This window comes from Pinus tabuliformis, chromosome 9 (assembly GCF_031772625.1).
Source record: "Pinus tabuliformis cultivar Carrire ecotype Pingquan chromosome 9, CPIR1, whole genome shotgun sequence".
Lineage (NCBI taxonomy): Eukaryota > Viridiplantae > Streptophyta > Pinopsida > Pinales > Pinaceae > Pinus > Pinus tabuliformis.
The window spans coordinates 737,603,227-737,747,405 of NC_142307.1; the positions used below are offsets into that span (position 1 = coordinate 737,603,227).

At 37.6% G+C, this 144,179-nt stretch overlaps 1 pseudogene; it reads left to right on the top strand.

The window, feature by feature from the left end:
• Positions 1-10,717: 10,717 nt before the first annotated feature.
• On the top strand, positions 10,718-74,205 carry LOC149150803 (extra-large guanine nucleotide-binding protein 3 pseudogene; annotated as a pseudogene).
• The last annotated feature ends 69,974 nt before the right edge of the window (positions 74,206-144,179 follow it).

Genomic DNA, 144,179 nt, shown 5'->3' on the forward strand with positions numbered 1-144,179 from the left:
TTGTTGCAACATTTTCTCATTACCTTCTCAGCCAGGAGTTGTGTGGCTACGCGCACCCATTTATCTTTAATCCTGTTGTTGAGCCTTGAAAATTTTATTCATTTCCATTACACTTTCACTATTATGTCCATTATATCACCTCCATTTCACTACTATGTCACCACATTCATCCCACTTTCATTATCATTGGGCCACATTTATGTTTTTCCAATCTTTATTAATTCTAAATCTTTTAAGTGAATTTGTGATTAAAAGTTAGAAAATAATGTGCATATGCTTATACCTAACAAATGGGTTGAGATTGTTGACATGTGTAGGTTGAAAGGAGGCTTCTAGAAGACCCTTATGTGGCACTCTAAGGCCAAATTCGAATTTGAGTCGAAAGAATCATGGAATCATGAGGATATGTGTCACATCTCCTAATTGTATTGTAACTCTAATAAGACATGTGTCTTGTCAGTTCCTATTTTGATTAGGACTCTAGAGGTAGAGGGAGAGATTCATGGACTCTCATTAATGAGATGGCTTCTCATCTTTTTGTATAAACAGGAGATCTCTCTCCTTCATTAGTTAGACCTTTTAGCTTGTGAGTTCTTTAGCATGGAGTTTGTAGTTCTTCCTTGATGCCTTTTGAAAGCTTTGGAGAACTTTGTTGTACTTTGTAATTTTGAAGAATTTGAATGAAGCTTTGATGTTCTCAACATGGAAGGAGATGTGAAGTAGATGTCATGGAGCATATTAGAATGTAAGGTAGAATAGATTTCATTTTGTAAATTTTGCTTTGATTTCATTATGTCATTTGATTGCTTTCAAGTTTGATATATTAGATTTTCATTCATGCAATTTTAATTCATGCAAGTGTGTTCAACCGGTTGATTGTAGATTAGTAATGCACATAGCTTTTTAATGACTAATGACATGATGGAATCATCTTGTCCTTCTGCTGATTTATTTTTTGAGTTCTAATTCTAGCATTGTTATTTCTTTCAGTTTTGTCTTGTTCATTTACTTTTCTGCAAGATAGATATTAGACTGCTCATGTCATTTTCAGTTACCTCCTATAGCCAGAGCGACTCAAATGGTGAGGGATTGAGGTATGAATGCATAGTTTGATATTAGTTTATTTTTCTACAAGTTAGTTATTGAATTGCTCATGTCATTTTTAGTTACCTCCTATAGCCAGAGTGACTCAAATGGTGAGGGATTGAAGTATGAATGCGTAGTTTGATATTAGTTTATTTTTCTGCAAGTTAGTTATTGAATTTCTCATGTCATTTTCAGTTACCTCCTATAGCCAGAGTGAGTCGAATGGTGAAGGATTGAAGTATGAATGTGTAGTTTAATATTAGTTTCATTTTATGCAAACTAGATATCGGATTGCTCAATTTGTTTATGATTACCTCCTATAGCCAGAGCGAGTCGAATGGTGAGGGGTCAGAATATGAGTTGATGTAATATGATTTAGTTTACTTTGCTTACAGTTTTTGAATTGCTTTAAATTCAGTTTTCTTTTTATACAACAGCAAGGATACTGGGTTTCATAGTCACTAGCTCATTGATTGGTTGTTGCATTCTATTTTGATTGAAGTAGCTGCATATTTAAACTTTTGTTTAAGTACTAATTCCATCAATAACATGTTTTGAGATCTTTTTAAGTGCTAAGTTTTGGAAGTTACCATTAGGGACATAGGCCTTGTCTTGAAATCTCTATCCATACTTGTCCTTTAAAAGTATTCTTAAGACCCTAGAATAGGATTTCCATTTGAACTAGACACTTTAGGAAACCAACAAGAACAAAACCTCCAAAACAACATAAACTGTAAAACAACGAAGTAAGAAAAAGGTTAACTAAGCACATATGGTGCACCACACTTCATCAGTTTACGATACTCGGATTGATAATTTATGTAGAGCAATTTAAGACATCAAATTGACTAGACATTTTGGCGTCGTTGCCGGGGAAGTGTAATTAGGAGACCTTATTTCTTACATCTGAATTTTTTTTTTAATAATTCTTGAGTATGCTCTCCTCCTGCACTTCGTGTGATCTGGAGGATCAGAAAAAGGATTGTTAAGTAAAAAAAAATAAAAATAATAATTCTTGAGTATGCGTTCCTCCTGCACTCTGTGTGATATGGAGGATCAGAAAAAGGATTGTTACGTAAAAAAATAAAAAGAAAAAAAGGGAGACAAAATAAACTTCATCATTTCAATTGATTCAAAAAAAAAAATGGAACTCAACTGCTTTGATAGGTTCAAATTGTCCAAAATTGTCTGGTTATAGGTTGTAGTGGTCGTCAAAACACTGTATCCTATTTTAATACGGTTTTGCAACTTAGCTACAGAAAGTGCCCTGATTCCGCAGCTAGTTGAGAATTCTGCAGCTATTTCAAGGTTTAGCAGGTTACAGGCATCTAGTGAAGAAACCGACCACATAGGCATCTCTAGAATTATCCCGACATGGATCCTATCCTACTCACCCAGCTCAGATTAATAAAAAACCAGCTTAAGACCTCAATCAAAGCCCTGATTTCAATTTATTTACCTTGAAGCCTTTGCTACTTTTCAAAATGGACTTAAGCTCATCCTTCATTTACTAGGCTTCATTAGATAAACCTGAGCATCTCCTAAATAGAGCATCTAGTTGGTTCTTAAAAAAAAAAAAAAAAAAAACCTGTTACAATTACAATGAATTCTCCCAGCCTTCATGTTTTCTTTGAAAAACTTGACTAAAATACCCTCTTGATTGACAACTTTCCAGATTGTGTTCAGATTCATTCAATACGTAGCAAACTTGTGAAAATATCTTGTATTGTTGTAAGCTTTAGCGATCCAGATTTAAGTGCCACATCGCCTCTTCCTTTGTCAACAATTCTTGTCTTTGAACCATCAAAGACTTCAGAATAACAATGTCTTCCACAAAGAATATACCAAGGACATTCTACTTGTATTCAAAATCTGATTTTAAACTCCATTTCCTTGAGAATAGCTTGGGATGACTGGTTGAATCACTATCATAAAAAAAATAGGGTCCAGGCTGAAGAAACCAAGGATCTATAGTTTTCCTTCAACAATTTTTGTTCTCGTAGGATGCTCGGCGCTTTACTCGCTAAAATATGAGCGGCATAGGAATTGGCACAACCTGCCCAATCCATGGAGGCTATATCACTGAAATTCACTGGGTCGTACGCTGTAATTACATCTGAAAACAATTTTCCCCCTCTGAGATTGATCTTAAGGCCGAATGCAACAAATTCATAAAAGGTAGAACAGTGAAAACATTAACTCAGAAAAATGTAAACAGAGAAAAAAAAGTCAAACTTTGAGAGCACGATTTGGCCAAACGGAGATGAATTTGAAAAAAAGAAAACATGGGTTTTTTCGCCAGCAGCGTCAATTAGATAACTCAGAAACCATTTGAAGAAATTTGTGGCGGTCTGGGAGAAATCCTTGGTTCTTTGGAGCCCATTTTTTTGCATGCCGCGTGTAAAAAACGGATTTTTGAACAGATTATGATTGAATTTGGCGTGCCTGAGAAAGAGGAATTCTAATTTGGTTCTATTCTGGCACCTACTCTACCTCTACCATGTCTTCCACCATTTGCCACCGCATCTTCTGCCCTTAATGCCACCCATTTGCAATTCATTAACGCTTGTTAACAATAGTTCTGATTTAAAACGACTCTCCATTATGTGACTTATCCTAATTGAACATGACTCTCTGTCATTAAAACCCGTGAAATTGTTGCCACCTGTCTGCGCTTGTTCCGCTACTTCTTTTTTAACAATAAAAGGATCAAACACGGCACTAGAATTATATGAAAAGAATTATAGTTTGTCGATGTTTTGGTTATTCGGGGGATTCCTTACAAGGCGTGCGGTAGCATTGTTCAAATTTATAAAAAGATGAGTTCTGCTCTAAGGCCTACGGCAGTGGAAAAGGTTACCAATCAAGAAATAAGGCAAGCTATTGAAAATGTATGACAGTGGCATCAGCAAGGCCTTCTGCTGCAGCACGTCTGAATGACTCGTCTCTCAAAGATGTAGAGTCGAGTAGGTAGTGCACATGCACGTTAAACTTCCCAATTATTTTGAGATTGACTTGGGTGTTTTTGTTATAGCATGCATAGGAATTGTTGGTGACAAATAGTAATAAAAAAAATATGAGCAGCACAAGAGTTGGTACTCTGATCTACTTCCATCTTTAAAACTGTTTTTCTTCATATTTCAAAGTTTTTATTTTTCAGGCAAACAGTAAAAAAAATAAAAAATAAAATAAATAAAAAATGATGGGGCTCATTGGGAGAGCTAAATCAGTTGAACTTTCTTTAGCTAGATAAAAGGGGCAGTCAGGAGTATGTGTCTGATGGTTGACTGTTTCAGCCACTTTCCGCAACTGGTTCAACTTTCCGCAGCTGTTTTGTTAAACTCTAGGTTGCAGGTGTCATCAAGCAAAACAAGCCACATGGGTAGCTGGGGGAATGTCAACACATGGATAATGTCTTATTCATTTGGTCAAATTCGATGAAAAAGACCCCGGTCAAAGGGAAGTCAAGTTGTGTGTTATCACAAAGTCGCCACACTGAGTCGCCACACTAAGTCGTTGTATGTCAAGAAAAATAAAATAAAATTTGAATCAATGAACTGAATAAGTTATTTGCTCACTTTTCTGAAGGTATTGATTAATTTTGGACTGATGATGAAAGATGAATGGCTAACTTTTTATTCAAGATTTTTAGCTACAAAAATTGTGCACATTCCGCAGCTAAAGTCCAATTCTGCAGTTGTTCTCTAATTCCGCAGCCAGAAAAACCTCATTGTTCAAATCAGCCTATCTTTCTCATACAAAATCAGATTTTGATTATTCAAATATCATTAGAAAGATCTCAACAAGATCTACACAATGAGAAATCCATCATTAGAGTTTGAAATGGCAAATAATGAAATAAATTGCTGAAAAAAAGCAACATTCAACTTGGAGCACCAATTCCAAAGCAGGTATAAATTCTTTTGATTTTTCTTTTGAGAACTTGTTTCATTAATACAAAATCTTTGTTTTGTGTATAAATATCATAACTAGAGAGATTGGCCATCTCTCTCCTTTGATAATCTTACATTCCATTGCAGAAGAAGTATTAGTTTTATTTTGCAGATTCCAGGAGGAAGGACAAATGACTACAAGAGAATGGTGTCTCTCTAAGAGACCAATTTGTTTCATAAGAGGATGATCAGCAACAAAGAGAAAATATGTTGATGCAAAATCAGATCCAAACACTTGAAAAACTTTCAGATACTATTGTCTCCATCACATCCATACTTCATAATAAACCATTCACTCCATATTTTCCATTTACATTCACATACACTTTCCATCTCTTTTTCTCCATTCATAACCCACAAATAAAAGCAAGAGGCTCATTCATATGCTTATTGCCCATTACCATTTCTGCTCTCCACTGCCATTTTCCATTTCTTGTCATTTTCATTTTTGCAAATAAGCCCTGCTTCAATGCAAATTATTGAGTCCATAGTCCTTTGAGTCTAAGTTCTTTGTAAAAACAACTTGAGGCTTGCATGCCTTAATGGCAAGTCCTCATGATGACAAACAATGGGAATACATTAATGTCCCTTGTTCGTTAGATCTTCTAGGTGACTCAACATCGAAAAATTCATTCGTGCCTAGCAAGATGTGTTTGGGCATCTTGACTCTCATTGTCATCAATGGTGAGAGTTCTCGTGTTGACTAGTGGCATCCATTAATGGCCACTAAGACAACAATTTCCTACTATGTTCGACATCAGAACATCTTTTCACATAGTAGGAATTGTGCCAGTGAGTTTTGAAGACATGAAGACTATTATTTTCAGCATTTTGGAGCAGATTCAGCAAGTTTTAGTAGAAGCAATAAAAAGTCATCTTATCTCTCTATCCATGACTCCTCTTGTTCAGCCACTTGAAGAAGAATATGATCAGAAATTTTCAGCCACTACACATACAACTCATCCATTCCAAAGGGTAAGTGAAGGTACGTCATTTTCTAACTTTTGACCATAGAATTCCATAAAAAGCTAGAATGATAATTGTTGGAAAAACATTTCTCTTCCTCATTTCATAAAATTGCCAATACCATCAGTTGGGGGGGGGATACATTCATATTCATATTTTTCCATGTCCATATCATATTCAGGAGCCCACATACTTCCAACATATATTAACTATTACATTGTTATTATGAGCATACAATGGCTTTTCAAAAATGTGCTTAAATGACAAATTGGATAAAAACAAAATCATGGTTGTCACACAAGAACCAACCATTATGCAATCCAATAAAGACATACTTTGCAACAATAATCAAAATATCATTATGCAAAGTTCAAAGATCAAAATAGAAGGCAACAAAAAAAAATGGTTGTAACACAAGAACCAACCATGTTGCAATTCAAGTAAAACACTTTGCAGAAATATGAAGTTATCAAATGATATCATGCAAAGTTAAGCCAAAGCTCAAGGATCAAAAGAGTTAATGTAATATCTATTGCATTAGGACATGCAATAGCTTCAGTTAGGGGGTATGTTGAGTCTTGAAAATGTCATTCATTTCCATTACACTTTCACTATTATGTCCATTATATCACCTCCATTTCACTACTATGTCACCACGTTCATCCCACTTTCATTATCATTGGGCCACATTTATGTTTTTCCAATATTTATTAATTCTAAGCCTTTTAAGTGAATTTGTGGTTAAAAATTAAAAAATAATGTGCATATGCTTATACCTAACAAATGTGTTGAGATTGTTGACATGTGTAGGTTGAAAGGAGGCTTCTAGAAGACCCTTATGTGGCACTCTAAGGCCAAATTCGAATTTGAGTGGAAAGAATCATGGGATCATGAGGATATGTGTCACATCTCCTAATTGTATTGTAACTCTAATAAGACATGTGTCTTATCAGTTCCTATTTTGATTAGGACTCTAGAGGTAGAGGGAGAGATTCATGGACTCTAATTAATGAGATGGCTTCTCATCTTTTTGTATAAATAGGAGATCTCTCTCCTTCATTAGTTAGTCCTTTTAGCTTGTGAGTTCTTTAGCTTGGAGTTTGTAGTTCTTCCTTGATGGCTTTTGAAAGCTTTGGAGAACTTTGTTGTACTTTGTAATTTTGGAGAATTTGAATAAAGCTTTGATGTTCTCAACATGGAAGGAGATGTGAAGTAGATGTCATGGAGCATATTAGAATGTAAGGTAGAATAGATTTCATTTTGTAAATTTTTCTTTGATTTCATTATGTCATTTGATTGCTTTCAAGTTTAATAGATTAGATTTTCATTCATGCAATTTTAATTCATGCAAGTGTGTTCAACCGATTGATTGTAGATTAGTAATGCACATAGATTTTTAATGACTAATGACATGATGGAATCATCTTGTCCTTCTGCTGATTTATTTTCTGAGTTCTAATTCCAGCATTGTTATTTCTTTCAGTTTTGTCTTGTTCATTTACTTTTCTGCAAGATAGATATTAGACTGCTCATGTCATTTTCAGTTACCTTCTATAGCCAGAGCGACTCAAATGGTGAGGGATTGAAGTATGAATGCGTAGTTTGATATTAGTTTATTTTTTGCAAGTTATTTATTGAATTGCTCATGTCATTTTCAGTTACCTCCTATAGCTAGAGTGACTCAAATGGTGAGGGATTGAAGTATGAATGCGTAGTTTGATATTAGTTTATTTTTCTGCAAGTTAGTTATTGAATTTCTCATGTCATTTTTAGTTACCTCCTATAGCCAGAGCGAGTCGAATGGTGAGGGATTGAAGTATGCATGTGTAGTTTAATATTAGCTTCATTTTATGCAAATTAGATATCAGATTGCTCAATTTGTTTATGATTACCTCCTATAGCCAGAGCGAGTTGAATGGTGAGGGGTCAGAATATGAGTTGATGTAATATGATTTAGTTTACTTTGCTTACAGTTTTTGATTTGCTTTAAGTTCAATTTTCTTTTTATACAGCAGCAAGGATACTGGGTTTCATAGTCACTAGCTCATTGATTGGTTGTTGCATTCTATTTTGATTGAAGTAGCTTCATATTTACACTTTTGTTTAAGTACTAATTCCATCAATAACATGTTTTGAGATCTTTTGAAGTGCTAAGTTTTGGAAGTTACCATTAGGGACATAGGCCTTGTCTTGAAATCTCTATCCATACTTGTCCTTTAAAAGTATTCTTAAGACCCTAGAATAGGATTTCCATTTGCATTAGACACTTTAGGAAACCAACAAGAAAAAAACCTCCAAAACAACATAAAATATAAAACAACGAAGTAAGAAAAAGGTTAACTAAGCACATATGGTGCACCACACTTCATCAGTTTACGATACTCGGATTGATAATTTATGTAGAGCAATTTAAGACGTTAAATTGACTATACACCTGTTGATTGCATAACCCCTCTTTTTTCTTCTCAAGTTTGTATTTTTTCTTCATGGCCTCTGCGAACACCAAATCTCCGCTTTTTCCTGCTATCACCACGGGGTCCTTTCCCTTACAGGGGAGTCGGGAAATCCTATGGATGAGATCTGCCATGATGGGAATAGGCCCCTCCAGCCATAAGTACCCATCGTGCACCAGCAAAAGCAGCTGCTTGATGATGAAAATAGTGATAGAGGTGCAGTGAAAGTGTGGAATCCACAGCAGATGAAGTAATCTGGCCTTCACCACACCGCGCAGCGATTTCCGTTACTCTAGTGTTGTGACTGGCCCCTCTGTGCTCTGCTTCATGAGGCTCTCCGTCTCTAAGTGTGGGAACTTCTCGCTATCCGCGAGGTCCCAATCTTCAAACTTCATTGTGGGTACACGACCCAGGTGCGAGCCCTCAAACACAATCCCATCAGGGAGGAGCGGGGTCTGGAGTGCGCTCTTAGTGGCATCCAGGTCCTTTGGTATCTTGGTTTTCCCTTTCCATGGAGGGATGTACACAGGCAATTTCATTGCAGACTGCACCAGTTGGATGTCCTCTTCCATGTCTTCTGCTTCCTCTATCTCATCGACGAGAGCCTATAGGTCCTCGTCCTCGTCGTTTGTCTCAATGGTGACAACCTTTCCCTTCTCTTCCACTAAGAGTTTACTGAACCACAGATTCCTCGGGGACATGAAAACTAGTCCCGCTCCTTGCTTATCCTTCTTGGGCCTTGGTGTTCGAGGCGATTTTGGGATTTCCGATGCGACCCCAGTGTCTCTGAGAACATCACGTACCGTGGGGTTCTGCGTGGCCTCGTCGGTGGTTCTTTCTGTCGAGCCCAAACCTCTCGTGGTAGTCATCATCCTGTTTGAGCTATCTGTGGGCATTCGCAAACTTCAGGGCTCAAATCTTGCTTGGCACTCAACACTTTGTGCTTTAATCAACTAGTCAAATCTAAAATGAACAAGTGTTGTCTCGTGGTTAGCCCCTGGAGTTTTATAGCACTTTTTGAATTCAAATTCGACCGTTCTCCCCAATTCTGGGCCATGAATTCTTTCTTGGCAACAGATTACCCCAAATATTTCCCTTGATTCGTGTCTTAAATGCTCGTTGTCTACTCCCTTTTGCCTTAAATCAGACATCTTTTCATGAATAGTGACACCAATGGTCACTTCCCAGCCTACCCGTGTGGAAGCGCAGTCTCCCATGCGCGGTCACGACCATTGTGACATGCTAATTCTGTGTGAACCTCCTTCATCGTGCAACTCCCACACAGACTCTTTTATAGTTCTGCGCTCTCTTTCAATTACCTAGAGCGCTGAGACTGTGCTCCCTATAGCTAGTCAGGTGGTCGTATCACCTATGTGAGACTTCAACTCGCCTTTCGGCATAGTCCACAGAAATTCCTCCGTCGCCTTCACGATAGCCGGCGCCGCGAGTTCCACTGTATGTAGTGTGCTCCCCTAGTTACTGCGTTTGGTGAGGTGTGCTCGTAGCCATGGCAGTAGAGTCATAAATTCTCGATGACAATATTTTAATGCAGTGGTATTTTTATCACTTAGAACTGCAGTCACATGTATATAAGTCGAGTCCAAAGTTTCATTATTAAAAAATGGATGTCAAATGGTTGCTATCCTATGTTTACCACTTAGGGGTCATGTTTTTCAATGATATTGATGAGAATCATTTTCAAAACCGTTAGTCATCCTCCATCATGATTGATTAAGACATGTCTTATCTCGTATATGTCATTTGTCCTTTTCGCAGTTTCGCAGCGCAGTTTGATTGGTTGATTTTGAAGCGCAGTAATGTTTTAGCCTTTTCGTAGCGCCAGCCATTTCGCAGCACATGTCGCTAAGTTATAACTGTCTGCGCTACGAAATCGCGGATTCGGGGATTTTGCAGCGCAGATCCTTAAAATTTCATGTCCGGGGATGAGTCATTGTGTCCGGTCGATTGTTGTCAGTTAGTGCACCTTCCAAGCACTTACGAGCCATCATTCCACCAATAGGTTCATAGTCATGTGCATTAAGTCCATTCAAATGTTTTTGTCATGCATAGTTGTGTCATGATGTTCTGTTAACATTACATGAAGTGGCCAGCTTATATGTTAAGATATTTGAATTGAAATGAACCCGAGTTTCTTCTTCAAAGGAGCTGCATTTCAAGCGAGCCTGCGTTCTAAAATTTGAACTTGCTTTTTGAGTTGAGGCTACCGGTGTTTCTCTGTGCAAAAGATTTCAAAGCGTAATGGAGAAGAAGGAGCATCGGTCTGGAAGGTGTCAGAGGGCAGAGCCCGAAGGATTGGACCTGGCATTGAGGGATGAAGGTGTTAAAAAGACCTTTAAAGACGCTGGTTGCTGGAGTTTCTGTGAAAAGCTGAAGGGAGGTCACACTCAGGTAACAAAAGAGTTTGCCTTGAATTTTACAGGCCTAAGTTCCAAGGTATCTATGTTAGAATTCCCAGTATCTCCAGAGGCTATTGCTAGTGTAACTGAGATTCCCAGAGGGGGGCAAGAGTGGTTTAAAAATTTCAAATTTGATATGAGCCCCTGTAAAGAATTCTTGAAGGAAGCCTATGTGAATGAAGATTTAACCAAAGCTGTGCCTAGAAGTTATGTTAAGGAGAGTTATGCTATGCTTCTTACTTGTATTCAAAAGTATTTAACTTGTGAGGGTAGATATAACAAAGTTTATTCCTATCATTTCAAGTTGTTGCTGCATTTTACGGGTAAAGCATCTATAGACCTCCCATTTTACTTGTTTCGTAGCCTCAGCAAGATGTGTGATAAAATCCAATTGAGGAAGGATGATTGTGAGACATCATTGTTTCACCATGACCTAGTTAAACTGTTAGTGCTGGATGGTTTGCAGAAGATTGGTAGGGATTGGAATTCTTTCATCTATATGGCCGGTTTCCAGAGTAAGACAGGCCTCACCCCACAGCCACTTAGAGAAAGAGGAGAATCAGTGGAGGAACCTACTATTGCTGAGCTTAGAAAGGAGGATAGGGAGAAAAATAAGGTTAAATCTCAGTTGAACAAACCAGTCAAGCCCTTGGTTATTAAAGAGCCACCTCAGCCACCTCAGTCATCATCAAAGGAAAAGGTCAAGCACAAGAAAGAGGTACTTGGATCAGCTGGGTATGAAAGTGTATCAAGAGTTAAAAAAGAGGAAATTGTCAAAGCAAAGAATGTGATTAAGGAGCGTGCAGTTAGGTATGCCAACTATAGAAAAGCTGTGTTAAAGGGTAGCAGAAGCCTAGTGAGTCATGTAGATTCAGTGGCTGATGTATATACCTGGATGGTTCCAGCCCTCAAACAAGCTAAACATGTCAAGAAAATGAACATGACCCTGAGAGCTAAAAACAAAGCTTTGAAGAAGGAGATTGCAAATTTGAAGACACAACTAGGTCAACTAGCTCACTGATTTGAGGAAAAGGTGATATTCTTAGTTCTGGTCAATTTTGTTTAAGTTCCACTATTTTGAGATTACTTAAGTCTTTGACACCTGTAGAAGAAGTTTGAAAAGTCATAAGTTCAAACAAAAGACACTTTAGTGCAAATGTACTCTGTTTTAGCAGAAACAGCAGTTTCGTAGCGCGCTACGAAACTGCTGTAGGTGCTGTTTTATAAGAAAAACAAAGAGTTTAATGATGAGGTCAGCAAATTTTTGAAGGAAATGCCTCAAGAACATAAGGGAGACCATAAAAGACTCTCCTAGCTATTCAGAGAATGACAGATGTACATTTTGGGAAAGGTGAAATATTTTGTTTTTAGCTAAAGCTTCATTAAAGGTACTTTATGACCGAATTGTTAGGGTTATGGTTAAGGTTACCGGAGATTTTGGTTTGTACACCTGTTCAGTTCACAAGGTTTCCAGCTCATTGGGGAGTATGGTGATATGCGTTGTTTTTGAAGAATTAAAGAGAGGGGAACATGTTCTTTAAGTAGTGAAGAATGATGGGAGACAAGGACCATGAAAACAGGGCACTTATCTTGATTGATTAATGAGCCATCTACGCAGCCAGTATCCAAAGCCAGCTTGTTCAGTGTATTCTCCTCCAAGATATCTCGACCAAAACAGAAAGAAGACATGTGTCAAAGAGTCAGGAAGGAAGCATGATACGAGGAGGACAGATTTTGAGTTTTGAATAAATTAGGACCCTTTGTAGTTACAGTTCAGCAATTATGTAATTAATGAATTAGTTACACAGTAGATAGGGATAATTAATAGCAGCCTTCGATGCTCCCCTCATGCTGGAGGAGGAAGCTCGAGGTGGTTAAGCATGTATTCCTATATATGGATCAGACTTGGATGTAATTGAGGTTGGATGTTTTGATAGAGAACAAGTCTATTTTGGTTTATGTAAAGCAGATTTCAGTAATGCAAATAGCTGTTGTTTTTCCTCAGGATTCTCAATAGATCTTATTGTTCAAATGTATGGTGATTTATTTTCTTAGTGTTCTTTTACAGTCCTGTTATTGCATAATCACTCAGAACTCATGTATCATGCTCTGACTTCCTGTATGCTATGGCAAACTGTGTTTTATGAAAGTTGTGTTTGAACAGTAGATGTAAAGAGCCCTGATTTCTATGAAAAGATGGTGTTTTTGTTTGCTGAGAGGTGTGAGACTCCATAAGCCCAATGGGAATCAATCTGATATTTGTCCAGCCAGCTTATTTTCATGTGTTTTTTGAAGAGTTAGCCATCTTTCCTTGTCAGTAGTCCATATTAATAATCTGTGAGAGAGCCCTCTCTGACTAAGGAGGCTAAGCCTTAGTCTAAAGCCTGGTCTGAAATAGTTACATAAAATCTTGCTGATTGGCAGCCCTCAGTACCTGATTTTGTGATAACATGTATGATCATTCGTATCTTGCTTTGTCATCCTTGGTTTATCGACGAGACATGCTTGCATGATCTCGTTTTCCAGCCTCTTGATCTCAGTGTCCATCATAATTCTTTTCTTCCTCAATCATATCCAGTTCTTTTTGAGTTCGCAAAGTCTAAGGTTCCCTCGTCGAATGGCTTCATGAATCCTTATATGTTCGACCTCGCGTAGATGTGTGATTTCTTCCTCCTGGTCATCGCGCACTGTCACAACTGCAAGAGTCATTATGTGTGGATTCATTTTTGTATTCTCTTCAAACATTACGGTCTCTACTCTGTTCCACACCTTTGGAATCATCTCCATGTTCAGGGTTTGGCACATGGTCCTATAGGCCCATCGAACCGCTGGCATGCGCAGGCCCCAATCAGTTCATCTCACTTGGTGAACCTTGTTCAGTACTCCGGACACCCTATCGAAGGCTTCGTTGTGGAGAATTGGTAGTGCGCATCACCTTTCCTACTGCTGCAGTTTGGTCCGATTCCCTATTCTAGGGGTGGTGTGCACTTGTGCGGGCTGTACAACATATGTTTGTACCCATCGGAAAATGTGGGCATGCAAGTTGTTCTGCCCCTACTGATTGGATTTCATTCGGAGCTGGGGTTTCCAAAAAGTAGGCGCATCATCCTTTTGCATCCGTGCCAGTCCTCAAAATTTCCTTGATGCGTACCCCACCATCCTGCGGGTGTTGTGTGCAGTGCCCACTTCAGAGCATCGAATCACTACTATTATGGTACTACACTTTCAAATTTGATCAAAAATTCATCCACCACTGTTAATCCATTATATGTCGGCAGCTCCCTTGCCTCTGTTGTCATGCAACACAATGATCTGATCATCATGTTGCAATTCAGCATTGTTACTTCGTGTAGCCGATTCTGCCATCGTTCTACTTCTTCGTCTGAATCTGAAGTGCAGGAGCTTTCGCGTTCCCATGAAATTCTTCCATCTACAGTCAGATTCACCCAATCCTATTCTCGTGCAGTTATCTTGTAAATACAATCGAGATCATCATCACTATCATCGTCGCGCACCAGTTCAGTGTATCGCGCTCCTTCGACTGGATCTAGCAGTACTACTACGCATAGTGACTTTTTCTCAAAGATCATTTTGTGCTTCTTTAGATTTATGACTCCATTCATATCAGTGGCCCAGTCTATTCCTAGTAGCGTGGGATAGGGATTACTATCATCGACAATCTCTATCACTTCAAAATCCACCTGTGCGCTCGCACCTTCAATATCTATTGTTACCCCTTGCAATATTCCCATGGGCAAGATCTTCTGTTGGTTCGCCATTCATAATTGAATAGGGGACCATTGCAATGCGGGTCTGCCCATGCATTCCCATGTTTGCTTTGGTAGTATATTTGCGTCCAAACCCAGATCCAGGATTACATGATCCATTTCATACTCGGTGATTTACGCAGTCAACCTCATTTCCCTTCCTATGTGCAATGCATGCTTTCCAAGTTTCCGAACCATGAGCAGTTCTCCTGACCCCGCACAGCTAGTGATAAGTTCCTGTAGTCCTTTAACTACCTTTCTTTCATGCAACAGTTTCATGTATGTCTCCAGAAAGGTAGTGAGCATTGAAGGATCCATTCCTGGTTCTAGTTGATCCTTACTACCTGAAGTGGAGGCCTCCGTGAAGCTCTTCTTAGCTTCCATGAATGCCTCCTTCGTGCATTCTAAATCAAATTCTAAATGCGAACCCACACACTTTCTTCTGGCTGCTTCGCTTTATCACTGCCCATGGTCTTACCGCTCTTACACATCATGTTTACATTTGGGTCTTCTTCGCACGGCTCAGACCTCATCATCTGCAAATTCTGAGTCGGAGGGGGATAGAGTACCCCTTTTTCGCGCATCCTTGCTATCAGCGAAGGGCAGTCTTCTGCCTCATGATCAAACTGAGTATAGTACCAACATGATGTCCTTGTTGGGTTTGTACAATCGCTGGCATAGTGCCCTGGCCCTCCGCAATTGTAACAAATTAGTTGTTCACGACCCCTTCCTAGTCCCATTCCTCCTCAACCTCGTCCGTGCCCCTGAAATCCAGTGTGTGCCATCCCTTCATTTGGATTGAGAGATCGCATTTCGGTCTACACCCTGTAGGCAGGAGTCTGATCCATCATTAGTTCGTAGCTTCGGCAAGTGTTCATCATGACCTACCGACCTATAGAAATTACAAAACAATTGTTGGGATGTCTGTGTATACTTCTGCAACATATGACAATTATCCGTAGTGTGTTTCCCTCCTATCTGACAGATCACGCACCATAATGCAGACGCCATGCTCAGCCCTGCCTATGCCTCCGGTCTTAACGGCATTGACCCTCCTCCTGCCAAGTAGTTCGCAAACACTAGACAGTGGTCCTTGTCATGCCCTTGGCCTTTGCATTTTATGTACCATACATCCTTGCGCGCCTCCAGCTGAGGTGTCTTGTCCTGTTTCAAAGTTTGCATTTCCAGACACAGATTTTGCAGTTGCACGTGGATTTGTGGACTCCCAACCCAGGGTCTTGTATAGGGGTCTCATGTAATCTCATTTCCATCTCCAATGCTTCGACCTAGGTGGAAAGTTTTTGCTATGACAGCGTCGTCCTTAAGTGTGGCGTAAGTGATGCCACAAACCATGCGCGATGTTGTCCATCTGTCAACGTCATATTGGCTTCATGAATCGTACTCTTCAGCCTTTGGTCCAGATCCCAGGGGGTCTCGCTCGGGAGCATCGCGATCTCTTTAAACCCGATGATTGATTGTGTTTCTGATTTTGGCCTGCTAAATTCCCTGTTCAGCGCAGTCTGGATCTCTGCAATTCTTGCGTTTGGGTGGTCATTAGAATGCTTGATATACCATGTTAATGCACGATCCTACAGTGCACTCACCAGCATAGCCTTTTTAATATTATCATCCACGACGCCTTGTGCTCCCCGTTGTAGAAAGAAACACAGTCACAAAGAATGCCAGCTAGATATGATACAAACATGTGCCATATGCACTAAGGAGCATGCCACGGAAAGTTTCCCATCGCTCCCAGGATTAAAAGTTGTCTTCCAGGAAGTGAAAGAAGAAGTGGAATTATTATATATGTTGAACCAGTGTCGTCAATGGTAAGCATGTCAAACAGGTATTCCTACCGATCCATCTTCATTCTTTCCTCCCTCGCAATATAATTCTCAGCAATATCTAGGGGCAGCATGGAAGAACCAGCCACCTTTTTCTACTTTGCCACCTCAAGCATTGTCTATGCCACCATGGCCCAACCAGTCAAATCCAAACAATAATTGGCCAAATCCCTCTTACCCTCCACCATTCTAGCAGAACAACCCCTATTCATCTCAATGGTCCCCTTCTACCTCACAAAATCAGAACTAGCAATCAAATTGGCAAAGATCCATGAACAAGCCTATGGGGACATTTCCTCTGCCTCAACCAACTTTACCAGCACCTTACATGTTGCAGCAGAATCCTCCGTCTAATATACGATCGCAACTCCTAGCTTAACCCAACCCAATTCCTAACAACAGACCAAAATAGTCAGTACAAATCATTGAGGGTCTGGACCCTGAAGCTGAGTTGAGAGAGTGTAACGAACTCAAGTTAAGATCTAGATGCGTAATCGCTCCAGACGAGGATAAAAATCTGCAACCTGAAGAACCACACCCAAATAAGCCTTTGACTGTAGATGATCAACAAACAAAACAAGGGGAAGATACAGTCAGGCAGAAAAATCCTGAACAGATCATAACTACTTCCCCCCCATTCCCAGAAAGATTGATGATACCATGCCCAATTGAATATCCCGACTTTGATCTTCTGGGTGAACTCAAGAATATCTGTATAAAAATACCCCTCCTCCAGGCTATTCAAGACATTCCAATATATGCCAAAACTATTAAAGAATTGTGTATAAAGAAGTCTGTGAGGAAAACAAAAATAACCCCAACTGTCCATGTTGTCGGGACTTTGTCTGATTTATTACTAGGCAAAGAGACACCTGTAAAATATGAAGACCCAGGAAACCCCATTGTCACAGTCCAGATAAATGGCCGCTCTTTTCCCAATGCTTTAGTCGATTTAGGGGCAGCCATTAACATTCTCACAACAACAACTTGCGAAATGCTTGGCATCATAGCCTTGGAACCAACAACTACCTTGCTGGAACTTGCCAACTGCTCAGTCATTAAGCCAGAAGGAACATTACTGGATGTGATGGTTTCTATAGACACTTGGGAATATCCAGCAGATTTTTTGATTATTAACCCTAGGAACTGGCTAGATGGACATCCCTTAATATTAGGAAGGCCTTGGCTAGCAACTGTTGATGCTTATATCAGCTGCCGGACAGGTAGTATGACCATAACCAGAGGGAATGATGTGAAGAATCTAGCTTTATACCCTCCTACTCAGCCAATCCTAACCATTGTAAAAACTAGGAAGAAATCTATAACATATTTAACAGAAAATATTCAGTCACCATTGACTGTGGAAGATGCCCTTGAATTCAAAAACTAAACAGAAGACGATGTCATTAATACTTTTATCAATCACCCTACTATGGTGTCTAGTTTGAGATGTCACATGATTAAAGTAGTCCTTGACAATGAAATTCAAGAAGATTCCCTAAGAGATATCAATGACCAACCAATACCAACAACCACTATCTATAATAGAAAACCTATCAAAATTGAGCCAGGGAAGATCCTGAACATTAATAGTAATCTGAGTGATGACCAGCAACAGAAACTTATTCAAGTCCTTAGGAAATATAAAGGGGCTTTGCTTGGGATTACCCATACATGAAAGGGATTGACCCTCAGCTATGCATGCACCACATCTACACTAAAAAATATGCAAGACCCATTCGACAACCTCAGTGTATATTAAATCCTCACCTAAAGGATATTGTTAAAGAAGAACTTCAAAAACTGTTAGATGTGAATTTTATCTATCCTATATCTGACAGTAAATGGGTTTCTCCATTAGTTGTGGTCCCCAAAAAGAATGGGAAATGGTGGATATGCATTGAATATAGAGAACTCAACAAGGCAAAGAAAAAGACCATTTTCCCCTTCCATTTATCGATCAAGTCCTAGATACACTGGCAAGGAAGAAATTCTTCTCTTTCATGGATGGCTTTAGTGGCTACAACCAAATTCAGATTGACCCTGAAGACTAGGATAAAACTACTTTTGCCTGCCCATGGGGAACGTTTTCTTATAGGGTATTGCGTTTTGGATTGTGCAACGCACCTGCTACATTCCAAAGAGCCATACTCAGTATTTTTGCAGACTTGATAAATGAAGGATTGGAAGTGTACATGGACGATTTCACACCCTATGGAGATGACTTCGAGCAGGCATTACAAACATTAGAGAAAGTCTCAGAGCGGTGTATTGCTAATAGGCTATGCTTAAGCCACGAGAAGTGCCATATGATGATGAAAGAGGGCCTGATCTTGGGTCATTACATTTCAGCAGCTGGAATTCAGGTAGATCTAGCAAAAATACAGGTAATCCTCTTATTAGCTACTCCCTGCACTCAAATAGAGGTACGTAGTTTTTTGGGATTTGCTGGATATTATCATAGATTTATAAAGAACTTTTCACATATTGCTGCACCATTATATGCCTTGACAGGAAATATTGATTTTATATGGACTGACAAATGTGACATTGCCTTTATAGATTTGAAACGGCTAGTATCAACAACACCAGTATTACGAGGCCCGAATTGGGATATACCATTCCAGATTTCATCAGACGCATCAGATACAACCATTGGAGTAGTTCTTGGCCAAGAAGAAGACAAGAAACCCTACGCTATATATTACATTAGCAAAAACTTAACTCTTGCTGAGTTGAATTACACAGTAATAGAGAAGGAGTTTCTAGCTATTATTTATGCTATTAACAAATTCAGACACTATATAACTGGATACCCTGTAGTTCTGTATATTGATCACTCTGCTATCAAATACTTAGCTAATAAACCCATTACGAATGGAAGAGTGACACGTTGGTTACTACTTTTGCAGGAATTTGACATAACTATAAGGGATCGACCAGGGAGGGAAAACCTTGTGGCAGACTTCCTCTCCCGAGTGCCAAGAACAGATGATGCAGTGGCGGTAGAAGACTAGTTCCCAGATGAACACTTGTTTGTTGTGGCCGTAAAAACACCATGGTACGTAGATGTGGCAAATTACTTAGCAATGGGAAAACTGCCCAAACATCTGACACCCAAAGAAAGGAAATTGATAGTGCAACGCAACACTCGGTTCTCCTGGATCGGAGGATACCTTTTTCACACAGGGGCCGATATGCACATCCGCAGGTGTATCAAGGAAGACAAAATTTATGATATCTTAAAAGCCTGCCATGATGGACCTTGTGGTGGACATTTTGCAGACCGCAGAACTAGACATAAAATTTTACAAATGGGCTACTACTGGCCCACGATTTTTAAGGATGCTAAGAAATTTGTCCAGGCATGCGATAGTTGCCAAAGGATGGGCCGCCCTGGCCAATCTGATGAGATGCCCCTGCATCCACAGCTAGTGATAGAACCCTTTGAGTGTTGGGCATTAGATTTCGTCGGGCCGATCAACCCATCATCCAATCAAAAATCATATATATTGGTTGCGATAGAATACGTGACTAAATGGGTGGAGGCAGTAGCGTTACCAAGAGAAATAGACGAAACAGTGATTAATTTTCTTTTTGAAATTTTTGTGCGGTATGGATTACCCAGAGAAGTAATTACTGATGGGGGACCACAATTTGTAGGCCACAAGATCGTTGCTACACTAAAAAATCATCACATTATGCACAAAATTACCTCTCCGTATCACCCACAGGCGAACGGGTAGGTGGAGAGTACCAACAAAGTAATTGAAGCTATTCTAATGAAGATAGTCTCATCGCATAGACGAGACTGGGCTACTCGACTGCCAGAGGCCTTGTGGGCATATTGCATGACTTGGAGGAACACTACTGGACACTCTCCATATCAGCTGGTATTTGGTAAGGAACCCATTTTCCCCATAGAATTTGAGATACAAACACTAAGGATAGCCCAGGAGGTGGGACTGGATTTAACTGAAGCCCAGATTAACAGACTACAACAAATAAATGAATTAGATGAAATTTGGCTATTGGCTCTACAACATACTGCACTCATTCAACAACAAAGAGCCAAATGGCATGATTCCCTAATTAAGAAAAAGACATTTCATGAGGGCGACTAGGCACTTCTTTACGATTCTAGGTTTCAAGACTTCCCTGGTAAACTGCAAACTAGGTGGTTAGGCCCCTATGAAATAAAGGAAGTGCATGACAATGGCACTCTTACATTGGCCACCATTGATGGGTCTGGTTTTTCCTTTAAAGAAAATGGGCATCGGGTGCGCCTCTACCAAAAACCACTTACAAGAGAATCTTTTTACCAGTAGATACGTGAGGACTCCACCATGCAAGTTCTAGCTGCAGAAGGCAATCCTTCGACAACTTCATTTTTGTAAAAAGTTATTTCTTTTTGTAAAAATTGTAAATATGATTGCTGATTTGATTTTCTGTGTTTTTTCTCTATTTGTCTGTTGTTCCAACTTTGGAAAAACTCTTTTCTGCATTTTGCTGTTCCAACTTTGGAACAACACTTTTTTGTATTTTTGTTGTTCCAACTTTGGAGCAACACTTTTCTGCATCTTTGTTGTTCCAACTTCAGAACAACACTTTTCTGCATTTTTGTTGTTCCAACTTTGGAACAACACTTTTTGTATCTTTGTTGTTCCAACTTTGGAACATCACTTTTCTGCGTTTTTGCTGTTCCAACTTTGGAACAATACTTTTTGCGTTTTTGTTGTTCCAACTTTGGAACATCACTTTTCTGCATTTTTGCTGTTCCAACTTTAGAACAACACTTTTTTGCGTTTTTGTTGTTCCAACTTTGGAACAACGCTTTTTTGCGTCTTTGCTGTTCCAACTTTGGAACAGCACTTTTATGCGTCTTTGTTGTTCCAACTTTGGAACATCACTTTTCTGCGTTTTTGCTGTTCCAACTTTGGAACAGTGCTTTTTGCATTTTTACTGTTCCAACTATGGAACAACACTTTTCTGCGTTTTTTCTGTTCCAACTTTGGAATAGCACTTTTTGTGTTTTTGTTGTTCCAACTTTGGAACAACACTTTTTTGTGTCTTTGTTGTTCCAACTTTGGAACAACACTTTTTTGCGTGTTTGTTGTTCCAACTTTGGAACAGTACCTTTTGTTGTATGTTGTTCAAACTTTTCAACAACACTTTTTTCTCTTAGCGTGTTTTGTTGTTCCCACTTTTGAAGAGATGTTGTTCCATCTTTGGAACACCATTTTTTCTTCTTGTGAAGTTATGTGTTTTCTGAACAACACCCTTTTCCTTGCATTATTTTAATGTTTAACAACACCTCCTTCCTCTTTCGGGATTATTCCTAGCTCATCTCAACCCCATTTTTCTGATTCCATTTTATGGCATGAAGTACAATACTTTTACGAGGACAAGAATTATGGATTCTATTGATACCCTTAACGTTATGATCTTTAACAAGACAACTTTTGATGATAGATTTTTTTTTTAAATGAAAGGGACACAATTATTTATATATTACTTTACTATATTGATTTCTGTTGTATATGATACTGATTGATCATCTTTACCATGCTGGTTCCACTCCTCCTAGTTATAATCCTCTATGTCTATTATAAGTGAGATTATGGGTATATTTTTATAAGCATAGGACTAATAGATATTGCACTATGGTTTTGGAAAGAATATAAAAAATGGGGAATTAAGGTAGAAATAAAAAGAAAAAAACAAGTTTTCATTTATTTTGATTTGGTACATAAAATAAAAATGTTCTATTAAAAATTCTAGTAGTAACTGTAAAATGCATCAATATTTACATTCTATGGATAAGATAGAAAAAAATGATAATGATAATAAAAAGAAGGGGAAATTAACAAATTGTTAAAATATAGAAATGGAAAAAAAAACAAGTTTTCATTTACTTTCATTTGGTATACAAAATAATATGCTTTATTTAAAAATTGTAATAACAATTGTAAAAGTCATCAATACTTACATTATGTCAATTCATCCACTAAAAATCATGTACTCATGCTATCACATAAAAAGTTTATTGTAAATTACAATTGTAAACCTTCACAAAATATTAAAAATCTGTTTCTACCAAAAGCATGAAAAATTAAAAGTTTAACATTTTAGTGGACTATTACCAAAGTTAAGATGATAACAAAGTAAACCATAAATCCTTAACTTAAGCCTATAATAACTAGAAACAATTCTTAAAAACATCAAAATAATATAATGGACTCCTGAGAGACTGCACCAGACTACGTATGTTATTAGTGTAGACTCATTTTCCTTATTATTTGCCATAAAATGTATGTACAAAAAATAAAAATAAAAATAAAATTGAAAAGAAATTTCGAATTTGGCAACTTCATTTGATGTATAAACTAGAAAGAGAAGTGTTCTAAAATTTCATGCATAGTTCACCATATTGGAGTTGCATTTTAAAATAGAAACGATAGAAAATTTGGGGTAATCTGTAATAACAACTCTAAACAAGATACAATTTGTGATTTAGTACAAATTAAATAGATGACCAACATATGTTAAACAACATACAAAAAATACAACAACTTTCCTTTTATTTTGCGATTTTCAATTTAGAAAGAATCTTAAATTATAAATAACTAACTTTCAGTTTAGAAAACATCATAGATTATAAACAACTAACTTTCATATATCAAACTATTCATAATTTTCTATTGTGAAGCATTAGAGACATAATTTTGCAACCGTGGGTAAATTTTGCAACAAGGTGATGAAAATAACTTACAAGTATTCTAATTTCTTCCCAAAACTACTAGTATAAAATATATAAAATAAATAAATAAAAAGTTTGTTTTCTGTACAATAAGATATAAACATACTTATATACCTAACAAAAACAATGATTAAAATTTATGGAAAGAAAAAATAACCAAAAACATTTCTTTTAAATGGAAGTAAATTATTTTTGAAACTTAATCCACAAAAATTATATTCCAAAACTTGTAAAATTTTGTAAAGAAAAAACCTTTGAAAAATACATCTAAATTACTCCCTAACCATATTTATTTTAATGAAGTATTTTCCTAAAACTCAACATTATTCAGGTTTCCTTTGTCACACAAACTATTTTCAAAAAAATGCGTGTTTATTACTAAGGAAAAAAATTAATATGAACCCAAGATGGTTGAGATCGAAAATCTAAGAGAAGATCTACGGCCAAAATTATAACAAAGCACTCGATATCTTAAAAAAAAAACCAAAAAAAAACCAATCGATTATTCCCTCATAAGATGATAACTTCCATGGCTTTTAATCCATGGACAATCGACTATTCCCTCATAAGATGACAACTTCCATGGCTTTTAATCCATGCACGCATAAAATAAATTCTACATTATAGTTTGTAACTATTAAGTAAAATGATAATTTCCATGTTTTTTAGTTTATTGACAAATAGTACTAGTCTAGATCCATCTTAACTCTAGATCTATCAAGCGCCGAGAGGGATCAAATCTCTCGAGGTGCAAACCTTTCAAGGTTTGCACCTCGAGAGATTTGATCCCTCTCGGCGCTTGATAGATCTAGAGTTAAGATGGATCTAGGCTAGTTTCAGTCCTGTGCGACCAAATAAAATCTAACGAACATATGATTATTTTTATCAATAATATGTAAATTCATCTTATATTAATAGAATAATTTTAAATATGCTAAATATGTCTTAATATGCCATTTTAATTTTACAATATGCATAGTTACATCAGTTTGTTGAGATGATAAATATTGTTAATAATTTTAATGATGAAATACAAATTTTGAATGTAAAGTGACAATGTAATGGCGTTGAATGATAGAGAATGTGAACAATAAGAATATAATCAATTACAAATAGTCTTCATTATGATTAATCTCAAACTATTTTCTTCTACTGTTCTTATTGTCACCCTTGTTACTTTTGTCATCTTTTCATATCAATTGTCATATTTTCAGATCGATTATATGAAAATGACGGGTTCAATTGTAAACCATTTAAATCTTTAGCTCGAACTATTGTAATAAACATCATATCTTGTCTCTCTTTCTCTCTAATATTAATAAGTTGAATTACAATAACACAAAATCCAATGTACATTGTCAATAATTTTTTGTGCTTACATTGAAATCAATGCACAATGTTAATCCAATCACTTTAAAATTAATGTGTCATCATACATCCAATTACATCAAATCAGAAATCAACATCTACCCTGAAATTGATGCATCTAATGCAAGAAGACAAATAAGATTAGAAAACAACATTTACACTGAAATCAATGCATCTAATGCAAGCAAACAAATAAGATTAGAAATCAACATTTACACTCAAATAAATGTGTCTAGTGCAAGTAAGCAAATAGGATTGTAAACCAACATCTACAGTGAAATCAATGCATCTAGTGCATGTAAACAAATAGGATTATAAACCAACATGTACACTGAAATCAATGCATCTAGTGCAAGCAATCAAATAGGATTAGAAATTACCATCTACACTGAAATCAATGCATTTAGTGCAAGCAATCAAATAGGATTAGAAATCATCTACATTGAAATCAATGCATCTAGTGAAAGCAATCAAATATTATTGGAAATCAACATCTACATTTAAATCAATGCATTTAGTGCAAACAATCAAATAGGATTAGAAATCACCATCTACATCGAAATCAATGAATTTAGTGCAAAAAATCAAATAGGAATAGAAATCATCTACATTGAAATCAATGCATATAGTGCAAGCATTCAAATATAATTAGGAATCAACATCTACACTAAAATAAATGCGTCCAGTGCAAGTAATCAGATAGCATTATAAATCACCATCTACACTGAAATCAATGCATCTAGTGTAAGAAATTTTCTTCCCTCTCTCCCCCCTCCATCTATATCTATATCTCCCTTCATCTTTCCTTCTTTTTATCTCTATCTCAACCCTCCAAACACACACACTCTCTCCCTCCATATCTATCGATATCTTTGTCCCTCCCTCCCTCTCTTGATCTCTCTCTTCTTCCTACTCTTCACTTTCCATCTATATCTCTATCTCCCTTGTCTCTCTATATCACCCCTAAAACATACACTCTCTTTCTCCAATCTATCTATCTATCCCTCCCTCCTCCTCTCCCTCTCTCTCTCTTCCCCTTCTCTCCCTCTCCCCCGCTTCTATCTCTCTTCCCTCCTATTGTCCTCTCTCCCTCTCTCTCCATCTTCCTTATCACTCCCTCTCTCTCTATCCACCTCTCTCTCTCCATTTCTTTATTCTTACCTCCATCTCTCTCCCTCTCCAACTCCATCTCTCCTTCCCTCCCTCTCTCCACTCTCTCGCATCCTCTCTCTCTTCCTTCCTCTCTCTCCCTTTCTCTCCCTCCTCTCTCTCTCTCTCTCTCTCTCTCTCTCTCTCCAACTCTATTACTATATCCCTCCCTCTCTTCTCTCTCCTTATCTCCCCCATTCTCTCCATATCTCCTTCTTTGTCTCTTTATATCACCCCCAAACATACACACACTCTCTCTACCTCTCCCTTGTCACTCCCTCTCTCTCCACTTATCACTCTCTATGTATTTCTTCTTCTCTCCCCCTACCAACTCCATCTCCCTATCTCTACCTCTCTCCTCCTGTCTCCCTCCCTCTCTCTCTCAAGTATGATCTATCGTACTTCCTCTCTCCCCTTTCTCTCCTAGCTCCCTCTTTCTTCCCCCATCTCTCTCTCTCTCTCTCTCTCTCTCTCTCTCTCTCTCTCTCTTTTCCCTCCAATCCTCTCTCTTCCCCCATCACTCTCCTCCTCTCTCTCAAGTCCTGTCTCTTGTTCTTCCTCTCTCCCCCTTTCTCTCCTACCTCCCTCTCTCTTCCCCCATCACTAACTCTCTCTCTCTCTCTCTGCCCTCTAATCCTCTCTCTCTCTCTCTCTCCAACAATGTTACTATATCCCTCCCACTCTCCTTCTCCCCCCACTTATCTCTATCTCTCCTTCTTTGTGTCTTTATCTCACCTCTAAACATACACTCTCTCTCTCCATCCCTCCCTTGTCACTCGCTCTTTCTCTCCACTTCTCACTCTCTATGTATTTCTTCTTCCCTCCCTCTCTTCCCCTCCAACTCCATATCTCTATCCCTCCTTCTATCCTCCTCTCTCGCAAGTCCTCTCTCTCCCTTTCTCTCCTACCTTCCTCTCTCTTCCCCCATCTCTCTCTCTCTCTCTCTCTCTCTCTCTCTCTCTCTCTCTCCCCCCCCCCCTCCAATCCTCTCACCATCTCCCTCCCTCTCTCCTTCTCCCTCTCCCATCTCCATCTTTGTGTCTCCCTCTCCTTCTCTTACCCTTCTCTCCCTCACTCACTTCGCGCCCTCTCTCTCTCTCTTCATTCATCCTCTCCACTGTCCTTCAATTATCTCCATCTCTCACTTCTCACTCCCCCTATCTCTCCACCTTTATAGCTCTATGTCTTTATTCTTCCCTCCCATATATATTACATATATATTACAAAACTATTACAAAATATATTAACATATATATATATTAAAATTAACATATTACAAAATTATGGTAATCTGGGATTTGATGGATCCATAATTTAGCATCAATGATTAATAGAGCTCAATGCTAATATTAATACATCATAAAATATTATAGATTATGGTATATTAACAACTTTAGTTTGTAGCTCATTAAGATTATAGCCTAATCTATTGATTAATTAATCTTAATTGCTTAATTAATTTTATTCTAACTTATCTATTAATACTTGATAAAATCTACATCCATTATTTAAAAACATTAAGGATTACAATTTATTATAAATTGTAACCCTTAAATGTTTTTAAGACAAGTAGAGAAAATCATCTACATCTTTTTCATCTATTTGAAAAGTCATATAGTGATTTTTTTTCCTTCCTTTTTAAATCTTTGCATTCATCTAGATTAATCTTAATTGCTTAATTAGGTCTATCCAATTATAAAAGCTAGTTTCTTCATGAAAATAAATATTTGTAATGGATTCTTATTTTTACTATTATTCAAGAAAATTCACTGTTAATGAATTCCCTTTAACCTAGCAAAAACAATTTTGTCTGTCTCTTGCATTATTTGGTAAATTATAATAATTCATTTTAGTTTTTTTCTTTCTAAATAGTAATATTTGGCTTTAATTCTTTGATTACAAGGTGGGTTACCAACTTAACTCCATATGACAAAGAAAAAACATAGAGGAGAAAACATAAAAACAAAAACGTAGAAAAAACATAAAATGCACGGAGGAAGAATAATCCTAAAATCAATTACAGATCAATCTCACACCAAAATCCTTTCCCACAAATATTATTTCCCACTTCGCACAGCTCTCGAAATCCATTCTCTCAAATACTATTTCCCACCCACAAATATTATTTCCCACTTCTCACAGCTCCCGAAATCCTTTCTCTCAAATATTATTTAGCACTTTGCACTGTCACTGAAATGCTTCCTCACAAATAGAATTTGACACTTTGTTTTTGTGTTAAATTTATATAGTTAGGAAGAGACATAGATGTAGATTAATTAGATTAGATTTTACACATTATATTACATTTACGTTTACATTTACATGTTTACATCCCCATATTATACTAGGATCTACATTACGCATTTACATGTTTACGTTCACGCTTAATTTACATGTTTACATTTTTACGTGAGATCTACCTCTATACTGTCCTTTACATTTATGTTTACGTTTACGTTTTTTATGTGAGATCTACCCAATACTAGGTTGTAAAGCACCTCTCGATGCAATCGACATTATAGTTTGTAACTATTGAGAGAAAAGATAAAATAACTTAAAACCTTATCATTTTTGTTCTCATTGCTAATTCATAATAGAGGCCTTGTTGTTTGCCATTGTTTTTAGTGCATAATAATGATGACAAACTAAAGTAGAAGAAGAGGGAATATTGAAACCGAGAAGGAAAGGGGAGGATTTTCTATAGGAAAACAGAGGAGGAGGAAAAAACAACATGAATAACAATATTGGGTTTTTTCTATACATGTTTGATTTTGCAATTTGAGCAAGTGATAGGTGGTTTTTTGAACACTGGATTGGTTGATAAGTGTATGTGGGTTGGATGGTTTTCTAAATAATGGATTAGTTCACTGGTTTTGGTTGACAAGTATTTGTAAAATCTATTCATAGTAGATGTTTTTGGCATAATTATTCAATGAACTCGAAAACAAATATACCTGAATAAATGTTCACATATCATTGTGAATTTAGCTCATAGACTGCAATTTTAGAACTAAGTTTATTTCTATATATAAATATGCATAAAAAACATGGATAGATTGTATATATTTAAGAACACAAATAACTTTCTAAATGTAGTTTCTTTGGTTTAAAAGAGAACAAAAAGGATGTGAAGTTTTGGTTACATACAAAAACAAAGAAGAAGAAGCATGTGAAGTTTTGGCTACATAACTTTATGTCAAGCTTGGCTTTACTGCAAGATAATTATATTTTGATTTATTTATTTTGCACTTTCAAAATTGTAAATTTGATATTAAAAAATTGGGCAAATTTGAAGAGCTAATTTTTTTCCCATGAGATAATTTTAGATGCTTTTCATAATTATTTTTTAACTAATTTTCATTTTCTTAAAAAATGATTTCACCCAAATTTTTTAAGATAAAATTATATTAAAAATGATCAAAACTTTAAAGAAACTATTAAAATCCATAATTGCTAATGAGATTGTCTTTCAGCTTAATCTCATCATTGAGATTTGGTTGATGTTTCCCAATTATTTAAATAACAGAAATGCATACTAGCCTATAACTAGCCGTTATAAGAAAGTTGTTATGAATTAGAAATTAGTTAATGAGATATAATATTAATTTATTATTTATTTTCATTTTAATAATATTATGAAATAAAATTAATAGAATAAAGTAATATTTATTTATTAATTTATTATCTATTTTCATTACCAATATGTTATAATGTAATAAAATTAATTGAAATAGAATAAAAAATGTTTGAAAAGTGGTTAGAGTTATATTATTAATAAATTTAATTAATATTGAATAGAAAAGAAAAAAAACTAAAATTAGTTTAAATATTATTAAATATGAAACTATCAGGAAAAAGTTAGGAAGATGAAAGAATAAACGGAAATGACAAGAATAGAGAAAAATATAATAAGACATAAATGAAAAAATAAATATAAAATAAAAATTAGACATAAGCATAAAAATAAAAATAAAAATAAAAACAATCAAGAGGAAAGAATGGGAATTTCCAACCGTCATACCTGTTGAGATTGATTGCATATTTCTCAATCCATAATTGTTTTTTACTACCAAAATTTTCATAATAAGAAAAAATGGGTTAAATTTCTACATTTTAAAACCAATTTTGACCCTTAAAATTCTCCAAAAATAATTACTTATATTATATATTTATTATATACATTTATATAGTAATAATTTCAAACATATAGTCCATTCATGAAATTTCAAAGTTAAAATGTGAAACATATAGTCCATTCATACTATTTATTAATTTTTTATTTTTTTTTTCAATTATAAAATTAAAATGGCAAACATATTATCGCCATGACATATGCTCTTGCAAATCTCCCAGCACCAAGCACTATATACGAACACATGAATACATTTTGAGTTATTACCCATAACACAAAATTGTTTGTATTAAAAATATCCAATGAATTATTACCCATCACAAAAAATTAATATCGGTGATATTAGTTTATATTATGGCCATATTTTTGTCGGAAAAAGGTTTGAAAAAATATTTACGAAGAATAGATAAATTGAGGGATCCTCTTTTGTAGTAAATTGGTCCAATATATGTGAGTATTTTTTATTTAATAATATATTTTGAAGAAATTTTTTCAAATATACATTTTTCATATTTATCAGGATTGACTTTAATTGAATAATCAAAGGAGATGCTACTACAACATATTGATAATTGGGTTTTAATTACTACAAAATTGGTCCAATATATGTGAGTATTTTTTATTTAATAATATATTTTGAAGAAATTTTTTCAAATATACATTTTTCATATTTATTAGGATTGACTTTAATTGAATAATCAAAGGGGATGCTACTACAACATATTGATAATTGGGTTTTAATTGAATAATTAAAGGGGACATTACTACAAACAATATGTAAGTAATATTTCTTGGCTATTCATTGTTTTGACAAGTTGGAAATCATGAAAGTAATATTTAACGCCCAATCATTGATAAATTGATATGATAAAATGTAGTTATAATCTCCTTGTAAATTTGACATGAATATAAAATGATATCAATTGACAGTACTAAGCCTTCAAGTCTTTAATATTTTTCATTTTCATTAGCTTTATAGATTTATTAGCTATAGTTTATATTGCATTTTTAAACTACTAATTATTAAATTTAAATATAAATAGAAAAAATGAAACAATAGAGGAGAAAACGAATTTGTTGTTTTTTACAAAATCCCATGAGGACAAAGTTGATTTGTTTTTCTACCAAATTCTATGAGAATCAATAGAAAAAATTGATGTAAGATTTCTAGTAGAAATCAAATCATTGTAATCTTGAAATTTACGGCAAGAATTTTAAGAGAAGAAACATGTTCTTATTTTCAATTCCTTTATTAATTCTAAAACTTTTTAAAGAGCCCATTGACCTAGTGATTTAAAGCTTTAACAAAAGCACATAACTAAACATATGCACCTAAGGAGTACAACCACCTGCTTGATAATTCAATTCTTTTATTTAATTTTGAAACATTTTGAAGAGCCAATTGACTTAGTGATTTAAAACTCTAAAAAAATCACATAAATAAATAAGAAGTACAACCAAATCACATAAAATAACATAGATCCATCTTAATTCCATATCTATCAAGAGTCGAGAGGGATAAAATTTCTCAAGGTGTAATCCTCTTTTTTGAGTGCAAAATTTGAGGAAATATTTACACCTTGAAAAATTTGATTCCTTCCGACTCTGGATAGATATGGAGTTAAGATAGATCTAAGATGATTAAATTATTTAAAAAATATGTAGGATATCCCTTGATCAGAATTACATATCTTAAACCATACTAAAAAAACATAAGTTACTTTTGTTTGTGTTTCACTCAATCATTCAATTTGTTGGAAAACAATATTCTAAGTCCATGTGGGAAACACATCATCACATGTCAATAGTTCATTTAGCTTACGAAATGGAATTTTAGAACTAAGCGCATTTACACAAATGCACTTATCGGTGTCGATGTTCTTTGTCAATCTTGGATTTGCTATGAGATCATTATTATTAGTTAGCTTTATATTCCCAATTGCTTACATGAGTCTTAAATTCGTGGTTCTAGTGTGTATCCTCCCATATTAATTTATTTGGTTTCTTTTATTGTTGTTTCATACCATTTAAATTTGACACATATGGTCATTTACATATTAATAATTTGGATTTATTTCATAGCCATTTTTCATGTATTTTTATTTACATTTGATTAATAGGGAAAATAATGTGAGCAACAATAAGTAATGTTAATGGAAATTAAACAAAAACAAGTGGTATTTTTTACTAAATCAAAGGAGCTCATTGGTACAAGGTATGATTAATTTGGACCTTGTTTTTATTGGACTTATATCTACTTTTGTCTATGCTCTTGTCTTCTCCATCAGCATGAGAGGAATGATGCGTGGGGTGAGTCATTCTTCCTGATTGTATTCCATCTTACTTTATCAATATATTTGATGTAACTTTAGAATTTGTTGCAAAGCCACTTCCTTAGATACTTGTTTATAAATAATTCTATTGGATCATTCTTGCTCTTGTGAAAATGTTCCTGTAACACTCCTTCCCACCCCCTTAGCTCTCTTAAGGGTTTGGGAGGTGTTACTAATTAATTAACTAGACCTCTATGGTTCATTTTGAAGACGGGGTTACAAAAATCCTCCTACTCCAAAGTTAGTGGAATTAACTTTTAATATCACCATCACATTCAACTCGTCGAGAGTTTTTCAACAATATAAACTCTATCCAAATCTAACTCTCATAATGAAACTTATTCCCATTTATAGATTGACCAACTAAACTGTGCCAAGACAATAAGAAATTCTATGTGGAACCCACATGTGACCCACATGGACCTGCCATGTCATCCCTAGAAAACCTGCACTTCCCACATCTTCTATGCAACATTCATGTAGATGTGTCAACATTTTCCACATGTTCTTAAGGCTGTGGGATCCAATATCCCAACTCCATCACTATTATGAACCTTCCCCATTAAAATCAGTCCACACCATGTCATCATGAAGGCCTCGGGTTCCTAGCCCATCCCAAAAATTGAATGCCTCACTACCTAGGGTCATGTGGTTGGGGATTAAGGCTAATCCCAACCACACACGTTAATTAAGCTTCTCCATTAAACAGTAGGGAGAATAACCTTGTGGATTGTCCTTGTGCACATGTCATCTCAACTGTGGTACTGCAAACTACTCATAGAATAAAGGACTCAATGGGGGATCCCATCCATGCACTCATTATCTCAGTGAGGTTTTACCTGCACACATATCATCCCGTCACCCATGCACTCATCATCTCAATGAGGTTTCACCTACACACATATCATCCCATCACTCATGCACTCATCATCTCAGTGAGGTTTCACCTGCACACATGTCATCTCATCCATACGCATTTTACTATGTCTCTCCTCCAAATTAAATTAGAGATCTTGGGGTCGTGTGTACATTATATTAGTCTCGGTTCCTTCTGGTTCACTTCTCAATACACGTTGAATTAGCATTCCTAGGGCCATAGGTCCATAGAATAAATAAACTGTATTTATTAGCAATGATTACAAAGAGGTTGATAAGTTAAACTTCAAATCTCTGGCTTAAGGCATAAGGGTCTAAGATCAAAAAGTAGTTTATGGTGATCGATCAATGATGATAAAGAAAGAACCTCTTAACCCTCAACGAAAATGGATTAAGGCACAAGAATAAGGGGAAAGAATACCCAATACCAATTCACACAACATTCATGTCTTAGCAAGGAAATATGCCAGTTATTGAAACCATCCTTGTTTAGAGAATCCTCATTATCAATTGGCTAAGATCACACATGATTTACAGGTCATCCACAATAGAATGCTAGGATGCATTGCGCAGATTCACAACACACATACTTCATGTCGTATTGAGCATAGCCACACATATTCATATTCTAGTCATAAACAAACTTAGTGAACAACACCAATCAAACATACATGCATATTCATGTAACCCACACCATGGATCAAACAACAACAACATAGAGTCCTATGAAACCAACATAATCCATAGCAAAATATGAACAACATTCATCATCATAACATATAAAAGCATTAACATTCCTTTTCTACAAGTGTAAATCTACACACTTTCATATTATATAATATACATTTATAATCATTCATGCAACAATAAAATACTTAAGTTAATACACTTATCTAATTAACTTGAATGGCTGGAAATTGAAGGAGGGAATTCAATGCTCCTCTCAACCATAGGCCAACTACACTATAGTCTTTCTTGCAACTGGCTATCCCTAAGCAAAATTTAGAGCCTAATGAGTTATTTTCTCAAGGGAATTTCACATCGATGACAAGTCAACTAGAATAGAGAGGGAGTGCATTGTCCAGGTGGTTTATAAACTACCTCACGTAGTAAGCACCATAGTGACTACTACCACTCTATAAAGGATCACATGGATTCACCCAAAGTTCAGTGAAGTTCTACTTCTAGGAGGATGATTTCACTCTAATGGTGGTTTATTAGTTATATTTTCAAGTAAATCATTACAAGAATCCAAAGCACACTATCCAAGTGGGTCATCAACTACCTCATGTAGTAAGCACCATAGTGTCTCCATATGTTGAGTGGTTTATCATCCCATTCAACAAGCTCTAAGTTGTTTATCAACCCTAAGGCAAGTACTTATAGTTTTATTAGTTGAGACAACAAGCACTAGTGAGTCAATATCTCCACAAAGTCTTCATTGGTCCATCACAAACCGATAAACACTAGCCACACTCAAAGTTACAAGGAATGACACCCCATCTTCTCTTCTCTTCTCTTTTGTTGCTCATGATTGCTTCTGCATGCTATGTTATTTCCCTTCCCATCTTATTACTTTTTGTTCTTTTATTTTGGCTTCCTCTCTCTTTTTCTCTATTTTTCTTTCCCTCGATGTCGACTCCCTTTGTCCCTCTCTTGCATGTTCACTTTCCGAAAACATCCCATGAGAACATGGACAGTATGGGGCTTTTCCTTAAATTCAAAATTCCCATACACAACTTCAATGCTTGCACCAAGAGATCATAATTCCATCAGAGAGATTAGATGGGGAAAATTAAATAAAGTGTCTTGGGTTTTGGTTTACACACAACAAAATAAACTCCTCCTCCTCAGACCTCTGAATCCATGTCCATTCCTCCAGCTCAAACATATTTAATTTTTTACATTTATTCACATAAATACATGTACATGGTTAAATTTTTATGGGGGGTAGCAAAAAGGGATGTTATAGAACCCACCCCCTTAGAGTAACATTGTCCTCGGTGTTCTATAAACAGAACACAAAATACAAATCATTTACATAGACACAACTCTTTACATTCATTTACACTATAGAAAAAGGGGTAAAATACCCTCATCTGATCAACCATTTCCTAGGTGGCTTCATCTGGTCCAAAGTGCTTCCATTTCACCTTGACCTACTATATACTCGATTCCAAAGTGCAATCTGCCTCTAGTCCAAAATTCACTTTGGTTCTGGTTGGAGTTCTCATCCCGATTCCATCTATCTAATAGGCCAATCAACAATATGATTGGCATCATGTACATACTTTTTAAGAAAAGAAATATGGAAAACAACATGTGCTTTCATTGTGGGTGGTAATGCTAATCTATAAGGCATTGGACCCACTCTTTCCAAAATATGAAATGGGCCATAAAATACTAGCGTCATCTTGGCACAAGATCCCATTATTAGTGAACTATTTTCTTGGTTTGATGAAAAGATATACATGTTTTCCCACTTGGAATTACTTGTTCATTCTTTATTGATTTGCGTAGCTCTTTTTCTTGTCTTGGGCTGGTTTCAATTTGTACCTAATAATAACTAATTCTTGCATATCATGTCCAAGCACCACCCTATCCACCATATCATTCCAGTTGATGGGTGTGCCACATTTTGTTCCATATAAAGCCTCAAAAGGACTTGTCTTTAGTGACTCTTTATACCCATTGTTGTAGGAAAATTCGACTAATGGTAGGAAAACTTCCCACATCTTATGTTGATGCATGACATACATCCTTAGCATGTCTTTTGAGACTCGATTTACTCTTTTAGTTTTTTCATCCATCTGAGGATGATACATTGTGCTAAATTTTAACTTGATTCCAAAACCTGTAAACAATGCTTTCCAAAACTTTGAAGTGAATTTGGCATCTGCATCTAAAATGATATTCTTGGGTATACCATGTAATCTAAATATCTCTTTCATGACAATATGAGCTATGTCAAATGCCTTGGGGGTTGATTTGACAACTATAAAATGAGTTGTCTTTCTCAACTTTTCCACCAACACCATTATAATAACATGTAATCTAGATGCCTTGGTAGTCCTATGATGAAATACATGGATATGAGTTTCGACTTTCATTTAGGAAAGGAGATTGGTTGTAACAATCTCGTTGGGTATCTACTCTCCATTATAACTTGCTGACATTCTAAACACCTGGCAATATAATCAAACACTTCATTTTTCATGCTTGACCAATACTGTATTTTCTTCATCGCTGTTATCATTTTTTAATATCCAGGATGACCTAAATAAGGTCTTTTGTGAAATTTGTTCAATATGTGCTTATTCAATTTTCCCATGTAAGGCACATACCATCTACCTTTGAACGTCAACATACCATCACTAGTGAGGGAATAATTCTTACTCAATGATCCTTCTAGCTCTTGCTACAAGTGTTCCTTCACATGATGATAATGCTCATCCTGAAGCAAGGCATATTTGATCCTCTCTTTAATAGAAACTTCACAAGTGTTTATGGATGTCATATGAGTCACTTGTACCCTTCTTCTAAGTGCATATGCTACTTGCTTTTCTTTTCCTTTGATATAATTTATATCAAATTCAAACTTTCACATTAAAGCTATCCATCTAGCTTGTCTTGCATTCAACTTGGGCTAGTCAAATAAATATCTCATCCCTCCATGATCTGACATTAAAACAAACTTCCTTCCAAGAAGGTAGTTCATCCATGTTTCAATTCATTTACTATTGTTTCAAGCTCCAAGTCATAAGTGACATAATTTCTCTCATGCTCATTTATTTTTCATGATACATAACAATCACATGTCCTTATTGCATTAGGACTCCACCAAACCCTTCCTTGCAAGCGTTTGTGCAAACCACGAAATATTTTTCCAGGTCTCATATTGGCAGATGTGTGAGAAAGTGTTTTAGCTACTCAAAACTAGCTACACACTCTAATGTCCATTGGAACTTAACTCCTTTCCTCTACAAGGTTGTGATCCTTGAGAATTTTTTAATGAATCTTCAATGATATTCTACCAACCCCATGAATGATCTAACTTCTACGACATTTTGAGGAGGAGGCCACTCCATGATGGCCTTGATCCTCTCCTAATCATCTACTACTCCTTCCGTAGAGATGGTATACCACTTGTACTAAACTTGTGATTGGAAGAAAGCACATTTGTTGAGCTTGGAATAAAGCTTGTGCTCTCTTAGAAATTACAAGACTGTTCTCAAATGTTCTTCATGCTATTCTTTGGTTTTAGAGTAAACCAAGATGTCATCTACAAATAACAACAAACCTATCCAAATATGGGCTAAGGACATTGTTCATTAGATATATAAATGTGGCAAGAGAACCTGTGAGCCCAAATGGCGCCACCACAAACTCATAATATCCATACATGGTTTGGAAAGTTTCTTGTGGATATCTTCATATTTAATATGAAATTGGTGTTACCCAAAACTCAAGTTTGTTTTTGAAAATACCAAAGCCCCTCTCAATTGATCAAACAAGTCATCAATCCTAGGTAGAGGATAATTGTTCTTCACTGTGGCTTTATTTAGCTACCTATATTCTATGCACAACCGTAGTGTTCCATCCTTTTTCTTCACAAATAACACTGAGGCTCCCCAAGGAAACAAAATGGGCATGATATACCCCATTGTCCAATAGTTCCTTTAATTATAATTTCAACTCCACCAACTCTAGCATGCCCTTGCAATATGGGTATTTTAACACTGGAATTATCGTAGCAATAATTCAATTGAGAGATCAATTTATCCTCTTCTTGAAAATCCTGGTATTTCCTAAAGAAGTACATCACTGAAATGTATTAATATTAGATGTTGTTCCATCATGTCCCTATTTTATTTTGATGCATTGGTCATCTGGACTACATATAAATCACATCCCTTTTAGGTGCCTCTTTCATTTGTAGTGTCGAAATATGTCTGGCAGTCACTTACTTTCTTATCCTGTACAACATCACTCTTTCTCCTTCGTCATTGGGACATTTTAATGACTTAATATGGTAGTCGATTTTTTTTGGTGGGTTGCTAGCCAATCTATGTTGACTAGCATATCATGTGACCCCCACGACAATAGGTTTGAATTAACCAACATGGGAATTTCATTGGTCACCACTAAGAATTATCATGTCTGCAACTCACCTTTTAGTTCCCATTGCTAGTTGAACTAACCATGACTTTTCATGGGATTTCTTATGCAACACACATTTTTATACGGCCTTTGGGATAATATAATCGAAGTTAGAGCATGGGTCAATAAAAATCAAAATAGGTTGGTTAGTGACCATACCTTCCATATTGATCATTAAATATATGATGTTCAACATGCTTGTTGTCCAACACGTCATAGATTCAAGGCACATTCTGAGCCACATCATACATTGTATATGCTTCTTGCACAATATAAAACTTTGGGACATTATACTTTATGAGGATAGTCTTTCTACCTATGTTTTTCTGCACATGTATAACACTATATGGGTCCTCTTTTGAACCCCTCGGTCCCACCCTTTTCTGGTTTAGAGAACTGATATCTATTAGCAATAGTAGATTTCTACTAAAGCTCACCCTTGGCGGGTGAAGTGAACTTTACATTCCTTCCCCTTGGTTGATATACTGAATATTTTTGTCTTTTTCCTTTAAATCTAGTCCTACCTCTTACTTCCCAACCAAGCCAAAATTTAGGTTTATGCTTGGATTGTTCATAGCAATACCTAGTTTTCTAAATTGTGTCCTCCAAGGTTCTTGACTCATCAAATTATATTATGTCTCTAAAATCCTATGGTAGCCCACTGCAGTACATCTGAATATTTACTTTCTCATCCTTGATATAAGGCACATACCTCAAGAGCTCCAAGAATCTATTTGTGTACTCATCAGCTATAAGTTTCCCCAACTTATGCTCATGAAATTCTTTGAACTTACTATCGTAAAGCCTTTTAGATAAGCATTTTAGATAGGCACTTTTCCAAAAAATATCTCTAAAATATTCTCCAAAATAGCTCTTTCTCTCTAGTTTGTTTGAAATTCCTCAAGACTTCCAATCAAATATCAAATTTTCCCTTCAAGTTGAAAATGGTTACTCTTGCCTTCATATTCTCAAAGTAGTATTGCACTCTGAAATACTTCTCAATTCCTAGTAACCATGATTCTTCCTCTTTGGCCTTATTGACTTCTATATCAAATGTAGGAGGTTTTTCCTTCTTAAATTCCTCTAGAATTAAGTTCCTCCCATTCCTCCTTGGATGGTAATATCTCTTAGTTGCGGCACTAGACAATTGCTCATGACTTCTTGTCTTTCTCTTTGGAGTACTTAGTGGAGTTCCTCTTCTCACCATATCTTGACTTTCTTGTCTATGCCTCTTCTTAGATTTTCTACCTTCAACCCCATTATTCTCCAATTCATGTTTCCAAAGTCCTGATGGACTCTTTTTGGACTTATATTTTCCAAATAGCTAACACCTAGCTCATATTTCTTCTGCCTTTGCAAATATGATAAACTATGCAGTATTACTACATTTACTTCTACTTTCTTTTCCTAAGATTAGACAATATTTTCATTTTCAGCCTTACAACTTCTCAAATCAAACCTTAAACTCATAAGGGTGTCCATCCAGTCAAGAGAATATTCCTCTCTCCTTTTCCCAACTAACTCTTATTCTTGACAATGTTGGGATCTATCAATGTTGTACAACACCATCCTACTGCTCATTCATTTATTTTCTTACTCTATCTCAGTTTCTTCTTATGTTTTTCCATACATTGGCCTGTTATTCAAATCGAATACACATAGAAATGTTTATCCATCACTTTTTCATACTTACACTAAGAACATATACGTGGAGCTAATCTAAGACATCCCATATCAGGTTTGTATGCTAGTTAGAAAGAAATTAACATGTAAGTGATTTATCATGCTAGCAAACACAGAAGACATCATTCTAAAACCAACACACATATACACACACAATTGACAATTTGTCTAAATATTATTCACTGAAATTTCTAAGAAACCCTCTACATTATCCTTCTAGGCCCAATAAGTTTGAGTACTAAATTAAACTTTGATACTATTTTGTATTAGTGATACAAATATTATCTCAAAAGATATAGTGTAGAACCTTCACTTTGATACCACTCTATAACACTCCCTCCCACCCCCTTAACTCTCCTTGTGTTGTGGGATTTGTTACTTATTAATTAACTAGACCTCCATGGTTCGTTATAAGGATGGGGTTACAAAAATACTCCTACTCCAAATTTAGTAAAATTAACTTTTGATATCATCATTGCATTCGACTTGTCAAGAGCTTTATAACAATATAAAATATATCAAGATCTGACTCATGGATTGAAATTTATTCCCTTTTTTATATTTACCAACCAAATTGTGCCACATCAATGAGAACTACTACATGGCAACCACATGTGACCCACGTAGACCTGCCATGTCATCATTGGAAGACCCACACTTCCCACATTTTCTATGCAACACTTATGGAGATGTGTTAACATTTTCCACATGTGCCTAATGATGTGGGCTCCAACAGCCCACTCCAATTTAGTTAAGACCCTTCCCTGTTTAAACTAGTGCACATAACCATGTCATTATGGTCTTGAGTTCCTGGCCCGTCACAGAAAATTGAATTCCTCACTCACCTTGGGTCGCACGGCCAAAGATTAAGACGAATCCCAACTGCACACATTAATTAAAATTATCCATTAGATTGTAGGTAAAAGAACCCTGTGGGTCCTCCCTAGGCACATGTTGTCTTCACTGCAGTCCTTCCAAACTAGTTGTATGCTAAAGGACCCCATGAGGGTCCCACCCGTGCACTTGTCAACCTGACAAGATTTCACCCATGCACACATCATCCTGTTTATAGGCACTTTTATCACCCCTCTCCTCCAAATTGACTTATAGAGCCTGGAGCTATGCATATGCCATCCCAATCCCATCTCCTTTTAATTTACTTCTCAATACAGGTTGACTTACCATGCTTGGGGCCATAGGCCCACAGAACATATCAATTTCATTTACCAATGGTGTTACAAAGAGGGAAACAAGTTAAATTTCAAATCTCTATCTTAAGGCACAAGGGCGTAAGGTCAAAAAGTCATTGATGGTGATCGATCAATCACAACAAAGTAAGAACCTCTTAACCCTCAAGGACAATGGATTCAAAGACAAGAATAAGGGGCAAGAATAACGAATACTGATTCACACAACATTCATGACTTGGCAAGGTGGTGCACCAGTTATTCAGACCATCCTGGTCTACCATTAAGCTCATTTAGAGAATCCTCATAAAAAATTATCTAAGATGACATGTGATTTTCAAGGCATTCACAATATAACACTGAGCCACATTTCCTATATTCAAATTACAAAGAATTCATGTCATGTGGAACATAACCACATATATTCATATTCTAGCTGTTATCACTCAGGTTGTTCCCTTTGACTCCCAAGGGAATACGGCCGAGGTAACCACTAACCAATCTTTGGGTCACAGGTTCTAGCCTACCTATGACCAAAGAGGGCTCTCTCTTTATGATTTAACTTTGTTTGTATAATATTTTAGGCTAGTTATGATGTTCAAGGTTTTGTTTTGGAATTTACTGGATGATGACTTCAGTCAAGATATATATATGAATACCAGGGTGTTCTAGGCCATTGGGCATGGAGTCAGTGATGCTTAACTTGCTTGATATGTCTGTGCTGACACAATAGTGATGCTGCAGAGACAGATAAGTGTCTAAGAAACAAATTTTTAAATCTGTGATTGAGTGTGATGTAATCAGGGCATGAAAGGAAATTAAGGGTCTTTCAACAAACTGATGTGGAGAACAATGGGAATATTATTTAGAAGCAGTGAAGAATTCTTATATAACATTCATATTTATAGAATTAATGAAAACATGAGCAATTAAGAATTCATGTTCATGATCAATTCTGAAGAAAACATTTTCAGCAATAGAGATTGAGCACAAGGTGTAACCAAACATTTCCTGTACTATTCCTTTTCTCTACTGCTAGATTAGTGAAACATGTGTATGATTTAAATAAACATAAGAAGACAAAACATAGATTGAGAAAACTTATTGTTCCATTAGACAGCACAGGAATTCTGCAACAGCACGCATAGCATCACCAAGACATCAAACATTCAGGAAATCACTGAGCTTTTCCAGCCTCTTGCATTAGATTATCTGAAAATATACAATACATTTGCCTCAGAATGAAAATCACCAACCCCTCATACGTTGCCAGGGGAGGTATATATATACATAATTTACATCAGAAAATATCTAGCTGATGAGTAAATGGTTCATTAATTTCGTGCCAACTCCTGGAGCATTGTAGTTGAGAAAGTAAATGTTGTAGTAACTCCCAAGTGCCTTAGCTGTCCAAAATGGTCAGAGAATGTTGACTTTGTGACCGTTGGAGTCGGCTGAAGATGTGTTGCCCAAAATTTGCGCATTTCTTATCTTTTGGCTTGTTGTCGCTGTCTTTTGCTGAGTCACCCTTTCGGCTGCCTTGCATGCTGTTTAGATTTTGATTTTTGCTTTTGGCTGAGCGGAGGCTGACTAGGACAAAACTGCTGAGTTTATTGAGGTAAGAGTTGTAGCATTGCCTGCCACCAGTCTTCTTTGGGCAGCTGGTGCCTCCGAATTTTCACCAATGTTTCATTTGCCTCTGTATATCTGTAAAAATTAGGAGGAACCTCAAAAAGGTGATTGACTTCATGTTCTATGAAAAACAGATTTTCAAGTTTATCATACAGACTCTGCCCTGTTGGTGGCCCCATTTCCTCAGAAGTGCTGGCAGATGCAGTGATTTGATTTTCAATGAAAGTTGTCATTCTGGTGGTATATTACTCACGAGGGAGCAATCTCCCTGTGCTAGTTAGTAGGCTGGGCAATCCTTTTGCTTGTAGTGCTCCCATTTTGAGCTTATATTCATCTACCTCAGCCTGTATTTCATGGCATTTTCTCTCTACAGTCTGCACAAAATTCCTGAGAGTCAGCACCTTTTTGGCTGTAAGGACAGTATCTGTTCTGTTAACTATATTGATGGCTGCCAGTTCCTCCTTATTTTGATTGTTTAGAAAATTTATCATTCTATTAGCCTGATCAGGCCTGTTTCCCAGCACTGTTCTGGCCTTCTGAATCTCGATCTGTGCTTGGCCAATTAATTCCATTTGTTCATGCACAGTCTTAATTGACTTCCATTGTCTAGTAATGGATTGGTCAATTCGGGCCCACAGAATTCTCTTGATTTCTGCCAGGGCACTTTCTAGCTTGAGCTCCTTTTCTAAGGCCTTTATTTTATCTTTGAGGGCCTTAATTTCTCTAGACTGCTCTGCTACAGTCATTTTTGACTTATCATATTTGGCCTCTAGTTCTGCCAACTTTTCCTTGGCCTGCTTAATCTCAGTAGCCTGGAGCTCCATCTCTTTGATAGCCTTTGTCAAATCTTCCATGTTTAAACTGGACTCTGGAGCTGTTGTTGTTGCTGTAGTTGTTACAGGGGCTACTGCTGCCTCTGTAGTTGTTGCAGTGGTTGAAGTAGTTGGAGGATCTTGGGATGTAGATTCTCCCTGCTTGTCTTGCAGTGCCCCTTCTAGCTCCTTTTCCAAATCAAGGACCTTCTGATTGAGCTGCATTATTAGATCAAGTTGCTCATCGGCCTCCTTTTCCTTCTGCAATTCTGTTGTTTGGGGGTGCTCGGTGGGCAGCAGTTTCAATCTTTTCTTCAATGCATTAAGATCATCTTCTTTTTTCTTCATGAGGGCCCTCACACCCTTTAGGCCCTTAGGATCATGTCCTAGGTCGATGATGATGTCCTCTAGTGATTTAATTCTGATGTCCTTGGCCATGGAGGACATTCTCTCAAAATCCAACTGAATGTTGGTATTCTTTAATGATTCTTTTAATTCATGGGCCATTGTGGCCCTATCTACCAAGGTGGCATAGACCATTTCTCCCGTTTGTTTGTGCAGTTCAATTTGGTCCATGGTGTGAATGTCCTTTGCCATGACTTCCACCCTTGTTCTTACAAAATCTGCAGCTGATTGAGGCTGCGGCACCTTAGGTTTGAAGTGGCTGAGGATCATTTTCTCCTCTTGTATGTCATATACAGACATCAACCTTTCTTGCTTGGTTGGTGTTGCTTTGAGAAACTGTTTGTATACTTCTATTCTCAGCAAGTCATTTTGTGCCTTTATTTGTTTGAAAGAAGCCTTAGTGCTTGAAGGCTTCTTGCTCTGCTGAGTGGAGGAGGACACCTCCAAGCCAAGCTGCAATCCCTGCTCCTGCTGAAAGGAGCTTGTACCCGTTTGCTGGCTGTCTTCCCCTTCTTTCCTTGGACTGTCAAGGACTTCTTCACTTATTTCTTCTATTACTGGGGAGTCAACCTTTTGCCTCTTGGCCTCAGGTTGCTGGGAGGATCCACTAGTAGGAGTGGACTCTTCTCTGTCTCTTTTCTTACCCCTCTCCTCATGTGCTGGAGTCTGCAAAATAGGTGCTGCTGGTGGTTCTGTTTGTGGTGGAGGGGTCTGCTCTTGTTGCTGCCCAATTGAGGAGGCAGGCTGTTCTTTTACTGTTTCCTCTTCAGCACCCATTATTCCTTTACCTTTGTCTGTGCCTGATGCTGCTGTAGAAGGCGCCTGGGTGGCTGGTGCAGTTGTTGTAGCTGAGGTCCCTTCTCCCACTGGATGTGGTTGCATGAAGATTACCTGCTGCACAGAATCTAAGTCAAGAGTCTTTTCCAAATCCTTGACATTCTTTTGCATTATATATTCTTCAGTTAATTTCTCAATTAATGTATCTTGTTGCCATTCTTGCCGATTGGCATACTGCTCAATATGTGGATATTTACAATGCTCATAGCCTAGCAGCCTGTACTTAACCCTTCTGGCACAGATGAAGCCTTCAGGGTCATAAGGGACCCACCGGAAGCTGTTTGAGAGCTTGTACTTATCTTTGAGGATTTGCTCAGCATCTTGCCATCCCTCTTTTTTATTCATGATGAAGGGGCCCAGGTGGTGCTTAAACTTGAGATGGGCTTTCTTCTTAGCACTGTGGAAATGGGTGAGGTCAGAGTGAATGAGCTGCCTATAGTACTCCAAGGCAAACAGTCTCATGGGCACATATTTTGGGAGCCTGTATGGACAGAGCTCGCAGCCATAGATTCTGATGACTGTATGATCCTGGTATAGGTACCAATCACCTATTTTATAATTTTTAGAGAGCTGCAGGGTTTTCTGTATTTCAAATGACACTCTGGGAGGAGGGGACCTCATCAATAAGCAAGAGACTGGGTATACAAATTGATCAATAAATTCACAATATGAATATGGTGAATTTTGGACTTGGTGGAAGACAGATGTCCAGAAGATAACAGATCTTCTTTCTCCTCTAGAATCCAGCTTTTTAATATGGCATGGAAAAGCCTCGGACTGGTAGTACATGAACAAGTGGTAGATGTAAGATGAATACTTGAATATGCCCTCCCTGTCTACTTTGAAAAGCTGCTCATGTATCTTGTTGGCTATGAATTTAGCAAAATTATATTTGTAGGCAGGAGGTTGGCCTGGGCTATAAGCAGCTAGTAGTACCAGCACTGTCTCATCAACAAACTCACTGGTTTTAGAGCCCAACACATAAGCAATCATGTCCAGCAGAAGTTTGCCTACATCAGTAAAGTGGACATACAAGTAGGGAGGTGGCCCTGTGGGCTGGCGGTCAGGCCTCATAAATGTCTGGGTGATCTTCTGAATGTCAGCAGTGGACATCTTGGCACCTGTATCCAGCAGATAGTTCATGGAGAAAGGAAACAACAGCTGAGTTTGTTTGAAGTTGAGCATCTGGTTGATGGACTCAACATTAATGTGAAAGAGGATGCTCCCAGATGGAGACTTGACAGCTCTGTGATTTGCATCATAATTCTCAGCACATAGGCGGATAATCTCTGGAAAAATGTTGACAGATGGGAGGAAGTAATAAGGCAGATTGGATTCCCATATCCCATATTTATCATTGTTATTCAAATAGTCATCTCTCAATTCCCTGAAGGTCTGCAAATGGTTCCTATCACCCACAAAGTCTTGGATGAGGAAATCTCTGTCAGCAAGAGGCAAGGACTCCAGGTCTTTATTTGGTGGATTTATGGGGGCAACACTGAGAGCTGTGGGTGCAGGAGCAGCCATTATGTAATTTCTGAATGTTACAAGGTAAGTGTAATAGCTTGCAAGGCTTTTCTAGAAGTCAATTGGCAGATTGAATGCAGGTGCTAGATATGTTCTTCAAAGAGGAATAGGCAGGCTAGGCAGGCTTGCCTCTGCTCTGCTTGGGTAAATTCACAGGGATTGTGAACAACGAGGATGAAATGCAGAGGGCGGGCAGGACTAAAATTGGTGAAATGCAGCTTTTCAAGCCTGCACTCGGCAAAAGGGAACAATGTCGGGCAGCTTGAGGACGAATTTGCAAATTAAGACCGCGAATTATTGTTTTAACATCAAATTTTGGAGCAGGGGGCAATGTAGGTTGCTTTGGTCCAGAAGTGACTGGGAGACAACCTTTAATTTGGGAATTACCAGGTGTTTTATGGACAATTTGCAGAGAAATGGCATAAATATGGGTAAAACAGGTGAATTCTGGCAAATACCTGGATAAACGATGCCGAGAGCCTCCGAGTTGACAGTGAATGAACAATGCAACTAAATTGGTGAGTTGTGGCGTCTGCAGCTTTGAATTTGACGGCTTGGAGGCAAATTTCGCAATGAACGCATAGAACTACGACTCTGTCTTTTTTGAGTGAAAATGACACAAAACGACTCTTTTACGCGTTTTTAACGACCATTTTGGAAAATGTGGGTTATTGGCACTTTTCCGTCGATGATGTCAGCATGACGTCATGGCGGGCCCAGGTACGGAAGGTGACGTGGGTGCTGAGCTGGAGGCCAGCATGGCAGGACACGATGGTCGATGGTGAGGGGTGGCAAGGTGATGTGGAGGGCCACGAGGCGCGGGGGCGGGGGCCGGAGATATGATGTCAGGATGATGTAGGGGTGACGCGACAGAGGAGGGGCGGTAAGCGGGAAGGCGGTAAGCAGTCTCCCCGCACCGCTTTTGGGAGAAGGCGGTATCGAGGAGGGGGGCTCCGAACACCTCCGTCGGCTGCCACGCGTTTAGCATACGGGAGCAAAACCACCTGCTCCCCGCACGCTAAAGCGCGACAAGTTAAAAACTCAAATTGCCCGCCCACCGTTGGATTGAGGGAGGCGGGAGATCAAGGGCTGGCGGGCGCCCCGACCCATCATGCAAGTTTGGGGGGGACCCACCGGCCAATAAAATATTTATTTAATATTTCGGGGTTTAAAACTTTGGTTAAGGGGGGTTTTCGTGGGTTTTGGAATATATGGGTTAATCTGTCGGGTTTTAAAAAACCTTTGAATGTTGGGTTTGAGAGGGGGGGAAGGGGTTTTTCATGAATTTTTCGGAAAAAAGGGTAAATGAGGGTTTAGTATAGGTTATTACTCTGACCAGAGGTTAGAGTAATCCCAAAGCAGGGTTGACTATAGTCCCTGGTGGGCTAATGTCTCCCTTAGAAGTGTTATTTAGCTATAATGCTAAAGGGGGGATATTTATACATTGCTTGGGGTTTTATACACCATGGTGTTATAGTAATAGGGAAAGGGGAACATAGGGGATTTAGTGTAGATAGAGTTAGTAGTTAGTATTGGAGGGGAATGTGAATGGGAAGTGATAGATACTAAGCTTTTTAAGGGACAAACTTAGTTAGGGAGTAGATCAAAATGATAAGAATTTTTACACAGGAAATGTGGCTGTTCTTCAAAGAGAGAAGTCATTTCTGACATGAAATTTTTACAAATGAGGAGTATAAGGAGGACTGATCAGGCAGATCCTGCAGTGCTCATGGGGAGGTTAGTAAGAAACTTTTGAAGGGGATGAGGGAAGTTAGTGATGGTTTAGTAGTTTGCCAAATAGGCCATTGCTCTTGCCTTTGTCCTGCTGATGACAACATTGTGATTTTTTCCAAGTGATATACTTAGATCTTTCTTTCTGCAACCTTCAACTGCCTACCCTGCCTATTATGCCTAACATTTTTTCTTCCTCTAGATGGGTGCACTTGGCCTTGCAAACCCTGATAATTCTCTTTTCTTTTTGCTGCCCTCCTATCTAAGTCTACCCTTATGACTTCCAAGGGCCCAGATTAAGCAGTTGGGCTCCTTTATTTCTCTATCCACCTAGTCATCTGTCAAGCTTGAACTGTTTGAATAGGTACTTCCTCTCTAGTCTACAACATGCAATTTAAAACATGGTGAGGCCCAGCTTCAGCTGTTGGACCACCCATCAAAGTAGTAGTGGCAATTTGGACTAGCCACTTTCATGGTTTTTGTTTGGGGTTCATTTCTTTTATTTTTTCTTTGACCAATTCATTTTCTTGCCCTTTGATTTTTCTTTTAAGGCATACCCTCTTTACATTTTTTAACTATCTGCTTCCTTCACAAAAATGGAACCTTAGTAGCATGGAAGGTGAGCATTTTTGGCACTTCCACTGTCAATCATGAGAGATGAAAACCTATTTGTATAGGAGGCTAATAGTGGCTCCAATTGGGGATGGCTTTTCCAGGTGAAAAGCCAAGAAAAATAGGTCAGATTGCCTGAGTTTCTGCTTTCTTGCTGCAGGCTGAATTTCTTTGTTTGTTGGAGACCATTGGCTAGGATCCAAGATAGTTGCAGGGAGCGCTCAGTGAGCTGATTTGCTGTGAATTTGTAGATCTGTTTTACCTGTTTCTCAGACTTTCTCCCCATGACTTGACAGTTACCCTGTGTTTTCTTTGCCTTTCAAATGCCAGGATCAACATTTTCCAAAAAGAACATAGTGTAGCATGCTGGTCTTCTCAAGATATGATGCACTTGGTGCTTTATTTATCTGCTATAACTGAAAATACTAGGAATACAAATATTTATGTACAATATATGCCTATTCAGTGTTTGATCAAAGGGAGTCAAAATAATGCTTGAGCATTCTCCCATTAACTGGGCCTTCCTCAGTGTTTGAGCCATCCAAACTTCTTAGAAAATAGGTGTTGTTTCCTTGTATAGCATAGATGACATAGGGTCCCTTCCATAAAAAATCAAACTTACCATGTTTGCCTTTGTCCTCCCTTCTGGAATCCCATCTTAACACTTTGTTTCCTATAAAGAAATCTTCAGCTTTGGTTCTTTTGTCAAATATTCTTTTGAGCTTTTCTTGTAGAACTTGGGTTCTTTGATAGACTTCTTCTCTTGTTTGTTGTAAATGAATTGTTTGATTAATTCTTCTTTGGATGTCATTGGGCTCAGCTTGTATTTCTTGCAGCAGCTTGATCACAGGAATTCCTAGAGATGTAGGAAACTTTGCTTCTAGCCCATAGACCAGTTCATATGGACTCATGCCAATTGATCTCTTGGTGGTCAGTCTATCAGCCCATAATGCATTTACCAACTTTTTATGCCAATTCTTTTTGTTTTCTTCCAAAACTTTTTTAATGATGTTGATGAGACTTTTATTGGAAGATTCAGCTAGGCCGTTACCTTGAGGATAATAAGCAGTGGAATGACCTAGGGTCATGTGATACTTGTGACAAAAGTTGATCATTTTCTTGGACTTGAAAGCCACAGCATTGTCTGTAATGATTTTGTCTGGACAGCCAAACCTAGACAAGATGTTGGTTTCTAGGAATTATATAATAATGGAGTCATTGGCCTGCCTACAAGCGATGGCTTCTATCCATTTGATGAAATAATCTGTGGTAGTGAGAATCCACCTATGCTGGCCAGAGGATGGAGGGTGAATTTCACCAATGAAGTCTAAGCCCCATTGCTGGAATGGTTTCTCAGTTGAAACTGGTTTAAGTGGTAAAGGCAGCAACTTCCTCTTGCCTTCAAAAATTTGGCATTTGTGACAAGACATTACAAATTTCTTTACATCAGCAAACAAGGAGGGCCAATAAAATCCAGCCCTTAGGATTTTACCAGCTGTGGAATTCCAGTATAAGTGTCCTCCACAGTCACCTGCATGAAATTCTTTGAGGACATTGTCAGTTTCTTCTATTGTTAAGCAATTGAGTAAGATTCCTTCATGATTTCTCCAAAACAAAACATTGTCAATAATACAAAACTTTGATGCTTTCATCTTTAAGAATCTTTTCTTGGTTCTGGACAACCCTGGAGGAGCTTGCAGGTTCAATAATACAAAACATATATCAGTATACCAGGGAGATTGCATAAAGGCTTGGTTGATTTGTGGAGTCACCATCTCCTGTTCGTCGTCGAGTTCATTAATGTCAAGGGCTTGAAAATTGGTTTCAGTCATTAGTTTGGCTAGGCCTTGTCCTTTTATCAGTTTGGTAGGTTTAATCTCAATGTCATATTCTAAGATATTGGCAATCCATTTTCCCCTCTTGCCTTCAATTCCTTCCTGGGTTAGAATATCTTTGACCACTGCATTAGGAACATAGGCAATTATATGAGAGTAAAGGATATAGATTCTGAATTCCTTGATGGCTTTTACCAATGCATAGGCTTGTTTTTCCATGATCTGATATTTCAAAGGAGCATCCCTAAGGGTTCTACTAAAAAATGCAATGGGTTTTTCATAGCCTTGGTCATCTTTTTGTAACAGAACAGCAGCAATAGTATGCTCAGAAGCAAAAGAAAAAATAAGGAAATATTGATCAAATCTAGGGCTTGTCAGGACTAGTGTGTTTGTCAATGCTCTTTTGATATCCTCAAAGGCTTGTCTAGCTTCCATGGTCCATTTGACCTTGGAATCCTTTTTTAGCATATTATTTAGCAGTCTTATGAGTTCAACCAGATTGGGAATGAATCTCCTCAAGAAGTTGATCTTTCGTAGAAAGCTTTGTAGTTCTTTGATGTTTCTTGGATGAGGTACTTGTAGGATAGCTTGAATTTTGTCTGGGTCAATCCTAATACCATCTTTTGAGATTATATGCCCCAGGAGTTTACCTTCTTCCAGCCCAAATAGTGACTTCTTTGGGTTCAATGATATGCCATACTTTCTACAAATTGTGAAAACCTACCTCAAGTGCTCTAAGTGTTCTTGATCTGATTTTGAAAAGGCAGTTATATCATCAAGATAGACAACTAGGAAGTCATGAATTTCCTTAGCAAATGCAATATCCATTGCTCTTTGGAATGTGGCCCCTACATTTTTAAGTCCAAAAGGCATTTCGACATATTTGAATGTTCCCCAAGGTGTTGTAAAGGCAGTTTTGTCTTGATCATCCAGGTGTACTAGAATCTGATTGAATCCTGAGAAACCATCTAGTAAAGAGATCCTAGCAGCTCCCACTACCGTTTGCAAGATATGATCCATTTTTGGTAAGGGGTAATGGTCTTTGAGGGATACTTTGTTCAAATTTCTTAGGTCAACACACAGTCGGATTTCCCCTGTCTTTTTCCTAATAGGGACTAGGTTTGAAATCCACTCTGAGAATCTAATTGGGGCGATGATCCCAGCTTCATACATACGTTTAACCTCTTTTTCAATAAGGGGGAGGACGACTGGATTGACTCTCCTAAGCTTCTGTTTGAAAGGCTTTTGATTTTCTTTTAGAGGGATAGTGTGTTGGATAACTGATGTATCATAAGATTTAAGGTCCTCATAACTCCAGGCAAAGACATCTTGAAACTCTTTAAATAACTCAATGTATTTCAGTTTCTGCTCAGGTGGTAATGCTTTGGATAATTTGACCATTTTGGGATTTTCAGGGGTCCCAATATTACAATCTTCTATTTCAGCATTTAATGGTTGCATTTTCGGTTTTCTTGAGATATCATTTGAATCAAACAGATCCTCCAAAGGGGTTAGACCTATGGGCAGAAAATTATCCTTTAGGTCAATTACCTCATCTTCTGCTTCAACCATTTCCTCTTCATCTGATTGTTTCAACTCCTGTATAGTTTCTTTGTCAAAGGTGGTAGGATGCAGAACTAGATCAGCAGTTTCAGCTGATATTTTCTGTGTAATTGTGCATATCTGTGGTTGATCATCTCTAGTGCTAGTGTCAATGTTCATGCCAAAAAATTCTTCCTTTAAAGTGAGAAAGTTATTTATCTGTGTATTATTCTCGAAGACTTGCCAATTCTTGATGTTATCTGGAACTGAAGGTCTGTGTTTGATTTCAGCAGTAAATGTATGATTGGTTTTGAAAGGCAACTTACAAGTGCTGGCAAAAGTTGCCAAGCTGTGAGCATGTAGATTGAGTTCTCTAGAAATTTTAGTCAACTGTGATTGTGAGAAGCTCTCAAGTACTTGAATAGTTGCCCCCTTGTATGCTTTCAACCTCAGATCATTTGTGGTGAAATTCCCCTTCATCTGTTGTATGACCAAGTCTGAATCTCCTAAGATTGAGACTTTGGTTGCACCTAGATTTTTTATAAGTTTCAGACCTAACAGAAGGGCCTCATATTCAGCCATGTTGTTTGTGCATCGAAAGTTTAGTCTGTATGCATGGCCCTCAGCTTGGTCATTGTGCATATTATGGATCCAGACTCCTGCCCCAGCTCCTAGCTTGTTTACAGAGCCATCAAATTCTAGATACCATAAAGTTTCATGATCAAGATTTGGATTGGGATCACTAGAAAGTTGGATCATGGGTAGGTTGGTTTCTTGCAAGTTACTTGGCACATCATTTTCTTCTGTCTTCTTATCAGCTATCCCCATGGTCCCTTGGTCTTTGCAAACACATTGCTCATCTAACTCCTCGGTCTCTATTGTCATTAATAGTTCAGAATAAGCTTTGTGACAGATGTCAGCATTGTAGAGAATAAATGAATCCATGTCAGAGTGTATTGAATAGATTGGGAAGTTTTGGGGCTTGTCTTGACTGCTTACCACATATTTCATCAAAGTCTCCCGGTACAATCTCTTTGGCTGCCCGAAGACTGAGATAGTTGCATAGGACATATCTAATTGCAGAGATCCTTGAAGTTTGGCCCCCCAAGATCTGGACAAGAGCATGCCATACTTAGGGGGTATGTCAGCTACCACTACATCCATCAAGATAGTTTTGGTTGGGTATTGAACTAGGGAGACACATAAGTCTTTAATCAGGCCTAAACACCTGACTTGGCTCGAATCAAATGAGAATAGATCCTTGTAAGGTCTTGTGATGTCCAAGTCAAGTTTTTCCATTACCGATTTGGGAATTAAGTTGTGTGAGGCCCCAGAATCGAACATTGCATTATGTAGGACCTTATCATGAATGTTCAGACTGACATAAAAGGGTGGAACCCCTCCATTCTCTTTTCTTCCATTAACCTCAGGTCTGAACAACAACTCTAGTTGGTCATCTAGGACATTCACAGCATCTTTGTTGTCTGATACTTGGAGTGATATATTGATCTGCTATCTGTATATGTCATGTTTGGCTAATTCCGAAAGAGGAACTGATATCTTTAGCTTGCTTATTTCTGTTTCCAAGTTAAAAGGTTTTTCCATTTGAATTTTGGCATTTAGTGCAACAGATTTTTCCTTTTCAGCTGAGTTATCAAGTGTCTTTTGCTCATAGTTAGGTCCATTTTGAGTAAAACTGGTGCCATGTTTGTTTCCTAGGGGAGTATCTGCCTTTGTCTTTAATGAACGGGGTGGACCTAGCTGATTTTGAGAGGACTGTTGCTCTGAAATGTCCTCCACAGTCACTTCTGTGGCAGGTGAGTTTGAGCTGCCAGCTGATTGGGGAAGGGTAGTATTTTCATTGATCTTTTTTGGTTGTTTATTGTCCTTTGGTTTGAGGGGTATAGGTACATCTATTGTTCTACTCCTTAGTTTGTACTGTTTGTGCACCTCGTACACAGCTGCATCATATCCTTCTTTAAAATCGAAAGATTCTCCTGACTTAGTGTGGAATTGACTGTCATTGTAAACCTCTTGGTCTTCTTGTGTCAAAAAGACTTGATTCTCACTGTCCAAACCCATTAGATTGATGTGAGGGTCCTCACTAGGTTCACTAGATGTTGAAGCCTCAGCATAATTCTCTTGGAAGGGGGGTCTAACATGCTGGTCAGGATTGGTCCTTCCCACATTAGCATTTTGATTCTTCCTGAAGTTTGGGTTTCTAATATTGCTTGTTTGACCTTCCCATGATGATTTTCTTTCTATGGTTTCCACCCTGTCTCCAAGTCTATCCATCCCTTTGTGATTGCATCTAGCTTTTGCTCAAATGATGAGGGTTCTTCTTTGAATGTAGTTCTCCTTTCAGTTCTCGCCCGGTTTCTTTTGGCAATTAGATTTGCCTCTACACTAACAGCTATGTTTTGCATGTCTGCTAGAGTTGCAGGGGCTCTTTCTCTTAGTTGATATGCCATATCAGCATCAAATCCATCAGGGAATTTAATCAATGCTAAATCAGGTGGAGGTCTAAGGTTTTGAGGAATGGCATTATAAATAGTGTTGAATCTAGTGCAATAGTCCAGGACAGTTTCTTGTGGGCCTCTTCTTATGGTGTCATATTCAGATAAAATGTGTAGAGGGTCCTTTTTCTTTTCCCATCTGTTTAGGAAGGACTGATAAAGGGCACCCGAATCAGCTATAGAATTTGCGGCCAGTGCCCTGAACCAGGTTCTTACTTCACCTGTCAAACTTTGGACAAAAATTTTCATCCTTACATCATCATCATCTATCTCATAGTTTTCAAAGTAATCTTGCATTTTCTTAGTATGCTGTAAGGCAGTGTATGTACTAGTTCCATCAAAATACATAATCTTGCTTTGGTAGTCCTGAGGCATAGCCCCAGGATTTCCAGGTAACTGAAGGGGTGCATAACGATTAGCCATATTTGGGGGAATAAGTGGGACAACTGGTAAAAAGGGAACAACTGGGACAACAGGGATAACAACAGCAGTTTGTGTGTTGGGTGTAGACAATATGTTTTGTGAAGTGGATGATGAAGAGGGGGAAGAATGAGTTATATGAGGGTGAACGGATGGCTTAGCAGGGGTTGGAATAAAACTTTGCTGAACTGCCTCAAGGCTAGTTTCAGGAGATTGTTTTGGTTCCTTCTCGTTCCTAAGAGTTTTGTGGATCAAATTTGGATTTTCGAAAACAGGTGGGGGATTTGGGTCAGGATTTGACCTGGTGTGCCTAGTTCTCTTCTTAGGAGCCAACTTCTGAACTTGTTTTTGTTATTTTTGAGGATATTTTTTAGAACTATTTTAGGGACTGCTCAAGCTTTTGGAACCACTGTCTAAAAACAGACAGCAGCTGAAAAATACGCTCTATCCCCAGTGGATTCGCCAATTATGTTATCACTCAGGTTGTTCCCTTTGACTCCCAAGGGAATACGACCGAGGTAACCACTAACCAATATTTGGGTCACAGGTTCTAGCCTACCTATGACCAGAGAGGGCTCTCTCTTTATGATTTAACTTTGTTTGTATAATATTTTAGGCTAGTTATGATGTTCAAGGTTTTGTTTTGGAATTTGCTGGATGATGACTTCAGTCAAGATATATATATCAATACCAGGGTGTTCTAGGCCATTGGGCATGGAGTCAGTAATGCTTAACTTGCTTGATATGTCTGTGTTGACACAATAGTGATGCTGCAGAGCCAGATAAGTGTCTAAGAAACAATTTTTTAAATCTGTGATTGAGTGTGATGTAATCAGGGCATGAAAGGCAATTAAGGATCTTTCAACAAACTGATGTGGAGAACAGTGGGAATATTATTTAGAAGTAGTGAAGAATTCCTATATAACATTCATATTTATAGAATTAATGAAAACAGGAGCAATTAAGAATTCATATTCCCGATCAATTCTGAAGAAAACATTTTCAGCAATAGAGATTGAGCACAAGGTGTAACCAAACATTTCCTGTACTATTCCTTTTCTCTACTGCTAGATTAGTGAAACATGTGTATGATTTAAATAAACATAAGAAGACAAAACATAGATTGAGAAAACTTATTGTTCCATTAGACAGCACAGGAATTCTGCAACAACACGCATAGCATCACCGAGACATCAAACATTCAGGAAATCGTTGAGCTTTTCCAGCCTCTTGCATTAGATTATATGAAAATATACAATACATTTGCCTCAGAATGAAAATCACCAACCCCTCATACGTTGCCAGGGGAGGTATATATATACATAATTTACATCAGAAAATATCTAGCTGATGAGTAAATGGTTCATTAATGTCGTGCCAACTCCTGGAGCATTGTAGCTGAGAAAGTAAATGCTGTAGTAACTCCCAAGTGCCTTAGCTGTCCAAAATGGTCAGAGAATGTTGACTTTGTGACCATTGGAGTCGGCTGAAGATGTGCTGCCCAAAATTTGCGCATTTCTTATCTTTTGGCTTGCTGTCGCTGTCTTTTGCTGAGTCACCCTTTCGGCTGCCTTGCATGCTGTTCAGATTTTTCTTTTTGCTTTTGGCTGAGCGGAGGCTGACTAGGACAAAACTGCTGAGTTTATTGAGGTAAGAGTTGTAGCATTGCCTGCCACCAGTCTTCTTTGGGCAGCTGGTGCCTTCGAATTTTCACCAATGTTTCATCTGCCTCTGTATATCTGTAAAAATTAGGAGGAACCTCAAAAAGGTGATTGACTTCATGTTCTATGAAAAACAGATTTTCAAGTTTATCATACAAGCTCTGCCCTGTTGGTGGCCCCATTTCCTCAGAAGTGCTGGCAGATGCAGTGATTTGATTTTCAATGAAAGTTGTCATTCTGGTGGTATATTGCTCACGAGGGAGCAATCTCCCTGTGCTGGTTAGTAGGCTGGGCAATCCTTTTGCTTGCAGTGCTCCCATTTTGAGCTTATATTCATCTACCTCAGCCTGTATTTCATGGCATTTTCTCTCTACAGTCTGCACAAAATTCCTGAGAGTCAGCACCTTTTTGGCTGTAAGGACAACATCTGTTCTGTTAACTATATTGATGGCTGCCAGTTCCTCCTTAGTTTGATTGTTTAGAAAATTTATCATTCTATTAGCCTGCTCAGGCCTGTTTCCCAGCATTGTTCTGGCCTTCTGAATCTCGATCTGTGCTTGGCCAATTAATTCCATTTGTTCATGCACAGTCTTAATTGACTTCCATTGTCTAGTAATGGATTGGTCAATTCGGGCCCACAGAATTCTCTTGATTTCTGCCAGGGCACTTTCTAGCTTGAGCTCCTTTTCTAAGGCCTTTATTTTATCTTTGAGGGCCTTAATTTCTCTAGACTACTCTGCTACAGTCATTTTTGACTTATCATATTTGGCCTCTAGTTCCGCCAACTTTTCCTTGGCCTGCTTAATCTCAGTAGCCTGGAGCTCCATCTCTTTGATAGCCTTTGTCAAATCTTCCATGTTTAAACTGGACTATGGATCTGTTGTTGTTGTTGCTGCTTCTGTTGTTGTTGTAGTTGTTACAGGGGCAACTGCTGCCTCTGTAGTTGTTGCAGTGGTTGAAGTAGTTGGGGGAGCTTGGAATGTAGATTCTCCCTGCTTGTCTTGCAGTGCCCCTTCTAGCTCCTTTTCCAAATCAAGGACCTTCTGATTGAGCTGCATTATTAGATCAAGTTGCTCATCGGCCTCCTTTTCCTTCTGCAATTCTGCTGTTTGGGGGTGCTCGGTGGGCAACAGTTTCAATCTTTTCTTCAATGCATTAAAATCATCTTCTTTTTTCTTCATGAGGGCCCTCACGCCCTTTGGGTCCTTAGGATCATGTCCTAGGTCGATGATGATGTCCTCTAGTGATTTAATTCTGTTTTCCTTGGCCATGGAGGACATTCTCTCAAAATCCAACTGAATGTTGGTATTCTTTAATGATTCTTTTAATTCATGGGCCATTGTGGCCCTGTCTACCAAGGTGGCATAGACCATTTCTCCCGTTTGTTTGTGCAGTTCAATTTGGTCCATGGGGTGAATGTCCTTTGCCATGACTTCCACCCTTGTTCTTACAAAATCTGCAGCTGATTGAGGCTGCAGCACCTTAGGTTTGAAGTGGCTGAGGATCATTTTCTCCTCTTGTATGTCATATACAGACATCAACCTTTCTTTCTTGGTTGGTGTTGCTTTGAGAAACTGTTTGTATACTTCTATTCTCAACAAGTCATTTTGTGCCTTTATTTGTTTGAAAGAAGCCTTAGTGCTTGAAGGCTTCTTGCTCTGCTGAGTGGAGGAGGACACCTCCAAGCCAAGCTGCAATCCTTGCTCCTGCTGAAAGGAGCTTGTACCCGTTTGCTGGTTGTCTTCCCCTTCTTTCCTTGGACTGTCAAGGACTTCTTCACTTATTTCTTCTATCACTGGGGAGTCAACCTTTTGCCTCTTGGCCTCAGGTTGCTGGGAGGATCCACTAGCAGGAGTGGACTCTTCTCTGTCTCTTTTCTTACCCCTCTCCTCATGTGCTGGAGTCTGCAAAATAGGTGCTGCTGGTGGTTCTGTTTGTGGTGGAGGGGTCTGCTCTTGTTGCTGCCCAATTGAGGAGGCAGGCTGCTCTTTTACTGTTTCCTCTTCAGCACCCATTATTCCTTTACCTTTGTCTGTGCCTGATGCTGCTGTAGAAGGCGCTTGGGTGGCTGGTGCAGTTGTTGTAGCTGAGGTCCCTTCTCCCACTGGATGTGGTTGCTTGAAGATTACCTGCTGCACAGAATCTAAGTCAAGAGTCTTTTCCAAATCCTTGACATTCTTTTGCATTATCTCTTCTTCAGTTAATTTCTCAATTAATGTATCTTGTTGCCATTCTTGCCGATTGGCATACTACTCAATATGTGGATATTTACAATGCTCATAGTATAGCAGCCTGTACTTAACCCTCCTGGCACAGATGAAGCCTTCAAGGTCATAAGGGACCCACCGGAAGCTGTTTGAGAGCTTGTACTTGTCTTTGAGGATTTGCTCAGCATCTTGCCATCCCTCTTTTTTATTCATGATGAAGGGGCCCAGGTGGTGCTTAAACTTGAGATGGGCTTTCTTTTTAGCACTGTGGAAGTGGGTGAGGTCAGAGTGAATGAGCTGCCTATAGTACTCCAAGGCAAACAGTCTCATGGGCACATATTTTGGGAGCCTGTATGGACAGAGCTCACAGCCATAGATTCTGATGACTGTATGATCCTGGTATAGGTACCAATCACCTATTTTATAATTTTTAGAGAGCTGCAGGGTTTTCTGTATTTCAAATGACACTCTGGGAGGAGGGGACCTCATCAATAAGCAAGAGACTGGGTATACAAATTGATCAATAAATTCACAATATGAATATGGTGAATTTGGACTTGGTGGAAGATAGATGTACAGAAGATAACAGATCTTCTTTCTCCTCTAGAATCCAGCTTTTTAATATGGCATGGAAAAGCCTCGGACTGGTAGTACATGAACAAGTGGTAGATGTAAGATGAATACTTGAATATGCCCTCCCTGTCTACTTTGAAAAGCTGCTCATGTATCTTGTTGGCTATGAATTTAGCAAAATTATATTTGTAGGCAGGAGGTTGGCCTGGGCTATAAGCAGCTAGTAGTACCAGCACTGTCTCATCAACAAACTCACTGGTTTTAGAGCCCAACACATAAGCAATCATGTCCAGCAGAAGTTTGCCTACATCAGTAAAGTGGACATACAAGTAGGGAGGTGGCCCTGTGGGCTGGCGGTCAGGCCTCATAAATGTCTGGGTGATCTTCTGAATGTCAGCAGTGGACATCTTGGCACCTGTATCCAGCAGATAGTTCATGGAGAAAGGAAACAACAGCTGAGTTTGTTTGAAGTTGAGCATCTGGTTGATGGACTCAGCATTAATGTGAAAGAGGATGCTCCCAGATGGAGACTTGATAGCTCTGTGATTTGCATCATAATTCTCAGCACATAGGCGGATAATCTCTGGAAAAATGTTGACAGATGGGAGGAAGTAATAAGGCAGATTGGATTCCCATATCCCATATGTATCATTGTTGTTCAAATAGTCATCTCTCAATTCCCTGAAGGTCTGCAAATGGTTCCTATCACCCACAAAGTCTTGGATGAGGAAATCTCTGTCAGCAAGAGGCAAGGACTCCAGGTCTTTATTTGGTGGATTTATGGGGGCAACACTGAGAGCTGTGGGTGCAGGAGCAGCCATTATGTAATTTCTGAATGTTACAAGGTAAGTGTAATAGCTTGCAAGGCTTTTCTAGAAGTCAATTGGCAGATTGAATGCAGGTGCTAGATATGTTCTTCAAAGAGGAATAGGCAGGCTAGGCAGGCTTGCCTCTGCTCTGCTTGGGTAAATTCACAGGGATTGTGAACAACGAGGATGAAATGCAGAGGGCGGGCAGGACTAAAATTGGTGAAATGCAGCTTTTCAAGCCTGCACTCGGCAAAAGGGAACAATGTCGGGCAGCTTGAGGACGAATTTGCAAATTAAGATAGCGAATTATTGTTTTAACATCAAATTTTGGAGAAGTGGGCAATGTAGGTTGCTTTGGTCCAGAAGTGACTGGGAGACAACCTTTAATTTGGGAATTACCAGGTGTTTTATGGACAATTTGCAGAGAATTGGGATAAATATGGGTAAAACAGGTGAATTATGGAAAATACCTGGATAAACGATGCTGAGAGCCTCCAGGTTGACAGTGAATTAACAATGCAGCTAAATTGGTGAGTTGTGGCGTCTGCAGCTTTGAATTTGGCGGCTTGGAGGCAAATTTCGTAATGAACGCATAAATCTGCGACTCTGTCTTTTTCGAGTGAAAATGACACAAAACGGCTCTTTTGTGCGTTTTTAACGACCATTTTGGAAAATGTGGGTTATTGGTGCTTTTCCGCCGATGACGGCAGCATGATGTGATGGCGGGCCCGAGTACGGAAGGTGATGTGGGTGCTGAGATGGAGGCCAGCATGGCAGGACACGGTGGCGGACGGTGAGGGGTGGCAAGGTGATGTGGAGGGCCACGAGGTGCAGGGGCGGGGGCCGGAGATATGACGTCAGGATGACGTAGGGGTGACGCGACAGAGGAGGGGCGGTAAGCGGGAAGGCGGTAAGCGGTCTCCCCGCACCGCTTTTGGGAGAAGGCGGTATCGGGGAGGGGGGCTCCGAACACCTCCGCTGGCTGCCATGCATCCAGCGTACGGGAGCAAAACCACCTGCTCCCCGGACGCTAAAGCGCGGCAAGTTAAAAACTCAAATCGCCCGCCCATCGTTGGATTGAGGGAGGCGGGAGATCAAGGGCTAGCGGGCGCCCCGACCCATCGTGCAAGTTTGGGGGGGACCCGCCGGCCAATAAAATATTTATTTAATATTTCGGGGTTTAAAACTTTGGTTAAGGGGGTTTTCGTGGGTTTTGGAATATATGGGTTTTAAAAAACCTTTGAATGCTGGGTTTGAGGGGGGGGAAGGGGTTTTTCATGAATTTTTTGGAAAAAAGGGTAAATGAAGGTTTAGTATAGGTTATTACTCTGACCAGAGGTTAGAGTAATCCCAAAGCAGGGTTGACTATAGTCCCTGGTGGGCTAATGTCTCCCTTAGAAGTGTTATTTAGCTATAATGCTAAAGGGGGGATATTTATACATTGCTTGGGGTTTTATACACCATGGTGTTATAGTAATAGGGAAAGGGGAACATAGGGGATTTAGTGTAGATAGAGTTAGTAGTTAGTATTGGAGGGGAATGTGAATGGGAAGTGATAGATACTAAGCTTTTTAGGAGACAAACTTAGTTAGGGAGTAGATCAAAATGAAAAGAATTTTTACACAGGAAATGTGGCTTCTCTTCAAAGAGAGAAGTCATTTCTGACATGAAATTTTTACAAATGAGGAGTATAAGGAGGACTGATCAGGCAGATCCTGCAGTGCTCATGGGGAGGTTAGTAAGAAACTTTTGAAGGGGATGAGGGAAGTTAGTGATGGTTTAGTAGTTTGCCAAATAGGCCATTGCTCTTTCCTTTCTCCTGCTGGTGACAACATTGTGATTTTTTCCAAGTGATATGCTTAGATCTTGCTTTCTGCAACCTTCAACTCCCTACCCTGCCTATTATGCCTAACATTTTTTCTTCCTCAGGATGGGTGCACTTGGCCTTGCAAACCCTGATAATTCTCTTTTCTTTTTGCTGCCCTCCTATCTAAGTCTACCCTTATGACTTCCAAGGGCCCAGATTAAGCAGTTGGGCTCCTTTATTTCTCTATCCACCTAGTCATCTGTCAAGCTTGAATTGTTTGAACAGGTACTTCCTCTCTAGTCTACAACATGCAATTTAAAACATGGTGAGGCTCAGCTTGAGATGTTGGACCACCCATCAAAGTAGTAGTGGCAATTTGGACTAGTCACTTTCATGGTCTTTGTTTGGGGTTCATTTCTTTTATTTTTTCTTTGACCAATTCATTTTCTTGCCCTTTGATTTTTCTTTTAAGGCATACCCTCTTTACATTTTTTAACTATCTGCTTCCTTCACAAAAATGGAACCTTAGTAGCATGGAAGGTGAGCATTTTTGGCACTTCCACTGTCAATCATGAGAGATGAAAACCTATTGGTATAGGAGGCTAACACTAGCCATAAAAAAACTCAGCAAAAAACATGAATCAAACATTCATGACTATTCATGTAACCCACACCATGGCTCAAACAATGAAAACAACATAGAGTCCTATGAAAACAACATAATCCGTAAATACATATGAGTAACATTCATCATCATAACATACAAAAGCATCAATATTCCTCTACTATGCATGTAAATCCACACACTTTCATATTACATAATAGACATTTATAGTCATTCATGGCATAAGAAAATACTCAAGTAAATGCACTTATCTAATTAACTTAAATGGCTAACAACTAAATGAGGCACTTCAACTCTCCACCCAACCATAGGCCAACTAGACTATAGTTTTTCTTGCAAGTAACCACCCCCTAGATGGATTTAGCCTCTCAGGAGTTATTTTCTGAAGGGAATTTCATACCGATGACATGTCAACTAAACCAGAGAGGGAGTGCACTATATAGGTGGTTTATTAACTACCTCATACAATAAGCACCATAATGATTGCTACAACTATGTAAACGATCATAGGGATTTACCTTGTTAGGGCCTAAATCTACCTCAGGCTGAGAAAGGCAAGTCTAGGGTAACATCAAACCACGCTTAACCTGGTAGCTAGCCCTACCAGGTCAGGAGAGGACTCTCTCCTTGTCAATCTCAAAGAAAATATGACAAGTAAGGCTTGAGATGACTGGTATGAATACTAATTTTAGGCTATGTATATGCTGAGAGGATTTTGATTGATTTTAATGGTTGGTTGCTGGATCAAATGAGGAAGGCAGCTTTGGGTCCGGGAAATCAACATAGATTTGCAGAGGTTTTTGTGGGGCGAGGTAGGCAAGTGTTTTAGCACTTTGAAATGAGTGTAATGGTGAGTCTAAAGACTGGTGAGGAGCTGGAGAGGGCATGCAAGTGTCATGAGTCCTCTTTAGACAGTAGAAAACATGTAAAACTAAATAAACCCCAAGGCAGAGCACTGAAACACCAATGGATTCTACCTTTTACACTTGATTCATTTAGTTATGCAGAATAAGAGAGATGATGGCACATATAAACATAAGATAAACTGAATTACATAGAAGAAAACAATGCTAATTTACATTGCCACAAGAATCCCACAAAATGCTGCAAAACACTGGTTTATTTCCTTGCCAAACTGCAGAAGTGATGTACAAAATAGCTCAATGCATCCACAAGAGTCCAACCTTCTGCAAAAATCCAATCCCTAAACTATGAAATTCATAAAATATATACATTTTCTCATCCTTGTACCAAGGGAATTGAGCTCAACCATTTTCTTCAAAATAGAATCAGTTACATTAAACTTGGACCGAATTTCTAAAAATAGGTGTTGAAGATGAACTCGTATCTCCTAAACCATAGCACCTATTACAAAAATAAAAGAGGTTTTTGTAGATACATTCATGTTGGAGAGGAACCTCTCTCAAATTTTGGAAATTCATTTCCAGTTGCTTGTAATTTGTGCCACAAAATCATCTCTAAAACAGAAAATCATTAAACATTTAAATCTGTGAAAATGAGCTGTAAAGATCTAGTAACATATCCCAATTCATGACACCTGTGAATAAAATGAAAGAGTTTTTTGTTATATGGCTTGTGATTAACAAAAAACGCCATGGTTTTTTCAAAATTACTTTCCATATGTTGTAAAATGGCACCGCACTAAAATGACTAAAACAGTTAAAAATATGAAAAATTTGCTTTGTTTTAACGTAGGCTCCAAATATCACTGTATATCTCCCACATAGTAGCACATGTGCATAAACGGAAGGAGGTTTTTGTTATTTGGTATGTGATGAACAAAAACCTCTTTCACTTTTGAAAAATTCCTTACCATTATGTCAGAAACTTATTTTGTACTAAACTTGTCATTATGTGCAGCAACTGACCTCAAAACATGCATAACCAAGAATCACTCGTTCATTTCGATCATAACTTCTAATCTGGGAGCCAGTTACGGGAGTGTGATATACCATTGGAAATATTTTTCCGAGCTTCTTTTGATGGACACACTTGTGACATGTTTTGTACTGAACATCATGTGCAAAACATCTAACAAAACCAGACATAGTAAGAGCTCATGTTGATCCCTGGTGACAGGTTGCGAAGACTGGAACTAACATCAACTCCATTGGGGATGGAAGCTCCTTGGAGGTGTCAAGAAAAACATTGAACAAGTGCCTCATCCATTGGGAAATATGGTCAAACAAATGCAAACCCAAAACAACTCATACCAATCCAAAAACATATGCATACTGCAACCTGTACATAAACAAATACCGGAAACTGAAATGTTGCCTCAGGCAGCTTATTTATGTTCAAATCTAACCTAATTTTCTACAAAATTGATAGATCAAGTAACAATGTAATGCCAGATTAACCAATCAAATAACTGTGACAAGGATGCTGCTTGGAAGTGCTCGAACTAGGACACAATTAGAAATGCTGATAGCCATCCATGCACAAACTAAATTTGGTTGTGTGAAAGACAATCTGACTTATCATTCAAACTGAAAAAATACTCCATATATGCGACAATAGGATCAAAGAAACTAGACTTTGTTTGCTGCCCTAACTCCTCAACACAGACCTCCAACTGAAAACTGTCAATGCAAACATCCACGGGTAGCTCTATTGTTTCTTGTTTTGAAGGAGGGAGAGTTTCCAAGAACTTTTTGGGATCTCAGAATTCATATGATTGGATCTGATCATTTAAATACTGAATCTCCTTCTCAAAATTTTCAACAACTAACTCAAAGAAACCAGTTTTAGCTTTAGGAGGAAACTTCGGAGATCTCAAACATTGAAGCACAGTAATGAAAAATACTTCATCAATTTCAATATCCACTAACTGATCTCAAACTTATTTTAAAACTTCACAAAACACAGGGTTTGCCACATACCCTACCATTTTATTTTAGTGCATGAATGGATCAGTGAGCGCTGGAATCTCTGGATTGAGTTGGAGTCGCCAGGTGAATGTTTCAGCCTTCATATGTGTCTGACTGTTGTCCACCATCAACAATCAGATCTACAACTTGAATGATCTTTCTCGGAGAAGATCTGTCACCTCTCCCCAGTAGAGTCGCCACTATGTTAGGGCCTAAATCTACCTCAGACTGAGAACGGCAGGTCTAGGGTAACATCAAACCATGCTTAACCTGGTAGCTAGCGCTACCAGGTCGGGAGAGGGCTCTCTCCTTGTCAATCTCAAAGAAAATATGGCAAGTAAGGCTTGAGATGACTGGTATGAATACTAATTTTAGGCTACGTATATGCTCAGAGGATTTTGATTGATTTTAATGGTTGGTTGTTGGATCAAATGAGGAAGGCAGCTTTGGGTCCAGGAAATCAACACAGATTTGTAGAGGTTTATGTGGGGCGAGGTAGGCAAGTGTTTCAGCACTTTGAAATGAGTGTAATGGTGAGTCTAAAGACTGTTGAGGAGCTGGAGATGGCATGCAAGTGTCATGAGTCCTTTTCAGATAGTAGAAAACATGTAAAACTAAATAAACCCCAAGGTAGAGCACTGAAACACCAATGGATTCTACCTTTTACACTTGATTCATTTAGTTATGCAAAATAATAGAGATGATGACACATATAAACATAAAATCAACTAAATTACAGAGAAGAAAACAATGCTAATTCACATTACTACAAGAATCCCACAAAATGCTGCAAAACCCTGGTTTATTTCCTTGCCAAACTGCAGAAGTGATATACAAAATAGTTCAATGCATCCACAAGAGTCCAACATTCTGCCAAAATCCAACCCCTATACTATGAAATTCATAAAATATATACATTTTATCATCCTTGTACTAAGGGAATTGAGCTCAACCATTTTCTTCAAAATAGAATCAGTTACATTAAACTTGGACTGAATTTCTGAAAATAGGTGTTGAAGATGAACTCGTATCTCCTAAACCATAGTACTTGTTACAAAATGGAAAGAGGTTTTTGTAGATAAGTTAATGTTTGAGAAAACCATCTCTCAAATTTTGGAAATTCGTTTCCAGGTTCTCGTAATATGTGCCACAAAATCATCTCTAAAACAGAAAATCATTAAAAATTTAAATCTGTGAAAATGAGCTGTAACGATCTAGTCACATATTCCAATTCATGACACCTGTGAATAAAATGAAATATTTTTTTGTTATATGGTGCATGATTAACAAAAACCTCCTTGGGTTTTGCAAAATTACTTTCCATATGTTGTAAAATGGCACCACACTAAAATGACTAAAAGAGTAGAAAATATGAAAAATTTGCTTTGTTTTAATGTAGGCTCCAAATATCACTGTATATCTCCCACATAGTAGCACCTGTGCATAAAATGAAGGATTTTTTTGTTATTTGGTATGTGATGAACAAAAACCTCTTTCACTTTTGAAAAATTCCTTACCATTATTTCAGAAACTGATTTTGTACTAAACTTGTCATTATGTGCAACAACTGACCTCAAAACATGCATAACCAAGAATCACTCATTCATTTCGATTATATCTTCTAATCCGGGAGCCGGTTATGGGAGTGTGATATACCGTTGGAAATATTTTTCCGAGCTTCTTCTGATGGACACACTTGTGACATGTTTTGTGCTGAACATCATGTGCAAAACATCTCACAAAACCAGACATAGTAAGAGTTCATGTTGATCCCTGGTGACAAGCTGCGAAGACTGGAACTAACATACCCAAGGCTCAATGAAGTTCTGCTCAGTTTAGCAGGATGATATCACTTTAAGAGTGTTTTATTAGCTATATTTTAAAGGTAAGAACTATAGGAATCTGGAGCACACTATCCATGTGGTTCATCAATTACTTCACATAGTAAGCACCACAATGTCTCCACTTGTCTAATGGTTTATAAACCTTCCAACAAGAACCCAAGTGGTTTATCATCCCATTCAACAAGCTCTAAGTGGTTTATCAACACATGGAAAGCCGTTATAGGTTTATTAGCTGTAACAACAAGCACTAGTGATACATATTGATGGCCAAAATTGTACTCATCAACATTTAGGAGACCACCAATTTGAGCCCCAATTCAGACACTTTTCCATTTGGTATGGTGGTTCTGACTGGTTAAGAATTGGGCCCAGTTACCCATAGAAAAGTTTCTCCAATGGATGGAGGCTTATAAAAGGTGAATGTTGTATGGAAATCATCTTATGAGATCCACAATATCTGATAAAACAATAAATAGAAACATAAGCTAAAATGTGATATAAGCTAATAACTACTTCATAACTTGGGTATCGATATATTTTTGTGAATAGAATGATAATGAATAACATGAAAATGTAGATATCCAAATTTTATCATTAATTATAACAGTTTAAACATAATTAATTCAATTAAATAGCTAATTGAATTAATTCATAGGAACATTCACATACAATTTTGTAAAACTTATACTCGTAATAAGCAAAATAAATACATCAAAGGTGATAACATTTCATTCAACTAATCATGAGCACAGGTAATAAAACATAAGATTAGATTCAAAAAATAAATCAAAGAAAATAGTTGGTAGAAGTACTACTTTTGCTTTACTGTTCGTGGATATTGGAATCAACAAATGGTTGAGATTATATTAAAGAAATGTAGTGTACAAAAGTGTAACAAAGCAATTCTTGCAAAAATTCAGAATCCCTAAGCCTGATCTCGAGACCCTCGTAAACAATTTTGAGTCAAAACAATAGTGAGAATTATTAACATCCCGCTATTTGTTAAATTTCAGCTTGTTCTAAGTTGTATCACTTAATTTAGCCCAATCCAATTCTTGTATTATCAATCTTTCAATAATAATTAATATTTCCAACCATCAATAGTAATTGAAGATAAAACAATAAGTGCAATGACAAAGGAGACAATCAACACATCAACAAGAGACACTAAATTTGGTCAAAGCCCAGGGAAAAATCCACGATGGAGAAAACCCTTTGAAATAATTCTTATATTATATTTTCATAAAATGTTCAACATAGAGTAAAATGAGCCTAATACAAAATCATCCAACAAAGATAACCCAACAATATTCATAAATATGTTCCTAACATCAACCTAGATTAAAGTCAACTTGTCCTACCTGTGGTCAACTGTTAAAATTTAGCCCTAGAGCCCAACCGCATGGAGGAAGAGTTATGCATGCGGTTGAGACCTTCCAACTACACCCTTGAGTTTGTTAGCCTATGGTTATAGCTAAAAATTTCCTTTGTCGAGCCCACATTTGTGACCCAAAACCCTAGAACACATGCGGGCTTCCAACCCTGTAATTTCAGACTTGTGCAAACCTCTTTCCTCTTCACAACCTCAAACCCATGCGAACAAATCAATTAAGAAGAGAAGAAGATGATGCTTGGTGGTGTCCAAATGAGCTTAAGGTCACCTCCATTTATAGGGTTCCAAGGGTGACCATTTTTTTGTTAGGGCCTACCTATCCAAATGTGCACGTGTGGGATTTTCTTCATAAGTACACTTTCCCTTGTCCCAATTGAGCACTTCAATAGTCAAAATCGGTCCTATCAAAAAGAGGAAACTAGACCCATGGTTGGAATTTGTCACTAATATTCAAAATTAACACTCCCTCTCAGCTAGGGATAAATTCCAACTACATCATGTAATATATGTATCTTACCATTATATCATGTCCCATCTCTACTCACTCTATCTGTTGAAACATTCTCGAATCTAAAGAGGAAGAATCATCGGGGAGAATTAGATTCCACCATCTATAATGTTGGAGAGAGCATTTCAATCTGAAACAATATCAGGGGGCACATATCAACCTAAATCTACATGGTGGAGCAAAACATATTCAACCCCATATCAAGCAATAGTTGGTATAGGGGAGCACATCTCAACCCATCTTATTTCCTGCTAATATTCCCATCAAAGACCCTCAATATTCATGTGGTAGAACACTTGCATCATAATCTGAGCTTGGGTGAGATACCTGACTTACCAAGGGTAAGGATCACACACCCCCAAGCCTCCTCAACCCATTTTCCAAACGGGGAGGGGCCATCCCAACAAGCCCGACTTGTGGGTATGACAAAAACTTGGGTATAATTTGCAAATACCATGATAGGGGGAGATACCCAACGTGTCAAAACAAAAAAGGATCACACACACCCTATGGGTGATAAATATTGTTAATACCCTATTGTCTAGAGATCCCTCAACCTCAGAAGCCCTCCATCTCAATTCCACACCCTAGGAGCTCAAACAGAGGGGAAGAGTTGGATCAGTGTCCTCGATCAACGATGCCCCTTATCTAGAGGGGTTACATCCACTAGTCCAAGCTTTTGTCTAAAGAACAAGAACTTCCCTTTTGGAAAAGCCTTCATGAGAATATTTATAATCTGCTCATTTGTCGATATATGGTGGAGTCTAACGGCTCCTCTCTGTGCCATGTCTCAAATGTAATGGCATCAAATATCTATGTGCTTGGACTTTTCATGAAATATAAGATTCTCTGCCAGATGGATCCCACTCTTCTTATCGCAATATATCACTGTAGTGTCTAGGACCTACTCAAATAGCTCTCTAAAGAGATTCCTCAACCAAACTGCTTCGTAGCTAGCCATGCTAGCGGCAATATACTTTGCCTCGATGGTACTCGATGCTGAAAACTTTTGCTTCTTTCTCATCTAAGATATCATGGCATATCCAAGGCTAAAGAAACATCCAAGTGTACTCTTCTTGTTGATAAAGTTTCCTGCCCAATCAACATCGATATATTTATGAAGGAGGACATCTCTGTTAGAATATCTCATACCAAGGGTGATCGTCCCATGCAAATCTCTGAAAATGTGTTTAGAAGTGATCCAATGTGCATGGAGAGTCTTAGTCATGAATTGAATTAACGTGTTCACTACATAGAATATGTCTAAACGGGTGTTCACTAAGAACATTTGAGCCCCAATAAACTATCTATACTTAGATGGATTAACCAGATCAGGTCCCACATCTTCTCCGCATAACTTCTTGAAGTTTGTTGGGCTCCAAAAATGGCACTCATTACCATACATTTTTCACTTATGCTTCCATTATTTCGCTCACTATTCATCACCTTGTCACTCCATTTTCCCTACTATTCACCATTAATGGGTCTCATTTATATTTTCCAAATATTGTTTATTTTTAAGCATTTTTGAGAGAAATTCTTGATTAAATATTAGAAAATAATATATTTTACTTTATATATGGAAAGTGGGTTGTTTTGGTGACATGTGTAGGTTCCAAGGAAGCTTCCAGGGCATCTTTATGTGGCCATGAATGATCAAATTCGAATTTGAAAAGATAAGCTTCATGGAGGAGATCATGGAGGATAGGGTTATGTGTCATCATTGGTTGAGAAATATGTGGGTCAAAGGAGAGAATAGTGGGTCTACATTTATGAGGTTGTTATCTTAGTTTTTGTATAAATAGGAGCACCTCCTCCATTCCAAAGGGGAGGACTCTTAGAGCATTGTATCCAATTGATGATGGAATAGAATAAGGCTTCATTTTTCATATATTTCCATTATGTAGTTTTAGATATAAATTGTGTGAATGTAGGATATGAATTTATGTAGTTTTAGATATAAGTTTTCTTAATGTAGTACATGGAATAATTTGTCTTGTTCTTAAGAGAATTGAGCTCACTCTAAAAGGATGAGAGAAACATGTTATTTCATATTAGATCTTGTTTCATTTCATTGTTTAGATGTTTAAGGATTTGATTGATGAATGAGTTTTGAATTAAAATCTTATCAGCATGTGAGAGAACAACCAAGGGTCTAAGTTAGACTCTCTCTCCATTTGATTTGCATGATAATTAAAATTCATTCTTTTGCTTTTATGTTTCAAGTATCATATGAGGAGATACCAAGAGTCTAAGTTAGGCTCTCTCTCCAATGATTTATATGGTAATTGAAATTCATTCTTTTGTTTTTTTATGTTTCAAGTCATTTCATTTCGTATGCTCATGAATGACTCTTAGTTTAGTTTGGATTAGTACATGAGAGGACAATCAAGAGACTAAGTTAGTCTCTCTCTCTACTTGAATCTAAACAATAATTAAGTTCATTCTCTTGTTTTCATTTTAAGTTTTTAGTTTCATATGATACTGTAGGGAAGGACAACCAGGACCTCCTTAGTTAGGAACCTCTTCCCTTGCATATTGTATTGAATCTTAAATAATTTAGTTAGACATAGAGTTAGTTGCCTACTCCTGCATATATTGTGCTAGCATCATCACAAGTTTACGAGTTTCCCTGGTCGATAATTTATGCAGGAATTTAAGTCCAATAAATTGCCCAACATTTTGGCGCCGTTGTCGGGGATGGTGCTAAGGGATTAGGCATTAGGAATTTAATTTTGTACTAGTATTTTTCTTTAGACAAAATAATTTGTGAAACCTGGTGACAGCAGGATCTTCACAAAGGAGTTTAAATTTGCGTTTTCTGATGTTTTAGTGTTTAGCTAGTTTTAAATTTCGTCTTTTCAAAAACACCCCTCTGCATAAATAAAAACGAATCAAGCAATTAGTATGCTCTCTTCCTGCGCTTCGTGCGATCAGGAAGATCAGAAAGTCTATTGATTTTGTTCAAATAAACATACTCTTGCTGGAGAACTAATTTGCAAAAAGACAACAAAGAATTTTGTGAATGAAAAAAAACATCTTTAAATTTTTTAGATGAAATTTAGTTTTTTTTAGTTTTAGATTTAAAAAAATAAAAAAATTTAGTTTTTAATTTTAGATTAAAAAACAAAAAAACAAAAAAATTCCACAAAATAATAATAATATATGTATATACACATATTATTATTAAAAAAAAAATGAAAAAAACTAACCATTTTTTTTGTTTTTGTTTTTTAGATATTTTAGAAAAACACTAACCATTTTTTTAGATATTTAAAAAAAATGCAAAACATTAAATACGAACAACATTAAAAACAAAAATTAAAAAATAGATTACTTTTTGAAAACTAACCATATTTTTTTGGTTTTTAATATTAAAAAAAAGCAAAACATTAAAAAAAACAACTTTTTGAAAACTAACCATTTTTATTAGATATAGGTTTAATTTCATTATTTTATTTATTTATTAAAAAAAAATTTGAAAAAATTAAAATAAAAAAAAAAATGAAAAATAACCTTTCAAACTAAATTCTTTGCCTTCTGAGATCCTGATCGGTTTGTCTTCATTAATTGAATAAACCCAATACCATCTTCTGTCACAAGGCGAACAATTGGATATGAAATGGTTGTAGTTTTTTTGCTATGCGCACCAATTTGTTGGATCTTTGCCACGACACCTATTTCTTTGTTTTTGTTTCTTTGGAACAAGTGAAACATCATAGAGGAAGACTGTATCCTCAACAAAATTGAAGAAGAATCGTAGCAAGCGCAAGGCAAGAACTATATACAAGGGTGACATACTTTCCGAGGAAGAGCTGCAAAATATTAAGCTGATGATACAAAGCAACCTGTACAAATACCTTAGTATCTTGCTAGAGGCTCGTGAGCGTTTTGAGGAAGAAAGTTTGACAGAAAGAGATTACAATGCACAGGATCGACCTATCTCATCAGGGGAGAGTGAACAAGAAGCTGATGTTCAAAGTGTTTATTCCATCCAACCGAGATTGAAGGCCTTTTCTGACTGGCTTCTGAAAATTGTGGCGATGGGGGATTTTGATAACTTTTTCCCAGCTGCCACACGTGAGTATGCTCCTTTGGTTGAGAAATCATGGAGGGACCCTGCAATTCAGGCGACATGTAAAAGAAGAAATGAGCTGCACATGCTTCCCGATGTTGCTGGTTACTTTTTGGGGCAGGTTGCTGCAATAGCCAGTAATGAATACGAGCCTTCTGATGAAGACATTTTATGTGCAGAAGGAGTGACCCAAAGTAAAGGAGTTAGCTTGTTTTTGAATTTTCAATGGATGACAGGAACTCAAATTCAGAATTTTACCATGATGGTGTTGATTACCAGTGTCCTCTTGTGAGGTACCAGCTTATCAGGCCGAATGCGAAAGACTTGAATGAAGGCTGCAAATGGCTGGATATGTTTGAGGATGTTCGGGCCGTAATCTTTTGCATTGGTCTCAGTGATTATGACCAGATGTGGGCTGAGAGTAATGGTCACCTCAGAAATAAGATGATCTTGAGCAAAGAGCTACTCGAGAATGTGGTAAAGCACCATTGTTTCATAAATATGCCAGTTCCTCTTACAACATGCGAGTGGTTCAACGATTTCAATCCTGTCAAGGCACATCATAACAATTCATCATTGGCTCATTAGGCATACTATTATGTTGCTATGAAATTCAAATTGCTATTCACATCAATTAGCAATCGTAAATTATTTGTAGGGCAAGTCAAAGCTCGAGATAGGGACAGTGTAGAAGAAACTTTCAAATATAGGTCCTGAAGTGGGATGAAGACAGAGAATTTTACAACAATCAGGAGGAGTCCGATTATGACACGAGTTCCTTTTCCCCAAATATAAGGCACGAGGATTGAATATTGTTCAATTACACCATGGAGTTGTGACCAATACAGATAGAACCAAAACCCGATTTGACGAAACAGAGGACTTATGGAGAGTTTATAGTTGTAAACTTCTGCAACTGCTTATCATCAGCACATCCTCCGAGCACAAACAAAGAGCACGCGACAGCCTCTGTTTGCACTAATCCAGTGAAGATCAGATTATTGCATGCCAGAACTAACAGGCTAAGAGACTGAAGGAAATCAAGGGTTTGAAGGAGAGACCTGTAATTATCATGTCATCAAACGCATATGCCACCAACGAATACGCAGAGCTCTGGTCACAACTCCATTTGCCTCCTCTATATTCAATTTAGTGATAAAAAATTGGATTTGACTTATCTTTGAGAGATTTGGCATTTGCATTATCTCCTCTTGATTTTCTAGACAAAAAGCCAGATTTTTCATTGATCCTAGAGGATTTTGTGTGTTTTTTTAGGGATATTAGAAGAAAATCCATTTAGTGTTAGTTTATTTTTAGAAATTTTCTTTATTAGTTTTTAATAGAATTTGTTTTTTTTTTTCTTAAAAAAAAAACTAACTTCATTTTAGTTATAGTATATTTTTAGAATTTTTTTTTTCCTTTATTAGGTTTTAATAAATAAAATTTTGTTGATCTTTAAAACATTTCAATTTAAATAATAAATTAAGAAAAAATTATGTTTTTTAATTTATTGTTTTAAAAAAAAAACTAAATAAATAAAAAAAATCAACATAAAAAAAAAATAAATAAAAAAAATTCTCATTTATTTATCACATTTGATATTTTCTAAATCAACATAAAAAATAAAATAAAAAATATTGTTTTCATTTATTTATTACATTTGATATTTTCTTTTTAAAAATTTGTTGTTAAAAAAAAAACAAAACAATTTTCTCATGATTTTCTTATTTTTTTATTATTATTTGTTTTATTAACAAAAAAAAAAAAAAATTCAAATTTTTTTTTCAAAAAAAATAAAAGTTCACAAAATTCACACAGCTTTTAAAAAAAATGGAATACTTGGAAACAAATTTCAAAAATCGATTTATCAAACATTGGAGGATTCTTGTTTCGATAGCTTCAAGTTGGCATTAACTCATCACATCTTTCTGTTGTATGCTTTATGATGCACTAATATGCAGAATAGAATTGCCAAGCACATTTCATGAGTTATCTAACACAAACAGGGAGTATTATTTTTCACGGTTGTTTTTAAGATTGGATTGAAATTGATATCATGAACTGAGTTACTTTCAACAATTTGATTTTTCCTAAATTTGTTTTATTTGGTATGAAATTTTTGCGTAAGAATCATGAAGGAAATGCGCAATTCTTCTTGAACAAACTTATGTTTTCTTTCTGCCAAGTTTTTTTTCACAGGTTACAGGATAACAAAGTGATCATTCAGGAGATTACATTGTGACGACAATTAGTATTCCAAAGACTAAATTCATGAAGAATTCTGAAGACAAATCCATCTCCACAACCACTACCTTCCGCCTCCCTCCCTGAAAAAGATTTTGAATTCCACCAATCGTACATCCATAAGGCGTGACACTTCCATATCCATTTTTCACAGCAAGAGTTCTACACCATGCATTTCCTTACATCCATTCCTTACAAGCATATTGTCATTTTCCATGTCATTACCATTCCCCTTCATTTCCGCCAATAACACCTTGCTTGAGTCAAAGTCCTAGAGTCTAAGTATCATTAAACAAACACCTAGAGGCTTGCATGCCTTAATGGCAAGTACTCTTGCCAATGAACAATGGGAGTACATTAATATCCCTTGTTCGTTGGATCTAGTAGGTGACTCGACTACGACAAATTTATTCGTACCTACAAAGATGTGTTAGGCATCCTGACTCCCATTGGAATCAATGGTGGGAGCTCTTGTGTTGGCTAGGGGCATTCATTAATGGCCACTAAGTCAACAACTTCTTGCTATGTTCGACATCGACACATTTAATCACATAGGAAGATTTGTGCCATCAAGCGTTGAAGACTTGAAGACCCATATTTTGTAGCAGATGAAGCCAATTTCCATTCATTGTATTTCCATTCATTGTATACATTGTATTTCACTTGAGGACAAGTCAATAAATAAGGCTGGGAGGAAAATGTAACTTCTATATTTTATACCTTCCAAGCCTTATATATTTTCACCCATATTCAGCAGACTCATTGGATTCATCATCCAGCAGCAGATACGACTTTCAGCCATGTTCAACGGACTCCTCAGATTCATCATCTAGTAGCAGAGAATCCAGCAGCCGATATGACAATACAGATCCATCTTTCATCCACAACTTGAAGAAGAAGCTTCAGCGCAGAATTGTGGCAGCTGAACATGCATGATTCATCCACTTCCTTAGGTAAGTAAGGTATGATGTTTTCTAACCTTTAATCTTGAAATTCTTTTTAGATGCTAAAATGATGATATTTGGAAAATATTCCATTATTTCACTATTTCCTTTCTCATTTAAAATTGCCAAAAACCATCAGTTGGGGAGGGGGGAATTTCACACTTCATTCTTTTTCCTCATTCATATTACATCTTAACCCACATAGTCTTCTCACAATAAAAACTACTACAAAATGATGAGCATATGATTGATCTCAACAAAGTAAATAATGATTGTAAACACAAGAACCAATCATTAAAAAGAGATCTCAACAAAGTAAATAATGATTGTAAACACAAGAACCAATCATTAAAAAGAGATCAAAGTAAATAATGATTGTAACACAAGAACCAATCATTAAGAAGAGATCAAAGTAAATAATGATTGTAACACAAGAACCAATCATTAAAATATGTCAATGCTTTGCAAACAAATAAAAGTTATCCAAAGATGTGCAAAGTTAAAAGGAAGCTCATTTAAGAATCAAATCAAATAAATCATTGTAGTAGCTTGCATGAGGACATGCAAGAACTTCAGTTGGGAAGTATGTTGGGCTCCAAAAATGGCACTCATTACCATACATTTTTCACTTATGCTTCCATTATTTCGCTCACTATTCATCACCTTGTCACTCCATTTTCCCTACTATTCACCATTAATGGGTCTCATTTATATTTTCCAAATATTGTTTATTTTTAAGCATTTTTGAGAGAAATTCTTGATTAAATATTAGAAAATAATATATTTTACTTTATATATGGAAAGTGGGTTGTTTTGGTGACATGTGTAGGTTCCAAGGAAGCTTCCAGGGCATCTTTATGTGACCATGAATGATCAAATTCGAATTTGAAAAGATAAGCTTCATGGAGGAGATCATGGAGGATAGGGTTATGTGTCATCATTGGTTGAGAAATATTTGGGTCAAAGGAGAGAATAGTGGGTCTACATTTATGAGGTTGTTATCTTAGTTTTTGTATAAATAGGAGCACCTCCTCCATTCCAAAGGGGAGGACTCTTAGAGCATTGTATCCAATTGATGATGGAATAGAATAGGGCTTCATTTTTCATATATTTCCATTATGTAGTTTTAGATATAAATTGTGTGAATGTAGGATATGAATTTATGTAGTTTTAGATATAAGTTTTCTTAATGTAGTACATGGAATAATTTGTCTTGTTCTTAAGAGAATTGAGCTCGCTCTAAAAGGATGAGAGAAACATGTTATTTCATATTAGATCTTGTTTCATTTCATTGTTTAGATGTTTAAGGATTTGATTGATGAATGAGTTTTGAATTAAAATCTTATCAGCATGTGAGAGAACAACCAAGGGTCTAAGTTAGACTCTCTCTCCATTTGATTTGCATGATAATTAAAATTCATTCTTTTGCTTTTATGTTTCAAGTATCATATGAGGAGATACCAAGAGTCTAAGTTAGGCTCTCTCTCCAATGATTTATATGGTAATTGAAATTCATTCTTTTGTTTTTTTATGTTTCAAGTCATTTCATTTCGTATGCTCATGAATGACTCTTACTTTAGTTTGGATTAGTACATGAGAGGACAATCAAGAGACTAAGTTAGTCTCTCTCTCTACTTGAATCTAAACAATAACTAAGTTCATTCTCTTGTTTTCATTTTAAGTTTTTAGTTTCATATGATACTGTAGGAAGTACAACCAGGACCTCCTTAGTTAGGAGCCTCTTCCCTTGCATATTGTATTGAATCTTAAATAATTTAGTTAGACATAGAGTTAGTTGCCTACTCCTGCATATATTGTGCTAGCATCATCACAAGTTTACGAGTTTCCCTGATCGATAATTTATGCAGCAATTTAAGTCCAATAAATTGCCCAACAAAGTTCATTTCCATCGGTGTGGGAAAGGACTTGAATTCTGTCATTCCAAATCTCTCCAATAGCTTCACGACATATTTTCCTTGTTATAGTAAAATCTCACTAGGCGTTTGCCAAACCTCAAGGCCTAGGAAGTAGTTCATGAGTCCAAGGTCCTTCATCTAGAATTCAGAGGCTAACTCCCTCTTACACTCGATCAATTGGGGTTCATTACTTGTCAATAATAGCACGTCAACATATAAAACCAAAATCAACGACATACCTTAGAATACCTTGAAGTAGAGGTTGGGATGAACATTACTTATTGTGAATCCCAAATTTACCAAATAATTGTCTATGTGGGTGTACCATGCTCTAGGGGCTTGCTTCAAACCATGCAATTCCTTCTTCAACCTGCAAACATGTGTCTTTTGATCCTCTACTTAAAATACATGTTTCTTCTCAACATACACTTCTTCTAGTAACATGACATTGAGGAATGTTGTTTCCACATCCATATGATGAGGGCTCCATCCTTGACTTGTGATAAGAGAAACTATCAAACAAATGGTCGTATATTGAGCTACATGTGCAAATATATCATCATAATATTCTCCCTATTTCTAGGAGAATCCTTAGGCCATGAACCTTTCTTTATATTTCGCAATGCTACCATCAACTCCATGTTTGATCTTGAATAGCCATTTTGAAGTCACCATAGATTTCCCTTTCGGTCTTGACAGAACATCCCATATTTCATTATTCATAATTGATTCATATTCTGCGACCATAGAATCCCTCCAAAAGTTTCTTTCTCGGTTTCCTCAAAGGTGGGAGGTTTGGCTTGAATCATAGTGCTCATGGCTGCAACATATCCTCGGTACCTGCATGGCTTCTTGCTTTCTCTAAATGATCTTCAAACGAGAATGCATATCTTGTCATTCTGTAATGTGTCAAAAAGCCAAAGTGGTCTCTTCCTAGTAGGAGGATCACATGGAGGAGGATCTAAGGGGTCAATGGGCTCCATGGGATCATCAACAATATTTGTCTAAGATTTAGGCACAAAAGGACCATCTAAAATATCCATATCATCATTCTTCTTCTGAGAAGAAGGAGGCGAAGGAAGTTCCCTTTCTTTCTCAAGGGAAACATCTTCATCTAATTTTACATCACTAATAATTTCAACCTTCCTTTGACCAGGAATATATATTATTAAAGCTTTAGAATTCTCACAATACCCAACAAATGTATCTTTTCTTCCTGAGGCTTATAAATTGTTTCTATTGTCCTTCGGCACCTAAAAATATATGGGGTAGCCAAAGATATGGAGATGGCCAACAATGTGTTTGATACCTGTGACCAATTCTTCGAGGGTCTTGTTATCCATTGCTTGATGAGGTACCTTGTTTTGAACATATACAAAAACATCTGTTGCTTCTCCCTAAAGAAACTTCGGCAACTTTTGATCATGGAGCATGGCACAAGCGGCTTCTATAATAGTCCTATTATTTCTTTAAGCTAGTCCATTTTGTTCGAGAGTATAGGGAATACTCATATCTTTATTGATACCTTCCTTCCTGCAAAAAATAATTTAACTCCTTTGATATGTACTCTCCACCATTTTTAGACCCGAAGACCTTGATTTTCTTCCCTATTTTATTTTTTACTAAAGCTTGAATTCCTTGAACATTTCAAAGGCTTCATCCCAGTGCTTCAAATAATATATCCACACCTTTCTTGAGAAATCATCAATGAAGATGATGTAAAGATGGCAACCAATAAAATTTATGGGAATCAGACAACATATGTTAGAATGAATGAGTTGGAGGATCTAATTTTTCTTGTTTTCACTAGAGGGAATGGTATCCTTGCCTTCTTTCCACTGGCACAACTTGGACATACTCCATCATGTTGGGCTTGAACACAGGGAATACCAGGACCAGTTTCTTCAATTTCAGAAGAGCATCATAATATAGATGGGATACTCTTCAGTGCCATAGCTCAGTTAGATGATTAGTACCATGGACCAATGCTAGAAGAGGTCTACCAGTGACTTTGTAGAGTCGTTCAGATCTCGATCCCAACGTGAATGCATCTCTCATAGGTGATCCAACAGGCCAAGTAGTAACCTTTCCCTTGATGAAGGAAAAGCTCATCCCTTTATCTTCCAAAGTAGATATTGATACCAAATTCTTCTTGAATCCCAACACATACACCACATCATGGAGCAAAACAGATTCCCCAGAATCTAAATGAAATTTGACAGACCCAAAACCTTTAATGGGATGAGTGGATTTGCCTCCAAGAGTAATTTTCAAATTTGACTCTTTCTCTACCAAATTAGAGGGAACTTCCTTATTCCCAGTGGAATAATGAGTAGCCCCACTATCAACAACCAACTATCCCACAAATCCAGAGTAGAAGAACTAGTGAGGGCAGAATTAAGAATATATTCACATTGATTGGTAACATTATTTTCATACCTGGAGAATCTTGATTTCTTTTGAGGACAACAATCTTCTTCATGATCACTTGGAGCATCTCTTCTTCTTCTTTTATCTAATCCCTTGTGATCATTCCTTAGGTCATCTCTTCTTCTTTGATCATCAAATGTGTTGTTGTTTCTTCTAGTGTTGTAGTGCGGACCATTGTTCTTCTGGAGCATAGTGGCCTCTCTTATGACAATTGAAGAATTCAATGTGAAATGATTCCTTGAATCTTCCAAACATTGTATTTGAATTTCAAGGAGGATGCTTTCTTAAATTTGATGGACCTCCTTTTCCTTTCTTCTTTTTATTTTGATGAGCGATGAATGCATTTGGCTCTCCTTATTCATGCTTTTGAATCCTGCCTCTAAAAAATATCATTGATACTTCTTAAGTGAGTTTTCCAACAATCTCATCAAATGATGAAAAACTATTGTTATTGCTTATAGTAGTAATGAAGGTTTCCCAAATAGGAGGGAGACCTTCCCTGTCAAGCACAATTTCTCCAACTTTTTGCAATTGATCTCTAAGAGGAGATGTCCTCATAATACAGGATTACATAGAATCTCGTTTGTGCATATTCATATCTTTGAGTTGATATTTCAACGAGAGGATTTCATTCAAGTCGCTGACTTCCTGCATGCCAACTATATTATCATACATGCCCTTATACTTCCTCAAATTTCCAACATATGTAAGTAAATTATCTTGTAAACCATTATATATATTTTGTTTTTCTTTTAACTCACATTTCTTGTGCTTTTTATTGGTAGCAACGAAAAAATTCTCTAGAGGCTCAGTTAATTTTCCTTGAATGTATTCCAAAACATCATTGTTATTAGCTATGCTATCCAACCTGATCTTCCATGCAACAAAGTTAAATGACTCACCTAACTTCTCATGCTCCTTGAATAAATAGAAAACCATCTTGACTTGGTTAGATAGGCTCCTTCAACTTTCCAAATATTATTGCTTCAATACTTGTCTCCTTTTGGGTTTGTCCTTAACCTTAGCTTTGATACCATGTTAAATTTCACATTGTTCTATGTTGTATCAATTACTTTAACCCAATTCAATTATTGTATTAGAAATATTTCAATAACAATTACTATTTCCAACCATCAACAATAATTGAAGATAAAACAATAAGTGAAATGACAAAGGAGACAATCAACACATCAACAAGAGACATTATATTTCATCAAATAATAGGGAAAATCCCATGATGGGGAAAACCCTTTGAAATTATTCTTCTATTAGATTGTCATAAAATGTTTAGTAGAGAGTACAATGAGTCAAATACAAAACCATCCAGCAAAGATAACCCAACAATATTCATAAATATGTTCCCAGAATCAACTTAGATCAAAGTCAACTTGTCATACCTTCGTTCAGTTGCAATCAACTGTCAAAATTTAGCTCTAGATCCCCACCACATGGAGGAATAGTTTTGCATGCGGTTGAGACCTTCCAACCGCACCCTTGAGCCTGCTAGCCTGTGATTATAGTTGAAAATTTCCTTTGACAAGCCCGTGTTTGTGACCCAAAACCCAAGAACACATGTGAGCTTCGTAACCTGTAATTTCTGACCTATGCGAACCTCTTTCCTCGACCTAGACTCACACCCGTGCAAACCAATTAATGTTGAAGAGAAGAAGATGATGCTTGGTGGTGTCCAATTAAGCTTGAGGTAACTTGTATTTATAGGCTTCCAAGGGTGACCATTTTCTTGTTAGGCTCTATGGAAAACTGAAAGATAAGAAGAAGCTCCACAAAACAAATTTTCATATTCATGGGTCTCATGGACATAGCTTTTGATATGTGTCTCATTGGATAGATTCTCAGTTATTTTGGAAGGATCATGAGACTTGGTAGGAATGGCAACAAGCTTTAGTTCATGCCAAGCTTGGACTTCCTTCTTAGCATCATGATAATTTTGGAGGGTAAACAAACCAATCTATAAAGGGAAGCGTGGCAAGAGTTTTCTGGAGGATTTCTTAAGATCAGTGGTTATATGGTTCTGATAGTTTGATAAGAAAAATATCTAGATAATAGCTTGTGTTGGCATTATGACACAGATTTGGCACTATGACATAGGTGTTGTCCTTGATGGCAACTCACTCAGATGACAGATCACAGTTCAGACTCGTAGAATGAAGAAATAGAGGCATGCACAGGTTCCCCATTGACCAAGTCACGTATACACATGGGTTCGAAGACAAAAAGGCACGTATAGCGTACACACGCACTTTCACGTAAGGAAAGGCGCGTACTTGTTGGAAAACTTAGTTTTGATCTGTGCTATTTGGTCCATGGTATTTTGATCCATGGTATTGGTCCAAGGTATCTTGTACGAATTGTTGACCCCAGGTATTTGGTCCAATGTATTGGTTCTAAGTGGTTTTGGTCCATGGTATTAAGTAAGGCCTAAGACTATAAAAGGAGGAGAAGATCATTAGGCAAAGGCACTCATGAATTGAATATCTAATGAAGAGCAAGATCTAGAATATATGTTATTAGGTTATGGTGCATCTGAATCAAGGATGAACCTGAGTGCTTGATGAAGGATAAGTTCTATTGATGGGTCAAGATCTTAAGGCTCGAAGAGAAGTATCATTGTGTGGTTTTGATCTTTTATCTGAATAAATGGCACTTGATGTAATCTGTAAATATGTTGATCTGGGTATAACTGATGTCTGGAATTTTTGTAAAATTTAAATCATCATTTACAGATCTGTACGCAGGTTCACTTTAGCAAAGGCGCGTATACACGCTGGTTCTGCATATCAAAACAGCGTATATGCAGGTTCGCCTTGAGATAATGGCGTATCTACGCAGGTTCGACACATTGAAGTAGCGTATACCTAATTAAATATGCTTTAGCTACTTCTGTTTGTTGTTGCAGTGTTTTGGGTTCTAGCTTGGGTTCTGGTTACTGTTACTATATTCTGGTTACAACATTCTGAGAAGTGATTGATTGATTCAGTTTTGGTTGGTGCAAAGGAGATTGGTTGATGCAGATATAATTGATGGTTGATTGATGTTATTGATGGATCCAGTCTGAAAATTTATGAAACGTGGTCCCTGGAAGAAAAGAGAAGGTTGTAGCCTTCTGTAGGCCTGCACCTACGTACTAGTAAACACAATAGCTAGTACAAGAGCTAGGGGGTTGTAGCTCCCTTCCAGGAGAAGCTGGAGAATGAGAGAAGGTTGTAGCCTTCTGTAGGTAGAAGCCTACATACTGGTATAAGACTGCACCAGTAGAAAAATTGTAAAAAGAAGTTTCTAATTTAAAAGAAGATAGAGACGATTACAGCAGGTGGTTTTCACCCACATTGGGTTTCCACCCTATATCTTGTGTTCTTGTGTGTGATTGTCTGTTCTGTTTTTACTTCACCTAGTTACTGTTTATATGGTTCTGATGCACTGATTAAATATCAACATATGAAGAATTAACTGAATCTTAAGTTTGCAGGATATACACTAGTTGCCTTAAACATAGTTGTGTATACACGCAAGTTTCATTAACTGAAGTAGCATATATGAATCTGATTATACAAATGAAAAATTATTGACTTGTTATATTGATTCACCCCCCCTCTTAGAATTATTTCCAACAATTGGTATCAGAGCAGGTCCTTCAGAAGAAGCTTGATCGCTTGAAGGAAGATCTATCATCATGTGTAACTACGAAAGAGAGGGATCCATTAGACCACCAATGTTGGATAGGAGAAACTTCGTTTATTGGAAGGTAATAACTACAACCTATCTTCAATCTCTTGGAACAGATGTCTGGGAAATCGTGGAAGGAGGATATACATTTCCATCAACAATTCCTACATATACGATAGGTAAAAAGCAATATGAAACCAATGCCAAGGCTGTCAATACATTGTTGGGGAGTTTGTCACAATCATAATTTGTCAAAGTTATGCAGCTCAAAATCACCAAAAAATTATGGGACAATATCATTCTAAGCTATGAAGGAGACAATCAGGCAAAACGTGCAAAACTGCAATCTCTCAGAATTCAATATGAAACTCTCAAAATGCACAATGATGAAAGTATCGCTAGTTACTTCTTACGTATAGATGAGATTGTTAATTGCATGAATAACTTGGGTGAAGAGATAAAAGAAGTTACTTTAGTTGAAAAGGTTTTAATATCCTTGTCTACTAAGTTTGAATCAAAAGTATCTATCATAGAAGAAAAGAAGGATCTTCAGACTATTACTATGACACAGCTGCATGGAATCTTAACTGCTTTCGAAATGAGAAAAGGAGGTCCATCAAATATGAGAGAAGCTACATTTAAAGCTTCAGGAAGAAAAGAACTCAATGAATTAGGACATATTTCAGAAGGAGAGGAAGAAGCAAAATTTGTCAAGAACCTTCAACGGGGTTCCGGGAGATTCAGAGGTAGACTACCTTTCAAATGTTTTGCTTGTGGAAGAGTCGGTCATTATCCTGCCAAATGTCCTCATAAAGATAAGCTTGATAAAGGTAAAGAATCAGCAAAATGGAATAGAAAACAAATTGTAAGTAAGAAAAGCTACTATAGACATGAAGATAGCGATGGTCTATCTAATAGTGATGAAGATGAAAATAGTAATGACTATAGACTTTTGATGGTTTTTGAAGATGATAATTTCTTGGATGCTTTAGATGAAGATGATCTTTATGAAGAAATCTGTAAACTCAAAATTTGTTCAAAAGAAAAGAATATGATTATAGATACTTTGACATTCCAACTTGTTGAAACAGAAAAACACAATGAAAACCTCGAATGCGAAATTGTGGGTCTAAGAAAGGATATTGAGAAAAAAAAAGCTCTCAATATTAGATTTGCTAAAGGATCAAAAACATTAAATGAAATTATCAAAGTGTAGCATTCTCCTCTGATAAAGACAGGTCTTGGATATACTGAAGAAGCATCTTAATCACAAAAGCCGTCAACCTCCACTAAAAGCTATCTTGATGCAGCAAAGAGTAGTGAATAGTTTGACAATCGTTAGCAAAGGCATAAAGAAGATCACCAGATAAATCAGGCTCAATTTAATTCAAGGATGAACAGAAGCTACAAACCTTAGGTAAATCATACTCAATCTGCTTCAAGAATGAATAGAAACTACAATCACTAGGTCAGTAGATTCGATAATCGCAGGAACTTCTTTAATGGCCAATGTTTTTCATGTCACAACTTTGGACACAAAGCTGCTCAATGTGTTGCTTACAAGACCATCATGACTAGAGAAGCACGAAATCAAAGGAATGTGACAGGGAGCATGAAACAGACTTACAATAACCTTTCTCTTCTTGAAAATGAAATAGAATGCTCTATCCGCAACAACTTCGGTCATGAAGAATTTGAATGCAGGAGTAAATTTCGGCAAACATCTCAGAAGGATCAAACTTCATTAAGTACCAAAATATGGAAAAAGAAAGAGACACAACCAGAAAGATGTGGTATATCCTTGTATGTAGAAGGACAAGAAAATCATTGGTATATCGATAGTGGATGCTCAAACACATGATAGGTGACAAAGAAAAACTTTAGTCATATAATGCCTTAGAAAAGGAAAAGAAGGTCTCATTTGGAAATGACACTTCTGCTATCATAAAAGGTAAAGGCTCTGTTCTCTTAAAAGAAAAGGTTAAAGCTGGAAATGTTATGTATGTTGATGGTCTAAAGCATAACCTGTTGAGTGTCAGTCAAATGTGTGATCAAGGAAATGAAGTAGTATTTCGATCAAATGGATGTGTTGTTCGTGAGCTTGATATATGTGAAACCATGATCAAAGGTATAAGAACACCAAATAACCTATACATACTCAAGGGAGGACAACAACAGTTCTATCTAAGAAAAAATGATGAACATTGGCTATGGCACAGAAGATTGGGGCATCTAAGCTTCTCTCAAATAAGGAAAGCATGCAAATTCTATGTTGTTCGTGATCTTCTTGATATTAGCATTCCAGAAAATACAATATGGAAATCATGTCAATTTGGTAAGAAAACCAGGTCACATTTCCCTGAAAAGGAAGGATCAGCTAGTAAGCCTCTTGAACTTGTTCATACTGATTTATGTGGTCCATCAAGGAAAAAGTCACCTTGTGGAGAAGAATACTTTATATTGTTCATTGATGATTTTTCTAGAATGTGTTGTATAGGACTTATAAAGCATAAAGATGAAGCATTTGAAAAGTTCAAAGCCTTCAAAGCTTTGGTTGAGAATGAACCAGATCGTAAAATCAAATGCCTTAGATCTGATTGAGGAGGGGAATTTATCTCAGATGAATTCTTTGACTTTTGTGAAGAACATGGAATAAAAAGGGAATTCTCCACTGCAAGGACCCCTCAGCAAAATGGAGTGGTAGAAAGGATGAATAGAACTGTTTAACAAATGGCTCGTGCTATGCTAGATGAGTCTAGAACTCTTGCAACCATCTGAGGTGAAGCTGCATTCGTTGTCATCAATATTCTCAACAAAACAAATGTTCAGGTGAACAACACTCAAACTCCTCATGAACTTTGGTATGGTAAGAATCCTACTATAAAATACTTCAAAGTTTTTGGAAGCAAATGTTACATCAAAAGGACTGATGAAAAACTTGGCAAGTTTGAACCCAAAGCAGATGAAGGCATTCTCCTTGGTTACTCTTCTTGAAGTAAAGGATATAAGTGTTATAATAAAATATTTGGAAAAATTATTGAAAGTATTGATGTTGTGGTTGATGAAGCATGCAAAAATCCAAAGCAGGTAAAAACCAAAGATTGTGGAGAAGATGAGGATTATCCTTCCACATCAAATCAGACTAATTCTGAAGAAGAAACCAATGAAGCACCAGAAGAATAGATAATGGCAGAAGAAAAGACTCCATCCAGGTATGTTTAGAAAAATCATCCAGAGACTCAGATTTTGGGACAAAAAGAGACAGGTGTGCAGACAAGAAGAACTATTACAGAAGCTTCAAGCTCTCTAGCATTGCTTTCCTCCATTGAACCTCAAAATGTAAATGAAGCATGCAAAGATGAATGTTGGGTCAAGGCCATGAATGAAGAGCTTGAGCAAATTGAACAGAATAATACTTGGGAATTAGTTCCTAGACCTCATGATAAGAATATCATAGGAACCAAATGGATATTCAAGCTGAATGAAAATGGTGAAGTTATGAGAAACAAGGCCAGACTTGTTTGTAAAGGATATGCTCAATAAGAAGGTATAGGTTTTGAAGAAACTTTTGCACCTATTGCTAGACTTGAAGCCATAAGAATGTTCCTTGCTCTTTCTAGTTTTCAAAAATTCAAAGTATACCAAATGGATGTAAAATCTGCCTTTCTCAATGGGGACTTAGAAGAAGAAGTATATATTGAGCAACCAGATGGATTCATCGTTGGAAACAATCCAAAACTTGTATGCAGACTCATAAAGGCTCTCTATGGTCTAAAACAAGCTCCAAGGGCCTGGTATTATCGTCTTCACAAATACCTCCATCAACAAGGTTTTTCAAAAGGATCAGTTGATAGCAATCTATATACAAAGATTGACAATAATAAATTGCTAATACTTGTTGTGTATGGTTGAATTGAGGCTTCTCTGATCCATAACAATTATAGGAAGAAATATTTCGGTGTAAATCACATTCAGAAAATCATTGTCGACGCGTTTCGAACCAACCAGTGTGGTTCATCATCAGGACAAGTTGAAAAATCAGATCTATCTTTGCTAGTTAAATACTTAGAGCAGAGCTTCCAACGGCTAACTAGGACAACGTCTACATTTGACTAGGGACCAAGGTCAACTAAACCCGTAATAAAATTAAGCAAGGGACCTCTATATAAATTACATGAGTAAATTTTTATTAAATTACATGAGTAAATTTAATTAAATTGGTAGTCTCATAAAAAGTTAAAAATAATTAACTAGAAAAATGGAAATATAAATATATAACTCTTAAAATTATAAATTATTTGCTTATTTATTTAATATTTAATATTATTATTATTTATTTATCTATTTATATTTATATATAAATTATATATATATATATATATATATATATATATATATATATATATATATATATATATATTAAAATCAATATATATTAAATAATAATATATTTATATATATAGAAAATATAAATATATAGCTCTTAAAATTATAAATTATTTGTTTATTTATCTAATATTTGATATTATTATTATTTATATATATATGTGTGTGTGTTAATACTAATATATATTATATATATATATATATATATATATATATATATATATATATATATATTAATTAGGAGGATAAGTATAAAGTTAGATGAAAAAAAATAAAAATAAAAAATAAACATAAAAATAAAAATAAAAATACATAAATAAATAATATCTAAATATACTGGAATAAAATAATATACAATTATAAAAAAAGAAAAAAAAAACACAAAATCAAAAGAAGGAGGAGGTCAGGAAAAGGAACAAAAGAAAACCATAGAGCAAGAAGGAGACACCCTAGGAGGAAGAAAGAGAGAAGGCTCCAAGGGGGACAATGAAAGCTCGAAAAGGATAAAAAGAGGGCGGCGGGGGGGAAGAAAGACTAGGAAGAAATGGCAGGGATCCAACAGCTACTGATCTTCCAGCCGTCATCTCTATTGAGATTATTAGGCCTTCTTTCAATTTCAATCGCTTCCCTGAATTTACGATGATGGAAATGAGCCACTTTGGCAATAACCTTGGCCTCCTCTATACAAACCTGATGCTTGGTCTTATCCACATGCTCTGCTAATGCTGAAGACTTGGTTCTCCCATGTCTTAGGTCAGCTGCATGTTCGCTGATCCTCTGATGGATGGAGCGCCCTGTTTCCCCGATATAGGGGGTCCCACAAGAACAAGGGATCAAGTAGACACCTTTCATGTCCTTAGGGTCAACGGGATCTTTCACCGATCGGAGGGATTTGCAAATGGTGTTGAGGGGCCTAAATGTTGAGGGAATATCATACCTCTTAAGGATCCAAGCAATCTTGTTTGTGGTTCCCTGGACATAGGGAAGATGGACACCTAGACGGTACTCTTTAGGTTCTTTTTTAATTAATGAATTTTTAGAGGCTTTAAGGAAAGCTTTCTAACCTAGGCGCCTACTACAGCCATTCTCCACAAAGACATTAAGGAGATGGGATCTCTCCTTATCGAAGCTCTCATTATCAGAAATCCTAAGAGCACGAGTAGCGAGGGTGTTAAGAACACCCATCTTTTGAGCAAGGAAATGATGGGAATCGACATGAAGATACTGCTCAGTATGAGTTTTCTTGCGCAACACTGAGTGGGAGAGAGAGCCTTCCTTATTCTTAGATATAAGAATATCCAGGAAAGGGAGGCAACCATTGACCTCTTTTTCCATGGTGAACTTAATGGAAGAGGACTGACAGTTAAGGTGATTGAAGAAGAGATCCAACTCCTCTTGGCCATGGGACTAGATGACATTAGTGTCATCCACATACCTTTTCCACAGCTTGGGAAGGAGACGAGCCGAGGCTAAAGCTTTGGCTTCGAAATCCTCCATAAAAAGATTCGCCACAATAGGGGAAAGGGGGGAGCCCATGGCAACACCACAGGTCTGTTCGTATAACTCACCCTCGAAACAGAAAACAGTGGAAGTGAGACAGATCTCAACCAAATGCGCGGTATCGGGATCAGTAAGGTGATAGATCACTTCCAAGGCCTCCTTTATAGGGATACAAGTATAAAGGGAGACCACATCAAAGCCGACAAGAATGTCATCGAAGCTAAGCTTAATGTCCTTAAGCTCTTTAATGAAGGAGGCAGAGTCTTTCACGAAGGACTCCGTACAGCCAACCAGGGGCTTAAGCTTAAGGGCAAGGAACTTAGCAAGAAGGTAGGTCGGACCACCAATGGTGTTGACGATAGGCCTCAGAGGGGCCCCTTCTTTGTGAATCTTAGGCAACCCATAAATCCTAGGGGTAATGGGACTGCTCTCAATAAGTTTATGGCACAGGGGACCCACCGAGCTACTGGACTTGATAGCGAGAGCCACCGTCTTAGAAATTTTCTTAAGAGGGTTCTTGGGTAGTTTTTTATAACTGCCACTATTGTGAAGATGATCTAACATCTTCTTGCGGTAATCATCCCTGTTAAGGATGACCGCAGCCCCTCCTTTGTCAGCCTTCAGAACGACGATATCTTTGTTCTGGTTTAAGGATTTAAGGGCAATGATTTCCTCATTGCTGAGGTTCTTCCGAGGGGGCTTAGCCTTTCTAAGGACAACGACACAATCTTGCCTAATAGTGTGCTTGATATTATCCGAAAGATCTCTGATCCCATATTCCATGTCGCAAATAATGTCATCAACCGGGATTTTTCTAGGGGCAAGGGAAAAGTTTAAACCTTTGCTTAGAAGCCTAAAAATAGAAGGGGAAAAAGAAAAACTAGATAAGTTAACAACTCTATTATTCTGAGGGGGAGGGGGAAGAATATTCTGGACCAAATTCATAACTTCATTGTTATGGTTAATATTGTTAATCTTAATGTTCTTGTTACACGCGGTCTCCACGTTGCAGGGTCATGATTCTCTGCTATTTTCACCGTGTGAACTGGGCAGTATGGTTTCCGGTAGTAATGAGTCTGTATTTAATATTTATAATAATGATTTCAAGAATATAAATGTTAATAATAATATTATATGTAATGTTAATAAATTTATGCATATTAATAATAATATTTGTAATGTTAGTAATAATATCGATATTAATAATATTGATAATAATATTTGTAATATTAATAATAATAATAGTAAATGTAATTCTAATAATATTAATAACATATGTAATTTTCACAATAATAATAATATATGTAATAATAATAATAATAATAATAATAATAAATGTATTTATAATAATAATAATGCATGTAATTTAGATAGTATTAATAATCTAGACGATAATATTAATAGCCACAATCGTTCTAGTAATATTAATAATAAAAATAATGACATGGAATCTATTAACAAGAACATTAATATTAACAATATTAACCATAGTCACAATTGTTCTAGTATTATTAATAATCAAAACAATGACATGGAATCTAGTAACAAGAACATTAAGATTAACAATATTAACCATAACAATGAAGTTATGAATTTGGTCCAGAATATTCTTCCCCCTCCCCCTCGGAATAATAGAGTTGTTAACTTATCTAGTTTTTCTTTTTCCCCTTCTGTTTTTAGGCTTCTAGGCAAAGGTTTAAACTTTGCCCTTGCCCCTAGAAAAATCCCGGTTGATGACATTATTTGCGACGTGGAATACGGGATCAGAGATCTTCCGGATAATATCAAGGACACTATTAGGAAAGATTGTGCCATTGTCCTTAGAAAGGCTAAGCCCCCTCGGAAGAACCTTAGAAATGAGGAAATCATTGCCCTTAAATCCTTAAACCAGAACAAAGATATCATCGTTCTGAAGGCTGACAAAGGAGGGGATGCAGTCATCCTTAATAGGGATGATTACCGCAAGAAGATGTTAGATCATCTTCACAATAGTGGTAGTTATAAAAAGCTACCCAAGAACCCTCTTAAGAAAATTTCTAAGACGGTGGCTCTCGCTATCAAGTCTAGTAGCTCAGTGGGTCCCCTGTCCCATAAACTTATTGAGAGCAGTCCCATTACCCCTAGGATTTATGGGTTGCCTAAGATTCACAAAGAAGGGGCCCCTCTGAGGCCTATCGTCGACACCATTGGTGGTCCGACCTACCTTCTTGCTAAGTTCCTTTCCCTTAAGCTTAAGCCCCTGGTTGGTTGTACAAAGTCCTTCGTGAAAGACTCTGCCTCCTTCATTAAAGAGCTTAAGGACATTAAGCTTACCTCCGATGACATTCTCGTCAACGTTGATGTGGTTTCCCTTTATACTTGAATCCCTATAAAGGAGGCCTTGGAAGTGATCTATCGCCTTACTAATCCCGATACCGCGCATTTGGTTGAGATCTGTCTCACTTGCACTTTTTTCTGTTTCGAGGGTGAGTTCTACAAACAGATCTGTGGTGTTGCCATGGGCTCCCCCCTTTCCCCTATTGTGGTGAATCTTTTTATGGAGGATTTCGAAGCCAAAGCTTTAGCCTCGGCTCGTCTCTTTCCCAAGCTGTGGAAAAGGTATGTGGATGACACTAATGTCATCTGGTCCCATGGCCAAGAGGAGTTGGATCTCTTCTTCAATCACCTTAACTGTTAGTACTCTGCCATTAAGTTCACCATGGAAAAAGAGGTCAATGGTTGCCTCCCTTTCCTGGATATTCTTATATCTAAGAATAAGGACCGCTCTCTCTCCCACTCAGTGTTCCGGAAGAAAACACATATTGAGTAGTATCTTCATGCCGATTCCCATCATTTCCCTGCTCAAAAGATGGGTGTTCTTAACACCCTCGATACTCGTGCTCTTAGGATTTCTGATAATGAGAGCTTCGATAAGGATAGATCCCATCTCCTTAATGTCTTTGTGGAGAATGGCTATAGTAGGTGCCTAGGTCAGAAAGCTTTACTTAAAGCCTCTAAAAATTCGTTAATTAAAAAAGAACCTAAAGAGCGCCGTCTAGGTGTCCATCTTCCCTATGTCCAGGGAACCACAGACAAGATTGCTCGGATCCTTAAGAGGTATGATATTCCCTCAACCTTTAGGCCCCTCAACACCATTCGCAAATCCCTCCGATCGGTGAAAGATCTCGTTGACCCTAAGGACATGAAGGGTGTCTACTTGATCCCTTGTTCTTGTGGGACCCCCTATATCGGGGAAACAGGGTGCTCCATCCATCAGAGGATCAGCGAACATGCAGCTGACCTAAGACATGGGAGAACCAAGTCTTCAGCGTTAGCAGAGCATGTGGATAAGACCAAGCATCAAGTTTGTATAGAGGGTGCCAAGGTTATTGCCAAAGTGGCTCATTTCCATCATCGTAAATTCAGGGAAGTTATTGAAATTGAAAGAAGGCCTAATAATCTCAATAGAGATGACGGCTAGAAGATCAGTAGCTGTTGGATCCCTGCCATTTCTTCCTAGTCTTTCTTCCCCCCGCTGCCCTCTTTTTATCCTTTTCGAGCTTTCATTGTCCCCCTTGGAGCCTTCTCTCTTTCTTCCTCCTAGGGTGTCTCCTTCTTGCTCTGTGGTTTTCTTTTGTTCCTTTTCCTGACCTCCTCCTTCTTTTGATTTTGTGTCTTTTTTTTTTTAATTGTATATTATTTTATTCCAGTATATTTAGATATTATTTATTTATGTATTTTTATTTAGTTATTTATTTTTATGTTTTTTCTTTTTTTTGCATCTAACTTTATACTTATCCTCCTAAGATATATATATATATATATATATATATATATATATAGATATATATATATATATATATATATATATAGATATAGTTTAATAATAATTATTATTATTAACACACACACACACACACACACACACACACACATATATATATATATAAATAATAATAATAAATAAACAAATAATTTATAATTTTAAGAGCTATATATTTATATTTTCTATATATATAAATATATTATTATTTAATATATATTGCTTTTAATATATTACTTTTAATATATATAATATTATTTATATATAAATATAAATAGATAAATAAATAATAATAATATTAAATAAATAAGCAAATAATTTATAATTTTAAGAGTTATATATTTATATTTCCATTTTTCTAGTTAATTATTTTTAACTTTTTATGAGACTACCAATTTAATTAAATTTACTCATGTAATTTATATAGAGGTCCCTTGCTTAATTTTATTACGGGTTTAGTTGACCCTGGTCCCTAGTCAAATGTAGACGTTGTCCTAGTTAGCTGTTGGAAGCTCTACTCTAAGTATTTAACTGGCAAAGATAGATCTGATTTTTCAACTTGTCCTGACGATGAACCACACTGGTTGGTTCGAAACGTGTCGACAATGATTTTCTGAATGTGATTTACGCCGAAATATTTCTTCTTATAACTTGTTGTGTATGCTGATGATATCATTTTTGGTAGCAATGAAGAAGCCATGAGTCAAAACTTTGCTTTGGTAATGCAGCAAGAATTTGAAATGTCCCTGCTTGGTGAGCTCACATATTTTCTTGGTCTACAAGTTCAACAAAAGAAAGATGGTATTTTTTTGTCACAAACCAAGTATCTCAAGAAGACCTTGAAAAAATACGGCATGGAAGATTCTAAACCAGTATGTACTGTAGAAATTTCACCTGTAGAACAAACCAATATATGCAATGTCCTAAAGCATAATACTTGTTCTACTTTTACAAAACATTAAGCGGAAGCATAATCGAATTCATGAGCAACATCAAGTAGAAACATGCATAACTGATCAAGAGAAATAATCACACATAACACAAGATATATCCAGGGGAAAGCACCAGCATAAAACTCCAACTATGTATTATCAATCAAGTGGAAATCCTCAACAACATACAAAAAGAATTAGCTCAACAACTATCCCGCTCTCTCTGTACTCTAATGATCTTCAATCAGAAGATAAAAATCATAGACTACCTAGGCCTTAATATATAGGCCACAAGTCCTTCAATCTCCTATAATAGATCCTTCTCCATGCAAGGAATACTTACTAGAAACATACAAGCATCTGATAGTCACTGTCTCACATCTGATCTCAACTAGGTCTTTGACAGAACTGACATGCAACAGTTATCCATGAGTGAATTCTCAGTTATCTAGAATAATAGTTGTCACATGCATGCAAGCATTAACAAACTATATTTTATTATTTTAACAACTTGTTAAAATAATCTAACTGGACTTGACTAGTTAGAACTAAGTCAAATGATTCTCTCATTATAGAACTCATACTTATTCCCTCAATCAGTGGGACAACTCATGTGCATGCTCACAAAGACTTCAAATTCGAATTTCCTTAACTAATTAACTCGACTGAATTAATTAATTAATATTTCCAACTGTTGTTAAGACCAAAATTAATTTTACTTCCTATAGATAGACTAGGGACTGCTATAAATAGGAAGGGACCCAGAAATGCTATTTTTAGAGCTTTCTATTTTTAGCAGTTTCACCTCTCACCCAATGTGGCCAACGACCTCACTGGCCAAACTGCTATTTTTAGACATGCTACTTTTAGCAGGTCTATTTTTATTACATTCTAAATTTAACATTTCTTGTTGCACATTTTTCAACACTCCCTCTCAACAAGAAAGGCTTCCTCTCGAAGCCAATCCTGTAACTCTAGAATGTTCTGCATGAAACACATCTACTCGGTCCACTTGCTCCAACAACACTTGGAACAAAAACACTCCCAACTGACCACTCTGTTGGGCTAGGAACATACTTTGATGGTGAAGCTCTACCTGTTGTTGACAAGTTCTCCCTCTTTGACATCTGCGCTACTGCAACATCTCCATGCATCTCGCACCATTACACACCTCTCTGTGCCACCTAGCACTGTGCAAAACACTTATGCCTCTCGCATTGCTGCAGCCTGCTAGCTATGTGCTATCCTGGGATTCCCTGCACCGTCGCTCTCTCTTCCGCTCCATCCGCATCTGTCTCTAGCCAATTAGTCAGTTCTTGCTACTCCACATTGGGGCTCCTGTAGCAAGGTCTCATCCAAGAGGTTGGGTACGTCAAGGATCCTTCCCCTCCTCCTTGGGACGATCACTCTATATCGCCCCACCTCCTACGTGGAGGTATGGCTGCATGTGATCCCTCAACCCACCTGGCTTGAAGTTTCCCCCTATTGGAGGTCTCTGCATGAGTAGATGTCTCTACTCAATCTCCACTCAACTTCCCCTGTTGTCGCTGCTCCACAACCTCCTGAATTTGTTGCACCAATCGTGGTTCCTCCACAATCGTCTGAGACTTCTTCTGGCTCTGCATGTTGAGAGGTAATATACCCTCCCTTTGAATCACCAAGTCTCCATCAGTTGCCTTGTTGCTCAAGGCTTTGCATGCATCTTGAATCTCAAGAGCATACAGGTTCTTGACCCGTGAACCAATCTGCTTCACCTGTCTAGTGATGATGTGTCTAAGGAAAACCTTTCCCTTACTGAAGACTACATCATGGCCTCTGTCTTTCAGCATTGCGATCAACACCAAGTTTTTCTTCAGTCCTGGTACATACTTGACATCGGTCAAGGTAAGGCGAGATTCATGCTCCCTCTAAAAAATAATTGTGCCTACACCTAAGACACTATACTTCTCATCATTACCCATTGCTATGAGAATCTGGAGATCTTTCTCCTCCAAAGTATTGAACAAACTCTTGTCGTCGGTCATGTGGAAAGAAGCTCCACTGTCAAGAAACCAACCACTTCCCACCATGGATGAAACCATGCATGCGAAGAGTGTGAAATCCAACTCAAACTGTGAAGCAAGTGCCTCACCTTCAGATCCTTCCCTGGATCCCTTCTTGGATTTCCTCCGTGGACAATTTGTAGCATAATGGCCCACCTCATGACAATGAAAGAATCACACTTTTGATTTGTCAACCTTCTTCCCATCATTGGAAGAACTGGATTCGGAAAGAGAAACCTTCTCCTTCCCCTTCTTCGCCTTACTCGCTAAGGCACAATTCTCCTCATCATGCATGGATGAAGAACTGTCTCTAGTGCTCCATCTAATCTCCTCCTGCATCAAATCTGACCATAGTCATTCCCAATCTGGCAGTTTCTCCCTTCCATTCACTGAGTCTTGGTAGCTATGCCGACTCTTAGGAAGGCCAAGGAGTGATAGACTCACCGTATCCTCATCCGATGCCATGACCCCTACACTTGCAAGCTCATCCCTGCATGTGATGAGCTTGGTCAGACACATAGAGATCATCTCATCCCTTTCACACTTGATCTTTCGAAGTTTGTCCTTCAGTGCTAGCTTCCTCTGATCACTGTTATTCTGATATAAATCTTTCAATGTTATCCACATTGCATGCGGAGTCTCCTTCCCATGGAGGCTCGAGACAATGTGATCTCGCACTCCCTCCAAGAGAATTCTCCTAGCTCTAGCCACACACTTCCTCCATTCCACCTGCTCAGTCTTGTTAGTAGGCTTAGGAATTTCTTGATCAATGAAATCCTTAAGGCCATTATCTTCCAAAACTACCTCCATATGATCCTTCCAAGCTATATAGTTTGAGCTGCCATCAAGGGCATACTCAAGCCTCAAACCATAGAACGCCATCGATGAAATAGATGTGATAAGAACTTGAGATCTATATCCTAAATAATAAACTTCGAATTTCTCCTGCTAGTATACTGTTCTTGCTTGATCACCTGTGCTCTGATACCATGTAGAATTTTGTAGAATTTTTCTACAAATTAGCTAGCTCTAATACCATGTAGAAATTTCACCTGTAGAACAAACCGATATATGCAATGTCCTAAAGCATAATACTTGTTCTACTTCTACAAAACATTAAGCGGAAGCATAAGCAAATTCATGAGAAACATCAAGTAGAAATATGCATAACTGATCAAGAGAAATAATCACACATAACACAAGATATATCCAGGGGAAAGAACCAGCATAAAACCCCAGCCATGTATTATCAATCAAGTGGAAATTCTCAACAACATACAAAAAGAATCAGCTCAATAGTTATCATGCTCTCTCTGTACTCTGATGATCTTCAATCAGAAGATAAAAATCATGGACTACCTAGGTCTCAATATATAGGCCACAAGTCCTCCAATCTCCTATAATAGATCCTTCTCTATGTAAGGAATACTTACTAGAAATATCCAAGCATCTGATAGTACATTGTCCCACATCTGATTTCAACTGGTTCTCTGACAGAACGGACATGCAACAGTTATCCATGAGTGAATTCTCAGTTATCTAAAATAATAGTTGTCACATGCATGCAAGCATTAACAAACTATATTTTATTATTTTAACAACTTGTTAAAATAATATAACTGGACTTGACTAGTTAGAACTAAGTCAAATGATTCTCTCATTATAGAACTCATACTTATTCCCTCAATCAGTGGAGGAAATTAAGGATAAATTCCTCAATCAGTGGGATAACTCATGTGCATGCTCACAAAGACTTCAAATTCGAATTTACTTAACTAATTAACTCAACTGAATTAATTAATTAATGTTTCCAACAGCTGTTAAGACCAAAATTAATTTTACTTCCTATAGATAGACTAGGGACTGCTATAAATAGGAAGGGACCCAGAGATTCTATTTTTAGCAGTTTCACCTCTCACCCAATGTGGCCAATGAACTCACTGGCCAAACTGCTATTTTTAGACATGCTATTTTTAGCATGTCTATTTTTAGCACATTCTAAATTTAACATTTCTTGTTGCACATTTTTCAACATGTACCCCTATGGCAACAGGATGCAGTTTCAGCTCAAATGATGAATCAACAATAGTACATCAACCAACCTACAGATCCATGATTGGCAGGCTGCTTTATCTAATAGGTACCCGACCAGACATCATGCATGTAGTGGGAATAGTTGGAAGATTCCAAGCCAATCCAAAGGAATCACATCTTCAGGAAGTCAAAAGGATTTTCAAATATCTTCAAGGAACACAAAATTTTGGTCTATGGTATCCTAGAGATACAAATCTTACACTTCATGCATATACAGATGTAGATTGGGCAGGAAGCGTTGATGACAGAAAAAGCACTAGTGGTGGTGCATTCTATATGGGTTCCAGATTAGTGTCTTGGTTTAGCAAGAAACAAAGTTCAATTGCATTATCTACAGCTGAAGCAAAATATGTGGCTGCTGCATCTTACTGCACACAACTCCTTTGGATGATGCAAACATTGCAAGACATTTAGATCACATGTACTCCACCCATCTCCATCCTAAGTGATAATACAAGGGTAATCAGTATTTCAAAGAATCCAGTCATGCATTCCAAGACCAAGCACATACCCATCAAATATCATTTTCTACGTGAACAAGTGATTGAACAAAAGGTCAAATTGGAGTATGTTCCCTCCAAAGAACAGGTTGCTGATATATTCGCCAAACGACTACCCAGAGAGACATTTGAATATCTTAGACAGAAGCTGAGAGTAGTTGATGTAGCATCTTGTTGTTGAAACTTATTTGTTTTAAAGAAAAGTTGTTATACGTGAGTGTCATGAAGCATATCTGCGTACATACGCTGGTTGCTGTGGATATAGTCGCGTATATGTTGGTTTGAAGAAAAACAGTGGACAGACTCAGGATGAAAGGAGTCTGATATGGGTCTGACAGTGATCATCTGACACAGGTTCAGGGGGAGCATATACTTCTAATAATGCATTGTTGGCATTGTCTTAGAAGATCTTGGTACAAATTCACAGTTGTTTTTGATTCAGGTGGAACAGGTTCAGGGGGAGATCATGGTTGTTGGTCTGGATGGTGATTGACAGATGTTGTTGATGATAGTTGTTGATAACTATCATGGTCTTGTTTCAGATATTTGGTCTCTATGTCATGTATATCTTTTAATGTCAAGGTCATGAAATGACCTATTTTGTTTCCCCACTATGCACGGGATGGATGATGTAATGTTCATTTCTTGACATGTATAATCAATTGGTATATCCCCACTTGGTTGGGAGATGGATGTATGTATGAGTCTTTGGTGATAGGAAGGTCATTTATGATGTATGTATAGAGCCATGTTCTTCTTTTAGAACATCTTTTTGCAGACCTTTCTTATATTCAAGGGGAGCATGGACTCGAGCATGGAGCTCAATTAGCACACTTTAGCATATAAGAGAATTTTGCATGTACTCAGGGGGAGCATAACCCTTTGCCCTTGATGACAATGGGGGAGAGTGAATTGGGTTGCCATCAAGTCCAAAGGGGGAGATTGTTGGCATTATGACACAGATTTGGCACTATGGCATAGGTGTTGTCCTTAATGGCAACTCACTCAGATGACAGATCACAATTTAGACTCATAGATTGAAGAAAGAGAGGCATACACAGGTTCCCCATTGACCAAGCCACGTGTACACATGGGTTCGAAGACCAAAAGGCGCGTATAGCATACACACGCGCTTTCACGGAAGGAAAGGCACATACATGTTGGAAAACTTAGTTTTGGTCCGTGGTGTTTGGTCCATGGTATTTTGATCCATGGTATTGGTCCAAGGTATCTTGTCCAAATTGTTGACCCCAGGTATTTGGTCCAAGGTATTGGCTCTAAGTGATTTTGGTCCATGGTATTGAGTAAGGCATAATACTATGAAAGGAGGAGAAGATCATTAGGCAAAGGCACTCATGAATTGAACATCTAATGAAGAGCAAGATCTAGAATACAAGTTATTGGGTTATGGTGCATCTGAATCAAGGATGACCCTGAGCGCTTGATGAAGGATAAGTTATATTGATGGGTCAAGATCTTAAGGCTTGAAGAGAAGTATCGTTGTGTGGTTTTGATCTTTTATCTAAGTAACTGGTGCTTGTTGTAATCTGTAAATATGATGATCTGGGTATAACTGATGTCTGGAATTGTTGTAAAATTTAAATCATCATTTACAGATCTGTACGCAGGTTCACTTTAGCAAAGGCACGTATACACGCTGCATTTGCGTATCAAAACAATGTATACGCAGGTTCACCTTGAGATAATGGTGTAACTACGCAGGTTCGACACATTGAAGTAGCGTATATCTAATTAAATATGCTTTAGCTACTTCTGTTTGTTGTTGCAGTGTTCTGGGTTCTAGCTTGGGTTCTGGTTACTGCTATTGTATTCTGGTTACAGCGTTATGAGAAGTGATTGATTGATTTAGTTTTGGTTGGTGCAAAGGAGATTGGCTGATGCAGATATAATTGATGGTTGATTGATGTTATTGATGGATCCAGTCTGAAAATTTATGAAATGTGGTCCCTGGAAGAAAAGAGAAGGTTGTAGCCTTCTGTAGGCCTACACCGACGTACTAGTAAACACAATAGCTAGTACAAGAGCTAGGGGATTGTAGCTCCCTTCCAGGAGAAGCTGGAGAATGAGAGAAGGTTGTAGCCTTCTGCAAGTCGAAGCCTTCATACTAGTATATGACTGCACTAGTACAAAAATTGTAAAAAGAAGTTTCTAATTTAAAAGAAGATAGGGACGATTGCAGCAGGTGGTTTTCATCCACATTGGGTTTCCACCTTATATCTTGTGTTCTTGTGTGTGATTTTTTGTTCTGTTTTTACTGCACCTTGTTACTATTTATATGGTTCTGATGCACTGATTGAAGATCAACATATGAAGAATTAACTGAATCTTAAGTCTGCAGGATATACGCTAGTTGCCTTAAACACAGTTGCCTATACATGCAAGTTGTTGAGAATGCAACAAGATGATGGAGCTTATTGGAAAGGAGCCACCTTCACTAAGTGGGCCCGCAGGCCAATTATGGCGCAAAGTTTATTTTTGGATCATAGCAGGAGTGATCAAAGTCTATTTTTAGACTGCTAGTCAAAAATAGAAAATTCAAATATTATTGTCTCATAATAATATTTAGACTATAAACTTTCTCTTATTCTCTTGGAGCACTTCAATTTGAGCTACAGATGTGGTACATGCAGCTATCAGAAGGAAATACACTTTCTGGGTCAGTTGAGTTGTTGCATGCATGACTTCAGTTAGAACTCAAGCAATTGAGTTTGGTGGAGTTGATTGTGGAGTTGATGGAGTTGTGTTCAGTTTGACTTGGTTAAACTAGTTGTAACTAGTCTAACTCCAAATAGAATAATGATGAGTTGTTAAACTAATTATTAACTCATAAAGCAACTAAATAATACATCAGTTAACTCAATTTCATGTCAGTGCATGTACAGTTCAACAGGGATAGGTGTTAGAGGATGAGATTGCTATCAGTTGTGACTATAGTTGTGCATGAGGATTTTCACAAGCAATGTATTGAGTATGCCAATGAGTATTGCATTGATTTTCCTAGTAGAATAGCCTGTGCTCATGTGATTTCTAGTGTGAGTGATTCTCAGCAGGATTATGCAATAGAGGCAGGCAAAGCAGTGGAGAAGATTTGAACTTGTGACTTGTTTGAGTCTGAGTTGGTTTGTGTGTAACAGGTGGAGATAGTGCTGGATACTTGTGAGGAGTATTGACTATGTAATGTTACATGTTCTCAATCATTAATATACAGATAGTGTGGGATTTTCAGCTGTAAGCTTTCCCCGAGTTACATATTGTGTTAATGTGTGCATGCTATTGATGTTTTATTGTTATTGATGCTGCTAAATTGATGATCAACGTAGAGGAGCTTATGTATTGTGTATGTATTCCGCAATAGTACATGATCAGGATAATCTCCATTAAATATGTGTTTATTATTCAAAATTTCTACACAAGTTTCATTAACTGAAGTAGCGTATATGAATCCGATTATAGAAATGAAAAATTATTGACTTGCTAATACTGATTTACCCCCCCTCTCAGTATTATTTCCAATAGCTTGATTGGGACATATAGGGGTAAAACACATGGACAACCATTGTTTCCTGAAACCCTAATATAATTAAAAATATCCTCAACATAGTATTCCCAAATTCTTGTCAAGTAATCCATGACAGTGGGAGACATTCTGAGAATTTTAGAATTGAAAATGGTTTGGTACAAAGGAATCATTACAAGGTGGAAAATCTGGTAGAAATGATTAGAGTAGTTTTCTTCCCAAAGTATACTATGGTAAACATGTATGGGAAGAGGGTTGGCAAGTGTCCATCTCCAACCCATGCATGGGAAGTATAAAGAAAAAGAAATTACATCCATCACATAAGCAGATGTGTAGAATGGATGCTTGTGGGTGGATGCTTGTTTCAAACTAAAATTAAGGATGTACTTGGCCATGTTATCAGACACGATTTGGGCCCAGTTAAGAATAAAACCATCAGAACCTTTTTAGTGAGAGCGACCTAGTCTATAAGGAATTGTGAGACATTTTGTAAAGTGAAAAATTGACAAAGCATGGAAGAAATGAAACAATGACGATATGTTAAGGGTTGGATAGTGTACAAGATAGAGGACTCTTATTTGAACCTATTTGGGTCACCTCTCCATTATTTTATCAATTTGGAGAGTGCTTCTCATTTACCCTTAAATTTCCTTTTAATGAAATTACCCACAAACTCATAATTGTACACTATCTGTGGCTTGGGAAAATGATACATATCGTGAATGTTATGAATCAATAGTTGCTCACCGTCAGTTGATGACTTGTATGTCATTGATATAGACATTCTCCACCACCCAACGTATCATGTGTGTAAGGGAGAAGCTTTGGTTGCATAAAACTTCTGTGTAGTCGGGATTTGGAGGTGTCCCTAATCATTAATTTAGAATATTTATTTCCACCCTTATCTGTAGTTGCTATTGTTGGTGATTCAACCTTTTCCTCTAGCAATTCGTCCTCAAACATATCATAAATGGCATTCTAAGATGAATGGCTAGAGTCTCTTATACATACAATATCAGAGAGGAGAAAAGTATCTGACAACTTTGGATCAATTGTTTTTTTGAATGACCAAGTTGTTTGTTGTGGAGGAGTCTTCTTCTTTCCTTTCACCATTCTAACAATTAGAGCAGGGCTTTAAATTCAATTTTAATTGATTATTATAGGGAGAAAATAAAAGATTAGATGGTTTTACCATAAATACTTCTTTATAACCACATATAATTATAAGTTAAATCAATCACAAGAGGTGTAAAGATCCAACAATGCAACAATAAATCAAATTAAATGAAGGTAAGTACAAATTTAAATATAGGCAAAAATTAAGTACAATATGCATGAGTGGTGTAGTGGAAGTGTGTTGGGCCCAAACACCTGGAAAATAAAATACCATCCAACAAACTCATGATTGCTTCTAATTTTATGACCTTCTTCTTTGCCAAGTGACTGTCAAGGTTGCACGACCTTACTTCGAAAAACAAGATATAAATTTTGTGGCCTATGTTGTAATACATTGTATGTGAAGGACAACAACACACTTTTATCCAAGTTTGGTACTATAGTTACATTTGGTGTTAGTATGGCCCTTTTGCAAGTTTTTTTGATATTCTAATTCTTCTTTTGGCCTTGGTGTAATATTTGGCAAAGTGAGCACCCCTTTATTTGGTTTTTGGAGTACATTTGAGTCCACAAAATTAAACTCTTCAAAAATCACCAAACTTGATAATATAATATAATTTTTAAGTACTCTAATACATTCCACTGTAGATGAGATGGTAAACATTAGCAAGGGCACTCTCTTTGACATTCAAACATGTTTGCATAATGCACAAGAAAAGATATAATTTTTGAAACTCGAATAACAGTTTCAACAAGAAGAGTTATAGCTGAAAAACATCTGTCTCAACTTGTTTTTGTTCATAACAATCCCCTATATAACTTTGAAACAAGATCCTATCAGTAGCCAACAAGTCATCAAGTCAATAATGTTGATTCATATCAAGTGTTGATTTCAGAAGCAGATTTGAATACAGGTGTGGAAATTCAATTTGCACTTCCCAAGCCAATCATCAGACCTTGGGAAGAGCTTGTCAACAAAAATCACATAAAAGGTCTTGGATATGCTAAGGAGACGTCCTTTCATATTCCAATTTCAATCTCATTCAATTTCAAAGTGTTGTGTTTCTTTATGGGGGTTCACCTTCACCTGTTCCAGATCATACTCCTCCACATTCGCAGCCAAAAGTTGTTAAATGCCAACATTGTGATCAAGTTGGCCATATGAAAGATCATTGTTTTTATCTTCATCTGTGCAAGAATTGTGGTCAGCGTAATCATTCTTCACATAGATGATTCAAAAACAAGTCTCCTTCAAGAATAAAGACTCATCTTGGATGTATTGCTTCTTGGCAATGGGCTTCAACAACCAAGAAGATATTTCAGCCATATGACAACACTTGTTCTAGAGTATTGACGAATCTTACAGTTGACTTTTCTCCATCATCTCACCTTGTATCTAACAGGGGGGAAATGATGGTCATCTACAAGTTTCAAAAAATCATCAAGCGAGCCTGATCCACAAATTTCCATACCATATTCAAAGTTGTAGTCAGATACAGAGATGCTCCTGAGCATGCCTTTGGTTGGTGGTCAACCTTAAACCATATATGCGGGGTTGAGACCTCCCTTTTCAGGTTGAGCTTCTTCCTCTTCAAATAATTGGGGACACTTCCTCTAGCAAAAGACTTTAGTTTCTTTCCAATTTCGGAAGAGTTCCAGATATTGCATTAAGCATTCCAGAGTTGGAAGAGTTCCAGATATTGCATTAACCACCACAAGTTGTAGACCTCCCTTTTCCAGGTTGAAGGTATCCATATCCAAATCATTAGGGACACTTCCTCTAGCAAAATATTTTAGCTTCTTGCCAGATTTGGAAGAGTTTCAGGAATTGCATTAAGCATTCCAGTGTTGGTGGTCATCCTTAAACCAACACCTTATGCCAACATTTTAGAGAGAACATTGAGCCTAGTGCTACCATGCATTTTTTCACATTTTGTATTACAAATCTCTTCTTGGACTCATACGTACCACTTCGGATTAAAGGGGGGAATCTTGGACACCTAATTTGCCAAGGGTTAAGGTGTGAGAGCTGAATGATCAAAGGGAGTCCAAGAGACCTTGGAATATGAATCCAATGATCACACCAATGTATCATAAATGTACATCTATGTTAATAAGAAATGAAATTTGTTGTTCTATCATTCATGATTGTTCACATTCATGTGTGTCTGAAAACACCATACTTGTTGATCCAAAGGATTTTGTGGTGAAATAGGTGGAACAAGTTGTGGGGTGTTTAGTAAAGATAGACAAGATAGTATTCTAGATGATGAAGGTAAAGGAGAAGTCCACGGATTAGTTGACGCTCTAGAAAAGGTTATTGACAATAATTGGTATCCAGGTGGCATTGATGGACCACCATACAGGTGAGTTTCAGGTAAGTGATGAATATAGAGGTCACTCCAACTTCAGTCAATTCACTCATAATTGTAGATACAGGTTGTGTTATTTTCGTTGATACCATCATCTGGCTAGACTTCTCAAAGGAGTGTGTGGGTGGATTTGCCAAGGAGAGTTCAAGAGTGAATTAAATTGAGGAGGTTTATGTAAAGTAGCTTGTAGTTTAGTATCATGGGTAACAAAAGGAAAAGTTTGATAAAGAAGAGTTCCAATAATGTTGATAGGATTTTGAGGGTGAGTAGGTTCTTCCTTAGTAATTTCCTCTATACTCAATAAACCAGGTGGAATTTTTTCTTCTTCAGCACCCAAAGATAAAGGTTGTCGATGAGACAAAGAAAATGAGTGTAAGAATAAGTTTCTAAAGTGATTTGTGGTCCCTTAGGTTGTAAACTTTCTAAATCTTCAAATTTAGGTTCTATAACTCCAGTTCTAATGTCTCAACAACTTATGGTTGAGAAGCTTTAATTGTATCTAACTCACCGATTTCCAAGGATGTGACTTCAAGTTTGGTACTAATAGGAAGTGATGATTTTGGTTGATTAATTTTGGATGTGGTTTGAGGTGGGGTAGCTTCCAAAGTAGCAGGCTTTGTAGTTTTCATTTTATTATTTTTTTGACGTCCAAGTGTTTCCTCTGGAGGTAAAGGAGGAAATATTTTCATTCTACATGAACGACGCAGGTGTTTTTCCATGGTTAATTAATTGATTTTAGATATTAAAAACACAAACAAAAATAAAAAGGGGTAACTAGCCATAAAAGGTTTACCAAATCACTGTGAACTATAGTATACGGTTAAGTACATGCGGGAAATATCCCCGAATGTTATGTTCAATGTATCACAGTTAACAAGGCGACCAACTCAGTTATCTATGGTAGGATTGCAACCTAGTGGGTACTTCCAAAATATACCCGAAGGTACATGGAAGTGTAGTTTGTAGTAGTGTTGTCTAATGCGTAACTGTATGATGGGGGCATTATGATATACTCATTGTACGTGGAGTGTCGTCCTATATGCCTGAATTTACGTGGAATAATGTTTTGATATACTCCGATGTACATGGAAAACCAACCATGCTTGAGATGTAACACTGACAAGTAATGACATCTCCTACTTTTAGCGATGTTGGAACACGCCTTCTAGCCTAGACCATTGAATGTTTCGTTAATGTTCCAAATGCTCCATAGGTTAATGATAAATTTTAATGTTAATCTTGATTAAGGTTTTAGTTTCAAGGCTCAAAACAAATTCACCTAAACTCCTAGAATGCAACTAGCATGAGAAAATGAACTCTTTTCATTCAATGAAGATCTATCTAAACAAGGGAAGAAGTTTCAAACAATAATGCACCAAACAAGATATTCAATTTTCATTATTCCAATGCAAAGATTCAAAGCATTAATGCATGAAAAATTTAAATTTTATTTTTCTTTTTCAATTTTGAATGCAATAAAAAATGAAATATGACTAGATTATTCAACAAAAAACATTCACACATATCATAACTGTAACATGAAAGCATTTTAATAAATCAATAACCAAGTCAAATGATTGGAAACCCTAATTGAAAAGAAGAATACAAAATGAAGAAAACTCTTATCAAAATGAATTCAAACTCAATTCCAAACAGATTATTGGCTTTAAAAATACCTTGCATAGACGAGAGACTTAGGAAGACACTGCAAGAAAAAAAAAATTCAAAGCAAGGCAAGGAAACGAAAAGGTTTTTCACTTACTAGGGTCATCGCATGTCATATATAACAACCAATGTGAGTCATTGAACTTATAGAGAGAGACAAGTGTGTTGGGATGCTCTGTCTTAGAACAGAAAGTGCATTGGGAAAAATTTCCTTGAAACACACAAAACTAAACCTAGCAAAGCACAAGATTATGCTTTCCTAGATCCAATAACTTATTAACAAGTTGCTGTATTTGTAATGATTTCTTGCATTTCTATCGAACGGTCCTGTTTTCCATCCATGATAGAAAAATGAAGAGGTGCAGTCTAGTTTTTTCAAAGGGAAATTAAAAAGGAGATGCAACACATTGAATGACCATTTCGGAGAAGGCTTAGCATATCGGGAGGCTGGTATCAGATGGGAGACCCGAAATTTTGGGAGCCAAAATTCAAAGGAGGGCCGAAATGGAAAGGAAATGATGAAATATCAAAGGATGAAATGGAAAGAAAAGCACCAAAATTCGGGAGGCGATCACATCGGGGCTTGATATCAGGAGGCTGGACATCAAAGCTTTTCGGAGGTGATGACATCAACGAAAAATCATTTCGGAGGTCGACTTATCAAAATAAATAGATTTCATAACCCTCTGTGTAATTTTTTATTTTTTTTTAAGTTTCGATTCGATGGAGGGGCTTCGATGTTGTTAAGAACTTGGTCATGAGGACTCAAGGGACTAGAGGCGTAGAAAAGGCGAAGCACCCAGGTGCTATGTTGAATATCAGAGGTCCAAAATTTCAGACCCCTATTGTAATTGTGTTTTTGAAAAGACTCTGATGAGGGGGATCCAATATTATGTGGCACTAGGTCATGAACATTCAAAGAAAAAAGGGAAAAAGAATGAATATAAAGGGAGTTAGGCCCCCAATAGGAGCCCAAAGGCTTAAGCACCCAAGCGCCCAAACCACTGGTCACGACACTTGGTCCTATAGGGAAATTGAGATAAGAGGGATAAAAGAGTAAATTATCATGGGTGTGAATATTAGTTTAAAGATCGAACATGTTTAGGGGGGATCGTCATCTATCTCCGCCTAACTAGCCCCCGTGAGAATTTCAGGGGGGGTAACTTACGCGAGCGATAGACTAGTGTTACCCCTCAGAGTTGACAAGTCAAAAGGGTGGGCCCTTCGATCCAATGACCCAGATTGATTCTAGGGTGTCACCGTTGGATCTAACCTCCTACTCTTTTACATGCTGGAGGATGGTGGGGATCACTCACCATGTTAGGTCCGCCAACACCAGTTTCAAGTGAGCGATGAATTCATAATGTAAATGGTAACCTTTTCACCCCAGCTTCCATACACCTATTACTTAGTGATGCCTAATCCCCTTCTTCCACGTGTGCCCCCTGTGACGTCATCCCACATTAGATGACCTTTGTCCCCTCTCCGAATATAAAAAACCTTCACACTCCAAACTTTCAAATTTGTTTTGTTTTCCAGCACATTCTCCTCCTACCTTTCCTCCATTCTGTAACACCATTTGAGTACTCGACTAGTTTGAGACTGCCCTCCAATGTCATTTTCAACTCTTGATAGGAATACCAAGTAACTGGTCGGTCCCCTCCACCTGCAAATTACTTGAATACTCATTAAAACATGAAGAAGGTGGCCCCAAGAACCCCAAAACACAGGAATCCAAATCCTCATTGAATGTTAAACCTTTCATGGACATTGAGGCTCAAATTTCAGATCCTATTTGTTCTTTCCACCTGTTGGACCTCTAGTTTGACTTGTATGGACAACACATCTGAGGAGAGGACCCATTCCATATAGTTGACTTGTTGGGTGTGGAGCCTAATTATCTTATGTATTCAAAGGTTTCAGCTGGATGTATACCCCAGGAAGACTGTACACCCCTCCATGCAGGGGGGTGCGGGGGGGCTAATCCCCCCTGGCTGGGCAGTTGAGGGGCCAGTGGTCCCCCGGCAGGGATTCGGGGCAGTGTCCTCGAAGCTAAAAATAGATGTAAAATTGCCTTGTAAAAGTCTAGTAATTTCTAGTCAATCTGGGTCGTTCATTAGGCGAATGATTTGACGGTAGAAGTTATGTTTAATTTAGGGATTTTTTCCCTAGAAGGCAACCCCTCACTATATATGAGGGAATTGTATTGCGTCTATGTATATCTTTATTTTGAGTGAGGAAGAGAGAGGAGATTGAGAGCGAAGAGGGAGTTACAACGGATCTGCTATAGGTTGTATCTCTTCAGTTTGCTGGATAATATAATAAAATAAGGATTGGTTGTTTCTCTGTAGATGTAGCCCAAACTGGGTGAACCATGTATATCTTTGTTACTCTTGTTTTATGTGTTTTCTGTGTGTATATTTCTGCAATATTTTATGTGTTCCATTGCTCTGTAATATATAATTTTCTAACAACTGGTATCAGAGCCGAAGGTCTATTTGGTTGATAAACTCGTAGGAGAGAAGGGTTCCTGGTTCGAGTGGGAGAAATGGCGAAAGATGGTAGGTTTAATATCGAAAAATTTAATGGCCAAAACTACCGGTTGTGGAAGATGCATATGGAAGATTATCTGTATCAGATAGATCTGTACCTACCATTGAGCGGAAAGACAAAGAAGTCGACGAGTATGACAGACACAAAATGGGATATTCTCGACGGAAAGGCACTTGGAACAATACGGCTGTGCCTAGTGGCATCGGTAGCGTATAATATTTAAAAGGAAACAACAACAGAGGGTTTAATGTTGGCATTGGCCAAACTATATGAAAAACCCTCGGTCTCAAATAAGGTATTTATTATGAAGCATTTATTTAATATGAAGATGTCAGAAGGTGGATCTGTTGCTGGTCATTTAAATGATTTTAATACAGTTACAAGTTAGTTAAGTTCTGTAGGGGTAAATTTTGATGATGAAGTTAGGGCCCTGTTATTGTTGTGCTCATTGCCAAAAAGTTGGAATGGTTTAGTTATGGCCATTAGTAACTCTGTCTCTAGATCTAGTACTTTAAAGTTTGATGATGTTCTCGGTGCAATCCTTAGTGAGGAAATGTGATGGAAAAGCTCCGGTGAGACATCAGGTAATGCTTTGACTGCAGAGACTAGGGGAAGAAAAATGGAAAGAGGAAAGAGCTTAGGATATCGCAGTAAGTCAAGAAAAGGCAAATCTAAGTCCAGATTGGGGATAGTGTGCTAGAAATGTGGGAAGAAAGGACATCTGAAGAAAGTTTGCAAGTCTCGGAAGGGAAAAGAAGGAGACGCGCAGCAAGAAACTAATCATGAAGTGAATGTAACAGGTGATGTGTTGCAAGATGATTTGATTTTTCATTAGAAAATATTATTGATGCCTGGGTGGTAGATTCAGGGGCCTCATTCCATGCCACACCTGATAAGGAAAATTTTCATGATTATGTTCAAGGAGATTTTGGATAGATTCGATTGGGTGAGGATAAACCCTGTAAAATCGTTGGAATGGGTACAATTTTCATAAAACAATAGAATGGAAATCAATGGCTATTGAAGGAGGTAAGGCATGTTCCAGATCTGAAGAAAAATATAATTTCAACAGGGCAGTTGGGAGGTGAAGGTTGCATAACTACTTTCACAGATAAAACCTGGAAGGTCACTAAAGGATCCTTGGTAATAGTGAAAGGAGGAAAGGTTGGTACATTGTATTTATGCAATGGTATTTCTAATTTTGTCAATGCTTTAACCTCTACAGGAGAATATATGACATTGTGGCATCATAGGTTTGAGCACATGAGTGAGAAGGGGATACAGATTCTTGACTCAAGAAATTTGTTGCCAAGTTTGAAGCATGTTGATTTAAAATTCTGTGAAAATTGTGTTTATGGAAAACAGAAGAGAGTCAGATTCCTTAGAGTTGGGAAAGAAAAGAAGAGCGAAAAATTAGAGCTTGTGCATACAGATGTATGGGGACCTGCTCAGGTATCATCTCTTGATGGTTCTCATTATTATGTTACTTTTATTGATGATGCAACTAGAAAAAATTGGATTTATTGTATTCGAAATAAATCTGATGTATTTGATACTTTCAAGAAATGGAAAGCTCTGGTTGAAAATGAGACAGGGAAAAGGTTGAAGTGTCTCAAATCAGATAATGGAGGTGAATATTGTAGCAAAGATTTTGATAGGTACTGTTCAGAGAATGGAATTCGTAGAGAGAAGATAGTTCCAGGAACACCACAAGAAAATGGTGTGTCAGAAAGGATGAACGGGACAATCATGGAGTGTGCAAGGTGCATGAGATTGCATGTAGGATTGCCTTTACAATTTTGGGCAGATGTTGTAGACACTTTTGTTTATCTAATAAACACAGGGCCTTCAAGTTCCTTGGATGGTGGTGTTCCAGAGGAGACATGGGCAGGTAAAAAGGTAAACTACTCATTTTTAAATACTTTTGGTTGTGAAGCCTTTGTCCACATTAATAAAGAAAATAGAACAAAGCATGAGGCAAAATCAAAGAAATGTACCTTTATTGGATATGGTGTTAATGGTTTTGGTTATCGCTTATATGATTATGAAAGTCACAAAATCACTAGGAGTAAAGATCTAATATTCAATGAAAATGTCTTGTATAAGAATCAGTTGCAGGAAAAGAAACAGGAAAAAGAAAACAAAGAATACACAGTGCTTGATGATATCACAGCCAAGGTGATGGTGCTTGAAAATCATAATAATCAATAGCTAGAACAACAACCACAACAGTAACAAGCACTTCAAACACCTAAAAGTGGCGTTAGAATATCTACCAGGATAAGTAGACCCCATGAACGATACTCTTCTTCATTATATTATGTATTGTTGACTGATTCTGGTGAACCAGAATGTTATGAAGAAGCAGTGTAGGTAGAAACCAGGAAGAAGTGGGAGCAAGCCATGAAAGAAGAGATGGACTCCTTAGCACATAACCAGACTTGGGACTTAGTCAGGTTGCCTGCAGGTAAAACATCATTGCAGAATAAATGGGTTTACAAGTTGAAGGAAGAAGATGGAGGAAAACAAAGGTACAAAGCTAGACTTATGGTGAAGGGGTTTGCACAGAAGACAAGTATTGATTTTGATGAAATATTTTCTCCTGTTGTTAAAATGACTTCAATCATAACTATTTTAAGTCTAGTAGCAGTTGAGGATTTTCATCTTGAGCAGTTAGATGTAAAGACAACCTTTCTCCATGGGGATTTGGAGGAAGATATATATATGCAGCAACCACAAGGATATGAGGTAAAAGAGAAGGAGAAACTAGTGTGCAGGTTGAAGAAGATCTTGTATGGCTTAAAACAGGCTCCAATAGTGGTATCTAAAATTTGACAAGTTTATGTCTAAACAAGGTTATACTAGATGTCACTTTGATCATTGTGTTTATCTCAAAGGGCAAAATGATGGCAACTATATTATATTGTTATTGTGTGTAGATGACATGCTTGTTGCAGGTTCTAACATGCAGGAAATAAATGTGCTCAAAAGGAAATTGGAAAACTCATTTGCAATGAAGGATTTGGGTGCTGCAAAAAAAATCCTTGGTATGAGAATAACTAGAGACAAGAAGAATCGCAAATTGACATTGTCTCAAAGTGAGTACATAGAAAAGGTGTTGAAAAGGTTTAATATGCAGAATGCAAAACCAGTTAGTATACCTTTGGCTAGCCATTTCAAATTAAGTAAGGAGGCATGTCCCAAGACTTAGGAAGAAATGGCTCATGTGTCTAAATTTCCATATGCATCAACAGTTGGAAGCTTAATGTATGAAATGGTCTACACAAGGCCTGATATTGCACACGCAGTGGAAGTTGTAAGCGGATACATGAAAAATCTAGGAAAAAAGAACATTGGATGGCAGTGAAGTGGATTCTCAGGTATTTGAGAGGTAGCACAAATCAAGCATTATGCTTTGGTGGTTCAAACATTGCTCTACAGGGATATGTTGATGCAGATATGGCAGGTGACAGAGATAACAAGAGGAGCACTACAGGATATGTATTTACTGTAGGTGGAAAAACTATCTGTTGGGTTTCAAAAATCCAAAGTGTTGTTGCACTTTCAACAATAGAAGCAGAGTATGTTGTTGCTACAGAGGCTAGTAAAGAAATGATTTGGTTATAAAGGTTTCTGGATGAATTGGGTAAGAAGCAGGAGTTGGGCAGGTTATACAGTGACAGACAGAGTGCCATACATCTTGCAAAGAACTCTGCATTTCATTCCATGACTAAACATATACAGCTCAAGTACCATTTCATACGGCCAGCATTGGAAGATGGACAGTTGAAGCTGGAAAAGATACACACTAGCCAAAATCCTGCATATATGTTAACAAAAGTTGTAACTAGGGAGAAAATGAGAATCTGCTCAGTTTCAATTGGTCTTCAAGTATGATGAAGAAGATGAGAAACAGCTAGGTCCAAAGTGGAATCATTGTCTAGCAAATGAAGCAGTGGTGGAATTTCTATAATCAGTCCCCAAGTGGGACATTGTTGGATGTGGAGCCTGATTATCTTCTGTATTCAAAGGTTTCAGTCGAATGTATACCCCAGGAAGACTGTACACCTCTCCACGCGGGGGGGTGTGGGGGGGGGGGACTTGTCCCCCCCGCAGGGGTCTAGGGGGGCTAATCACCCCCGGCTGGGGTGTCCGAGGGCTGGCAGTCCCCCGGCGGGGGTTCGGGGGTAGCACCCCCGAAGCTAAAAATACATGTAAAATTTCCTTGTAAAAGTCTAGTAATTTCTAGTCAATCTGGGCCGTTCATTAGGCGGATGATCTGACAGTAGAAGTTATGTTTAATTTAGGGGTTTTTACCCTAGAAGGCAACCCCTCACTATATATGAGGGAATTGTATTGCATCTATGTATATTTGTATTCTGAGTGAGGAAGAGATAGGAGATTGAGAGCGAAGAGGGAGCTATAGTGGATCTGTTGTAGGTTGTATCTCTTCAGTTTGCTGGATAATATAATAAAAGAAGGACTGGTTATTTCTCTGTGGATGTAGCCCAAACTGGGTGAACCACATATATCTGTGTCTCTCTTGTTTTATGCATTTTGTGAGTTTATATTTCTGCAATATTTTATGTGTTCTATTGCTCTATAATATATAATTTTCTAACATGACTAAGGGATGTACTATCAAATTTCCCCTTATGTACATCACTTCCCCAAAGTCATGTCTTTGTTAACTGCAACTTATATAGATGAGACGAAATGTTTTGTTTTCCCCATAGGAGCCAAATCCTAGAGGTGACCCCAAATCTAATCCAAAAGGCTATAGTTTACCCAAGCTCCGCTGAACCCTAGAAATTCACAAAAGTCACCCTAGTTTATAGCTATACTACCCTCCCATCAGATGAACAACAATATTTTTTGCAAATGGTCTTAGCCCCTGGTTTACAGTCCTTCCCCATTACTGATATTTTCCCAATAACTATATATTCTAAGTCTGTACAACCTATATTGTCTATGATTCCTCACTTGTTTGGAGATGACAATTCCAATATGGCCAAAAAGACATACCGAGGGTTTCTGAGGGAGATGATGCAGCCAGGTCATCTATTTGACATATCTACTTACTTGGCTGAGTCCATAAAATTCCAGTTATGTCATTTTTCCACCACTACATTCTTTAGGTATTATTCGTTGTTGATCTATCTATTTGTTTACATCCATGTGGAGGAGTTTGAATGCCTGGGCCTCAGTTTGGTGGTCCCAAACAAACAAAGGAAGTATTTTTTTGAATGGGACACTATGTTTAGGAGGAAACCAAAGAGAGATGGTTATTCATAGTTCATTTGCTCCTACATGGCCATTTCCTATAAAATTATTCATAATGTGTCCCATCCAAGAATTATTTCTCAGTAGAAAGTAATCCTTCAACTAAGCAAGGACATGAGAGTGGGAGACTGGTACCTGCTTGAGGATTACACACAGATTCGGTTCTATGGGTGTGAGCTTCCTCCATATCACTTTCTTGTATTCATACCTATGAGGATATTTGCCCTCGAGTTCATTAGATAGAGTCTTAATGTGGACTAGGTCCACTTTGTCCCTACCAAGAAGGGATATATGTTCAAGTTGGGAAAACCTATAGGGACTTTTATTATTAACTCCAAACAGGTCTTCTTCGTAGTTGAGGAATTTCTAAAAAAAATGAATATTAAAATGGGAGATGTTTGGCATTATAATATTCATGGGGTCATTGCAAAGAAAAGAGAAAGCATAAAAGCTTCAACTTATGAGCATGAATATAGGCCTGAGCTTGAATGGAAATATAACTTCGATTCATGGCCTATTAACATAGAGATGGAGGTCGAGACTTCGAAAACAAAGGACAAGGAACAAAAAAGGATCGTTGATGAGACAAGGAATGTAGAAATGGAATATGTACAAACCATTAAAAAGCCTAGGAGCCAAGATATAGAAGAAGAATAAATTGAGACTAGGTTGGTACAGACAAATCCAAACCAACCAGGCTTCTAGGTGACTTTGGAAGACCCACTGCAAGTTTTTGCCTCATCATCCTCAGAGGTATCCATTTCGAGTTCAACAGGAAGTACAACCACAACTGAACCTAGTTGGCCCACTGGAAAGGCCATTGAAGGGGGGAGGACATGCAAAAACAAATGGCTTCCCATTAAGTTCCATACCATACCAGACTTCCTGTCTCTATGGATTTGGAGAGAAATCTAATGAAAATATCGTTGCATCACCCACTAGCATAGTTAATACCATCGGGCTCCGAGTTTAAGGCCTTGGATGGCTCCTTAAACTTGAAAAGTGTCCCTCTACCTGATAATATCAACTTCCATAGGAAAATGGGAGAGATGATTTATAGTGAGATTAACAGAAATGAAATGACCATAAGTAAAGCGGAGAAGCTGATGGAGAAGGATGCACCAATATTGAAACAAGAAAGAGCTAACTCCAGATCTTTTCACATGTAGAATTAAAAATTCAAAGAGTTGATTATGAAATTAGGGGTGAATCCACAGGATAACCCTACATTTGAGGTCCTTATTCAAAGCTCACAAGCATATGTTCAAGAGCTGAGACACAAATTGAATATGCATGCAAGCGAGCATGTTATTTCCAAGTAACTTGCACAGGTGGAGGAGGAGAAAGAGATTTTGGAAAAGGAGTTGATAGACATAAACAATGAGGTGGTGGCTCTTAAGTAGTAGGTGGTTGAACTTCATATGAGAATAGACACTCACAGATGTGTCGTGCTGGTGCCTAAGAACCCTCACAATCCCACAGAAAATTTCAAAAAGACCCTCATCGAGCTCCATCTCTCATAAGAAGAATTCAAGAAGGTGCATAAGAATTTAGACACAGTCCAACAATCCCTGTCACAAAAAGAAAAGTAGCTTGAGACAACCAAGACTAATGCAGAATTGATCAGTAAGAACCTGCAGGCAACCAAACATGAGATTGTTGAGCTCAAAGGCCTTCTGAAAGGAAAAGTGTCTCTCATGGAAGCTAAGCAACTGGTCTGGGATGAGATTATAGGAGAGATGAAAAACAATTGGGAGTACATATTTTTAATGGATTAACAGAAGGTCGTGATCAAGGACTACAGGTTCTTCATGCTAGCTGCCAAGGAAGAGGGTGAAAAGAAATCCCATATTTCCAATAAGTTCATTTAGTTTGTAAATGAAAGTCTAATCAGTGAGTTGAGGCCCATAGATGTGGTGGATAGAGTATTTTCTATCATGAATATCTCCAAAGTAGTTGAGAAGGAAGAGACCAAAGAAAAAGTTAAAAATGCCTAAACATAGTGCTAAAGGATATGATTCTTTCAACTTTGAGTTTGATGACAGAGTTAGAGAAGGGTTTCCTAGCTGCAAGGGTATTATGGGAATGTTGGTCCCATGGGCACAATATATTCAGATGTTCGTGGATGCCAAGAGAAAGGTCGATTCCTCCCATAGAAGACTTCCACCCTCAAAGGTAAAAAAATGGTTAATTATCACAGAAAGGAATTTTAGCTGTTAAGATCCTTGAATACCCTGTTCTTACCTAGGTTGAACTATATAGGGTTCACAAATCTCAAGATTTCATATCAACGATTCTTTTGCACTACTCTACCAGCTCTAGCACTGTAGAAAGGGTGTGAACAATTCATCAATCCTCCTGTGCTCTAGATCATCAACCTAATGACGTTGCCTCCTGAAACTTCCTATCATAGTTAAAGATATTGTTGATTGTGACGAGTCATGACACTTCGATATTTTTAGTTTCATGTAAATATTATGTTTTCAAAGAATCAATACTAGTTAGTTAGGATCCGGTTAGTGCAACTATGCCACTAGAGCGCACTGATATTTTGTTATGATGATTCACTGCCAAATCAAGAAAGAATATTTTGTAATGGGTTCTCCCTTTGAGGCCCTACAAAAAAAAATTTATGATACAGAACCAAGGGTTTGGAATTTTGGTTTTCCAAGACAGAATCTCTGCAAATTGTCAATGAAATGTATGCTCTGTGGAAGATTAAGGAAACATTTTGGTGATTCTGACTCATATGAATGTGTAGTATGCATTTCTTTTTGTGTTTGATCCATATGTTCTCACTCTTCTGCTTAGATTACATGTAATAGCAGCTGTTGGATATGTTTTCATGGATTTATGGATTCATCTATGCCTAATGTTAATTAAAGATGCCTATAACTGATATGATTTGTATCCTTAAAATGCACTCCATTTATCTTGGCACTTCATTTAATCATTTTCTCATCCACTTCATGCTAGACTTCGATGCACTTGATTCTTAGTATAAACCCCATGCATTGGTTTTCTTTCCTCCTTGATTCTTCTACCTGATATACCACAAAGAACTAATAAAATTGCATGTTCATGTGATGTTGGATGCTAGAGTCAGATAGTGATGCTTCTATGAGTAATATTTTGCATTCGTCTTTGTATTTCTCCTCTTAAGGAAGGTTCTAAATCAATCTCATCTTAAATATGTTAAATACCAAATGTAACAGAAAATATCAGCAGATCCTTAAAGCACTCATCAAGATGTCTTAGGCACTAGTCTCTCTTAACCCAGGGGCTATCTCTAGGATCTACAACATCTTCTTGAGCCGTTGTTGGGGAAGAGTCATAAAAATTTCCCTAGGTATGACATTTATACACCATTTAGTAAGGTGATAAAAAAGGTGTGTGGGTTAAACATCGCTCACCTTGGTGACTCCATTGTTTCAATTTCATTTTTAGCAGCTTGGTTTTCAAAAGGCCACACACTTGCTTTGATACTTCACAACATAAAATTCCTCCTGTGTTTGATCCTGAAAAGAGAATATCCAGGATGGTCTGGAAAGAAAGAACTCTTTTCTCTCCAGTTCTTGTGATCTATTTTCCATAATTATCATCGTCTAGCCGTCAAAAGGTTGTGATAAATTACTCTGAGTCTTCCTCCAAAGCCTTGGAATATCCTGAGGAATGTTGTGCACTATTTGACTCATTTTCCTCAAGATTCAAAATCGAAGAAACTATTTTCATCTCTCCTCCCTTCAAATTTCATACTTTCCCAAAACCTAATGAAGTTAAAGATATTCTTGTTGGTACCATTTCATTACCATCCTTTTCTTCTAGAAACACAATCATTTGTCTATCTTTTTCTTCCATAAACCTTCATATCCATCGAAATTGATCAATCAATAGCATTATAGTTGTTAGTTTACATTAAAATTAATTTGTGAATTTTTATGTTAGAAATTAGGAATTTTCAACAAAAAGATTACAGGATGTCATAACTTCCTGTAAATGGTTTATGATGTGACACGTGGCATGACAGGCAAGTCAAAGCAATGGATGGGAACCTGATTTGTAATGTACATGCATGGTGAAAAAATGATTCAACAACAAATCTAACGCTCCTGGATATGCATTCAATGCTGGTCAAACCCAGCCCTTTTGGTCACAAAGGCAGCAAAAATCCATGGTTTCCCAAACTGATTTCGTTTTGCTTTTGGAAATCGGTTTAGATTAGAAAGGACAAAAAATCACTCTTTTGTAAAAGCAGAAACATCTTCTTAATGTATGTACATTCGATTTAGATAGGAGACAAGCAGATAAAGACTGCGTATGGTATGGTTTCAAAAACGATTATTATCTCTGTGTTTATTCCAGAACGTTGCTCTTGTATGTGAATTCAATCTTCATAACTTAATTACAGTCACCGTTTTATTCCAACAGTGTTTATGCGTTAAACATTCTCGTTTCTTGAGGTTTCTACAATGTGCCAGTTAAACGTGGACGGGCCCTGCGTGGAATTGGTATACTGTTAATTTCATTTCCATAGCATTTTGAATTTGAATAGTCTGCATAGTGTTTAATGTTATTTCTATGTCTGTCAGTTTATCGATTTGATTAGTAATTCTTGAAAATGATATTTATGGTGATAGATTAAAGATCTGATTGTTAGATCATTGAACAGTATCTTGTAAGAGATTTGATCGATCATTAGATTTCAAAGCATCTCCGTAGACTCTATTTCCATGCATTTAAAATTCAGTGTGCTTTTGATTTTCATGAATGCTTAGTGTGTTAGCTATAAAGAGCTTTTGTGCATAACATCCTTGTAAGAGGGTTGAAAGCTCAGCTTAGAAATACGCTATATCTTTAGGATAGTTAGATAAACTAGATGATAAACTAGATGATCTGAGTGCTAAAGTGTGAGAGGAAACATATTTTAACCTCCTGTAAAGGAGTGTTGTAACCTGTCACAGTAAACACTTAGTTAGGTAGCCGAGATCCTTTTAGGTCTATAGACTCTAGATGCGTACCTCTAAGTTTACCTACCCTGGTCGATAATAAATCTAGTCTAATCTAGCACCCTAGATTGGCCACTACACTTCTCATAGATATTCCAACACAAGGCATTAACAATTTCCCAACTTAAGTTAGGTGTAATTCAACCAACTCCTCAGCAAGGCCCTGTTATAAACCTCATACCACCTCCCTTTCAAAACATGGTTGTCCCTGGTTTTATCCTAAATAAATGCTCCACTAGACTTACCATAACCACTGAATGGTATGCCACAAGACTATCTTAAACTCTTACCAAGATTCATTGGAGAAGATGATATCTCATCTCAGAGGCATATAGAAATATTTTGTGCATTTATAGAAAATTTGAATGTACAACACTTGGATGTGGTGTTACAACTCTTTTTCCAGTCCATAGATGGGGAGGTAAGGAAATGGTTCAAATCCCTCCCAAATTCTTCAATCACTACCTAGGAGGATATGGAGAATTCTTTTATGCATAAATCGGGAGAGAAAAGGGACCATGGGTACATCCTCATTGAATTCAATGCAATGAAGAAAAAACATAATGAAGATGTTTCAAAATTCATAAAAACGTTTAACAAATTATACAACAGTCTTCTAGCTGAAATTAAACCTCCATAGGTTGTTTCTAAAGTAGTTTTTGTTGGGGCTTTTGAACCTGAATTTGGATTCACTCTTAGAGAAAGAAAGTCCCATACCCTGCACCAGATTCAAATAGATGTTTTAGAAGTTGAATTTTTTTTACCTCCACCAGGAAATGGAAATGGAAACCTAAGTATGATGATAGGAGAAGAGGAAAAGAGGAAGCCAACTCTTCAAGCCATGTGAAGGAAACCCAAGAAAAAAATCTTGAGGAGATGAATAAGTTGATAAGAAATTTGTCTAACAAGCTTGTAAAACTGGAATTAGAAAACAAAATCCCTCCTCGACAGAGTCAAACATCTCTAAATCGAAAAATCAACCCTTAATATAGAAGACCACCCTTGCAGCTCTTACAAAGGGAGAGAAAAGAACAACAAGATCACATTCAAACACCTTTGTATTTGGAAGATGATCAAGGGGATCATGTTGAATAAACCATAGAGGTTCAAGAAAATCAATTCTCTTCTCTTTCTGAGTAGGAACATGAGATAGAAGCTCAAGAGGAAGAAGGATATAACTTGGATGCCCCACTGGATGATGGTGAAATTGAAAAAAAATGTTGTAGGTAGTTTGTTGACTTCATGCAGTCTCAATTACACAATAAATATGATCTCAGACCCTTTAGGAAAAGGTCTAGAATGCAAGATCAAAATGAAGAACCTCCCCACTCAAGTTCCCTCAAGTCAATAGGGAATGGAAATAAACCTCTTGACCCAGTCCCACCAAGCAAGAAAGAGTCCTCAGATCTTGTTCCTCATAAGCCTGAAGCCCATAAAATAGAGCAATTTCCTCCCCAAACGAAACCAGTCTTTAGTTTGGAGAAGGTCAAAATCTATGTTGCTTTAACTGAATTATTGAAACAACCAAATTATAAATCTCAAGTATCTCAGTTTAAGTTCCAACCTACCATAGCTCCTATGAAAGATAGTCTGAAACTCCAAGAAGAAAGGCCCTGGTTGCATTTGGACTTCATGTTGAGGAACAAGACTCTACCAATGCCCCTTTCTATGTTACCTTGGTAATTCGTGAGATTTGATTACATAACTGTATGCTTGACTCAGGAGCTTCTCATAATCTGATGCCCTTGACTGTCCTGGAGCATTTGGGGATGAAAATAACCAAACCATATAAATACGTGTACTCTTTTGACTCTAAGAGAGTAAATGCCTCTCGATGATTAAAGAGCTAGTGGTGAATTTGACTCAGATTTTTGTGGAAAGTGTTGTAATGGATATTGTGGTTGTTGACATCCCTGCAAGTTTTGGCATGCTTTTGTCCAAGTTGTGGGTGCCACAAATTTGGGGATCTATAAAAATGGATTTCACATATGCCACCATTCTAGTGTTTGGTGGAGAGGAACATCAAATGTATAGAGAATCAATATTTGTAAAGACAATTACAAGGGTTGATTGTTCAAATAATTCTCTTGTGTAAAGTAAAGAGAAGGATTTTTATTCTTTGTTGTTAGAGGAAGATGATCAAATAATAGATGAAACATAGGTTGAGTGTTCTATTCAGCTAAATAAACAATCCCTAGTTTGTAATAAAGTATGGAAGTTATACTTTGACAGTGATTATTCCAAGGAAGGAAATGGAGAAGGTGTGTTGTTGGTGTCCAGAAGGAACCCTGATTCCTCTTTCATTAAAGCTAGAGTTTAAAGCCACTAATAATGATGTTGAATATGAAGCTTTGTTGTTAGGGTTGTGAGCTGCCAGAAGTCTCAATATTGGGTGCTTGGCAGTGTTTGGAGATTCAGAGCTGGTGGCGAAGCAAATCATAAATCCATGCCAAGGTAAGCATCCAAGATTAAAGTCTTACCGAAATGAGGTATGGGATATGATTGATAATTTTTTCTTAGGCTTTAATATCAAATTTTTTCCAAGAGATAGAAATTGGATGGTTGAGTCCTTGGCTATAGCTACTAGTAACTTCAAGCCTCCTCAAAACCCCTTGCTCAGATACGAAGTTGAAGTCAGATACAAGCCTTCAATACTAGGCAATGTTAAGTATTGGTAGGTGTTTGAAGATGAGGAACAAATTGTTGTAGGGAAAAGTATCCGACTCGGATGACCCTATCCCACTCTAAGGGTGATAGTACCTCAGCAACAACTGTAAAACAAACTACTTAAGGTTTACTTCTTTATGAAAGCAAAAGAGAATGGAGAAATGCACTAACCATTTCCTTGCGCTTAATGTCGAATCCAAACTCTTCTCTTTGGCTGCTTGATCCCAGCTCCTTGCTCTTTTGTTGTCCCAGCTACAATGAGATCCTGCAAAATAACAAAGAAGGAAACTACAAGAAGCATGCAATCATAACTGGTTCAAGGATTAGTGTAAACCAAACATGCAATTATCACAATATATTATTGAAACAAGAGCACATAGAAGAACCTCAATAGCTTTTATTAATCAAGAAGTAAAGGTTCTGAGAGTATTACAACCATTGAAGGCTCCAATCCAGCAACACCTCCCAGCAGAAATAATTTCTCCTCTTCACCCCTCTCAAACAATCACCCAATAGCTCTATAGTGAAACCAACAGCATATCATTACTTTGCACAAAATTCCAGTCTCCTGAGCTCATAGGAGAGAGCTCAATATATAGATGAATTGAGAAAGGATGAGTTAGCTTGCAACTGATGTGTAGCTGCCTTGTGTCCTCTCTCTCTTCAGTTAATCTTTAGTTGATCTTCAGTTCTTGAGTCCACTTGGAGAACCTTGCTTCCACTTGGAGAAACAGAGCCTCTGACTCATCACAAGGCGAAATCCCTGATCCAAGTGTCATTTTTGGAAGATTCCAGAGCAATGACTCAGTGTGCCACATGTCCAAACTCGCTCAACGCAGGTGGCCTTTGTTCTACCTGCTTTGCATTGCAGGTACACCATGGAGGAGTTGTGTTTCAGCGCAGAAGCCTAGTGGAGCACCTGCTTTGATTTCAGGATTGCTTGTTTTTGAGTGTTTTCAGGTGGAGAACTGATCTGAGAGCTGTTGGTTTGCTGACCTTGTTCCTCTAGGGGTAAGAACATCATGTTTAGGGAACTTTGGATCCCTTGGATTATTGACAATTCATGCTTGTTGCTGTAAGGCACAAAATTGTCTATAACAGATGCCCCCTAAAGTATGAGGTCATTTATCGGGTGAAATGCTTTATTGAGAGGATCCGAAGTTCATTCAATCTGCTGAGAAGTGTCCTGTAATAAGATACAATTACAATACATTATTTTTCATACATTTTCATGATCTAGCTGAGGCGGGCATTCCCATGCTCAGCTTTATAAACACATTTTGGTACATAGAACAGACGATCGTCTGATTGTAGATTGATAATTCTCTGTTGAAATTATCATCCTTTGAGAAGGATGATCATCTGCTGCAATGATGTACATATCAAATGTCTTAATATCCTGAATATATATCGCAGCCCGGATGGATGAAACTAGATCCGGGGTCTTCAATCTCTTCCGATCTTCACTCGATGTACAAGTCGATCCATGTGAGAATTTTTTGAAGTCGAACATGGAAAGACATCGCTTGATTACCGGTCAATGATGTAAACCGTTAACAAGCGCGAGAGGAATCACCGATAAGGATGATGACCCTCAAGGTACGGCAGTACAATTTACATGGTGGGAATAAAGGACTTGGCGTCGACCACCATGCAAAATCTTCTGGTCGAAGGTCATTGATGTATACCTGTCGCCGGAAGTGAGAAACTTGCCATTGAGGCATGCAAGCTTCAAAGTACTGAAGGGGGTGTTCCTAGATCAACTCCTTGGATAATGAGCTGATGTCGACAAGGAGCGATCCGTCAAAGGAGGGCCTTAATGAATCCCACATCAGTGACATGGAACGGAGCTAGTGATTGTGATGAGGTGAAAACAAACTGTGATGTATGATTCAGGGTGGCGGCCATGAAGTGGATGAAGGATAATGTATGGCAGTGGATGGGACATGGTTGACTCTTTGCAGAACCACATCTCTTGAACATATAATGACACTGATGTGATGGATTGGTAGCATTACCCCAATTGTGGATGGTGTGGCGAGGACCATGGTTATGAGACCAGTGAATGAAACAACCCAACCCGATGTGATACGGAGGACAAAGTGTCATGTTCAAGAGCGACTTGCTACCATTAATGCTGTGAGGTTCTCCCAATTTTTCCCCAGTCATTGCTGACCAGTACCTCTTTATTTTTGTCAAGCTTGAGGAGGATAACATATGCTTGTTCTATAACCTGCCCTTCGGGCAAGCCCATCGCTATGTTTTAACGAGCCTAGCGGTAGGGAAACTCGTTCTCGTCTAAAGACAAGTTCGTCGCTATTTAATCATTTTAACGAGTCTAACGACAAGGAAAACTCGGTCCTTTTCATTTTTAGAGAGTCTGAAAAGGTACGGAAAGTTAACTCCAAAATTCCTTTTTCGTCATCTAATCCCTTAAGTCCGAAAAAGTATAAAACAATACAAAAGGGATGAATTTTCAATTTCTTTAACGAGCCGAACAAAATAAGCGCTCGATCTTTTTGTGCAATAATCCCTCAGGTCCCAAAAGATTAAAATCTAGAGGAGGGATAGCTCTTCCGGTCCTTTTAACGAGCTGGAAGGCCAAAACTCGGCAAACTTTTCATATTTTACGAGTCAGTGAAAAGAGCTCAAAGAAGACTCGTCTTTTGAGGAACGAGTGATAAACAGGGATAGCAGCAGATTCCAGGTACAGGTTGGAATTTTCCAATCACGGCAGTGTCACAAGGATGGCTAAGTGAAATCACTCTTCGCAGCTGTTCCTCAAAATGGGTAAACAAACATATGGAGATGAACGATTGGCCAAATGAACGGATGGAGGTGATGGCATATAAACACGACCAAGGGCTTTTAATATGGCTGTCAAAGGTTACATTTACCAAGGTTATTTACCGGTTCATTTTTTCTGGGTAAGCTTGAACTCTAGGGGAAGATTGCTCACAATTTATGTTTATTTTTTAATGAGCATGAACTATGTGCTAAAACTGCTCGGATCTTGCGTTTATTTTTTAACGAGCATGAACATCGCTAAAACTGCTCGATGATATGTTTGCATGCCCCCAGCATAATAACGCAAATCGAGGTGCATGCCCCCCAAGCTTCATTGCATTCAACTTTGTTGGTTGGAATGAAGGTTTACCATTGAGATCTGGAAAGGGGATCGTTTCATTTTTTAATGAGGTTGACATAGTAAAAGAACTATCCTAATTGCCCACTGTATTTACAGTATTCGATAGAAAATCGAAAACTGAAGGATGATAAAGGTTATTTTGAGTATCTTCCCCACAACCCAGGAGAAGGGAGCGATGGTGGGAATCATTCCATGGTGCCCCGTCAATTACCATTGATTGGACTATTCCTTTGTCGGTTCCATGCACTTGCGACCAAGGACTTAAAGGGGTGCCATATTCTCTAGACCTATCTATCCAAACGCTTGATGAGCATTGATTTGGGGTTGCCCCCCAGGCCAAGAAAATTGATTGCTACAATACTTCCATTGGGCTTGGGGACAAAATTTTTGCATGATCCATGCTGATATCGTTTTCCGACATCTTTTGTGCGGAAGATATCATATTGCAGGTTCCTACTGTCGCCACTTCTCCCACAATGAACGTTGGCAGAAGGTTGAAAGTTCCCATTAATGTAGGATCTTTTAGTAGGCCTACTCCGATATTTTGAAACGAATGGTCGCTTCCATGGATCAGAGGAACGCTTCCTGTAACTTGTGAACCATTAGGGAGGAAATTTTGTTGGTCAATGATCGTAATCTCTCCTTGAAAGGGGAATGCGATTTTCCTAAAATAGGTTGACACAACAGCTTCCATGGCATAAATCCATGGTCTTCCCAGTAGGATGTTATAGTCAAGATTGCCATCGATGACTTCAACATCTATTTCTACTGTTTTGCCCCCTAGTTCAACTTTCAGGTTACTAAGGATACCGTAAGGGGTATATATCCTTCCGTCGAATGCTTTTAATGTTGTCGATGATCGCGACAAGGTTGGAGATCCTAAAGTTTTCCAGCAACTCATCGACATAATACATGTCGATGCCCCCTCATCAATAATTGTTCGATGAACAGTTTTGTTGAGGGCTTTCACTTGGACGAGGAAAGCTAGTTGAGCTGGTAACTGAGGATCATATCCTTTGTGATCAAAGGATACAAGATTGGAATCTTTAGGATCCACCCCACCAATTGCTGATAACAATGCCTGCCTTTGGGATGGGCAATTTTGTAGTACTTCAAGAGTCGACATAGCAGACGGCGATTGTGCCAAATCTTCCACTATATTATAATGCTGTGCCGCTCTGGCACGAGGATTAAATGTCGACTTGTGTACTACTCCCTTTGGCGGTTTTATTGTTAATTCATGTGTGATGGGGGGTACAACTTCTGCCGAAGTTGTTGTCGAACTGCTAGGTTGATGTTTACCTTTATCGTTCGACACCTGTGGATTCCTGTAATCTTTGTTCCTTGTCGAAATCAAAGCATCATTCTGTTGCTTCGATATCGATAACATAAGCACTTGCGACGGTGAAGCATTTCCACTACCAACCAGATTTTTTCCTCGATCGGGAAACGGATCAGTTAACACAGCTGGAGTTTGCGAACTCTTTAAGAATCTTTTTAGATCAGCTTTGTATGGACATTCTCTCGTCCAGTGATCCTCATCACATATCTGACACCCATAAGGTGGTTTCCTATCTCGAGGAGGGCTTGAAGAAGTTTTTCGAGGAGATGATTCTCCTTGTTTCTTCTTCTTCCCTTTGTTTTGATTTTTCTTGCTTCCTGGTTGATTGGTTTCTTTGCCCTTATCTGTCGATACGGAATTTACTTCCGAAGCAAGAACTTCTTCATGCGCATTTTGATTCGAATCCTTACGGGCCTTCTTTTGATTGGTCCTTTTCGGATTCGTGTTTGCCGTGCCAATCACGCCATCGCCGGCATGAGAGTCACTATTTGATTTAGGAGGAGGAGGGATTGAAAACTCTGGTCTAGGGGCGTCTGGTATTTTTTCATAGAGCGTGCCGGACTGAGTATATACTAAGTCCAAATATTGTGCACGAGCGATAACCTGCTCTTCTGTTACGACTCCCCCCTTTGCCACATCTTCCGTTATGGCCGGAAGTAACGACTTTATAAACCACTCAGCTAAAAGCTGATCAGGAACGTATGTTTTAACCATTCTTCGTCGACGTCGCCACTCATGTATATGATCTGATATATGAGTTGCGGTTGTCTGTTTGAAGTTAGTCAATATCTCTGTTCCCGTTTCATACCTTATTGGTAATTGAAAGTGGGTTAAGAATGTCGTGGCAAGGGAGCTAAAATTGTCGAACAAAGCTCTTGGCAATTCTATATACCATTTCACCGCTGGACCTGTCAACATCCTCTGAAAGAGGCGAAGCCTTATCGAATCGTCATTTAAAGTGTTCGATGAACACCATAGATGAAATGTCATCACATGATTCGACGGGTCTTCACCTGGATTTCCATTGAATTTAGGAATGTCGGATGGAAGTTTGTGCGGAATCACTGGCCACCAAGGGGCGTAAGCAATTGGATCATTGGTTAATCGATGTAAATCAGGCAACTCTAAAGTCGCCACGAATGGTAACTGTTGATTCAAGTTAGGTGAAGCGTAACCAGGATACGATGGAATTGCCTGAACAGCTAGTCTTTGCATACCAGCATAATGGAGTTGATGTTGGTATGATTGATACGGTTGATGGACTTGACCACTATAAAGTGGTTGATTTTGAACATTTTGAATATATGGCTGTCCAGTATTCGCAAAGATTTGCTGTTCAGAACCTTGGTACACTTGTTGGAATTGTGGTTGTTGGTATTGCACTATCCACGGTTGTGATACCATGGGTTGTTGCGCTACACTAACCATTGGACCAAGATGTGGGATGCTTGTACCCGATTGTACTTGTGTCGCCCCACCAGTAGGCGATTGTGGTTGGGTCGCAGGGTCAAGGGGCTGTTGCATGAGAACCTGAGAAATCTGAGGTTGACATATAACAGGCATCGTTTGAACTTGCGACACGGTTACAATAGCCGGTGTAGTTGGGATGTTCATCACAGGTACACACTGTTGCATAGAATATACAACTCTTGGTGACTGGGATAGCATAGGTACCCAACTACTCGTTGCAATTCCACCATAACTTGAATAAGGTTGAGAACTCCCGTATGGGTACCCTCCTGGAGGGGGTAATGAAAGGGCATACTGCCCCCCATACGGTGGTAATCCAGAGCTCAAGGCAATTGATTGTCCTGGAGGACTGGATGGCCTAAATTGATTCCCAAAAGGGTCAATTTGTTGAGTCTCACCATAAGAGTTACCAGACATTACTCCGGAACAAATAGGAACAGACCATACTGTCGAGATAGTCCCTTGGTGGACTCCTTCTAGCGACTGAGAGCTAGTTGGGACAGATGGTATGCCGGCGAACATTGTTGGATTTGCAGCAGGTAATTCTGCCGTCGCCGTGTCATTTGACACAGTCCCAGATGTCGACGGTTGTCCAGACATTTTTAGTCTATCCAATTGATTGCCTAGTGATTCTACAGGAACTTCCACTGGTGATGGACAAACTTCTGTCGTAGCAGGAAATAGAGTGACCCCTACTCCAAAATGAGTCGGAGTGGATACTTGCGGTTCCTCTATAATTTCCTCTATCGCAATCAGACCAGGTGGAAGAGGAAGACCGTCAGGTCCGTAATAGATTTCCAGTGCCGAAGAAGGGGTTGTATCGACAGCGACAGATGTTTGAGGAACAAAACTCTCTGGACCGGTTACAGATGGAACTGGTTCAGTCATACAAGTATTTGCCCCCAGACTAGGATCAGTATTACTGTCCTTCTGTGGCGGTTGAACTTCTTCTATGGAGGCAGGGTTTCCAGAAATGTTTGGAGTAACCAGAATCTCAGATGTTGTTGGAACACTTGTTCTAACTTTTAAAGGAGATTTTGAACTGGTTCGACGAGTTCGCTTTGTCCGGACTGTTTTCGATTCCGGAGACAAAGATGGTTGACTCGCAAACCTCCGAGAACGACGGATATTCAATTGACTTTCTTCCACGATTGCGGATTACTCGAGCAACCAAAATATAAAGGGGAAAATTTGTGTTTCCGATTTGAATGAATTTTATTAGACGCTTTTAAACATAACTTTGCTTTTTCATGTTTTAAGAGTCGAGAAAAAGCTAAAGATGACTCTAGTCTCCTTCGATGTATTAACGAGCCCGAAGTGACAAATGCTCGGTTGGACCTTTTCAGTTATAGAGTTTGAAAAGGGCCAAAAGAAACTGCTCTGGAGATCTAGGCAGAGGGTGTGCAAAACCTTTCGCGAAACCACAGAATATGTTTTACGGTACGGGTGGTCGATCTTCGTGAATGCTGTGTTCACTGCATCGCGATCAGTAGGGTGGCCGACACGGCTTCCTATGGATAAAGGATAATTTCCTATAGGGGTCTCCCAATATATACGCGACGGTACGTGGGAGCACAAGTCCGTATTAGTGCCACCGACTCTCAGGAGGAATCACCCACCTTCGTAGAGATCGACAGTCACTATGTTTAACGACGCCGGAACACGTCTCTACCTAGACCTCTAGATGTTTGCGTTATGTTACAATGCGTTGTTAGGTTCATTCAGTATATTTTAAGTTGATCTTTTTAAAGTTTGCCTTTCAAGGTTCACCACGAGATGTATATGACAAATTCCTAAATGCAGCCTAAGATGAGAAGCAAGCTTTTTCAAATCTTTTTGACTGATGAAAATCTTAACTACTGAGGGAGAAGAAAGGCAAATTCTTTTCACACAGCTCATACAACACAAACTAATGCACTTTCTCCTAAATCATCATGCAAACTTTTTCAAATGCAAAATGCACAATGCATGTATTTTCTTTTCCCTTTCTTAATGTAGATGGGTTACAGAAAGAAAGTTGTTATATAACTTTGATTTCGATTTAAAGCGAAAACAAACAAGTTTGTCCAAAATCAAAAGATACCTTAAGATTCACTTGTTTAATCACTGGAAATACATGAAATCAAACCATAATGACGAAAGTAAAATGATTAATCAGCTATGGACAGCGAACAAGCTAACTCTTTAGACCAACAAAATGCCTAACACAGGTTCAGATCTAAGAGGCCAAAAGCAAGACTAGTTTACTCTTCGTTATGGGAAATTGTAAATGAGTAAGAAATACAAAGAACAAGTACAATTTCGTTATATAACAGAGGCAGAATGATGGCAAGTAATATTGGTTTCAGAACAGGTGCAAGACTGACACCTAGCAGCAAAATCTAAGTGAAAACAGGCAAGAGAAAGGGAGGAAACCCCAAATGCTCTAGGCAAAATTGGGCCAACGCAGGTGCTACACAGCCAGTCTGGCTCTCAGCGCAGGTAGTCCCTTCGGGACCTGCGTTGCAAAGCAGGTAGCCTGTGTACTACCTGCTTTGGAAAACGAAAGTTGCGTTTTCACAGTTTCCGGGTCATAATTTTCTAAAAAATGCACAGTTTTTGCTCAAATCAGAAGCAATCAGTCAAGCACACTTAAAGGGATGATAAGGAAGGTGAAAAGCTATCACTAAGAGCTTACAAGGATCCTTGTGGATCAGCTCTTCAAATCATGAACTTGCTCAGAAATGAGCTAGAGTAGCTGCCCTCTACTTCGCTTTTGATATATTCAAAAGCTTTTCGATTTGGTACTCTTTTGTTCAGGAAATGAATAGCAAAATACTACAAACACAATCAAACGGATACGATCCCCAGCGGAGTCGCCAGTTTGTTGTAGGGAAAAGTATCCGACTCGAATGACCCTATCCCACTCTAAGGGTGATAGTACCTCAGCAACAACTGTAAAACAAACTACTTAAGGTTTACTTCTTTATGAAAGCAAAAGAGAATGGAGAAATGCACTAACCGTTGCCTTGCGCTTAATGTCGAATCCAAACTCTTCTCTTTGGCTGCTTGATCCCAGCTCCTTGCTCTTTTTCTGTCCCAACTACAATGAAATCCTGCAAAATAACAAAGAAGGAAACTACAAGAAGCATGCAATCATAACTGGTTCAAGGATTAGTGTAAACCAAACATGCAATTATCACAATATATTATTGAAACAAGAGCACATAGAAGAACCTCAATAGCTTTTATTAATCAAGAAGTAAAGGTTCTGAGAGTATTACAGCCATTGAAGGCTCCAATCCAGCAACACCTCCCAGCAGAAAGAATTTCTCCTCTTCACCCCTCTCAAACAATCACCCAATAGCTCTATAGTGAAACCAACAGCATATCATTACTTTGCACAAAATTCCAGCCTCCTGAGCTCATAGGAGAGAGCTCAATATATAGATGAATTGAGAAAGGATGAGTCGGCTTGCAACTGATGTGTAGCTGCCTTGTGTCCTCTCTCTCTTCAGTTAATCTTTAGTTGATCTTCAGTTCTTGAGTCCACTTGGAGAACCTTGCTTCCACTTGGAGAAACAGAGCCTCTGACTCATCACAAGGTGAAATCCCTGATCCAAGTGTCATTTTTGGAAGATTCCAGAGCAATGACTCAGTGTGCCACATGTCCAAACTCGCTCAACGCAGGTGGCCTTTGTTCTACCTGCTTTGCAACGCAGGTACACCATGGAGGAGTTATGTTTCAGCGCAGAAGCCTAGTGGAGCACCTGCTTTGATTTCAGGATTGCTTGTTTTTGAGTGTTTTCAGGTGGAGAACTGATCTGAGAGCTGTTGGTTTGCTGACCTTGTTCCTCTAGGGGTAAGAACATCATTTTTAGGGAACTTTGGATCCCTTGGATTATTGACAATTCATGCTTGTTGCTGTAAGGCACAAAATTGTCTATAACACAAATGAAATGCTTCATGGGGGTTATTGGAGAGTTTTCAAACTCAGTGATTGACCAAGGGGATGGGGAAGTAATATATGAATAACAAGTCAATTGGGAAGAGACTATTTAGGGACATAATATTTTACAATTGAAAGGTAACACCATTCCTAGGGGGTTGGTTCCATTGGAAAGGTTATTTAACCCAAATGATGTGGCTTCCAATCCAATTGAGAAAGAGCTGCAAGAATGGGTGGAAGATTGCAACATTGGTTAGAAAAATACCTCAGGGTGATAAAGTTGTCCAAAGGAGTTCCTAAAGAACACAAGCAAAGGTATCAGGATCTTTTCAAGTAGTATGTGGATGTGTTCTCTTGGTCATATGATGACTTGAAAACCTTTAAAACTACTATCATTTAGAACAAAATTCCTTTGAAGAGCGGGGTGAAGCCATATAAAAAAAATCTCAGGAAAATTAACCCTCTTTTACTTCCATTAATTGAGAAAGAGGTGAGGAAGTTGCTACAGGAAAAAATTTCTTATTCCTTTAAGGTAATATTGGCTAGAAAATTTAGTTTCTTTTATGAAGAAGAATGGAGAAATAAGGTTATGTTTTGACTTCAGGAATCTAAACATGGCCTCGCTAAAGGATAATTACCCTTTGCCTAAGATGGAATACATTTTGCAGAAGTTGGTAGGGTACTCTTGAATGTCTATGATTGATGGTTTCTTTGTATATAACCAAGTTGTTGTGCACCTAGAAGATTAGAAGAAAAATGCTTTCACCACACCCTGGGGAACATTTATGTATGCCAGAATTCCCTTCGGCCTCATAAACGTAGGAGCCACTTTTCAGAGAGCTATGGATATAACATTTTTTGGATAACAGGACAAATTTGTAATTATTTACCTAGATGACATCACTATTTTCTCAAAAATAGATGAAGAGCACATAAAACACTTGCATCTCACTTTTGAAAAATGCAGAAGGTATGGTTTGTCTTTAAACCCCAAGAAATCTTAGTTTTCTCTGAGTGAAGGAAAATTATTGGGCCACATTGGGTTAAAGGACGGAGTAAATATTTAGCCCAGAAGGGTGGAGGCCATCAATAACATTCCATTACCAAGAAATAACAAAGAAATCCAAGTCTCCTTGGGAAGTATCAACTTTTTAAGAATGTTTATACCCAATTATGCTGAAATAGTTAAAGAAATCACAGAGATACTGAGGAAGGATAGGGAGGTAAACTGGATGGTAGAAGCTTGGGGATCATTCTCTAGAATCAAGAAGGATTTTGTAGAAGCCCCAGTATTAGTCAGCCCAAATTGCCAAAAAATGTTTTTTACCTTTTATTTTACTTCTTCCCACATGGTGGTTGTTGTATTGTTACAAAAAAATGATGAAGGACATGAGCAACCAATCACATTCTTCATTCAAGTGTTACAAGATGTTGAGATAAAATATAATATTTTGGAGAAGTATGCATATGCCTTAGACAAAGACCTGAAAGCTTTTAGAATCTATGTTCTACAATCAAGTATAACAACCTATTTTTCTACCGATGCAGTAAAAGATATCCTCATGCAGGGGGGTAGTGAAGGAAAAAGAGGCAAGTGGATTGCTAAAATATAGGAATATGACATGGATATCAAACCCACCAAGTTGATCAAAGGGTAGGGGTTGGCTAAAATTCAGTCTAATGCAAATTTCCAAGCTTTGTACATAAATTTACTGATGGGAAAGGATGGAGGAAGTGGAAAAGAGGAGGAACATAAAAAAATTGAAACCTGAACTCTGAAAATCCAGATGAAATACATTGTGTCCCACTAGTACAAACATATTGTTAATTATTTACTTTTTCTAAAAATCCCAATCAACTTTGATAAATTTAAATACAGTGTTTTGAGGTTGCAAGCCCAAAAATTTGTAATCTCAAATGGCCAACTATATTGAAAAGGCTCGGTAGGGATTTTTTTCTTATGTCTGGTTGAAGAAGATATCCATAAAGTGATTGATGAGTTACATAATCGTGTCTGTGGAGGACATTATAGTTGGAGGGCTACAACCCATAAAATTCTCAAGGAAAATTTTTATTGGCCTAAGTTGTTTGGTGAGGTGCATGCCTATGTTCGGGCCTGTGATAAATGTCAAATGTTTGCAGGAAAACAGAGGTTGGCCCCCCTTCCTTTAATCCCTATTTTCGTAGAAGAACCCCTCAAGAAATGGCGGTTAGAATTTATTGGAGAATACATCCACCTTCTAGTGGCCAACACAAGTGGATACTCACAACCACTGATTACTTAAATAAGTGGGTAGAAGCTAACCCAACTAGAAATGCAACTGATGTAGTAATCATCAAATTTCTCGAGGAAAACATCCTTGCTAGGTTCGAATGCGCAAAGAAAACTATCAATGACACTGCTCAAGTGTTCAAGTAAGATAGATTTATTGATTTTTGCCAAAGGTACAACATTATAGTGGGCCATTCAACTACCTATTACTCACAGGGAAATGGATTAGCTTAATCCTCTAAGAAAACCTTAGTAAGAATTGTAAAGAAGGAAATAACATAAAATCAGAAGAACTAGGATTCACAACTGAAGTTTACCGTATGGGCTAACAAGGTTACCACCAAAAGGTCCACTGGGAAATCTCCTTTTAAATTAGCGTATGGGAAAGCTGCAATTTTCCCTATACAGTTAAAAATGCCAATAGCTAAGATCCTACAAGATGTCGAGGAGGATCCAACTTCTCTAACTAGGAGGATCAATCAACTGGTAGAACTTCAAGAAAGCAACCAACAGGAAAAATCATAATTTCATCAATTATCAGGAAATAATGAAATCTCTCTTTGATATAAAACCAAGGGACAGATCCCAGTAACCAAGATATTTGGTACTTAGACGGGATGTCAGAAGGGAAGATAAAGGAAAACATGGAAAGTTTGACCCTCTGTGATTTCGACCTTTCAAGATTGTTGAAGCAAAAGGGAACAATACTTTCTTGCTAGAAAATTTAGATGGTGAACTGCTTGGGATGCTAGTGAATGGGCAGTTTCTCAAGATTTTATTTCCAGCATTGAAGAGGTCCATTCTCAACCACTGTAAATATCGGTGAGCCATTTCAAATACCAGCATTAGTTTGTGGTTTTTATTACTTCTATTTTGTTTTGTGGAGGTTTAAATAAAATGACTCCATGCCCAATGTATAGAAGGCACTAATTTTCAGGTTCTCAATGCATTTCTTGCAATACATTGCCCCCAATTGCAGCTGATGTTGTATCTGCAATACTTTCTTGCATTTCTGTTGAGTGGTAACGTTTTCCATCCATGATACAACAATGAAGAGGTGTATTCTAGGTCATTCAAAGGGAAATAAAAAAGGAGAGGAAGCACATTGAATGACCATTTTGGAGAAGGCTCAACATATCAAGAGGCTGGTATCAGATAGGAGACCTAAATTTTAGGGAGTTGAAATTTAGAGGAGGGATGAAATGAAAAGGAAGCACTGAAACATCAAAGGTCGAAATGAAAAGGAAAGCACCAAGAATTGGGAGGCGATCACTTCGGGGCCTGACATCGAGAGGTTGGACATCAGAGCTGTTCAGAGGTGATGACATCAATGCGACGTCATTTTGGAGGTCAGCTTATCAGAAGAAAGAGATCTTGTAACTCCATGTGTAGATTTTTTAATAAAAAGCTTCGATCCAATGAAAGGGCTCTAATGTTGTTAAGCATTTGGTCATGAGGACTCAAGGGACCAGGGGTGTAGTAAAAGTGGAGCACCCAAGCACTATGATGAATATCAGAGGTTCGAAATTTCGGACCCCTATTGTAATTGTGTTTTTGAAAAGACTCTGATGAAGGGCTCTGATATTATGTGGCACTGGGTCGTGAACATTCAAAGAATCAAGGTCGAAAGAACGAATATAAAGGGAGTTAATCCCTCAATAGGAGCTCGAAGGCTTAAGAATCCAAGCGCCCAAACCACTGGTCACAACACTCGGTCCTATGGGGAAATTGATATAAGAGGGATAACATAGTAAATTTTCATGGGCACGCCTTTCAGTCTAAATATAAAGCATGTTTAGGGGGGATTTCTATCCGTCTCTGCCTAGCTAGCCCCAGAAGTATTTCAGGGGGGGAGGGGGTAACTTGCATGGGCAATAGACTGGTGCTATTGATCTAATGGCCTAGATTGATTCCAGGGGGTCACCGCTAGATGTAGCCTCCTACTATTTTACCTAGTGGAGGATGGTGGAGACCACTTGCCACGTTATAGGTCCATCGATGCTAGTTTAAGCAAGCGATACATTCAAAAGGTAAATGGTAACCTCTATGTCGCTGCTCCCATCCACCTATCACCGCCCAATCCCCTCTCGCCACGTTCTCCCCCCCCTAGCCCCTCATGACGTCATCCCACATAATATTAACATTTTCCCCTCTTCGTCTATAAAAAAACCCTTCTTTCTCCAAAATTTCAAATTATTTTGTTTTCACGGTACATTTTCCTCCCACCATTCCTCCGCTTTGTAACAACATTCAAGTACTCAGCTTGTCTGAGACTCCCCTCCAATGCCATTTTCAGTTCTCGTCAAGACTATCAGGTAATTGGTTGGTCCCATCCACCTCCAAGTTATTTGAATACTCATTAAAACATGAAGAAGGCAACCCCCAACACCCCCAAAAGTTGGGAAGCCAAATCCTCATCGAATTTTTAAACTTTCATGGACACTGAGGCTCAAATTTAAGATCCTATTTGTTCTTTCCTCCTGTCGGACCTCTGGTTTGACTTGTATGGTCACCACATCCAAGGAGAGGACCTATTCCATGTAGTTGACTCAGGTTTGTATTGTCAGATTTCCCCTTATGTATGTCATTTCCCCAAGCTCGCGTCTTGGTTAAATGCATCTTATATAGAGGAGAAGAACTATTTTGTTTCCTCGACTAGAGCCAAAACCCTAGAGGTGACCCCAGAGCTAATCTAAAAGGTTCTAGATTACCCAAGATTCCTTGAACCCTAGAAGTTTACAAAAACCACCCTAGTTTATAGATATACTACCCTCCTAGTAGCTATATAATAATATTTTCTGCAAATGGTCTTAGCCCCTAGTTTACAGTCCTTGCCTATTGCTAATAGTTTCCTAGTAGCTATCTTTTCTAAGTCTATACAACCTATATTGTGTGTGACTGCTCACATGTTTGGAGATGAGAATGCCAATATGGCCAACAAATCCTAGATAGGGTTTCTCAGGGAGATGATGCATTCAGGTCATCTATTTGACATACCTGCTTACTTGGTTGAGTCCATAAAATTCTAGTTATGCCATTTTCCACCACTTCATACCTCAGGTATTATTCTATGTTGTTCTATCTATTTGTGTACATCCATGTGGAGGAGTTTGAATTCATAGGCCTCAGTTTGGTGGCTCTGGACAAAAAGGGAAAGCAAAAAAGCTTCAACTGATGAGCATGAAGATAGGCCTGAGCTTGAATGGAAATCTAACTTCGATTCATGACCTATTAACAGAGAGATGGAGGTTGAGACTCTGACAACAAAGGACAAGGCATAGAAAAGGACCATTGATGAGACAGGGATGCAGAAATGGAAGATGTACAAACAAAAAAAAATCCCAGGACCCAAGAGATAGAAGAAGAAAAAATTGAGACTAGGTTGATAGAGACAAAACCATGTCAACCAGGCTTCCAGGTGACTTTGGAAGACCCACTACAAGGTGTTGCCTCATCATCCTCAAAGGTAGCCATTCCGAATTCGACAGGAAGGAAAACCACAGTTGAACCTAGATGGTCCGATGGAAAGGCCATTGAAGGAAGGAACAAGAAAATAAGGGAGTACATGCAACAACAAATGTCTTCCCATTCAGTGCCATACCATACTAGATTTCTGGCTGATATGGATTTGGAGATAAATCAAATTGAATTCTCGTTGCATCACCCCACTAGAATAGACACTACCATCGGGCTCCTAGTTTAAGGCCTTAGATGTCTCCTTAGACTTGGCAAGTGTACCTCTACTTGATAAGATCAAATCCATAGGTAAGTGGAAGATATTCTTTACAGTGATATTAACAGAAATGAAATTACCATAAGTAAAGCAGAGAAGATGCTATAAAAGGTTGCAACGAGATTGAAACAAGAAAGAGCTAAATCCAAAGAACTTCACATGCATAATGAAAACTTAGAAGAGTTGATTGTGAAATTAGGTGTGAATCCAGAGGATAAGGCTACATTTGAGGCTCTTATTCAAAGCTCACAAGCAAAGGTTCAAGAGTTGAGACACGATCTAGTGATTCCAACCAGCGAGCATGTGTAGTCCAAGGAACTTGCACAGGTGGATGAGGAGAAAGGGATCCTAGCAAATGAGCTGATAATTAGGGGAATTTTGAGGTCTAAAATGGGTCTCCTAAGGAAATTATAAAATAATAGTGGAAATAATAAAATAATATCATATTACATCATCAAATCTTAGAGGGAAAAAAGAAAAATCTATTTTTTCAACTCGTATTTTGAACTTATTGCCTTAGGGGTTTACTCAAATTTTGAGTGGAAACATTCATTGGATGAAAAAATTGATTCCTCATTCAAGGATGACCCATGTTTCATACTTTTTATGGACCCTACTAGACGAAAAATGAGGAATACATGAAAAATGTGTATCAAAATGGAGACAACAATATACAATACAATGCGATACAAAATGACAATATAATATGATGCCATTGGGAATATGAGAAAAAACAATGCGTGGAAAATGATGATAAAAATTTGTTGAAGGATAACATATCACAATATATTGATAATATACAAGCAATACAGGAATATATGAAAACACCACTGCAATGACAAGATACAAGGCAATATATACATAAAACAATGCAAAGGATAATAATACCAGAAGTTGCGTTATAATGATAACATAAATGTGACTTGCATTGGAAGATATATTACACCTACATTGTTTATATATATATATATATATATATATATATATATATATATATATATATATATATATATATATATATATTGGCTTTATTAATGCATAAGATGCCATGGAGAAATGACGAAAACTATAATAAAAAGCACTGAATGACTACCCCACCATATTTTGAATAAAAAAAGAATCCAATAATAAATTATCTAGCAAGGTAACATTACTAAAATGAATATTGCAAGGCGATGATATAATATTGAATATCATATAGGTTGTAGTGATTCTTAATCTCTTTTAGCGCATCTACCTAAACCTAAACCCATGCCTTGTTGACTATTGCATAGTGAAACAATTTTTGAAGGCTATATTCCCTACTTTTGAATGATTCATCAACTTTCACTATGAAAGAGTGAATTATCAAGAGAAATGATTGTAGGGTTAGAATTTCCAAAGGACTCAATATCAAATCTGAAAAATTGAAGAAGCTACTATTTACTAAGGAATTAAAATGGCTTTTAATGAGAGATTCTCACCTTCTCCGCGTGAATTTTTTCACAGAAAACTAGAACATGGATAGGAAACTTATAGCCCACACATCATAAGACCTAATTCTTCATAGCCCCAACAAACATAACAAAGGTGGATTCTTGTAATGAGAAGGGTTCCAAATATTTATTGAATAGGAAAGACGAGAACTCATTTTCTCGGCATGGGTTTCCTACCCAACTAGTCACAAGATTGAAGCCAAAGCTATACCGCTTCAAGATGGAATCACTTTTAGGGTTGTAAATTTTTTGAATCCCAAATACTGCTCATATTAAGCTATCTTATTCGTAATAAATACATGTTGCACATTTTTCTTATTTTATTAAATACCTCCATGAGGTTCCCTAATGGTTGGTCGTTTGTTTGTAGGAAAGGAATTGGTTAGAATCCTACTTAGTACATATACCCACATCCCACAACATTAATCAATTTTGTCTCAATTGCTTTATTAGAAATGTTATTGTCTCTTTTTAGCCGAAGCCATTAATCCTAAAGATCATGATCATAGGAATATGTCAAGGAAAATGTGAAGGTTTAATAAATTTACTTTTCCATTGAAAATTGTTGCAAGATAGTGAAGTACTTCCTAGAGACCATTCCTTGGCTTGTATTAACGATTATCACCCTAGCTTATATTTCTTTTCATGATTCCAATGACTAGAATTTATCTATTTGTGCATGGATGGTTTAGGAAATTTAAATGAAACTTATGCATTATTAAAATGAAGCTTAGTTTTAAATGAACAAGCTAACAAGATATTTTAATTTTAGGGATATTGCAAAGGGCATCGTGTATATGGATTAGGTCTACAAATTGTAGTTATCTCACATATGATCATGAATGTCATGAATCCTTAGCAAGGTGTACTTGTTACCATTTTAAAGTTGAAGATGTTAGTATGATTAATGATGCTATGAATCTACATGCGTAAAACTCAAAGTCTATGTTATTTCTTCATTGTATTGTAATATTTTTGCCAATGATAAATGGTAGAAGTAGCCCAAGAGTCATTTAGAATGTGGAATGTTTTATGAGTCGAATAGGCAATGAAGGAATTTGAAAGATCATGGGAAAGGTGAAAGGTCACATATCCACTTGCATAAATACCACTCATGCCTCATTCATAGGGGTATTTTGGCATTTGAATACTAGCTTAGATATAACATTCAAGGCTTGAGGACAACTTCTCTTGGTAGATTATAGGATGAGTGATTGTGAGGCTAGGGTTTTTTATTTTAGAGATGATATGGAATTCCCTGATTCCACTATTGGATTTTGAAAGGCTTGTAGCACGTGCTTGGATTTATCATCATTTAATGAGAAGCTCTTGACTTTATGTATTGATTCCCATGCATCCATCTATTGGTTATATTAGATAACTATTATTCCAATAATGTATGCATGTGTGTTTACATATTGGTTTCATGTTAATGAACTATTTTGTTGCATGTAGCTTATGTGCTTCCTTTGAATCTTTGCTCTTCATTCAATGTTAATGTTAGTAATTGATTGAGAACTAATTTGTAGTTGGTTTCTATCATTTTCATACTTATGTATGTCTTAGTTAATCTTAGATATTTGATTCATTTTTAAGGTACACTCCTTCTCATTGTTCTATTTTTACTTTCTTGTATTGTGTTCTGCACCTACAAATGGAGGGTTTATTTCATCTCATTCTTTAGGAATTTTACTCTTTGTGTCTCACTTATTTCTCTAAATTTGAAATCCAAGAGTAATACACATACACATGGTGGCATCCATGCCCACAAAGATGGGTCCTACCCCAAATAGTGTGAGGTCTAATTCAGACTTCACATCAGGGATACCTCCTACTGTTGGCGGAATATCCAACACCGTCAACAAAAATCAATACAAATATAAATAGGAAATGTCTATCCTAAGTTAAGGTACAAGAAATACTTGACTATGGAGGGAAACCTACATCATTAGACAAGGAACTGGTTAAATTTCCAACAAAATGTCTACGCCATCAACACATGACCCACATTAAAAGAACTAAACTCAAATTGGAAAGTTATATATATATATATATATATATATATATATATATATATATATATAATTAACTTAATGCTATTACTGTCCTTTAATTTTCCTCCTCTCACTAAAGTGGAGCAATGTATTTATACATAATCCTCAATTCTTAATTTAATCATGGATTTAGGGACAACCATGGGAATCTCAAATTTTCAATGTCTCCCCTCATTACGTTGATATTTCCAAAAGATGTAATTGTCAAATAGCTGTTGACTCACTATTCACCATGAAAAATAAGAGGTTGGTAAAAATTGTTACCATCAAGTCTCCCATGCTAGATAGTGTTAACCACCTCTTTTCATTTCCTGTGTTGGGAAACGAGTGGTAAATCCTTTTGGTGAGTGTCCAACAATGATAACTAGGCATTGGAGTTCAACCTATGATGTGTGAATATTGTGTCACTACAATTTTAGGAGGTATTTTAGAAATGTGAATGGGATGTTGTAAAAACTACCATCAATAACTAAGGTGTTATGGGTGTTGTAGAAGTGTGAAGGTGTTGCACCAATTACCCCAACCAACAATGTTGCAACATTTTGGAGGTGTTGTAGAAATTTTCATTCAAAAACAATTCAAATAAGGTGTTGTAGCTTCATGAAGGTGTTGTTTCAACTAAACAAGTAGCCTTCAATGATACCTCGACAAGCCTATCTAGAGCATTCCTAATGATTTCTGATTAGT